General features: G+C 38.7%; 5 protein-coding genes across 10 annotated transcripts in view; 3 read left to right on the top strand and 2 right to left on the bottom strand.

The window, feature by feature from the left end:
• The first annotated feature begins 3,257 nt into the window (after positions 1 to 3,257).
• LOC143880046 (tropinone reductase homolog At5g06060-like) lies at positions 3,258 to 24,371 on the top strand. The gene is made up of 5 exons (XM_077382815.1): positions 3,258 to 3,431; positions 10,272 to 10,479; positions 20,359 to 20,575; positions 20,755 to 20,861; positions 23,883 to 24,371. The coding sequence occupies exons 1-5, from the start codon at positions 3,361 to 3,363 to the stop codon at positions 24,066 to 24,068; spliced, it is 789 nt and encodes a 262-aa protein (XP_077238930.1). The 5' UTR covers positions 3,258 to 3,360; the 3' UTR covers positions 24,069 to 24,371.
• A 3,178-nt stretch (positions 24,372 to 27,549) lies between these two features.
• On the bottom strand, positions 27,550 to 41,666 carry LOC143880044 (methylsterol monooxygenase 2-2-like). The gene is made up of 7 exons (XM_077382813.1): positions 41,475 to 41,666; positions 39,267 to 39,404; positions 36,874 to 37,019; positions 36,251 to 36,370; positions 35,933 to 36,145; positions 35,746 to 35,826; positions 27,550 to 27,823 (listed from the first exon to the last, which is right to left on the bottom strand). Exons 1-7 carry the CDS (start codon positions 41,502 to 41,504, stop codon positions 27,745 to 27,747), a joined length of 807 nt encoding a protein of 268 aa, XP_077238928.1. The 5' UTR covers positions 41,505 to 41,666; the 3' UTR covers positions 27,550 to 27,744.
• Positions 41,667 to 47,016: 5,350 nt separating this feature from the next.
• HESO1 (Nucleotidyltransferase family protein) lies at positions 47,017 to 83,289 on the top strand. 4 transcript variants are annotated; one of them, XM_077382812.1, is made up of 10 exons: positions 47,017 to 47,375; positions 55,333 to 55,464; positions 55,630 to 55,810; positions 61,007 to 61,168; positions 63,975 to 64,153; positions 64,226 to 64,321; positions 64,480 to 64,549; positions 64,911 to 65,041; positions 82,134 to 82,244; positions 82,580 to 82,612. In XM_077382812.1, exons 2-10 carry the CDS (start codon positions 55,384 to 55,386, stop codon positions 82,595 to 82,597), a joined length of 1,029 nt encoding a protein of 342 aa, XP_077238927.1. In that variant the 5' UTR covers positions 47,017 to 47,375; positions 55,333 to 55,383; the 3' UTR covers positions 82,598 to 82,612. The 4 variants fall into 4 exon arrangements, with proteins under 4 accessions (XP_077238927.1, XP_077238924.1, XP_077238925.1 ...); XM_077382809.1 differs by having other exon boundaries at positions 47,020 to 47,375; positions 82,598 to 83,289; XM_077382810.1 differs by lacking the exon at positions 55,333 to 55,464 and having other exon boundaries at positions 47,024 to 47,375; positions 82,598 to 83,289.
• A 5,149-nt stretch (positions 83,290 to 88,438) lies between these two features.
• Positions 88,439 to 100,403, bottom strand: LOC143880040 (S-adenosyl-L-methionine-dependent methyltransferases superfamily protein). Its single transcript, XM_077382805.1, has 9 exons — positions 99,635 to 100,403; positions 98,298 to 98,447; positions 97,930 to 98,200; positions 93,434 to 93,544; positions 92,280 to 92,439; positions 91,122 to 91,379; positions 90,440 to 90,562; positions 89,417 to 89,494; positions 88,439 to 89,016 (listed from the first exon to the last, which is right to left on the bottom strand). Exons 1-9 carry the CDS (start codon positions 100,280 to 100,282, stop codon positions 88,809 to 88,811), a joined length of 2,007 nt encoding a protein of 668 aa, XP_077238920.1. The 5' UTR covers positions 100,283 to 100,403; the 3' UTR covers positions 88,439 to 88,808.
• Positions 100,404 to 104,775: 4,372 nt separating this feature from the next.
• BPM3 (BTB/POZ/MATH-domains containing protein) overlaps positions 104,776 to 117,636 on the top strand; it is a 21,080-nt gene continuing 8,219 nt past the window's right edge. For 2 of the 3 annotated variants that reach the window (XM_077382807.1, XM_077382806.1), the window contains exons 1-3: positions 104,777 to 105,826; positions 113,173 to 113,521; positions 116,099 to 116,375. In XM_077382807.1, coding sequence (XP_077238922.1) covers positions 105,408 to 105,826; positions 113,173 to 113,521; positions 116,099 to 116,375 — 1,045 coding nt within the window. In that variant the 5' untranslated portion in view covers positions 104,777 to 105,407. Of the gene's footprint in view, positions 105,827 to 113,172; positions 113,522 to 116,098; positions 116,376 to 117,636 lie in introns of all 3 variants that reach the window. The other variant, XM_077382808.1, reaches the window with a different exon arrangement.

Genomic DNA, 117,636 nt, shown 5'->3' with positions numbered 1-117,636 from the left:
GTTGATTCAAACATTTACCTTAAGGCCTTGTTTGGAATGTAAGAAAAACATTTCTAATGGAATTTTTTTTCTTGGGGAAACTTTTTCTTTCTACAATTTAGTAGGAAATGATATGATTATGGTTAATTTTGAGGGATATTATAATAAGCCCATCTAAGTAAAAGTTGAATAGAGTTAGTTCCAGTTATCTTTTTTGGTGCGTAAAAAAGTTTGAAAATTTAGAAATGTTATTCCTTTCAAAACTTTTCTAGAAAATTCCAGCAATCCAAACAGTGCCTAAGCTGACAAAAAGAAACAGTAATAACCAATAATAATTAGGAGAACATGACATAGAAGCTGATGTAATCCACATGAAGAGCAGGTTTCCTTTTAAAGGGCTAAGGCAAGGTTAAAGGGTAACACAAGTAGGGAATGGAAATGGGCCAGTTCGGACTGGGCCTAGGTTTAGCTAAGGCAGGTACTGTTTACTAAATGGGCTAAAATATGTCCGGCCCAGCCCAACCCAGCAGTACTCAATGTCCAATCTAAAGCCGCTCGGTGAGAAAACCTACTTGAATATAGTAAGGCTAATGGGCCTGATGAACAGTGCCTGACTTATAATAAAGATTAGCAACCCAAATCTCATGTTATTTTGTTTCATAACTGGCAGGCCTTTCAGGCCCAATGGGCTCAAATTCTTGGCCCAACCCTGGGCCTACTTTCATAGGGTTCATCAGCCCATCAGGCCACTCGGCCCATTTGCTTTCTTCAAGCTTATCATGTGGAGAGACTGCTTCATTCAAAAAAAAAAAAACAATGGTTTTAGCCGATTTCAATCAACTGCACTGCAGGGTGTCAATCATGAAGATCAGTTCTTAGAGTCTTAGATTTTAAATTAAACCAAATGAGACTCCTTAATCTTAGTTTGGGTCCCATATCTTTAACTGTCACTAATCACATTATGTGCACCTGATTCTTTATGTATTGTTTTCAAATTAGATGGTTTATAATATCCATGGACTACAATTTTGTTTTATTTTTGGTACCTAAGTATGAGCAATAGACTAAAACATTGGCGTCTTTGGATAACCCTAAAAAAAATTTACATACTATTTTACATGTATAGTCTTGTTATCATAAAATTTTACAAGAAAAATGGATGCAATGTGGTGAAGATTAATCAACCGCTTTTTTGACATAAATTTGGTGTAAAATTTGTTTTACGCCCATTTTTAACTGGAGAATTTGTTGTACGCCCATTTTGCATCTAAAGAAACACAGCCTCAACAACAACAACAAACAAGTGACAGTTGATTATGGATTTTAGGACACCCTATATGCTCCTAAACTAGATGCAAGTATTATCCTAGACTAATGCAGATGGGCCATATATCCTATGTGTGGGCTTTACCATAAAAAAAATATGGGCTCTCTAAGTTAACCATATTCTAGACATCAGTTGACGATGTGTACAACTGACCTGACAGAGGCACTCCTAACTCTAGGACTCTCCTATATAACTAGGACAGACTCCTACTGAAAATTTCTATTTTGAAAGGTTTGACAATGTTTGTGAAAAGATTTGAATGATTTTATTGAATTGTTTGACTAGACTTGGGATGACGGTCGCAAGCTGCCTACGTACCCCGTGGAAGATGATCAAGCCAACGTAGTTCGGAAACAGCTTTTCCAAGATATTTCTAGTATCTTTTAACTTTTTCAGTGTTTTTGTGTCTTTTGTATTTTCTGATGTTTTTTGTGTTTTTAAGGTTTTCACCCTTTCAGCTAAAGGGAACCTATAAGACCACACTCTGTGATCCACAGCATGGCGGAGTGTCACCATTAAGGACAGAATCCCTAGAGCCTAAAGAAAAATTCCTAAGCAGGTGAACTAATATCCCAGAACAAATGACATGATCCCAAGAATGTAAGATTCTAGTAAGACTGAGCTAGTCTCTATGGAAAGGGAATGACAACTAAGCTAAAGGACAGACTCCTATCTAAGGACAGACTCCCACACTATGGACCGACTCCTAGGCTATGACCCTAAGAGGATACTAACTATACTAAAGCAAGTCTCCTAAAAGAAGATGAGACAACTATGGGCTAGTGAGACTGGGCAAGTCTTCTAGACACAGAGATGAGCTCCAAGTAACCTTATCATTGATTGCCCATGCAATGATAAATAGGATAGCTAAAGGACTGTGTCCGTCCCTAATTAGTAGGGGGTATTCTACTTTATGAGACTGGGCTAGTCTCCTATATATGACTTGCTAATGAGACTTACAAAGTCTCATGAAGGGGTGACTACCTAATGAGACAAAGTATGTCTTCTAAAAGGTATGACTTTTCTAATGAGACAAAGCTTGTCTCCTAAAAGGGTATGACTTTTCTAATGAGACAAAGCTTGTCTCCTAAAAGGGTGGGCTGCAGATAGCTCTCTCATTGCCTAAACCCAACAGAGAATTCTTGAAAAACCAATATGAATGTCCAACATCAATGACAACCCCAAATACTAACATCGACCCGAAACCTAAAGAAAAGAGAGTGGAAGAGATAATAGAAGAGACAAGGAGGAATATACAAAGGTCTGTACATGCAAGCTATGAGATGAAACTAATCTTGACGAAAACTAAAAAAATCATGACGGCTGATTCTACCAAAAGAGTTGCAAAGAACTACTTAAATAGGAGCTAAGACGTATCGAATGGTGACAAACCGGAGATGAAGCATTATAAGAAATGGGCTGAATTATATGCCATGTATTAAATGATGATGAATACGAACAAGACTAGATGGAGATCCAAGATATACAGCCTCTGACATTTTTTTTTTTAAAAAAAAGCCTACCAACAAGCAAAAGGCTGTAGTTAAAGCTAGAAGAGTACTAAGAAAAAGGGATTAGCACATTTTTCCTAACTTTTCTTTACCACCATTTTGTTTTTGTAACTCCATTTCTAGACCCAACTCCATTTCGGACCCAACCATTAATCAACCACCTAGATATATTCATCTCATATAAAACCTGTCCAATAAAGTGTCCACGGATATCCATGGCCGCAAAACCCTTTTTCGGGAAATTTCGGGTAGCTTTAATTTGTAGTCGTTGTTATTTCTAATTGATTTGAAAGCTGGTGCAGCTGGGATCATGGTTTGAAATTTCGACAGAAAATTTCAGATTTCGGTGGAGACCGAAACCGAAATTTTCCGAAATCAGGAATTTCGGACAAATTTCGGAATTTCGAGAATTTCGGCCGAAATCTCGAGAAAATTTATTTTTAAAGAGTTTCCCCTCTTCCACCCTATGCCTTAAAGCGTCACCCCTAGGCGAACTTTAGCACCACTCTAATACTTCTTGAAGAGGAAGAGAGAGAGAGGGAGATGGAAAAATTAGGGAGATGGTCTCTGGAAGGCGCGACAGCTCTTGTGACTGGAGGTACCAGAGGAATTGGGTCTGTACTCTCTTTCTTTTCTTACCCTCCTTGTTTTGGTAGATACACCGCTCTCCTTGTACAAACCAATAAACAAGCTTAATTTTAAGATATGATAGAATGAAAAAGCTTTCTTTTCTTCTCTTTAATACCTTCAACTCTCATGTTTTTTCTTCTTTTTCTTCCTCAGTTCAGAGAGAGACTGAACTTTCTGATCTGAGATTTGTAACATTGGTGCTTTCATTGATTCTTTCTCCGCTATTTCGACAATGGCGGACAGCACACGTGCGCAATCAAAGATCGATGAACAATTCAAACTCCATCAGCAACAACTCAATGAATTGTGTCTTCCTCAATCGCAACAACATGAGGAGTTGGTTGCCATGATCAAACCCTTCACAACCCTATTTCCAAAGGAGTTGGTTGCCATGATCTTCATGAGGCCTAAACTTGTAGGAGGACCGGGTATTCTTCCAAATCCTTCTACCTTGCCTGTTAAGGCACTTCTTGCCCCTCCATTGAAACAACTTCCATCCGAACGAGACAATTAACAAGGGAAGAGTTGAAACAAAAGAGGGAGAAAGGACTTTGCTACTATTGTGATGAGAAATATCTCCCTGGACATGATTGTCGTGAATGTTTGTATCATCTTGCTGCGGTAGATGAGGAAACAGAGCTTTCACTTGATGACTGCTCTGATGATTTTCAATTGACTCATTATGATGAATTACCAGCAGAAAAATCAGCTAAAATTAGTTTTCACGCTATGGTCGGACAACATAACCCAAGAACAATTCGAGTAACAGGGGTTAGTGCTACAAATTCAATTCATGTTTTAATTGACAGTGGATCTACTCATAACTTTGTGAAAGAGAGGTGTTGGAGTTCCACGCAAAAGCAAATAGTCCCACATCGGTAAAGTGATGGGGATGGGGCTGGGTTATAAGGGAATGGGCACCCTCCCTCTAATAGTTAGCATTTAGGGGTGAGTTCCACCCGGTTAGATTCCCTACAAATGGTATCACAGCTGGGGCGTGGTAACTCCCAGGAAGATCTCGGTAACCCCGGTGTGCCTCCGAGGACGGTGGAATTCCCTCAGAGAAGATCTCGTGGTTCCCACCTAGCCGCCGCGTGGAGGGGCGAGATGGTCCACGTTGCTTCCGCTTGGAGGGAGAGATTGTTGGAGTTCCACGCAAAAGCAAATACTCCCACATAGGTAAAGTGATGGGGATGGGGCTGGGTTACAAAGGAATGGGCACCCTCCCTCTAATAGCTAGCTTTTAGGGGTGAGTTCTACCCGGTTAGATTCCCTACAAGAGGGTAGCTGAATCACTAAATTGGCCTATCATGCCCACTTCACCATTCAAAGTCCTTATTGGAAATGGTGAATATCTCCTTTGTACTAAGAAATGTGTTAATGTTAAGCTTTGTTTGCAGACTCACGAGTTTCCATTGGATTTTTTTTATTTATTTTTTATTTTTGAATAAGGCAGAATTATATAAAAAACCGAACCGAGATGGTCCTGAAGAGATACAAAGAGGGAAAAAAAGAAACTACAATAACTCAAGGAAGAAGGTAATCAAACCACTCTAAACCAGATCTAAGAACACCTTCCCTAGCTAGAGAATCTGCTTCAGCATTGGCAGTTCTCCTTACATGCTCAAACACTATAGAAGACCCTTGAACCAGGTCCTCAATCTCCTCGACAAAAGGCAAGAATCTCCAAGGAGGGATCGCCACCCCCGAAAGCCAACGAATTACATTTAAGGAGTCCCCTTCCACTATGATTTTATCAAACACCGAGCTATCCAAATGCTTGATCCCACTATGAGCAGCTCTTACCTCTGCTTCATTTGAGTCCGCAGCTCCGATAGGTCTCGAGTAAGCCCAAAGAACTTCGCCCTTGTCATTTCTACATAAACCCCCAATTCCTGCTTCACCAGGATTACCAAGAGACGAACCATCGAAGTTAAGCTTTATTAGCCCATCTGAAGGAGGATGCCAAGATTGGATGATTTTCTCTTTGCTGACCCCTTCCTTACAAATGATCTCCCATCCTTCCCAAAGGTCAAAAGCTGAAACAAAGCGAAAGGAAGGGAGGCTCTTTGCCTAGGATATTACAGCAGCTATCAGCTTTACATAAATCCAATAAGGTGACCTTGCCTCTCCTTCAAAGATGTCTACCATGGAATTCACTTGGAATGGGAAATCTGTGAAACTTGTAGGTGAGGCATCATTAAATCCTTGTCCCCTCAAAGCTACACAACTGAAAGGGTTAACCAAGACTGATTCAATTGCTTCTTTCTTCCAATTGATTTGCCTTGACCATACGGTTGCAACTTTCTCGAAATCGGATTCCCCATCCATCGAAATTCCTGTTGACTTACCAATAGTAGTGTCTGACATTTTGAGTAAATTCTCAAACGTTTTTTAGCTCCCATCAGAACTTCCTCCTCCAAGAGACATTGATCATCAGCTAGGAAGCACGGGTACTGTCCCGGGCCTCCCGTACCCGACACGTATGGGGTGCGGGTACGTTCTGGGTACGTCCCGGGTACGCACCCCCATAATTAAAGAACTAAAAATCATTTTTCTTATACTGGGTTCGTGTCGGGTGCGTTGGGGGTGCGCACCCACGCGTACCCGACACGTCCTGCTTCTCTTATCTCGTTTGTAAACCCTCCTGCTTCTTCTCTCTCATTTCCTATACTTAGTATTTACATGTAAACCATTTAAGTAAATGTCCATTTACTTAAGATTTACATGTAAATAACAGAATACCCCCTATTTGGATTTATTAAAAATAGTTTCAAGACCCAAATCTAAAAGGAAAAAAGTCAACTCTCCTGTTCTAGTACAAAATTCGCAGAAAAAGGGTCGGGTCAAAATTTTAACTTTCTTAACTTCCAAATGGTGGGTTATTTTTCAAATTTTAAAAATTCAGAAAATCTATCATGTCCAAACATTATTAAATCCCAAAAGTCCGGTATAAAAAATCTCATAATTTGGTCTCTAAAAATTATTCATCTTCTCAGGCACTGGTCAACACACTGGTCAACACACTAGCGACAGACTTTTTTTCAAATGAATGATGTATTGATGCCTCATGATATGAATTATGGAACTTAATTACTTATGAAATGAAGAGTAATATTAGAATTTTTCATTTTTGTGATGTTATTCTTATTTGATTGCTCTCCAATTATTTTATTTTTATTTTTATAAATATATAATAAAATATTAAAATATATTATTATATCGGCGTACCCGCACCCTATTTTTTTGGAAAATCACGTACCCATGTACCCGTGTCGTGTCGTACCCGCACCCCATACCCGTACCCGTGCTTCATGGATCATCAGATTCACTTAATTCCTGGATCAACTCCAATAAATGTGAAGCCTTATAGGTATCCACACTTTGAAAAAAATGAAATAGAGAAATTAGTCCAAGAGATGTTGGAGAATGGGATCATAATTCCTAGTCATAGTCTTTACTCTTCGCATGTTCTGTTAGTTGAAAAAAAAGGACAGTACATGGTGCTTTTGTGTGGATTACAGAGCATTGAATTCTATTATGGTGAAGGACAGATTTCCAATACCAACTATTGATGAACTCATGGATGAGTTACATGGAGCAATTATATTTTCTAAATTGGACTTGCGATCAGGATACCATCAAATCCGAATGAAAAATGAAGATTGTCATAAGACTGCTTTTAGAACCCATGAAGGCCATTATGAGTTTTTGGTCATGCCATTTTGGTTGACAAACGCTCCATCAACTTTCCAACATACCATGAACAGGTTATTCAAGCCCTTTCTACGGAAATTTGTCATTGTTTTCTTTGATGACATTCTCATCTATAGCCAGTCCTTGGATGATCATGTACACCACCTCAGCTCTGTTTTGGATTGTTTGTCTATTAACAAATTATTTGCTAAATTGAGCAAATGTCATTTTTGCCAACATCAGATTGAATATTTGGGTCATCTGGTCTCCGGCGATGGTGTCAAACCTGATCCAGACGCGAGGTTCATGCAATGCAAGTTTGGCCATGACCTACAAATCTGAAAAAATTGCGCGGTTTTCTTGGCCTTACTGGATATTACAGGCGATTTGTCAAGCATTACGCTACCATTGCATCTCCACTTACCAATCTCATAAAGAAAGATTTTTTTTACTGGCATTCGACAATTTAAAACTTTTGATGACACAACTACTTGTCCTTGCATTACCTGATTTCTCCCAGGACTTTATTTTGGAAACAGATGCATCGAGCATCGCCATTGTAGCAGTTCTCATGCAAAATAAGCACCCAGTTGCCTATTTCAGTAAGAAGATGTCTCCCACCATGTCCAAAGCCTCAGCTTATGTAAAAGAATTATTTGCTATCACAGAATCAGTTAAAAAATGGCGGAAATATTTACTGAGGGCGAAGATTTACAATATATAAGGATCATAGAAGCTTAAAGAATCTGATGGCGCAGGTTATTCAAACACCAGAACAACAGCAATACCTTTGTAAATTGCTAGGGTACAACTATTCCACTGTGTATAAAGCAGGCAAAGAGAATCAGGCCGCCGATGCTTTGTCCAGAGTCGAGGATACTTCCTCTGTTGTAGCCACTGAGCATCCATGACAGATGCAATTAGTGGTTTCAAAATCGGTCTTTGACATTTCGGCTCAGCTTCAACATGAGAATACTATTGATTCTTAGTTGCTTGACATACATGATCATGTTTGCAAGGGAGTTGCGGCACCAAAGTTTACTAAGCAGAATGGGCTTCTATTTCACAACAACAGGTTATTTCTCAGTTCTAAATCTCCGTTGCGATCCCAAATCATTTATGAATTTCATAATACACTACTAGGAGGTCATAAAGGAGTATTACGGACTATTAAAAAAAGTCTCTGCCAGTTTTTTCTGGTTTAACATACGGGCTGATGTTAAGCAATTTGTGAAAGATTGTTTAGTTTGTCGACAGACTAAATATGCTACTAACCTGCCACTCGGATTGTTACAACCCTTACCAATACCTAACATGATTTGGGAAGATATTGCGATGGATTTTATTACTGGATTACCTATATCCAATGGTTATACTACTATCTACGTGGTTATTGATCGATTGTCAAAATATGCTCATTTGGGTGAACTACCAACAAACTTCAATGCTGTCAAGGTAGCTACACTATTTACAGAAATGGTAGTTAAACTCCATGGCATGCCTAAGTCTATTGTGTCTGACCGAGATCACATTTTCATTAGTAAATTTTGGTCCGAACTTTTTAAATTGAGTGGCACATGCTTAAATCTCTCATCTGCATACCATCCCCAAACGGATGGACAATCAGAAGTTTTAAACCGCTGTGTAGAACGATATTTGCGAGCATTTTCTCAAGATAATCTGAAACAGTGGCACAATTATTTGTTATGGGCTGAATATTCTTACAATACTTCGTTCCATAGTGCCATACAAATGACACCGTTTGAAGCTGTATATGGCAGACCACCTCTTGCATTGCCACAATACATTACAGGTTCTTCTCCTATTGAAGCTGTTGATTCTGAGCTGAGACAGAGAGGTGTTGTTTTAGCTAAGCTTCGGAGTAGTTTGGCCCAAGCTAAATCAAGGATGAAATGCTTGGCAGACAAAAACGCATTGATAAACAATTTGATGTTGGTACTTGGGTTTTGCTGAAACTCCAACCTTATCCGCAACATTCCGTTGTAGAGAGATCTTCTCACAAGCTGAGCAAGAGGTTTTATGGCCTTATGAGATAATAGCCAGGTAGGTAAGGTGGCTTACAAATTGCAATTACCTGAAGGTAGTCGCATTCATCCTGTTTTCCATATTTCACAACTCAAACCATATCATGGACCAGCTCCACAATTACCTTGCGTTCTACCTGTCCAGGGTGTCAATAATCAACCTCTAATTTCACCTCTAGCTATTTTGGGGCAGAGAATTATTTTCCACCAAGATCAGCCAGTCACCCAAGTATTGGTACAATGGAGTGGCCTTCTACCGGACACATCTTGGGAGAATTTGAACGAGCTTCAGTTGGACTATCCTGACTTCAACCTAGAGGACAAGGTTACTTTTCAAGGGATGGGCAATGATAGTGAACAGGTGACAGTGGAGAAGGAGATCCATTACAGTGAAGAGGAGTTGGCCATTCAGCAAAAGCAGAGAGGAAGAAACAGAGAGAGCAGAGTGATAAATAAACCAGTATGGATAGGGGATTATGTCAGTAAACAAGCACTAGTTAGTTGATGTGTAGTTAGGTTGTTAAACCAAGTAGTTAAGATTCTGTAGTTTGTCCTTTGTGATAAGAAAAGCATCAAAGTTAGTAACAATTGATGTCAGCACAACACATTATGTTTGTGACTTCCTTTTAAAGGGGAAGAGTCACATGGAGACGGATATGATGAATGAAAAAGCTTTCTTTTCTTCTCTCTAATTCCTCCAACTCTATCTTTTTTCTTCTTTTTCTTCCTCAGTTCAGAGAAAGACTGGACTTTCTAATCTGAGATTGTAACATCGTGTCCTTGGGAGATGCGATCAGTTCCAAAAAGTTTCATTAAGTCTTAAAACAAGCATAATTAGCAGACAAATTTGCAGCACAATTACCTTCTCTATATTTGGGAGATATGAAGTAGTTCATACTAGAAATGAGAGACAATATAATAATAGATAGTCCATGGATGCTTATATCTTCGTTGCAATCCGGATGTAGTACTATTACAACCTCTTTCTGAATTTACTACCCAAATGCTACAGAAGTCACCCTAATCGCTGGGGCTTGATTGAAAGATGTAGTTTTAAATTCTGTCCTTGTTGCTTATGATCAGACATGCTGTGGTTGAGGAATTAGCTGGATTCGGGGCGTCAATACATACGTGTTCTCGGAACAAAGATGAACTTGAGCAATGCCTGCAGAAATGGAAGGATTTGGGTTTTCATGTCACAGGATCCGTTTGTGACATGACATCCCGAGCGGACCGTGAAGCATTGGTGGAGAAAGTGTCTTCGATTTTCCAAGGGAAGCTCAACATCCTTGTAAGTTCTGGGATTTGTTTTTAATCCAATTGTTTTAGCATCTAAAACTGTTTACTCTTATGAACTATACAGCCTGTGTTGGTTTTACCTTAGTGGGGTTTGGAATTTATAGCTGGAATGAATTGGAGACTGTATCTTGATATCATATAATCTTTTTTGGTAAAATCATCTGTTTTTATTTGCTCTAAATATATTAATGGGGGAAGATTATGGACTTCCATGCACCCGAACCATTACCTATGACTGGTCCATAGTCTCCAAATCCCCACAACCCCGCCCTTATTTATCCTCAATAATATTGTGCAAATCCATTTCAAAAAATTGTGGGAAGAGAAGGTAGTCGTGGTACTACCTGAATTGGTAGTTCAGCTAATCAATGCCGTAGATTTGTGGTGACTGTCATCTGTTGAGGTTGACTATACATAGGGTAATGCCCAAGTATAACACTGATTAGATGATGCTAACTTTGAACAACGGAGTTGATGTGAATCCTAGTCTCTATTTTTACCGTTATAATACATATGTGGACCCTAATTAAAACACTCATAACTCAAAGAACATCATGATTTTGATGGAAAAAGACTATGATACCCATCCTATAACTTAAAGGACTTAAAAACACCTAAAAGACACACAAAAATTAGAATATGGGCCCAAGGATGGTCCCCATCAGGAGTTTAGCCCGTTGAGCATGAACTATTGGTCATATTTTTCCTAAACATGGTTTCCAGGCTAATGATCAGATGGTTAGGATTGTCCGGTTGAGACACTCATTGCAAGTCTTGGAGGTTGGCATAGATTTACTAATTCAGGTAGTCCAATGCCTACTATTAGAATAAGCCTACAAGTCTATGGGCAGTTTGGTCATTGTAATTCTCTTTTCATTATTATTAATAAATGAGTGAGGGGGAGATGCACAGCTCACTTTCTCTCTCTCTAATCTCTTGCAACATGGTATCAGAGTCCTAGGGTTTCTGATCCCTAGGGAAATTCCGTAGCCTCCATCTTCTCCGTCTCTCCGAAAACCCTAACCTTCATCATCTCTCTCACTCCATCATCTTCCTCACCCTAACCCTCTCTTTCTCTCTCTCTCAGCCCCCATTCCATCTTCCAGCACAACCACCCCTCTCTACAGCCCGCGCCACCCCACTGCAACCCCCAGCCCCCACACACCGTCGTGCCCCTCCCTTGCTATCCCCAGCCCCCCGCGACCTCCTCACCTGCACCCCACACCCTTGCTACCCCCAGCCCCCCGCGGCCCTCTCACCTGTATCATAAACCTTGGCCGCGACCCCCCAGCCCTCGCACCCCCCCCCCCCCCCCGGCCTCCCCAGAAAAAAAATTTCCCTCCCCCACACCCCCCCTCCAACCCAACTACGCTATTTTACTCTCTACAAGCCTTCTTCTTCTCATCTATCCTTAATTTCGCGTCTTCTTCATCTCCTCGATCTATGTGCTGAACACTTTTCTTTTTTTGTCTTTCATTTTCCCTAGCCTCTTCCTGTTCCTTTATGGGCTTCTCTAGTTTCTTGTCCTTCACTTGGGATATTGTCATATGATTATCTCTCTGCATTAATTGGTTCTGTCTATTCGTCTCTCATCTTTCTTTTGCTGTGGGTAGTAGTTTCTCTGTTTGTCTAGATTTCCTATCGGTATGGATCCTCCCGTCATTGTTGATTCTTCTATTGGCATAACCACTGAGGTCAGTGCTTCATCCACACCCTCGGCTTCTTCTTCGTCTTCTCAATTGGCACCTGTGGAAAATTCCTATCCACAGTTGAATATTGCCAAGTTTGATGGAACCAACTACTTACCCTGGAAGGTTGCGATTGAGACATACTTTCTTGGCCGGGGTAAAGTACGCTTTCTTCGCGAGGATCCTCCCTCGCTAAAGGATCCTCTGTATACACGTTGGGAACAGGAAGATGCGCTGATTCGGAGTCTCCTATGGCAGAGTATGACTCCAGACATTTATTCTACTGTGATTCTTCTTCCGACTGCAAAAGAGGTCTGGGATCACACGGCCGTGACGTATTCTGGGGCTGAGAACCTGACTCGCATCTACTCTACTTACTCTGAGTGGATGCGGCTCCGTCGTGGCGACATGTCACTTGAGGCCCATTATGGGAAGTTCATCTCATTATGCCAGCAGCTTGATGTTTTCATGCCCCTCACCTCTGATGTTCATGTTCTCCGGCGTCAACGGGAACATATTCGTGTCGTACACTATCTTGAGAGCCTAGGCCCCGAGTTTACACATCTGCACCATCAGATTCTTGGTTCTGGCAATATTCCTTCGTTGCGCGAGGTCTATTTCCGTGCCCAGCAGTGTGTTGGCAAGACCCCCTCCCGTCCTACTTCTAATAGTTCGGCTCGCATATGGTGGAGGTGGTGGTACTCGTCCTTCCTGGGGTGATGGTTCTTTTTTCCGGGCTCGTGGACGCTGTGGCCGTGGTGGTGGCTGTGTTGGCAATGGGCATGATCGTCCTTATTGCACTCACTGCCAGCGCGATGGCCATGTCATTGAGACTTGTTATACACTGCATCCAGAACATCACCCGTCCCGATCAGCCCACCTCAGCACCTCTGGTTCGTCTGACACAGTATCCTCTGCCCCTGCCTCTACTTCTGCTTATGACTCATTCTTCTTCACGAGGGCAGACTATGAGGAGCTCCAGCGTCTTCGACAGAGTGCCTCCCAGGCCACTGCAGGCTTTGCCCAGCCAGGTAGTTCACACACTACGATACTCTCTAGCTCTGGGTCCTGGATTATTGACTCAGGAGCCTCAAACCATGACTGGTAACTCATCACAGCTCTCATCTTTTCGCTCCTTTCCATCTGATTTTCAATCTATTACTTTAGCTGATGGTTCCACTATACCTATTACTGGTATTGGTACCACCTGTCCTTCACCTAATCTCCCTCTATCTGCTGTTTTGTGTGTACCTAGGTCTCCTTTTAGTTTATTATCTGTTAGCCAAATTACGAAAAATCTGTCGTGCTCTATCTCATTCTATCCTTCTGACTGTCGTTTTCAGGATATTTCGACTGGGAGGACGATTGGATCGGGTCGTGAGGTGGATGGCATGTACCGTCTTGACTGCACCCCTTCTTCGTCAGCCTTACACAGTTCCGTCGATGCCTTTTAGTGGCACTGTCGACTGGGTCACCCCTCCGTTCAGCATCTCAGGCAGACATCTTTAGTTCCTAGTTCTATTTCTCATTTTCATTGTCAGTCTTGTGAACTCGAGAAGCATCATAGAGTGTCTTTCCCTTCCCTAGTCGTTACTAAGGTTGATAGTTTATTTCAGTTAGTTCATTGCGATGTATGGGGACCTTCTCGGGTCACGTCAAAAATGGATTCCATTACTTTGTGGTTTTTATTGATGATTACGCACGCATGACTTGGTTGTATCTTCTGAAAGACCGCTCTCAGGTCTTCTCTGCTTTTAAAATTTTTCATGATGAAATAAAAAATTAATTCAGTACTAATCTTAAATGCCGGCGTACTGATAATGCTCGTGCGTTTTTCCCTATTACTGATGGCTTTCAGGACTATCTCTCTTCTCATGGCATCCTTCATCAATCATCCTATAGGTACACTTCGCAGCAGAATGGCGTTGCTGAAAGGAAATTGCGATATCTACTTGGGTGGCTCGCACACTCCTCTTTCAGATGCAGGTTCCTAAATCTTTTTGGTCTGACGCCATTCTCACTGCTTGTTTCCTATCCAACCGTCTTCTGTCTTCGGTGCTTCATGGTGATTCTCCATTTCACATAGTTTATCCACATCAGGACCCATTCCCACTTACGCTGCGTGTCTTTGGCTGCGTATGCTTTGTTCATCATTTGGGTCCTGGCCGTGATAAGATGGATCCTCGTTCAGAACGGTGTGTTTTTCTGGGTTACTCTCACACCCAGAAAGGATGCCGTTGCTACAGTCCACGTCTGCGCTGATGGTATGTATCAGTTGACGTCACATTTTTCGAATCAGAACCATTCTTTGGCTCTTCCTCTGGTCCTTCCAATGTCAGATCAGAAGCTGAGGTTACTATTTCTCTTCCTGAGCTTTCTCCCATTCCTACTACTCCTATTGCACATCCTCCTGCTTTCCCTCCTGGACAGGTCGACTCGTGTGCTCCCAGGGTATATCGCCCCCTTATTACAGTCCAATATAAACATCGTCCACAGCAGGCACATCCCTCGCACACCGAGAAATCGTCCTCCAAACCAAAGATCTTCTTACCCTCTCATCAGATATCTGACTCTCATATTGCTTCCCGTACTCATTCCCATTCTACTGCTCACCCGCTTTCTAATTTCATTTCTTATGATCGCCTAACTCTCCCTTTCAAAAGCTTTGTCTTGTCTATGTCTTCTGCTGTGTTACCACAGTCTTTGGATGAGGCTCTCCTACACCCAGGCTGGCGAGCTGCAATGGACCTTGAAATGGGCGCTCTTCAGTCTAACAGCACATGAGATCTTGTCTCTCTACTTGCCGGCACACGACCAATTGGCTGCCGATGGGTATTCTCCATTAAGTATCTTCCTGATGGCACGGTTGATCGACTGAAGGCACGTCTAGTGGCAAAGGGTTACACTCAGACATTCGGTGTAGACTACCATCAGACGTTTTCTCCAGCTGCGAAGATACCTTATGTCCGTGTTCTACTCTCCCTCGCCGTTAATAATGGTTGGCCTCTTCACCAGCTAGATGTGAAGAACGCCTTTTTGCATGGCGACCTCCTTGAAGAAGTGTATATGGAGCAACCGCCAAGTTACGTTGCTCAGGGGGAGTTGTCCTCATCTGTCTGTCGACTCAGAAAAGCGATTTATGGGTTAAAGCCGTCACCACGTGCTTGGTTTGGTAGATTTAGTGAGGTAGTTATGAGATTTGGTCTCAAACAGTGTGCTGTAGATCACTCAGTATTCAGCTATCAGTCCTCAGCAGGATGCATTATGTTGTTTGTATACGTCGATGACATCATTATTACAGGCAGTGACTCAGGGGGAATTCAAAAATTGAAAGACTTCTTACAAAAAGAATTTGCAACAAAGGACTTGGGACGTCTCAGATACTTTCTCGGGATAGAAGTTGCGTACTCCTCTCGTGGTTTATCTCTATCTCAGAGGAAGTATGTTCTTGATTTGCTAGAAGAGATAGGAAATCTTGGTGTGAAACCAGTAGCTGCACCCATGGATCCAAATGTGAAACTGGTTCCAGAAGAGGGTGATTCGTTGAAAGATCCTGGTAGGTATAGAAGACTTGTGGGCAAGCTCATATACCTTACTGTTACTCGTCCTGATATATCCTATGCCGTTGGGGTAGTTAGCCAGTACATGATCTCTCCTCGCACATCTCATTGGAACGCAGTGGTTCAAATTCTCAAGTATCTGAAGGGTGCTCCAGGGAAAGGATTACTAGTCAAACGGCATGGTCATACACGGATTGAGGGGTTCTCATATGCTGATTGGGCTGGATCTCCTGTTGATAGAAGATCGACTACCGGGTATTGTACCTTTGTTGGAGGTAACCTGGTTTCATGGAGAAGTAAGAAACAGGATGTCATTGCAAAATCGAGTGCAGAAGCAGAATACAGAGTCATGGCGCATACTACGACTAAGATTATTTGGTTGAGGTCACTCGTAACTGAGATTGGTATTGGGTCTCCCTCTCCTTCACAGTTATATTGTGATAACAGGGCACCCATCTATATTGCGACAAATCATGTCTTCCATGGGAGAACTAAACATATCGAAGTCGACTGTCATTTCATTCGTCAGAGGATTCAGAAAGGGGAGATACGCGTTGTATTAACTCGTTCTGTAGAACAGTTGGCAGATATGTTCACAAAACCATTGAATAAATCCAAGCTTAGCGATATATGTAACAAGCTAGGATTGTATGATTTATACATTCCAGCTTGAGGGGGAGTGTTAGAATAAGCCTACAAGTCTATGGGCAGTTTGGTCATTGTACTTCTCTCTTCATTATTATTAATAAATGAGTGTGGGGGAGATGCCCAACTCACTTTCTCTTTCTCTCTAATCTCTCTTGCAACACCTACTAAGCGAGGCCTCTTTTATCAACAATTTTCAGAGGGTGTCAGTGGAAAGATATGAACTGGGATACGATTGTCATTTGTTCCTTTGGGATTCGTAATAAACATGCGCAGATCGCATCATATCACCTAACCTGCAATATTATTTTGAAACAAAAACTAATGGGTCCCTCACATCATCTATTGTGACCTCATGTTGTTGAGATTTGGATTTAAGGCTCATATGAGTCAACTTGGTTTCTTGAGGAAACCCAGTATAAAGTGAGGAATTGCAAAGGAATTTTCCAGAGTCAAAATAGCAAAGAACAAACATTTATCTATGGTTTTGGGTAGTACCAATATCTAAAGGCTTTTGCTTGAGAAAAAAGTTTAGATATTGTCCAAAATACCGAAGAACATTTTCTAGTTTTGTGTATTTTAAAAAATTATTTGAATGGAAAAATCAAATTGCTTGCCTAGCTTATGTGGGAACAGTTGAATCAGGCTCAGATTTCATGAAAGGATGTTTTTTATAGTGTGAAAAATCTGGAATGAAGAGCATTTAAAATTTGAGTGAACTAAAGAGATAAGAACGTGTTGTATGGAAGTATATAAATATAGTCTATAAAAAAAAAAAAAAAAAAAATATATATATATATATATATATATATATAGTCTATAAATTGTAGCTTATATTTTATTTCTTATTTTTTATCAACACATAATTTACCTATTTTATAAGCTTTGAAAGATAAGTGGGCAATTTAGTAAAATAAAAATTATAAACTCTTGTGTATTATCACATTCAGTAGGAGTATATGTCAGAATTTAGAAATATCTGTATGGTATGTTATAGGGCCATATGGTGAATGTCTTGGTGGTGCCCCTTAATTAAGGGTATTTTTTTCTTTTGAGTATCATCTGTGTAAAAGCCATCTTATTTGTTCTCAAATGTTAATGAAGAGACCAATTATTACGCTGCTCGCGAAGGTCTCCACATTCTTTTTCTCTTCTAGATTTCACATCACTGGCCTTAAGATTCTTTACACGCTATTAATCTATCAAAGCCTAGGGATCAAGCACCAAAGGGTTGAATATGATCTACAACAAAGGAATTTCTTTCTCTTTATTTGTTCCTTTGTAAGCCCTCTTTTCTCTTTCTTCGTATTCTCTTATTACCATAATTGATTTAATCTTCTCCTTAGCACCATTATTGTCTTCTTCTTATTAAGTTAACAAAACTAAGTTGAAATCAAAGTTTTCTTCACCCATCATTTGTATTTCTCTCTAGTTTTCTTCTAAAGTTCTCTTTTCCAATGCTTCTAGGTTTGATCTTTCTCCTTGGTTGAACATTTCTTATTTTCTTTTGCTAGCATTGAACTCACTCACTTTCTTATTAAAAAAAAAAAGCATTGAACTCACTTAAATTAAGGCTCTAGTCAACACTTTAAGTGAGGTTCTAAGATAAAGAGGTCACTCAAATTAGGCATCTTTAGCAACCCAACTAAAAACATGTGCATTATATTATTTCATCAATTGAAGTTGGGATTAAGTTAGCAAAGCTAAGTTAAAATGAAAGTTTTTTTCACCCATCTTTGTATTTCTCTCTATTTTTCATCTAAAGTTCTCTTTTCCAATGCTTCTAGGTTTGCTCTTTCTCCTTGGTCGAATTTCCCTTTTAAGTTGAATATTTCTTATTTCATTAAGGGCCCGTTTGGCTGTCGAGAAGATTTTGATTTGGATTTCTCACATTTGCAGCCCATTTTGCATTGTGATTTGGATCCGGATCAAATCCTTGGATTTCCAAATCAGCGATTGACAGTGAAAAAAATCAGATTTCCAAAGATGCTGTGGAAATAAGTAATTGGAAATCCACAGATCTGGCAGTTTCCTTCACCCTCTTTGCTCCTCAACCTCTCCCCTCCACTAGGAAGTACCCGCTTCTCTCTCTCTCTCTCTCTCTCTCTCTCTCTCTCTCTCTCTCTCTCGGAACATGAGCTGGCAGATCTATTCATTTTGTATTCAAAACTCAATTCCAAATCCAAATACAAAATATGAGGTATCCAAACGGGCCCTAACTGAAGTTAGGATTAAGTTAGCAAAAATAGGTATATGTGAGCAAGAACCTCACAAGATCTCCCACAATTCAAAAACCTCAAAATGTTCCCTCGGTCATATTTTCTCTTGTGCTCTCTACATCTTTAGATCAAATAAAAAATCTCAAAGCACTAAGTTCTGTTTTCAAGAGTTATGGTTCCTCGGTTCCTCCATCTCCTTTTATCTTGTGTTTTCTACATCTCTGCATCAAATCTCTTTATTTTCTCGTCGAATTCTTTCATCTTTCTCCCTTTCCTCATTAAAAATGTGAAAATCTCAAATGCCCTATTTTCTTCAATTTGTAAGTTAGGGTTTCATCACTTCTCCACACTTTTATTTCCTATATTATCCTACCTTAGCGGCATCCGCTAGAAATAACACATGAGTCAATATGATGCATGCACTATCTTGTGTTTTGTCAGATCATTAATGTCATTATTATAATTTATGTAATTTTAGAGCTTATATATACATGTGTTTAGGGTTGTAATGCATTTGAAGTGAATAGAAATTCAAGCCACGTGAATTGCTCTCCCTCTCTCTCTCTCTCTCTCTCTCTCTCTCTCTCTCTCTCTCTCTCCAAGATCTCCTACTATTGTAGGTGATATTGAAGGGAGTCCTGGTGTCTACTATTGTAGAGATGACTTGGCTAAGACAACTACTCCCGGCGAAAGGATTACACTTTTGTGGATGTTCGAGACGGGAATAGCTATCCTTAGTGGTTTGGCGATCGCCGATCTCCGCAAAGGGCAAACTTGTAAATATAAATTTGTCGGTGAGGATCAATAAATCAGCAAAAAAATAGAAGCTTGTCTCTTTCCGCCACTGAATCAAATTCAATGCAGAAATACAAAGGGAAACAAGCTTAAAGGAGGAAGAATGAAAAAGGGATCTCTCTAACACCAACAAAAAAATTTGATGAAATCCAGCACTTCTACCCAGATGGAGCAAAACATATTGCCACCTCTACAAATTTGGTTTACAGTTAAAAATGGAATCGCTGAAGAATCTTTATGTAGTCAAGATATTTTGCATGGTACTACATAGGCTCACTTTTCAATAGATTGTCTTATTCGTTTAATTCATCTGAGGTGGCTGCTCTCTCATGCAACAGCCGGTCCGCAAAATGCCTTCTACGATGGTCCCTAGCAAATCTCATAAAATATATATATATTAATTCATTTAAATTACAAAAGATGCCATTAGGGTAGGCTCAATCGTAATTACTTCACTAATGACTTGAAGAAACATCCATAAAGGATAAATATAAAGACTATTTAATTTCCCATCTCTTACCAAACCCATTTGGCTTCCTGTTCCGTTTTAAAACAATGGTACTTTGTCATTGCTTGGGTGTTAGCTGTGGGTTTTCGACTTTTCGTCATCGATAGGTTTGTTATTAGAACAGAGCAAGGTGTCTATAGAATTAGGCATTCTAGACTAAATATGAAAACATAAACCTGGGATTTTTTCTCTTTATCCTTGTTTATGCGCCACCCTCATGACTCTATTATCATTTGCATATAATTCTAAGAGCTTTCATTTTATTTAGCGAGTTCATACGAGTAGAGCAGTTCCATCCCATGTCTTTCCCGTTATGGAACTCTAGTATGCGATGGAAAATTTATAAATACTTTTATTTCAGTATGAATACAATCAAATGCATCTTGGTTTTAGAGCTTTTCTTAGTACCCAAACGACGGAATTGTTAACTTGTGATGTCTGATTGTCTGGTACTAGATAAACAATGCTGGGACAAATATAATGAAACCCACGGTCGATTATACTACTGAGGAATTCTCATCTATAATGGCCACCAACTTTGATTCTGCTTACCATCTATGCCAACTTTCACATCCTCTTCTAAAAGCGTCAGGAATGGGAAACATTGTTTTCATCTCCTCTGTTTGTGGTGTGGTAGCTGTAAGCGCTGGAACCATTTATGCAGCAACTAAAGGTAATGCTTACCTGGAGTCATAGATTTACTCGTGATCTTACCATTAAAAAAAAAGAGATTTACTCATGATCTTACCGTTCAAAAAAAAAAAAAAAAAAGATTTGCTCATGATCTTACATGTTGAACTGAGAATAGGAAAGTGCAGTAGTTTATGATCTGTGCTTGTATGTTCTTCTCAGGAGCAATTAATCAAATCACGAAGAATTTGGCGTGTGAGTGGGCGAAAGACAACATTCGGACTAATTGTGTTGCACCTTGGTATATCAAAACCTCACTTGTGGAAAATGTAAGATTATTCCCCCTTATGTTCTGTATCTGATTCAACAACTTAAACCTTTCTCCTTACTCTATTCCTGTAAATTTGTTTGGCACTTGGCATTGTTTAATCTGCTATAAAGGTTGTTCAATGATTGTGAAGCTGGAAATATACAGTTTTCCACTTTGATGTAAATATTGTTATGATTTGTTTGGTTCTTAATTTTTTTTCCTCTGTTGTTTCTATCCTATGATTTGGCCGACACTTCGAATTTATTGCCGACTCACATGTCCGACACGACACGCATGTCTACATTCCTTTGGACACTTTTACTTGTATTGCTGGAAGTGTTAGACTTAATGTGGGTGTGTGGACATGTTTGTACTGTGTCAGGTGTGACATTCTGTTTTTTTATTGAATATTGTGTTTACCTAATTTAGACAACTCGTATCCATGTTGAAACTGGACACAAGAATCCATATCCACAAATCATGGTTATATATACTTTCTATTTTAGCCGTGTCCCCATTTCTAAAGTTTTGGGGTTGCCGTGTCCGACACTCCGTGTACGTGTCGACACACGACACTCTTGTCAGTGTTCACAAATCATAGTTTCTATCATAAACTCATCAGCACATATGACTTTAAAGGTCACTCTCACAATCAATTTTTTACATAAGAAAGAGTTAGAGTTAAAATTGACAAACTATTCATCTAATAGATAATTAATTTATCCTATACAAGTCGACTGACCTGTTCGTGAAACCAAGGGTCAAAGTTTTTGGGTTCATGGGGTGACACAAAGTGTGTTGGACTTGGGCCCAATTTTCTTGACATCTCTCTTCATCATCATTAAACTAGATTCTGGTCTTAGGATTTCATTTTTAGGTTGGACCTTATTTATTTTTAGAAGGATTAGTTGAAGTTGAATTGGTAGGATGGTAAGGAAAGGTGGGTAGCGGATTAGTTTGCAAAGTTTATGTTCATATTTTACACATATATGGGGATCATAACATGTGATATGTAACTATTCATGTGAATCGTGATGTGAATAGTTCGTAGATAGTAAAACCTGTGTTAGTATTAAATTTTGGAGGGAAGATTCAAAATAAAGAATCCCTCTCGTGCTCTTTAAAGTTTAAACTCCTTGTCTTTTGTGGTGTCTTGAAACTTGAACCCAAGACCATGTGTGTTGGGTGAGTGGGTTTGAACTCCAATGCAAAGCATTTAGTCCCCCATTGGAAAGTTGAGGGAACTTTTGCCTCCATATAAGAGGTGGTGTGGAGACAAAGGCTTGGGCCTTTCAAGGGGCATTGGATTTGTTTTGGTGAGCTTATTTTAACAAGAACCAGAATACATATGAAACACACATGAGCGCTCGAGCTGGCCCGTAGCTTTAGTCCGTGGTCTGAGGTCCAGGTTTGGGTTTGGGTTTGGGTTTAAATAAAAACTATCTTTTTATTTCCCAAAAATGGGTTTTAATTTTCGTCTTAACTGTAGTTAATTTCCTAAACGGTTTTAAATTACACCCTTTAATTTTGTTACTGTTTTCAAAAAGCTTTGTGGTTGTCTTCTCCAAACAGCCACAAGAAGTGACTATTGGAGGGAGACGTTTTCTCTTCAAAGGGCATCTCTTCCTCTATAAGAAGAGGGCTTCTTCAACGCCCAAAATACACTGATACACAGAAAGATTCTGACTTGCAGAAAACGATTTCCTCAAGCTTTTTGCTCTCTATTCACTCCATTTCCATTCCGTATCTGAGCATAGTTCCAAAGTGGTTCGAAGAGGACGAGTAAGCGAGTGCACAACTACTGGAGCCTGCTGGCTGTTTTATCTTGAAGCATCGATTCGCAGATCCCGGTTGCACGGTAGAGGACAAATACGATTCTTGAGGAGAGTGGCCAAGTGGAACAACTCAGCCTTCTTCCTTCAACAATCGGTTTTTCAAAAGGGGTTTTATCTTCAAAATCATAAGTGCTATCTACCTCCCATTTTAATTAGTATTTAGTTTTACATATCCAACAGTCCCAAAATCGGTTTAGCCATATTACGGATCAATTAAACCTAAATATTTCCAACAATCTTAAGAATTATAGAAATTGCTTTATGGCTATCGAAACCCCCTCAAGTTCTGCTGTACCCACCAACAATCTTAAGAATCATAGAAATTGCTTTAATTGCTTTATGAAAATACCTTTTATATTGTAAATGAAAGTATTTTGTGGGCTAATACCTAGCCTCAGAGGCTAGATTCTTGTATGCTGTTCAAATTAATTCCTTCGTTTACAAGCACTATTTTATTTATTTAGAAGTTTAGATTAGTCACAGATAAGAGACTAATTCGAACTGAATGAACTGCATAGACACACACTAATAGTGGACAAAACATTCTGACTTTTCTAAAATTATGTGTACAACATATGTAGGTGATTGCTCGTTATGATTCCCTCCCCCCTTAATCTTCTATATTGGCTTACGTGCGTTCATCTCCTATTCCTATTTGGTATTTTCTCTTGTACTTTGACCACGTCGATCGTTTATCAATTAATTGGCTACCATCTCAAAAAAAAAAACATAGGAAGGACCTAGGAAACTCTGATGGAAGGTCCGATATGAAATGGACCGTGACCCAATATATTGAAAGTAGGATCCAAATAACACTTCGGATAGGATCCCACCGATAAGGGATCCAGATGGATTGTGACTCAGACATAGGTGGATCTGATCTGAATTGAATCCGTTGACACCCGAACATAGCTGTTATCTTATTTTGTCTAGATTTGTTTGTACTCTTTCCTCTCTTTTTTGCTGTTCTGAAAAATTCAACTAAATAAAAGGGTGACGATAAATGCACCCCCTTTCCACCCACCTGTAGAACTGCTACAAGGGGGATGGTCTATGTAAACAAAAGGGTGGCTTTATCATCTCCCTAATAAAATCATACATTTGATATGTTTCCATTTTCAGAACCCTTAAAATCTAAAAAGAAATTTCTAGACCATGTTCCTCACGACCACATTGCTAATTTTTCTGTTTATTCCTTTCTACAGTCGCTTAAAAATGAGGAATTTACAAATGGTATAATCTCCCGCACTCCTCTTAGGCGTATCGGAGAGGCAAATGAGGTATCATCTCTGGTTGCATTCCTTTGCATGCCTGCGGCTTCATACATTACTGGGCAGGTTATTTCGGTTGATGGTGGAATGACTGTGAATGGTTTCTACCCAACACAGTAGCAACATCAATCAACATTTAGACCTTATGGCTATTGCAAGAACATGTTACATGGAGCCACATTTTACCAGTAACTGTATGTATGCTTTCTGCGCTTGAGATTTCAAAATAAAATTAGAAAAATAATGTCACATGGGACTATAAGATATTGTTAACCGTTTATCAGCATTTTCTTTGATATGTGTAGACCATCCAATATGTGATGGCTTCCCAACTGAAATATGCTATTGCGGCCATTTATGCCTTTTAGAGTGATACACTTCTAAAGTTGTGGGATCAGAGCACATGATCCATATTTACTATTATTTCGAAGGTTACGAGATGCATTTGAGCATGTGAACATTCCTTCTACATGTCGAAGGTCCTTGCACTAGTCTTGGATATCTCCTCTTTTAAAGTTCTTGAAGATTGAATTGCCTGAAGCCCATATAATGCAACTTTGAATGGAAATACGGAATACTACTGACTAGTTCTGATGCAAAACGCATGGTGTTGATCAAATCTTTTATTTTTTATTTCTTATTTTCGTCATTTATTTGTGGTATTTTTTTTGGGACGTCAAAAGACTCTATTTAGCCTGATTTTGGTGTTTTAGAAAGGTTTTCGATTACCTATCTAAAGAGCCAAAGATTACACGATTTGGACTTGATTTGGGTAATTTATAGGCATTTTACGGATATGGTATAGTGCTATTACGGGATTACTATTTTAGGAAAGTTTTAGTCATGTTTCTACTTTTTATTTATGTTGCTTTAGTTAGAAGATGAAGAATAATTGTTAGGCAAGTATTTAGGGTTGCTATTCTTGGATTTTAACTCTCTATATTATGTAATGGCATTAGGAAAGAAAGATAGATTTGAATAAAGTTTATTTTTGGGATATCACTTGTGAAGAGAGCATTGGCTCTTTCACGTGGGTGAAGGAGCATCGCTCCTTTCACGTGTTATATTGGAGTTTTTCTCCAAACTGTGGCATGGGCTTTCAAACTCCCACGAGATTATTTTAGTTGCTGCTTGTGTTGACCTCCATCTTGTTATTGCTGCTCTCAAGCTCCCTGCGTCAGTTGGTATCAGAGCACAAGGGATCTCCGACGAATGCACGACGAGATGAAGAAGTCGCCACACCTAATATCGGCCAACCTGATCGAGCCACGGAGAACGAAAAACACCAACAACAAGTGAAGACTTTCACACATGGTTAGCACTACTCGAAGCCCGCATCCATGAGAAGACGGTTATGGATCTGAGAGTGCCTTCGAGAGCCCTTTTCATGGCTATGCTTCATGTAAGGAATCATTATTTAAAAATAAAAAAAAAAGAAGCTTCATGTAAGGTATCAAGAAAAGATTAAAAAAGAATGGAAGGCTGGTGCAAAGCCGAAAACCAGATTTGGAGGACGATGGCCTAAACTCGAGATCGAGTTTTCTTCAAGCAGGGGTGAATGATACATAACGCATGGCGTTGATCAAATCTTTTATTTTTTATTTCTTATTTTCGTCATTTATTTGTGGTATTTTTTTGGGATGTCAAAACTTGTCTATTTAGCTTTATTTTGGTATTTCTAGACAGGTTTTTCGATTACCTATCTAAAGAGCCCAAGATTACGCGATTTGGACTTGATTTACGTAAGTTAATAGACGTTTTACGGATATGGTATAGGGCTATTATGGGATTACTATTTTAGGAAAGTTTTAGTCATGTTTCTACTTTTTATTTATGTTGCTTTAGTCAGAAGATGAAGAATAATTGTTAGGCAAGTATTTAGGGTTGCTATTCTTGGATTTTAACTCTCTATATTATGTAATGGCATTAGGAAGGAAAGATATATTTGAATAAAGTTTATTTTTGGGATATCACTTGTGAAAAGAGCATTGGCTCTTTCACGTGGGTGAAGGAGCATCGCTCCTTTCACGTGTTATATTGGAGTTTTTCTCCAAACCGTGGCATGGGCTTTCAAACTCCTATGAGATTATTTTAGTTGCTGCTTGTGTTGACCTCCATCTTGTTATTGCCGCTCTCACGCTCCCTGCGTCAGTTGGTATCAGAGTACAAGGGATCTCCGACGAGATGAAGAATTCACCGCACCTAACGTCGGCCAGCCTAATCTAGGTACGAAGAACGAAGAACTCCAACAACAAGTGAAGACTTTCACACATAGTTAGCACTACTCGAAGCCCGCATCCATGAGAAGACGGTTATGGATCTGAGATGCCTTCGAGAGCCCTTTTCATGGCAATGCTTCATGTAAGGGATCATTATTTTAAAAAAGAAGCTTCATGTAAGGTATCAAGAAAAGATGAAAAAAGAATGGAAGGCTGGTGCAAAGCCGAAAATCAGATTTGGAGGACGATGGCCTAAACTCGAGGTCGAGTTTTCTTCAAGCGGGGGTGAATGATGCAGGCGTTGATCAAATCTTTTATTTTTTATTTCTTATTTTCGTCATTTATTTGTGGTATTTTTTTGGGATGTCAAAACCTGTCTATTTAGCTTTATTTTGGTGTTTTTAGACAGGTTTTTCGATTACCTATCTAAAGAGCCCAAGATTACGCGATTTGGACTTGATTTACGTAAGTTAATAGACGTTTTACGGATATGGTATAGGGCTATTATGGGAGTACTATTTTAGGAAAGTTTTAATCATGTTTCTATTTTTTATTTATGTTGCTTTAGTCAGAAGATGAAGAATAATTGTTAGGCAAGTATTTAGGGTTGCTATTCTTAGATTTTAACTCTCTATATCATGTAATGGTATGAGGAAAGCAAGATAGATTTGAATAAAGTTTATTTTTGGATATCACTTGTGAAGAGAGCATTGGCTATTTCATGTGGGTGAAGGACCATCACTCCTTTCACGTGTTATATTGGAATTTTGCTCCAAACCATGGCATGAGTTTTCAAACCCCCACTAGATTATTTTAGTTGCTGCTTGTGTTGACCTCCATCTTGTTAGTGACGCTCTCACGCTCCCTGCGTCAGGTTCATTACAGATGACTCTTAACAGTGTGGTTTGGGCGATGGTTATGAAATCTTCACCAGTTCTCTTATGACCCAAAAAGCATTCCCAACAGATGACTCTTAACAGTGTGGTTTGGGCGATGGTTATGAAATCTTCACCAGTTCTCTTATGACCCAAAAAGCATTCCCATCTTTTAAGTGAGTTGAGAGATATTCTGCAATATGACAAGCCTGAAGACTTCTGAGGCATCAACTAAGCTCTCTGCTTGCCAACCATCCTTGCAGGACAATTTTGAGGCTTTATATACAAAAGGCCCTTCCATTGTGAACCTGAAAGGGCCAAACTTGTGGTCAAGGCTGTTGCGATCATCTTATTTTTCAGAACCGATTGTGAGTTCAATAATCAGTTTCGGACTCACAATCACAATAGGTTCTCAAAATTCAAAACAAACAGAAACATGCCTTAAGATTATTATCGTAAATGATGATTTTATGAGTGGTGATTATTTGAAATGATGCTTATTATGAATGGTGATAATGGTTAACCTCCTCTTCTTTTTCATGATGGAGTGTAATTTTTAAGATGGGAAATACTAAAGAGAACAGAGTATAGAGATTGGACCAAGGGACAGATAGACATGGTCTCGGATCTCATGAGAGATTACTCTAACAGAATAATCATCAAATCCATCGACAAACATGAGCTTAACAAAGAATGTCTTCCTTACAGTTCCTTGTCGTTTACTTCTACGCCACTCTTCAGCACCTTCAATTTCCGGTAACCTTTATCTGTCCCAAATATCCTGTTTTATAATCAGAAGCAGAATGTAGCACATTAGAATCAGAATCCGAACTAAAGGAGAGTATGTGATAGTTTCCAGAAACAACTGATCAACTGTCAGTCATTGGAATCTCTCACAAACAAAATTCAGTGAGAAAAGAATGAGGATTTGACTATTTGGAGACACCATAGTGCACGTACATGCAATGTTTTATTAATTATTCTGGTAATTAATCAAAAAAGCTAAGGTGTTTAGGCCCTGTTTTTTTTGGATTTTGAGAACCAATTGCTAGTATTAAATTTTAGACAAATCATCAGCTTTGGACTCGCAATAGGTTTTAAAAATCCAAAACAAACAGGGCCTTAGCTAACAGTAGCTTTTTCCCTTTTGGATCAAATCAAAAGATGTTAACTGAAACTGAAAGATGCAACAACAAAGGTTATGTGTATCCCAACACTTATAAAACACACACAGTACTAAATTTCTACCAAAACCAACACGAAACAGCAGAAATGTTTTTGTTTCCATCCCAACCGAAATACATGTTGAAACAAAAACGTTAGCAAAACAAAAACCGTAAGTGTATTAGTGGTTTATTTTACCAGTATGTGTTACATCATTATATTTATATGAATTGCATGTAAAATGTGTTGTGTTATATATAAATATTTATATGAATTACATGTGAAATGTGATATGAATTGAATTATTAACATGCACGATAGCGCATGTCCCTAGTACGTGTTACATCATTATATTTATATGAATTTCATGTTAAATGTGTTGTATTATATATAAATATTTATGCGAATTACATGTGGAATGTGATATGAATTGAATTATAATCATGCAAGGTAGCGCATGTCCCTAGTTTTTTATGTTATTAAATCATTACATGTGGTTTTTTGCTTGTGTGATTGTTTTCTAATATGTATTTGTGCTTATTCTAAAACTTTCTAAAGTTCCATCTTAAAAGTCCATCATTTGCATATGTTTGTATACGTTTTCATACTTATTCTAGCACTTTCTAAAGTTTCATCTTAAACGTCTATCATTTGCATATGTTTCTATACATTAAACTTCCACGAATATTCGAACAGATACCGAAACATTTCCGATTTGACGCTGTTTGAAACCGAAACCGAAACCGAAACTTAAAACCTTGCAAACAAACAAAAGCATGAAACCTCTAGAAAACCACTATGCTGAAAATTCTACCCAAATACAATATGATATTGATTGGGGTGCTGATATTTGCATCCACTTGTTGTGGTACCACACACCCATTATCTGTATTTGCGAGCCCTGGCGCAGCAGTTAGGTTGCTCCATTGTGACCTGGTGGTCACAGGTTCGAATCACGGAAACAGCCTCTCTGAAGAGCAGGGCTAAGGCTGCGTACATCTAGCCCTCCCCAGACCATGCAATGGTGGGAGCCTCGTGCACTAGGCCGCCCCTTTTTTTTTATTGGTTCACATACAGTCCATTGATATAAACAGAACTACTTAATCAAAAATTGGTAGAAATATTTTTATTTTTTTTTTTTGTTTGAATGGCAAAGTAATTAGTGTCAGAACCACGGATGGCAAGTGTAGTGAGTTTCCAATTACAATAGGACTGTACTAAGGATCAGCTCTAAGCCCTTATCTTTTTACGCTAGTTATGGATGAGCTTGCGGAGGGTATCCAGGATGAGGGGCCGTGGTGTATGTTATTTGCCGATGACATAGTATTAATCGACGAAACTTAAGCAGGAGTAAATGTTAAGTTAGAGTTATGAAGAACTACCTTGGAATCCAAAGGTTTTAGACTGAGTAGGACTAAAGTATATGGAGTGCAACTTTAGTAATGTAAGGAGGCGGGACGAGGATGTAGTAAATATAACTGGACAGGAGGTACCTAAGAAAGATATCTTTCGCTATCTTGGTTCAATTCCACATAAGGAAGGAGAGATTGAAGAGGATGTTAACCATAGAATAAGAGTAGGCTGGTTGAAGTAGAAGCTTGCCTCAGGAGTTCTGTGTGACCGTAAAATCCCTACCAAGTTGAAGGGAAAGTTTTATAAGACAGCTGTGAGGCCAGCCATGTTGTACGACTCAGAATGTTGGGCCACCAAGAAGCGGCATGTGCATAAGATGAGTGTAGGGGAGATGCGAATGCTTAGATGAATGTGCGGCCACACAAGGTTAGATAGAATTAAAAATGAAGACATTCGTAAAAAGGTGGGGGTGGCACCAATTGAGGAGAAGATGAGAGAGCACCGCTTAAGATGGTTTGGACATATCCAACATAGGCCTTTGGATGCTCCGGTGAGAAGAGGCGACTCGTGCCAAATTGGTGGAGTAAAAAGAGGTAGGGGCAGACCGAAAACAACTTGGGTAGAAACAGTGAGGAAAGACTTGATAGCTAGGAACATAGCAGAGAACATGACCTTGGATAGGATAGAATGGAAGAAAATGGTCCACGTAGAAGAACTCATCTAGAGCCGGGTAGATTCCTTTCACCTTCTTCATGAATTTTTTCTAAAGGATTCACTTAGCCGACCCCAACTAGTTTGGGACAAAGGCTTTGTTGAGTTGAGTTGAGTTGAATGGCAAAGGCAAAAGTGGTGCAAATATCAGCTCACTATTAAAAACCAAACAATGTAAAGTTTATACAAATATTACAAATATTTCCTTAAACAAGTAATTCTACTACGAATCCACCAAAAGTAGAAACTTTCACAAAAAACTAAACAGTCCTACAAACAATCCAATAAATGTTCACAGACAATGCTAGAGAAAGATAAAGGCCTAACTATTTGATTAAAACATGATCAAATATTCTTTAACCTCGTGAAAAGTACATCAAAACTTCATACAAATAGGCCTAACTATTCTTTAACCTCACAAAAAGTAGATCAAAACTTCATAAAAATAGGCCTAAATCACCTTGAAGCATTAGTTAATTTTGACTTTTGGTATAGGATCAATTTCAGCCAGCCTAATTTCTATTTTAGAGCAGCCTGAAAGTGCGTTACATGTTGCTGTCTTAAAAACACTTTGCATTTTCACTACATAGGGCCCAACAAAAGCCTCTTATTTTTTTGCCCAAAAATCAAATAAATAACACTAAAAAACTCCATAAACCATAATGACCCGGCCAAGTAATATGTGTCCCTATAAGGCCCATTATTGACATCTTAATGTTTCAAACGCCTTCAGACCTACTTTTAAATATTGATTAGCATTTTCTTTCGGATTATCTTTGCTGAATTATGGGATTTTTTTATGAAGTTACTTTGTATCAAATTCCCCTGGATTGGAGAAAACCCATCCTCGAGTATTCATCTTCAAGTGCCAACATCTTATGGTAGCCTAACTTCTGCAAGTACTTTTGAAAACCACGGACCTTGATTGCAAACTTGCACCTTCATATTTCGTGATAATCAACGATCTCTGTAAAAGTTGAAGTAAAGATGTTGCAAATCTCTCAAGGTTGCATCGACCAAGCATAAATAAACTTTATTAAAAAAATTAATTCTCTTCTTTACTTCTTTCCAACCATACGAAATGCATCCCATCATACTTGAAAAGAAGCTCAAATTTTTAATCTAATTTACCAATTTTTTAGATCGGATCAGATACCCCCAATCTTGAAAAATAAAAAAACCATGAAAGACAAAACTTCCTTGTTTGAATTTCTTCTCTTCAAAAATCATACTCAATTTAGGAAAAATTTCTATATAAATTGGACGATGTTAAAAAATAATACTTGAAATTGAGCTTAGCTTCATTCTTTCATTCACATCTATTCTATCTTTATATTTTCATCTCTATCACTATCATAGATGTGACCAACATTGATTTCAGAGAGCACGTCCTCATGTTTTTCATTGTTATCTAGGATCAAATATTCATGTTTTTTGAGAAGACATTATAAGGTTGAGAATCGATGTTGATTGAATATCATCCTTAATATCCAATGTATGTTTAATTTATGATTCCTTACTTCCGTGAAGTTTTTGCATGTTAAGAAGACCAGAACCCTCCCTATTAACAATATTTTGGTTTAAAATCATTCAAAAAAAAAAGACAATATTTTGGTTTAAATCTACCTTCTGATGCACAGAGGCTTGTAATTAAAATTACAACCACAAACTTGCGGTTGATCCCAAGTTTAAGTTTATTTGTTGAAAATTTCATTTCATATCAAGATCTATTCCTAAAAATCTACAACATAAAAAATCAAAAATTTAGACTTCCGGAAGGGGGAGGGGGGGGGGAGGGATTTGCTACAACACTAGCACCTTATCAATAAGATTTAGGTGCAGATCTGAAGGAAAAAAAAGGGCGGCCCAGTGAGGCTCCTGCCATTGCGGGGTCTGGGGAGGGCTAGATGTACGCAGCCTTACCCCTGCTTTGCAGAGAGGCTGTTTCCATGACTCAAACTTGTGACCATCAGATCACAATGGAGTAATCTTACCGTTGCACCAGGGCTCGCCCTCAGGTGCAGATCTGAAGAGTTTCCTCTAAAATCAATGCATGATCAATAAATTAAAAATATCAGAAATTTTAGAACATGTGAAACTATTGCTAGAAAGGCAAAGCATCCCTGTAAACAAGGAGTCCCAAAAAAAAAAGACGTTGCAAACTGCAAGCAGTGAAAGCACTATTTCCCAAAAGATAGGTTCAAAACTTCAAATACAACAGGCGGTGAAATAACTCAGGTTCAGGAAAACGCAAGCAGGCAAAGAACTCAAACTCTGGAGGAGAAATAGACTTGATCTGAATCTTATATTGAAATATGAAAGAAGGTGTCTTAAGGTGCTAAAATTTCTAGGTGAGATTTCAAATCCAGAAAAATCTTAAATCCATAGGCATATTCAGATCAGAGCCACACGAAAAGGAAAGATAATGGCTAGTAGTAGCTATGATCAAGATAGGAAAAACTCAGGAGAGATTGAAAACTAGGTGGGCAATCCCATATTAACAATAGGATGCACTAGAAAAAAGTCCCCTAGAGATTCCCACAGCCCTTATATACATAGAAATTCAACCTAACTTGTTACCTACAAAGAAAAATCTAAAACCCAAAAAATTCATTGAATCTTTTCACAACACACTTTCCTGAGATAGACTTTCGGGTGGTATCCAAAACTCCCTATACTTAACGTTAAGACTTCGAGAACCACATTTCTGAGATATATTGTGCCAATCCAAAATCTCATGTTCCTCCCTGACACGAACGGAGTAGATGAAATCCTCTAACAAAAGATTCAAGTTGGATGCAATCCTAGCTTTGATACCACTTTGGCGTGAATCTCTAATACCAAATTGATGTGAATCCATGACAGCCAAGAGAAAGATAATAGATAATCTCGATCAAGATCAAGATAGAATAAGAGGTGTGATAGACCATTCAAATAAAAAGAAAGAGAGGTGGTACGAATGGAAAAGGGGAGCAGTTTATGAACCCAACTGAAAAGGGTAAAGAATGAAAGGGGGAAAAGAGAAAGTGCAAGTAGAATAGAGAGAGAGAGAGTAGAAACGAAAGTGAAAGAGGAGTTTAGAGATAAAAAGTTAGTCTAATATGAAGCATCACACTTCAAAAAAGGCTTCATACCCCCATCAACATAAGAAAACATCAATTTTTTTTCATTTTTAATTGTTTTCAAGGCCAATAAACCTTTCATATAAGGCTATGCAAGCCATATGAAAATTGGAAAGAAAAAAAAAACCTCTTAATCCTTGATGTAAAACTACTCCTAGTCTCATTAGGACTCCTATTCTCTCTCTAAATACCCCCAAGCACTTAAGATTTGCATAACACTTTGTTAAAGTATAAAAGATTAAAAACGCCTTTCTCCAAAAGCTTGCGATGTTGGAGTAACTGGTCGTTTAACATGGAAACAGAGCAAATGCCTGGGTTCAAACCTCCTTGATAGCAAAAATCCACATGCAATGGCCAAACCCAAAAGAAGAACCACATGTGCCACGTGTAGGCCAACCCAAAGAAAGAGGGGCCACACACCTCCTTGATAGCAAAAATCCACATGCAACAGCCAAACCCAAAAGAAGAACCACATGTGCCACATATAGGCCAACCCAAAGAAAGAGGGGCCACATGTGAGGGGGAGTGTTAAAGTATAAAAGATTAAAAACGCCTTTCTCCAACAGCTTAAGCTTTTGGAGTAAACTGGTAGTTTAACACACTTGTGGGCCCCATTTTAAACAGCTACAATTTAAAGAAACCGAGTGATATTAGAAGGAAAAGACCATGGTACTCCTCCTGCAATTTAATGGACTTAAAAGGCACCTAAATGACACTTAAAAATTAAAATGTGAGTCCTAAGATGGTCCCCATAAAGGTCTGACAACTAAATGCCCTCATCTCCACCAGAACACACAACTACAAATTTTCAGCATGCACCAAGGTTAGATCCCATGATGTATTCCATCAGTGCCATGAAGCTAACCAACCCTAGGCATAAAGGGGATATCAACAAATCTTAGTCAAACAGCCTTATAGAACACTTGAAGAATAGAGTTTCATTGCATGATTGAACAAACACAACGCTCCTTTACTGAAAACCTCCCGCCACCCTGTTTTCCAACTCAATAAAAGGAAATGATAAAAGCCATTGTGACCTAGTCAGCAGTTTCAATCAGAGCATCCTCCCACCATGACGCCTTCAACCAATCAATCGCTAATTCATATCCCATTTCCCAAGGAAACCTCTAAACAACAACTCCTTTGTCAATCCTAGTCTTCACACAGCCAACCTTCGTCCATTTGGGATAAACCACTGCACCATAGTATGGCAACCGGTACTCCTTGAGAGATGGCAATGCTTATGGAGCTCAATTACCATGAGTGTCTCTTTCCTCCCTCCTTAAGCTAGGAAGGAAAAGCACTATGCCCACCTTCATCACATGTGCAATCCTATTTCTCGTTCCAGGAGTTAATATAACATTATAACCACATAGCCAATTCGTCGACCTCCATCACGACAACACAGGTATTTTAGATACCTATTCCTTTCACAATTTGAGGTTTACAGAAGATGATCCTCCATTTTTTTGTCTTCCACCGCAACCCCAGCCCCTCGCATCTCAATGGCTTCCATAACCCGCAATGATGGATCTTAGCTAAGTGATGATTTCGTCCAACGACAGAGTTATTTTTTCCAATATGAAGATGCAAAAGTGCACAGTTCAAGGCTTTAACTTCGGCAATGTTAGCTTCCATGAAACCAAGGAGGAAAACTCAAGGACGATCTATAACCCATCAACATTGTTGAAATTTCAGGAAAACCAGATGGCCATAGCACAGGGGAATACTACATGAAAAAGAAATAAAAATAAGAGCTATTCCAACCTCACCATACAGAATCATGGGTTTAATTGTTCACTGATGATGTAAACTCTTTTCTTGGCATCACACCTAGTTTACAGTTTTCTGACCTACTACTGGATGTGCTTCTTTGTATTCGTATTTCTTTTAATGATTTATCTGTTTGAAAAAAGAAACCTTCTTTCATGACCTATCCAAGAATATATATATATATATATATTGGCTAACTTAGAGTTCCTTATCCTGCTGACAATCTACATTTCAGTTCACTAACATATATACTAGGAATCTGATTATATTGCATTTCAAGAAAACAGTATCCTTGCAAGTAAAATGCTTCATCAGGATGATACAAATGAATACTAACATGATCAAAAAGTTCATAGGCATGGTAATAAAATAGATATAAAACAACAAAACCCAGAAGACCAAGCACCAACATTGAATGAATTCATACAGAGAATATGCTATGATTTCTTATAAAACGAGTTTCTATACACATTTCTATTTTATGCAAAGACATAGTTGCATGGTTACAAGAAAAAGCCAGGTTGTAGATATTCTTAAGCTCATAGTTACAAATTGAACAATTGAGGCTACAGAAGCATACCAATCCATGTAAACAAAAGTTGATGAATAGTTGCCGGACTTGGTGTAAAGTAAACGGTGATGATAGTCATGAAAATCAGCACTGGAAAAATTTACATAAAGAAATAATCAGACACAGAGACCAAAGGGGCCCACATAAAATTGCTCTCAATAAGACAAGATGCAACGAAGAGAAGGTAGTAACAGACCCTCCATATAAGGGGAACAACTTTGACAGGCTCCAAGGGAAATGGTAACCACAATGTGCCTCTACCGTCTCCAAGACTCTTAATACCATCCATAACCACAAAGTCAACAGATGCGGCCCAGTGATAGCAGGACCAACAATCGTAGCAAAACCCAAGAATAATATCTCGGCAGGGTGAGCATATTCGGAAGTCAGTCCAAATGGCGTAGCATATCTGCATATGATAAAATTAAGTCCATGAGATGGTCAAAGTAAAGAGGGAACCACAACGAAGCCCTCCAAACTTTACATTAATAGAACCAAAAAATGTTTCACTTACTCGTGATGAACACTGTGGACATGCTTGTACAACCATTTTGTATGCAAAATCCTGTGCCCCCAATAAAACACAAAATCTTCCAGGATGAAGTAGAAGAGTATTTGTAGCAAAACTACTTTCCTGTAGAAGAAAATTTTACAAAATCAGTAGGATCTTGTTAGAAGTAAACATAAAAAGTAGCATGTACAAACTTCAAACATATATATGTGAAACTACCAGTTGCTCCAAAAGCTGAAGCTGATGGAGAAAGGCATTTTTAATCTTTTTTTTTCCGAAAGGCGTTTTTAATCTTTTATACTTTAACACTCCGCCTCACGTGCGGCCCCTCTTTCTTGGGCTGGCCTACACGTGGCACATGTGGCCCCTCTTTTGGGTTTGGCCATTGCATGTGGAATTTTGTATCCGGGAGGTTTGAACTCAGGACCTTTGCTTTGATACGATGTGAAACTACCAGTTGCTCCAAAAGCCTAAGCTGTGGGAGAAAGGCATTTTCAATCTTTTATGCTTTAACAATATAACACACACACACACAATATGGTTCATGTTAGGAACAGCATAGAATGTAAAGGCCACATTTTATGTTACAAAATTAATAGCTTCAGTATCTAAAGAAATGAAAATACCAGGATGGCAATGGGAGACTGCTACGCATGCCCATACGTCTGAAGACAGGATAGGAAACAATCATAACTGGCAAGTTCACACAAAAATGATACAGCAATAGGCGTGTAATACATTTCTCCTGAGCAGTTGGAGTGTTATTTTTCCTCTGCAGGGAACCATAAACCCCTCATCAGACTAAAAGTCGCAAATAAAGCACTATTTAATAGAGAAATGTGCAAATAAACAACCCATCAAGAAAAAATTGCCTCTTAGCTAGCTAACCAGTGAAAGCAGGAAGAATCACTTTCCAGTGGATAAATAACAAGTTTGAATCAGTGCTCGAGGAATCAAGACTTGGAGTTAGAACTCAGCCAATTAACTCAGTTTGGCTGGGACCAGAGCATGGATCCAAAAACTCGCCGATTTCCTCGGTTTTGAAACTTATCGTCATAGTATCCACTAAGTTCATGAAGTACACAAAACAGCAGTTTAAGTTTTATGTTTCTGATTATTTTTGTTTTAAAGTTCTTCCAGCTCTCACTTATCATGCAATACATGACCTCTATGTCCCAGAGCCACACTCAATACATAAGAGACAGATACTCTAATCCTGGCTCCATTCAGATCCGCCTTCCCAACCGATCAAAATGTGGCATTATCATTCTAAAAGAATCCAAGAAATCGTCTTAACACACCATTTTCCTCTCCTCAGTTCATTAACCCATACACACTGATCTCTACTTTCTTGATTCTGTCCTATTTTCTACCACATTTTTCTTTTTACATACTTGTTTTTGTTTTTAATACATTTTCTACACTGTTCTCAACAATTTTTCACAAACTCAACTGCGTAACCAAATTTTTTTTATTGAAATTCCGGTCGTCATGTCTTGTGCCAACTCATCCAAGTAAGACTCTAAAATAATGAAACCGATTTCCAAGTTTCTGATACTTTGCCGCTGGCCTGAACCTTCACAAGAACGGTAAACAATAACAAAAAAGAACGGATGAAGACAATACGGATGCGCTTCAGTAGATAGTAACTGGATACATGAACTGATGGGAGCTGTCACCAAACAAATAAAAGATGACGGGAACATGATTATGGGTAGCTTGTGAATTCAATTTTAGCATTAGGTTGTTCACTAATTTGGAATGGATGGGGATCGCAAAGGAGTGAAAGTTTAAAGGACATTGAACAATGCAATTCTTGAACATTAAGAGCAACAAGGAAGGTTCTTATAGGAATCATGACTTTTTGTTTGTAGGAATGGTGACTTTGTGTTCTCTCATGTTCTTGGGGATGCCAATAAGTAGGAGAATTCTCATGCTAAAGATAGGGCAGTGATGGGTGGAGAAATTTATCATGGGGCAGTCTTTGCCCTTTATCGTAAACATGGTTTCAAATTTCGGTTTCGGAATGCGTTTTGCTCCCCACCAAAACCAAAAATTCGGGCGAAATTTCAGACGAAATCCAACGAAATAAAAAATATATATTATTTTATCTCGTACGAAATTTCGGGAAAATATTAAATAATGAATAAATCCTGGATTTTTTGGTGAAATTCCTTAAATTTCAAAACGAAATTTCAACCGAAATTTCAAAATAGAAATTTCGATCGAAATAAGTAAGGTTTCGGATATTACCGATTTCGATTTCGGTATTGACCGAAATCCGAAATTTAAAACTTTGATCGTAAATCCCTTTTAAGAAGTTGTTCTCAAAAAAAAGGAATGGACAAAGGATTTCCTCAATAAACGGAGGAGGCATTGGAAGAGAACAATAAAGAACTTTTGTGGGCCCGGTTGAGCTGAATCCTTGAAATGCAGCTAGAATACCAGTGTCGTGATCAATTTTATGATTTACGCTAAAATTCTCAGATATGCAAATCAAAATCTTATTGTGGACAGTGGGGAATCTGATGAGGGACAACAAAGGAAAGAAAGCAAAAGGTTGCAGGGCAGGTTCCTGCAATTTAATGTGCCATCTGGTTAACTGAAAGATCATGTAAGGAAACACAACAGTTTATCAAAATGCATTGCTAAGTATTAAGTTCTTTTTAATGTATAACTTGCAACTTCTAGCTGAAATTTTATTGAAAAAATAGATGACAAAGTTGATGATTGGCTCAGCATATTTATGATAAAACCTGCTCAGTTTTTCATTAACTTCAAAGAATCAATGTAAAATGTCGAAAGAACAATATATGCGATGATTCTATCTTATTTAATATTGGCTATTTGCATATAATCTTTCAAAAAAAGGCATTTAAACTGCAAATAAGCATGAAAAATATAAGTTCAAGAACGAGTTTGTCAAAGACTTCCACGTTTTTAGTAATTCAAAATTTGATATTAATATAAACAAAAATAAATTCAGCTTATACTTAAGAACCTGAGAAAGAAAAGAAACCTGAATCTTGTACTTGCTTAGTAGTCCCGCCCTTTCAATAAATATAAATGGAAGTCCCGAAAAGAAAAAGACACTTTCGTGAAGAAAGAAACTTCCTAGGGAAGCCAGGTGAAAATCACTGAAATGGGTGATCAGATACTGCATAATCAAAGAAGTATGTAATCAGATACATGCTATTTGTAGTATGAATGCATTGAGAAGGCAACCAAGTGCCAACATCAACTTCAAAACCTAATTAAACCATGTGACTAAAGAAATATAGAACAATTCAGGGGAGCCACACGTGTTCCGTTTTAAGCATTTTAAAGAAATTTTAACCTATGGGATGACGAACAAACTATTTGCAAGCAGATATCATCCGTGTTTAAAGAATGACAAAAATATGACTAGACAGAAATGTGCATTCCAAGCTAACCAATTGTTCTAATCAGCAACGGACGACCATGACAGAAACATGAGAGCCTTAAATACATAGACAAACAACAGGACTCAATGGAAAGATGTGAGCATCAATTATTATAAGGGACTTGCTAGCGTCCATCGCAGAAGACATTTCGCGGATGGGCTGTTGCAAGTGACAGCAGCCACACGGGCTCACTTTTCAGCTGATTTTGTCTTAATTCACGAGGTGGCTGCTCTCACATGCAACAGCTCATCCGTGAAATGCCTTCTGCGATGGACACTAGCAAATCCTTTATTATGAATGGGATGAGTACAGTTACTTTGCAAAAGCAAAGCTTCAGCGTGAGAATGGAAAACACAAGACTTCCTAGCAAATATTGAAAGACATTCAAGTAATAATGATAGATAGTAAAATGTTAATGCTCCTCTAAAAAGAGCTTGTAGCACCACCTCAGCCACTGAACTGAAATGTCAAGATTCCAGATATGAACTCACGGGTAGTTTGGTGATTCTGCCAAGAGATTGGAGCCTAATTCCCAGCTATCTCCTTTGAAATCTCAACAACCCCACTGGTACCGCTGTAATTCAGCATCCAACTAATTTTTTCAACCATTGACCGGATGCCATTATAATAGAGTTTTTTCTTCTGTTTTTGTAGGTAAGCTGGCTTGAACACAACCTCGTGGTTGCAGCATGACGCACCAAACTTTGTTAGTTTGAGCTTGTGAGATTACATCACAATGTTACAAGAAACATGAACCAGATTCGACAGAATATAATCGCAGGTCGGGCACATCTCAAAATAAATTTAAAGATGATATGGCAACTAAATCCCCAAATCAAGAGAGAGAAACTTAATACTATCCATACACTAAATGTTGTCACTTTCACCTGAAGTGGAATTAATAACCAAATAATTTACTTGTAACAACATTCTCATCTTCCCACTGTTGGGGAAATGCAGATAGACCGAAGCGGATAAACTTCCCCTTCTATCTGAGAATCAAGAAACTAGCCAAGAACAAGCAAACTACAAAGCACAAAATAACAATCCACCAAGCACAAACAAGAACATAAGATTTAACATGGAAAACCCTTCGATGTAAAGGGAAAAACCACGGGACAAAATTCAAAAGAAATCCACTGATGAAAGAGGGATACAAAGTCTTTCCTAAAGAAACACTCAGAAATTACAGTAATCAAATATGGAGAATTCTTCGAATGGAAATGACAACATGTATTACAAAAACACGTATACTCAATGTGAAGAAGTAGCTGCCTATTGTAACATCCATTTCAACCTAAGAATGTACAAATCAAATATCTGAATTCACATCCTATGCACTATTTCTGCTCAAAGATTTATAAACAAATAAATTATATCTTCTAATTCACCCCTAATCTATACGAAATCCAAATGGCTTCAAAAATTAAAAGAATGGTGTAGATTACTCCAATCAACAAGACTCGAATTAACAATCAAAATCAAGGAGTAAGACTACATTAAGCTCATCAAGAATCACTATAAAAAAGATAAAATAAAGCATAGATACCCTAAACAAAACCTAATCAAAACAAGGACTCGAGAAAACCGATAAGAAACAAAGAAAATCAAAGATACAGAACGAAGAAAATCCATACATTTACGGATCTGATAACAGCAATATGATTTCAAGAAAGACATAGAAATCTAGAATTAGGGCTAGTAAAAAAGACAAGAACAAATACAGAGAGAAAGTAAATAGGGAAAAAAAATGAAGGTAGATAGTGAAAGTAAATGAGAAATGAGGAATTGAAAGGAAGTACCAGCCAACCAGCTTCGAGAATGGAAGCCATGAAATGAAAACCAGAGAGAGAGAGAGAGAGAGAATTTAACTTAGACAGAACACATAGGGCGTGAGAGACAGAGCATGTGGATTCAGAATCCGCGAGGCAGTTTTTGAAAGGCCAAAATATCAGTTCCGTTCCCTCTTTTTTTTTTAATCCCGGAAATACCCCTCTAGCTCGTGCTGTAGTTTTGTGGGACCCGAGCTTTTCGCTGACCATGGCTAAAGGGTGGGAAGGATCTTAGGTAGGCGGTAGCGATGAATAAACAAGGAGTCACTTTTACAATCAATAGTAAAAGACAATTTTTGGGTCCCACAAGAGAGGAGAATGAGATCAAGACAGTTAGTTCTTGTAGTATGGGGACCCATCAAAAATCAATGGTTCAGATTTTCTTATCAGGATTCTCGAAGAATCTTGATGGATCAAGGGCCTAGGAAGGTGAGCTCAAATCTGAAAACAAACTCAAGAAAACATAAAAGTGATTGGAACCATCCAATCTTCATTATGAGTACTTTTAATGGTTTGATATTCGATACGAGTAATTTGAACGGTATGATCAACAATTTGATCATTCTCAATCGTCTAATCATGGATTTGAAGCTTCCGGCCTTTCACTCTAACTGTTCTGATCAGACGTAAATGCATCATGAGGCCTCCCACTGATCATCCCAGCTAAAGGAAGTGTTTTATCAAATTTTTCATTAAAAAAAAGAAGACCATTACCTTCCGCAAGCATTGAGTGAGATCTCTTTCATATCACTAGGGCACGACCTCATTGCAATAATAACAAGATGCATGCCTAAAGAATAAATAGTTTCATCTTTGATTGATCTGAACAGCTCACTTGATAGTCCATGCCTTGGATCTCCTATGACTCAAAAATCATGCCAACCAAAAAAAATGGCAGTTCGTTAGCTGTATGGAATTTCGCCCTAAATTTTAGGATTTCGGTTGAAATTTTGTTTCGGATAAGTCCGAAATTTACTGAAACCGAAATTTGAAACAATGCGCACACCAGGCATAGGCCATGTCGGATTGCAAAAAAGAATTATTATGGAATTTCTTTTTTTTTCCACAGTTCAGTACATGGTTTAAAATTTCGGTTTCAATAACCGTTTCGGACCCCACCGAAATTTGGTAATTTGGTCCGAAATTTTAGACCGAAATTCTGAAATTTTGGACTGAAATTCTGAAATTTCGGCCCAAATTTTGTAACACTTTTTTAAAAATAAATAAATAATGGCATTTAACTGAAGTTTTGGACGAAAATCCAAAATTCGGTAAATGGAGAAAAATGAAATTTCGTTTTAAAACCATAGTTCGGTGTAGGATATGAGTCTGTGACTATGGTTCATTTTGAAGGATATTATCGTAAATTGAAGGTTCCTCGAACAAATTGAACAGTCTCTGTTCAATTAATTTTTTTCGTGCACGTGTGCGTCTGTGTACGCCCTCCCAGAAAACATATCCAGAAAGAAGAAAAAAACCTATTGATTACGTCCGTTTTTACGTCGAAAGAAACGAGCCTTATTAGATGTTAAGTTTGATTGACGTTGAATGTGTACCGGAAATGCTGGAAAAGGGCTGGAAATATCATTTCACTTTACTAAAAGGCCCCACTTTAAAAACATATCCCTATTTTTCCGATGACATTATCATCTCTTTTTTTAGCTTTAACAAAGGTATATGATATTTTCACTCCCTGCAGTGCGCATGCACCCCACTTGATTTGACGTGAACAGTGGGCAGCTTTAACGCTTTTTGTCGTCAAATCACGTTTAAGAGAGAGGGGAGGGGGGCATGGCTACTACAGGGGGGTGAAAATATCAGAGCCCTTAACAAAGTCTATGTCAAGCGATAGGATGATATGCTCCCAAGTGCAATCATTGGAGAACCCCTTGTTGTCTTCTATGCATGTGGCAAAGAAGAAGGATTTGTTAGGTTCCTTGTCTAGTGGTGCCTTTGTGTTCTGCCAGCATTATTATAGGTGTCTTTCCTCGCACCTTCCTATCGGATAGCCCCTCCCCCAAATCACCATAAATACTAATTTTCTAAATGAAGGAACTCCCACTTTTCTTTATTTTTCCAAATGTAATCAGATTTGTCCTATTCATAATAGATTTTACCGTGAGAATAGTTCACTACTTGAAGATAAATTCACCCCCTTTAATGTTTTTTCTTACCTTTGAAAGTTAACAGATAACGTTAGGGGGATTTTATCCGTTAATGGTGGGGGAAGATATAATCTCCCTAGATTTTAACTTATTTACTAATTCATGAGGTGGCTGCTCTCATGCCGCGAAATGCCTTTCTGCGAAAGTCCCTAGCAAATCCCAACGTAATTATATTCATTACAAAACTAATTTTATAATAAGGGATTTGGTAGGGAATTTCTTGGAAAGGCGTTCCCTCTTGACTTTGGCATGAGATAACTATCACAGGGATTTGCTAGGGAATTTCACAGAAGGGCATTTCGCATTGGACTTTTGCATGAAATAACAGCCACCGCCCATGAATAAAATGAATGAGACAAAATCTCCTGAAAAATGAACCTGTGTACATGTTCTCTCATGCAAAAGTCGGCCATGCAATGCATTATCACAAAATTCTCTAGCAAATTTATATAATATATACAGGCTATTGATATTGACATGCTTTGAGAATGATCGAATTCACGGGTGCTTTCTGGGAAGGATGATGACAAATTCGCCCCCATAGTTTCCCCATCCGCTCCCTTTTACTGTCTCCCACGCCCAGGGGCGGAGGCATGAATTTGCAACAGGGCTAGAGAATTTTATTACTAGCAAACACAAAAATTACCTTGAATTTATCTACAAACCCGAGTTTGCACCTTAAATTTTTCAGGGAAATGATTCCAGCGCTCCTATGTTTGATAAATATGCGTAAGATATCTTGTCGTGTAGTATTTAAAAGGTTGTTAGTAGAATATTATCAAAAAACTCTTTTAAGCCCTTTAAATACTACACGACAAGATGCTTCGCGCACCTTGTAAAGGTATTAGAGCCCAAGGAAGAATTGACATCTTTCTCGATCACCCGAAATCCAATCCGAGGGGATGAAATTTTTTCGATTGTCGACCCCTCAAATTGAATTTCGAATTGTCTTGTAAAAGACTAGCATGCCCACACGACCACATCCACGCAAGTCATGTTGACTGATCATGCCAGACATTCTCGACCGACGATAGCACTCTTTTTGGCATGCCCGGTGGAACCCCTATGCGCTATGCAACGTTAAATGACTCATACTGCAAGAAGTAAAAGTGCAAACATCAGTGCTCCTGGAAAACATAGTGATTCGATTTATGAGAGCGCCGAGACTCAAGATCAAAGGACTTTTAATAAGAAAAATCCTTCGGCAGAGGAGAATCCCAATCCAGTTTCGCTAAGTAGATATTCATCCCTACGAGGACATAACTCCAATGCACCCGTCTCACTCCAAGATGTTGCTTCGATGTTCAGGCAACACCTAAACGAAATTTCGTATTAGTTATCTCAAATGGTAGCTTGGCAAATTTCTGAATTGATTAGGCCTTTTCTTTCCTCTAGCGGGAATTTTTCCAAACATGTCAACAAACTGTTCGGTTTTCTTTAAGATAGGATGGCACCGGCAACGTCAGTACAACCGCCCATGTGGCATGGTAATAGACCAGTCCAGTGACTACCATACACTATATCGATCCAACAACCACCATACACTGGATCAACAATTCCGAGCTTGTGACAAGTTGAAAGCTTCGCTTGAGTTAGTGTTCACAACGAGGTGCCAGCCTATACTACCTTCCAGATGGCAGATTCAGATTAAACCATTGGCACAACAGTTGAATCTGACCGCGTCCATTGGCTCCATATCATAAGTTCCGGAATTATCTTGGTCCATGCCTAGACATAGCCACGAAATACAACGAGCATCCTAGATCCGAATGGAGAGAGGAGATGTACAACAATACCCATTTATATTTTGTTCATCTATGTATATTCATGAGGGGTGTTTTGTAACATTTAATCCTCTACTCAGAACTTCAGAAAACATCTCATTTTCTCCCTTGTAGTTTGACAATTCTCCTTCCTCTCTAAAGTTTCTTTCGTCTTCCTATCCTTAAGCCTCATCCCTAATGTGTACAACGTGAGTAGGGCCTAGAACTTTGGATGGTGTGAATCAAAATAGACTGTGACCCAAACTCATAAAGTAAGATTTGAAAAGAATCAGATCATGGGTTATGAACACCTAGACATGTGTGGATCCTATCCGATGTGGATCCATTGACGTCCTTCGTATTTTAACTCTCTCTTTTTCTCTGTTTTTTTAATAATCTCAAAACATACATAATGTATATTTTTAATTATGTTTTCTTATTTTTATTAAAAAAACTTTAATAAACGTACAAAGCGCATGTAGAAAATTATATTTATTTTATTTTATTCTATCGAGTCCAAGCCGGTCCAATTGCCATGACCTGATTTCACTGGTTGCGAGCTAGTCGAGCGATAACCAGGTCACTTGATTGATCCATCAAAACCTGACTTATGGGTCGGGTGACGGCACGATCTATCAAGGATGTATATGTGCGCGTGCGAGAGAGAGAGAGAGGGTTATTCCCATTTACGGAAAACTGATCACCACTAAAACAATGGGCATAGTGAGCAAAACATGATTCGGCAAAAAAACGGGATGGGAAAAAATCGAGTCTAATAGACAAAGACACGAAAAAATGCATTTAATAAGTTTACATTTTTGACGTTTACAGAATATAGAGGGGATAAGGATGAAAAAAATTCATTTAGTACGTTCAAAACGCGTTTTAAACATCTACTCGATTTTCCTTAAAAACAGAGTTTTTTTTTGCTGTAAGAGTTTAAAAAACACATTTAAAACAAAGTTTTGCTAACAATGGCAATGAGAGAGGGATGTAACTCACAAACAAAGAGTGGAAATATCAATTATACACGCACACACCCTTTGAATCATCCAAAACTTTTGATCTATTAAACCCAATGTTTTACATGTACTATGATGGAAAGTCTTCCTGTTCGAAACAGTCACAAACTATTGTTGAAACTTGAAAGTAGATTTTCCTATTGAATATGGAGGGTTGGCCTTTTTCTTTTCCTTTTTCTTTTTAGGTAGTGCTCGTACATGTGGAATTTAAAAGACCAATAAAACTCTTCAACTATGGATGATTCGTCTCCCTCTCATCTCGGTAAAATAAAAATCCCATGTTTGGTTGACCGGACTATGGTGGGAAAAAAAAATCCCGGTAAAATAAAAACCCGGGCATCCCGCTTTGTTTGGTTGCTTGAACTTTTGGGAAGAAAAAAGTTATTCTTTTGGTTATTTTGGTTCTTCGGATTTCGTGCGGTATTATTTTGGTTCTTGGGATTTTTTTTTCCAGCTTTGGATTTCGTGCGGATTATTTTGGTTTGTGGGATTATTTTTTGCCCACTATAACTAGCAACCAAACATGGGTTTCCTGTGGAAATTCCACAAAAGTCCCGGGAACCAAAAAAAAATTCTGGCATCCAAACGTCACCACCTGAAAGGAGGACTTTAACGCCTATTTTTTCGTCAAGTGACCGATATTTGACGCGAAACCCTGGCCGTATTTTCGTAAGCTCCATTTTCCCGCGTCTCGTATTCTACGTCTCAGTAAAGACATATGCAGATAAAGAGAAAGAAACCCCTCACAAGTATTTCTCTCTTTCGGTGACTGTACTTCCATTCAGAGAAGCTTTTAACAAACCTACTTAAACCCTAGAATACAGAAATCAATAAACAAAAGGATCTAACGATCGATCCTTCTCTCTTCTTCTGCCATTGATTTCTGCTGCAGTGTTTCTGAGAATCAGTTCTCTATTTTCGGTAATCATTTCATCTGTTCTCTTTTACATTTTATCAAGAATCTAGATCTTGTGCTTTTTTGCATATGATTTCAATTACTTTTGAGATTGAATAAGATCATCGATAGAGCTTTCCTCCACTCCTTTATTTATTTACTATTTTTAATATTTTTTTTTAGTAATTTCTCTTAGTTCATGTATTGAATCCTTGTCTTTTTGAGTTTTATTGTGTATTGGACTTTGGTTTTTTTTTTTTTTTCTTTTTTTTTTGAAGATTGTTATTCTTCTGTGGAGATTTTGATTTTCAAGACCTAAAAAGGATGTGATTTGCTGACTTTGAATGGAATTGGGGTTTACTTTGGGAATAGGTAATACTTTATCTACTTTCTTCTTATAGTTAAATTCTGAGAGATTAAAACCTCCTTAAGTATGGATCTCATGTGTCTCGGACTTCCTTTTATTGAAGAGTGTTAGTTTTCGTCTCGAACCTTACGAAATGTCTGATAAAGACTGTATGATACACATGCGAAATTGGATTCGTTTTTTGTTATGTGGGTGGTAATTGGAGAGGATATGATCATTATACTACAGTGCATATGTGCTTGTTTATGCTGTAGCAATGCAGACCTATGTCACAATGCACATCTATTTAAGGTCTTAGTTCCTAGTTGATCTATTATTTTTTAAAGATAAGAGCATATCTCACCTTATCATCTTTTTAATAATCGTAGCATCACTTTCATGATTAGAGAGCGATGATACATGAGTATGACTATTAGAAACTTAGGGGCCGTTTGGATACTCAGATTTTAGAATCCGGGATTTCTTGAAAATTGTAGCCAAGAGACAAGAGAAGAAGCGGACCAGCCGTCGTTTTTGACTTCCTTCTCTCTGTCAGCAAGAGAGTAGCAGATCCTCCCATATTTCCAGGTTTCTAAAATCTCAGGATGCGGGAGAGATTTTTAAAACCTGAATTTCTCACTTAAAATCCAAAAAACGCTGTCAAGATAGCATACACCAGCTCGATCATGAACCCTCTTTTACACTGTTTTCAAACTAAAAACCTGGATTCTAAATTCCGCGTATCCAAACGGCCCCTTAATGATCTTAATTTCCGTGATTCAATTGTGTATTCAATTGTCGAGGGCTGGATATTGCGTTATCTTTGTTTTGAAATGGTTTTAATTTTTTTTTTGAAATGGATATTGCGTTATCTTTGTTTTTTCATTTGGCTTTAAAATTCAACATTGTGTGTGTATTGTTGATTGGAAATTGGGATAATTCTGTTACGAACTGTTACATGCTTTAGATCTCTTGAGAAAATTTGGAGAGCAACCTTATCACCCGTGAAGGGATGCAAGTTTTTGGAGGCCGTGTACAAAGGCATACATCTTTCCCTTATGGCATGCACCTCTTATGAAAGGTCTATGCCCTTTAGGCATTTTGCGACATGGCAGTAATTTTGCCACCTGAACTTCAATTTTTTATTTTTATATTTTTGGTTTCTTAACTTAAACCCTCGTTTATGTTTATTTTAAGTTTGGGGGGGGGGGGGGGGGGGGGGCGCTTATAGGACCTGTTTCACATTCTGAAATCATCTATTTGTTGATCTTAGAGAGTTTGAGGTTTTAGGTTTTTTCTCAAGTTCTTGTTTTGGTCATTTCTCTTTAACCGTTTGATATAATCCAAAACTGTCACTCTCGGTGGATTTCTGTCATCAAAACGAAGCTAGTGATTTTAGATTTGTTTGTGACCGAGCACTCATGACATTGAGTAAAAAGTCCTAATTTCATGTTTGTTTCCTTTCTACCTACATCCAAAAGTTTTTCCAACAAACATTTGGTTTGTTGGAGTGATTTTGTTTTTTTTTGAAAAGTGACATATTTATTGATACCATGAAAGATATAATGGGGACAAGAAGTCCCTAGTAACATTACATAGCATCTGTATAGGCGATTCAGGGCATATCCTGAATTACCAAATGAGTATTGGGACTATCAGTCCTGCACATTCGATGATCATTTTACTCTTCAGATGAAGCACCGTATACTTTCCAAAAGCACCCATATATCTCTTCCAGTTTTAGGGCACCCTCCAAAGCTTCCCACCATTCCTTACTTTCTTTCAAAAAAAAAAAAAAACAAAATTGAAATTCCCCAAGTGTATCATCCATATAACCTATTACCTAAGATTCATTCTACCGCTTTTTCATCTTTACTTTTTCTCCATCCAGTCATACACTAAGTTCCAACACCAAAAAAACCAAATGTCAATTTTCCAAAACAAATTAATAAAACTAACCCTTAACTCGAGACTATCACGCACATTCGCTTAGCTCTACCATTAGGATCCCAATATCCAAATCCAGTTCCATATCATCAGGGAAAAAAACCGAGGCAAACTGTGGATAGCGAACCACTTCCACCGGGTTCTTCCAGATAGCTTTAAGCTTTGCTATCTTGCGAATACAAAGGGTTCGTTTTGCCTCCCATTCAAGCCTTCTCAAGTTATTGGATACTCCAACCAGCACCGGAAAAAGCAAGTTTATACACCGGTATACAAATCTTCTTTATATTGAGTGTACCTGTTAGAGGGAAGAACTCTTCAGCAATAAGTTTGTAGTCCTCCTGGAATTGCTTCCACTGTCGCTTGATAATCCCTTTAACTTGTTCCGGGACGGTGGGGGCTTCCACCAAAGCTTTTGCAGTATTGTATTGCAGGCTACGAACCCATCGACGATGCTGGAACCACTCCGTGTAATCTGGAATCTCTCTCTGTAATCTCTTATAGGGATTTTAATCTCACGAAGTGTAAGATGGGTGATAAGGTGGATTTTGCATGGAGATATGGAAAAGAAATAGATGGGGAACAAAAGAAGGAATATTATTTTTATGTTTTTTCTTCATGATTGTCCACCGGAGGTGCAACCGCCTCAAGCATCATTTGGCGGGGACAACTCAACTCAACTCAACTAAGCCTTTGTCCCAAACTAGTTGGGCTCGGCTAATGAATCCTTTAGAAAATTTTCATGAAGAAGATGAAAAGATCTACCCAGCTCAAATTGACTAAGTCTACTCCTGACACTAGTTGGGTTCGTGTACATGGATCATTTTCTTCCATTCTATCCTATCCAAGGTCATGTTCTCTGTCATGTTCCTATCCCTCAAATCTTTCTTCACTGTTTCTACCCAAGTTGTTTTCGGTCTGCCCCTACCTCTTTTTCCTCTATCAACTTGGCATGAGTCACTTCTTCTCACTGGAGCATCCTAAGGCGTACGCTGGATATGCCCAAACCATCTTAAGCGGTGCTCTCTCATCTTCTCCTCATGCCGCCCCACCTTTTTACGGATGTCTTCATTTTTAATTCGATCTAACCTTGTGTGGCCGTACATCCATCTAAGCATTCGCATCTCCGCTACACTCATCTTATGCACATGCTGCTTCTTGGTGGCTCAACATTCTGAGCCGTACAGCATGGCTGGCCTCACAACTATCTTATAAAACTTTCCGTTCAACCTAGTAGGTATTTTACTATCGCACAGAACTCCTGAAGCTTGCTTCCACTTCAACCAACCTGCTCTTATTCTGTGGTTAACATCCTCTTCAATATCTCCTTCCTTATGTAGGATTGAACCAAGATAGCGAAAGATATCCCTCTTAGGTGACTCCTGTCCAATCATATTTACTACATCGTCACCCGCCTCTGTACATTACTAAATTTGCACTCCATATACTCTGTCTTAGTCATGCTCAGTCTAAACCCTTTGGATTCCAAAGTAGTTATCCATAGCTCTAACCTAGCATTAACTCCTGCTTTGGTTTCGTTGATTAATACTATGTCATTTGCAAATAACATACACCACGGCACCTCGTCCTGGATACCCTCCGTAAGTTCATCCATAACTAGCATAAAAAGATAAGGGCTTAGAACCGATCCTCGGTGCAATTCTTTTGTAATTGGAAACTCACTAGATTTGCCATTCGTAGTTTTGACACTAGTTACTGCTTCATCTTATATATCCTTAATCATATCAACATATTTAGTGGGACGCAACGCAAAATAAAACGTGCACCAAATATCCACTAAAAGTTCAACAAGAATGTGCAAATGCTTTGAAGAATTCTAGAAACGAAAAAGATAGAAGAAATGAACATCTTGTGGACATTGGAAAGAGGTTTGAAAGTGATAGTCCTAGTAGCGAGGGGATTGATATTGGGACTGATGTTGGTTGTTGTGCTTCTCAACCACCTAAGCCGGGGATTCCCATTGATCAGTTTGTCACCGACGGAGCTAGACAATCCACCCTAAACTTTTGGTAGAAGAAAGAAGAAAGAAGAAAGAAATGAAGTTCGTCAAAAGATAGGGTGATTTGTCTATGCTAATGCCCTTCCTTTTTCTATTGTGATTGTGAGTAGCTCATATTTTAAGGCTATGGTTAAGGTGATTGAGGCATATTCCATTGGCCTGAAACCCTCTTCGATGCATAAGATCAGGACATGGATCCTCAATGAAGAAATTAAGAACGTAAATGCCATGATGGAAGACCATAAGAAGGCATGGGCAAAATATGAGTGCAGTGTCATATCAAATGGGTGGACGGATGGGAAGGATAGATGTTTAATTGATGCTTCGGGTTTCATCAAAGATGAAGATATGTTGTGATGAAGATATGTTGTTTTGCCTTATTGATGATGTGATACAGAAGATTGGAGAGGAGAGGGTACTCCATATTATCACTGATAACCATTTTAGCTATATTAGCGCAGTAAGGAAGTTGATGGCAACGAGGAAGAAATATTATTGGGCTCCATTTGTTGCTAATTGCATTAACTTGATACCTATAATTTTTGGACACGGACACGAGGGTTGTGTGTTGACATGGACACAGAGTGTCAGACACGGCAAACCCCCAAACTTGAGAAACGGGGACACGGCTAAAATAGAAAGTATATATAATCATGCTTGTGAATATGGATTCGTGTGTCCAGTTTCGACATGGATACGAGTTGTCTAAATGAGGTAAACACAATATTCAATAAAAAAACAGAATGTCACACTTGACACGGTACAAAAACATGTCCACACACCCACATTAAGTCTAACACTTCCAGCAATACAAGCGAAAGTGTCCAAAGGAGTGTCAACACGTGTGGACATGAGTGTCGTGTTGGACACGGCATGACACGTGAATCGGCAATAAATTCGAAGTGTGTCAAATCATAGCTTGATACTATTGATTGTAGATAAGTTGAAGATGCATGCCGAGACCACCGAGAAGGCTGGGCAAATAACTAAGTTTATTTATGGGCATCCATGGGTTATTAGCTTGATGAGAACTCATATAAAGAATCGTGAGCTTTTCTGTCTTGTGGTTACTATATTTGCCACAACACGTCTCACATTATAGAGCTTGTATAAGCAGAAGCAACTTCTAATATCATTGTTTTCCTCTGAGGATTTTACTAGCAATGTTTATTCCAAGAAGGTTGAGGGTGTAAATGCACGCACATCTGTACTGCTTGATCGTACCTTTTGGCCACATGTAGCATTTTGCATTTTAAGACTAAAACGCCGCCAAAAGATAGTGTTGTTTGAGAGATGAATTTAGAGGAGAGACCTGCTATGGGATTCATCTATGATATTATGGGTTCAGCTAAGGAAAAGATTGCGTTTAACTGTGGGGGCTAGATAAGCAATTATCTTACTATTAGGAGGAAGATAAATGAGAGATGGACTCCACAATTACATCGCCCTTTAATGCAATTGGCTACTATTTAAATCCCCGGCTCAAATACGAAGATTAACTTCTCCAATGCGGATGAGGTAAAAGAGGGTCTCTATTAGTGTATGGATAGCTTGTTGGGCAAAGACACTGAAGAGCATATTAACGCGAATGTTCAGCTAGATCCATGTGACGAGACCGGGAGAGAGTTATGATAGCGCATGACCGCCGAGGGAGGAGCGCTCTCCAAATACTTTATAGTTGTCAGTTTTAGTTTTTAATTATTTAGTTCTTAGTTAATTTGATGTCTTGTCTTAATTGCTTTACATTCAAAAGTTTTTTTTCAACAAACATTTGGTTTATTGGAGTGATTTTAGTCTCATGAGGTGTAAGATGGGTGATAAGGCGGATTTTGCATGGATATAATCAATTTATTTGTTCTATTCAAAAGAATGCGGGATTGCTCTATTCAAAACAATGTCGGATTGACTGTAGAAATTTAGGTATTGAGACTTAGAAACGATAGATGGTACAAGTTGACATAGTTAAAACTGGTTTTGATGGGATCATTATATGGTAGGTGCATGGGAAGATTCGTGGCTGGTACCCTGATTTAAAGATCCCTCCTACCGAGGCCATTCGTTTGTGGTGTTGTGTTTTGCTTTGCAGCAAGATTTCATGTTTTGATTTTGGTATGCGTTTTTATCTATGATTTGGCCGACACTTTGAATTTATTGCAAACAAATATGTCGTGTCGTGTCCGACATGACACCTGTGTCCACACGTGTCAACACTCATTTAGACCCTTTTAAGCGTACTGCTAGAAGTGTTAATAACTTTATTTGTATGTAAGTGTATGAATGTGCCACTATTTCTAGATTTTTAGGGGTTTCCATGTCAGATACCTCATATCCATGTTGAAACTCTTCACATGAATCTGTGTCCACAAATCATGATTATATGCACTTTATATTTTACCCGTGTCCCCGTTTCTAAATTTTGGGAGTTTGCTGTGTTTGTTCGTGTCCTTGTCGACACACGACCCTTGTGGCTGTGTCCACAAATCATAGGTTTTTATCATATTATGGAAATGGAAATATGTCAGTTTTGAATGGAAATTTTGGTGGAAATCCTGTACAATTACGGAAACATATGTAAATGATGGACATTTAGGATGAAACTTCATGAGGTGCTAGAATAAGCACAAATGTACTCTTAGAAACTATCACACAAGACAAAAAAATTACCTATAAATGGTCTAACAACATCCAACACGTAGTGACATGGGCTGCCATGCATGTTTGGTAATTCAATACATACCACATTTCACATGTAATTTATAAAAATATCTATACATAATAAATACACCACATTTAATATGTAATTCATATAAATATAATTATGTAACACCTAATAATATAATATACCACTACGAGTCTCAGTTTCGATATGCGTTTCAATGGAGGTGGAGATGGAAATGGAAACAGTTTGGTCGTTTTGTGTCGATTTCAATGGAAATTTAAAGCTATACGTTGCTGTGAAACAACTGGTTACTCCAAAAGCTTAAGCTGTTGGAGAATGCGTTATTTATTCTTTTATACTATAACACTCCCCCTCACGTGTGGCCCCTCTTTCTTTGGTTGGCCTACACGTGGCACATGTGGCCCCTCTTTTGGGTTTGGCCATTGCATGTGGATTTTTGCTATCAAGGAGGTTTGAACCCAGGCATTTGCTGTGAAACAACCGGTTACTCCAAAAGCTTAAGCTGTTGGAGAAGGCGTTATTTATTCTTTTATACTATAACAGAGCTGTCATCTCATTTTATTTTGATCTTCTTGTGATCACAAAAAGAGGGCAAGCCTTGGCACAACGGTAAGGTTGCTCCATTGTGACCTGATGGTCACGGGTTTGAGTCACGGAAACAGCCTCTCTGCAAAGTAGGGGTAAGGCTACGTACATCTAGCCCTCCCCAGACCCGCAATGGCGGGAGCCTCGTGCACTGGGCCGCCCTCTTCTTGTTATCACAAAATAATGATTCTCTTCTACACTCTTTTCTCATCTCATGGTTGTTTATTTATTTATTGATTTATTTGTTGCATACTGTTATGTAATCCACATGTGCCTGAGTTGATCTGTGTTTCCATAATTGTTTTTCTTTGCTAGTTACGTTAGTTGGATCTTTAGTGTAGCACCTTCTATTGTTATGTTCAATTTGTTTGTTGCATGAAGTCTATATTTGTGATGTTCCCCTTGCAGGTTTATTTTATGGTTATTACTCCAAGATAAGCTCTTGCTTCGTAAATATGCATGCATTGTTTTTCACTCATCACCGCGGGGTTGGAAGTAGCAGTTTTAGTTGTTGATGGGATTCTTCTGACCAAAATTTTGGTTTGTTTTATATTCTTTGTTAGCATAAGGCCCTCTGAATATGAAATTTTGACTTATTGAACCATATAGGTTAGAGCCTCCTTGTAATTTAATGGACTGGATTGTGAAAGCGGAAATGTTGATTTTTCCAGATTTACTAGTCTTTTTTATTTTCACCGTGAGCAGGTAGTTGCATGTATAATGGATCGTCCTCAATTTCGATCTGCCTATGGTGCATTTGGTGTATTGGAACTATCTCTTACGAATATCCTTTCTTTGATCAAACCCTTGGAAGAAGATCAAGTGAAACGATTGAATACTATTAATGAGTTCACAACCATTGTTGGTACGGTGGAAAGCCTGAGAGGTAAATGGGTGCTGTATTTGCTGTTAATAGTTTCACATTTTTCTTTTCTTTTTAAAGGCACTTGTTTTGCTCTATTCAATATCTAATTTCTATGCTTCACAAGATGCTTCAAAGTAAATTAAATGGTCACGTCTTATCCACCAAAAAAAAAAGATAATCGCCTTCTCTGCTATAGATTAGGCTTGAAACGCCGCATTAGTTCTTTCTTGTTTCGTCAGGACCAGAGAAAACTCAGAAATAATTTGCCTTCTAGAATTACATTTTGAGTTACTTGCAGAAAAAGAAACTTGAACCTTTATACTATTGTGCAGCATATATTAAGTGCAGGCTTTTCAGTTAATGTTGCCTTAAATGAATGCAAAAGTTGGTAAGAGGCCAATAATTATGAAGAGAATGCTTGTATAACCACTATAATTAGAAATTGCTCTATCTCTTTTAATGCCTTCTTGATGGGGCCATCCTAGTGCACACATTCTTATTTTTAAGTGTCCTTTAGGTGTCTCTTAAGTCCTTTAATTTAGAGGAGGGGTCCATGGTGTTTTCCCACTAATATCACTTGGTTTCTTTAAGTAGTTGGTGTTCAAAATGAGGCCCACATGTTTATTATGAAAATATTAGGTGATAAGGGCATTTAAGTCATTTGTAATTAATCACTTAAGTTGTTAAGTGACCACAATGGTCCACGTTACAACATAAGGGAGTCCTTGTTTTTGTGCAACTTGAAGTGGGCTAATTTTCATGAGGAGTTAGGAGTCCTTAAGTCATTAGGAGTCGACGAAGTCATTTGGCACCGGTCTTGTTACTATTGGCAGAAAATAGGAATCATTTTTTTAAGAATTCTGTTTTTAGAAGGAAAATAGGAGTCTTAAGTTGATAGGAGTCATAGTAGGGGTTGGAATCGGGGTTTACAACTTGATTTGGATGAGGTTTAGGAGTCTTAATCCTTTAATCATGAATTTTGTAGGGTTTGAAGTATTTATAAATTATAAAGGCCCATGGGTTACAATATTATGATTGAATAAAATTAAATTTAAAGCTTGGTTGCCAACCATTGCTCAAGAGATCCTGATTAGTATTTTGTGTTGTTTACATTTGAAATTGTCATCTTCTCTCTACTTCCTTCCATAAGTGTCCAACCATTAAATCATCTTCTTGAGCTTTCCCCATTGACCTCTTTCCCATCTTTTTCTCCTCCCGGGCCTTAAGCATCAGGCTTATCACTGTTAGATCCTTGCCTCTAACCTTTTATCACCTTGAAACGCACTCTATTATCCTTAACTTTAATAGTAGTGGTTTCTTTGTAATTCTTGAATCATTGCAGATTCAAGAACCCTTCAAGAACCTATCAAAAACCTTATTGTTCGATGAATCAAGCACATGAAGTGGAGATTGAAGAGACAGAGAAAGAGAGGAGTAGAGGGAAGAGGAGAGAAGATAAGAGATGAGAGAGTTATTCCCTCTCTCCCACACGAATATATGTGTGTGTAAGCCAAGTAGGGTTACAAGAATGACAAGAGTACCCTTACGAGGGTATGCAATTTCATGATTACTCTTAACACTCCCCCTCAAGCTGGAGTGTGTATATATACATTCCCAGCTTGGTACACAAATCACTCAACCTTGCTCTACTCAGATGTTTAGTGAACATGTCTGCTATTTGACCATTTGATCTTGTGAAGACGGTGCAGATCTCCCCTTTTTGAATCCGTTTGACGGATAAAGTGATAGTCCACCTCTATGTGCTTTGTCCTCTCATGGTAGACTGGATTCGAGTTATATGAACAGTTGTCTTGTTGTTGCAATGTAGTGAAGCAGGTGATGAGTAAGGCAACCCAATCTCTTACATAAAAGATTTCAACCATATCAACTCACATCCTATATAGGCCATGGTACCTGGCTACTACGTCCTACTTCGTACTTTTCCATGAGACCAAATTACCTCAAATGAAAGTACAGTAACCTGTCGTAGACCTTCTGTCTACAGGGGATCCTCCCCAGTCTGCATTAGAAGATCCCTCAATCCTCATATTACTATGCTTTCTGAAGAAAGTTCTTTACGAGGAGCTTTATTTGGATATCTCACAATCTGGGTGATTGCTGACCAGTGAGATGTGCGTGGCAAGCTCATGAGCTAACTGATTGCAAATGAATTGTCTGTAGAGTGAGGTAGATCAGTTTCCCGACAAGGCGTTTATATCTGCCTGGATCCTCTAGCAACTCTCCCTGATCAAGAGAAAGCTTGGCGTTTGGATCCATAGGTTTCTCAGCTGGCTTCTCTCCCAGAAGGCCCGTCTCTTCCAATATATATAGTGCATACTTTCTTTGTGACAGAGATAGTTCCCAATGTGAATAAGCTACCTCTATCCTAAGAAAGTACCTAAGGCGTCCAACGTCTTTGGTGCAAAACTCTTTATGCAAAACTCTTTCTGAAGGAAATTCTTCTATTTCTGTATACTTGCATTGTTGCTTTGTTGCTCCCAATAATGATGATGTCATCTACGTAAACAACTAGAAAGTTACGACCATCCTTAGAATGTGAACTGAACACATAATGATCAACAACACTGTGTCATACCAAATTGCACCACTGCCTCATTGAATCTCCCAAACTAGGCGCAAGGAGACTGCTTAAGGCCATACAGGGCCTTACTCAACCGACGAACTGTATGCCTCATCTCCCCCTGAGCAACATACCTAACAGGTTGCTTCATGTAGAATTTTCCTGCAAATCACCATGCAAGAGGTCAACAACACTGTGTCATACCAAATTGCACTACTGCCTCACTGAATCTCCCAAACCAGGCGCGAGGAGACTGCTTAAGGTGATACAGGGCCTTACTCAATCGACGAACTGTATGCCTCATCTCCCCCTGAGCAACATACCTAACAGGTTGCTTCATGTAGACTTTTCCTGCAAATCACCATGCAAGAAGGCGTTCTTTACATTCAACTAGAAGAGTGGCCAGGACTTATTGATTTTTACTATCAAGGAGGTTTGAACCAGGGACCTTTGCTCTGATACCATGTTCGATGAATCAAGTCCATGAAGTGGAGATTGAAGAGAGAGAAAGAGAGGAGTAGAGAGAAGAGAAGAGGTGAGAGAGTTGTTCCCTCTCTCCCACAAGAATATATGTGTGCGCGCGCACGTGCATGCATGTGTGTAAGCCAAGTAGGGGTACAAGAATGACAAGAATACCCTTATGAGGGTATGTAATTACGTGATTACTCTTAACTCTTATTATACACTGTTACAGACCTGAGATTTTACCTTTCCCTAAACCCAATTAACCTAGTCACATTTGAATCAACTTATCTCATGATGTAACAGATGAATTTAGGTATAAGTTTGGAATTCTCTTATGATCTATAGTCATCATATTAGGTTAAAATCTCCGCTCGATCTGACAACTACATTTGGATCTACAGTTGGATCAAGTCCTAAGTTTGATAAAAACCTGAACAATTTTAAAAGAGTACCGAAATTTTTTCATCTCATTATCCAAGTGGCCCCAAATTTATATATTGTTTTTTAATAAAGGATCCCTACCATACATCCAAATTTTGAAGAAATCCAATGGTTGGATCTATGCCGATCCTATGTACTAGTTCTGAAAATTAGTAACTTCTTCCTAGATAAATTTTTGGCATACCATATGGATTATCAGCCTCTGCCATAACAATTTTTTATAAATTTTTCTTTTTTACATTCTTCTAAAAGTTGTCATTCTCCCTTTTACACATGATGGGACCTTACATTCTGTTACTTCTCTCGGAACATCCACTAGACGTTCTTGTAATAAACTAATACCTACAGTCTATATAAGTTTATTAAAAAATATGCAATTTGTTTTATTTTGTTGACATGGCCCAGTGTACCATAAGCCCATGCCATGTCATCGAATGTAGCGGGAGTAGAACTAATAGATGAGGCTCCTCCAGAAAGTCCTGAACTTATCTTGTTCTTTAAAATTAATTGAAATTGTAATGGAAAATGAAATACAACTAAATGAAAACCCGAAAGAAGGATTCTAGGAAGTTAGAAGTGTTGAGGAAATGAAGAGAATGGATGGTTTGATGGGCTTTTTATGGTCCTCATCTGTTTAGGGAGGTAAAATGACCCAAAAGACCTTCAAACAGCTATAAAACAATGAAGAGGGTAAAAAAGTTAAAAAATAGAAAAAGAGCTGTTGGTGGGCATTTCTAGAAATTTAAAAAATGCATTTCCATACGGACAAATTGGAACGGAATAAGATCGGTACAGAACGGATTTTTGAACAGAACATTTTGTTCATGTTTTTTGTATTGGTTTTGCAACTAGTATGGAATGTTTTGTCTCTTCCGGATGAAACAAAATGGTATGGACAACTATGCTGCGTACGGATTAACAATTTTATATCCGTTCATTGGACATTTATGTGATAATGACATACACATTTATGTGATAAAAGCACATCCCACTATATCGAATTCTCACTTCATGCATGAATTATAGTACATAAGCATTTTGGAAGTCCTTGAGGAGGAATGTTCTGTAGATATCGGACTGCTAATATTCTCAGTAAGTTCTCAATAAATATACTTTTGACCTTCTTGTTGAGTTGTGTTATGAATTATTTTCATTCTATAGTTTGATGGAGGATTTTTAAGAAACTTATATGGCAGATATCTTTATACTGGAAGTCTGGAATCAGTTTACTGGTTTACCCATAATCTGGTACCTTGCATGTGCATGACGGCCATTTTGATCCTGTTTTCTATATATGGAATTTCTTATCTCCTTTGCATCTGACAGGCAAGGTGAACTATTGGATTGCATATTCCTTCTCAATAACTTCCCTTTTGCCTCAATTGGTAACACCAATTAATAATACGGGAAAGTCCACTAGTAAAAGAGAAGGCCGATGAATGTGCTTGAAGTAATATATGCTTTAGGAACTGTTGAAGAATTGCTCTAATTAAGTGAAAGTAAGCCATTGCAAACATTTTTGACAAAAAAAGTACGCCGTTACAAATCCATGTTAGATAATATAGCAAAAATACTGTAGAAGTTGTATTTTTTTTTGATTGGTACTGTAGAAGTTGTATGCCACATGGTTCTTGGGAGTTTTTATTCACTCTTTAGTTTATATGTACAGTTCAGTTGGATGAGAATTGATAATTTTTTTAGACATTTACAATGGGAAATGTTGCAAACAGGTGCCAGTGTCGAGCCTTTTGGATCTTTTGTTTCTAATCTCTACACAAGATCGGGGGATTTGGATATTTCTATCGAACTACCTAATTCAATTATTTCATCTATTGCGAGAAAACAGAAGAAGAATTTATTGAGGGATGTATTGAGAGCTCTCGGAAGGGCAGGTAACTTCTTCCTATTGTTTTGCTTTTGTCAACACTATTTATCAAATTTACAAGTTGCTCCTTTTCTTTACTCATTATTTGTTTCAGTTAGTTTGTTAGATAGTGGAATGCAAGACAGTGAAAAGATATTGGCTCACTGACCCATTTATGCTTCTACAAATAAGCCATCCATTCTGAGAACACAGCATGGCTGAGTGATGAAGACACCTCGATGTAACTAATCAATGCATTTATAACTGTTATGAATAGAAGGGTATTCAAGGGCTTCTGTTGGAGGCATGATTTTAAATTTCCCCCGAAACCGACATGAAACGATTGAAATGGTTTTGTTTTCATCCCCACCGAAATGAAATTTCAATGGATTCGTTCCACTTCATTGTTTTGGTCGACCAAAATTTGACCGAAATGGCCGAAACGATAAAAAATGGAAAAATGTTCCGATTTACAACGTATAAAACTTTTTTTTTCATAAAAATCATACCCTAATCTGCTATAAATCGAAAAACCCTACAAATCAAACAAACACATTTTTTCATGTTTTCATGGATTTTTTTTGGAAAACCCTAAAAAATTGGAATTTTTTTATGGAAAACATTTTTGGAAAACGTTAAAAAGTTAGGAATTTTTTTTTACAAAACATGTTTCTTTGATTTTTCAGTCCTTTATTTGTTGTACTTATAGATAAATTGTCATTCAGATATAAATGGTGCAAATGATGGTGCCAATAAAAATTCCAAAGGTAGATAAATACTTGAGATTTTTTAGCTTTGTCAACATGCTTTGTGGGCCAATCCTAGGTGAATCGATTGTGGGCCCACTTTTCATTTCAATGTGAAGTCATTTTTACTTTGCATTTCATTTCATTAATGTAAATAATGATATTTGGTATACGGCATCATTGGATTGTTCAATAAAGTAATCGTATCTTATGCATGGGATGTCATATTGACATGGGATCAATAACACCTCATAACTCTGGTACTGACATAAAGTTGGGGTCCATTGAGGGATGACTTGTCATTTTACTTTCGTATACTTCATTACATTGCATTTCTTTATTGATTGTACTTTTCCTTACATGTGCGACAACGCATGTCACTAGGTGATCGATGTGATTAATCCATTATGGATGGCTTTCTACCTTATGTGATGGTTTTTTAAGTATGTATTGCTTATTCTAGCATGTTATGAAGTTTCATCTAAATTTTTTATCATTTGCATATGTATCCATACATTTCCGTGATTTTACAAGATTTCCTCCGAAATTTTCAACTGAAACCGAAATATTTCCGTTCCTGTATCGACTGAAAACGAAACCAAAATTCACATAAATAGGAGCTGTTCCAAAATTAACATAAACGAAACCTTGATTTGTTTGGAGCTCGATATGATACATTTTAGAGCTGGGTGCACTGTGAGTGCGGTACTATGAGTTTGGCGTCATGGGGGTGTACTCCAATGGATAGTGGTACTTTGGATTTTGATGGATCTGTTCCAATCTTCCCAGACCAAGAAAGGGACGTCCTTGGTCCGATTAATGTAGAATACTTTCCCAGTTTGGTTTGGCTATTTTTTTTTTTTGGCAAAGAACAGCCCCTATATTTCATTGGAGAATGTTGAACATAAATAGGACCAAGAAAAGGATGTCCTTAGTCCGATTAACGTATTTTTTTATCTATGAGTCTGGTGTTGGCTGATTTGTTGCAATGCCATCCCGTAAACTTACATTGGAGAATGAGTGTAGTTCTAGGATGGGCGACCTCCTGGGAAGTCCTCATGGTGCACCCCGTCTCTTTTTCCATTAAAAAAACATACATTGGAGAATCGTAGGGACATGAGTGAAAGGGATTTTACAGGCTTGACAGAGTGTACCAAAAACGAATATGTAGATCTCTTTTTATTGGCAATAATTGGTCTTTACAAAAAAAGTAAATATTTACAGTGGGGACAAGCCAGAATAAGGAATAAAATTAAAAAAAACAAGAAAATAAAAGAAAATTTACAGTAGAGCTCCTCATATTAGGTCTCAAAACAATACTTTTTAATAGTGGTTTTAGGTTTTCATCATGATTGATACTTACTTCTTTCCACCAAGAGAAAACCATTGTATGTGTCCCTTTGGCTGGCTTTTGTGCGTTTCTCTTTATTTTTCTATTTTTTCTTTATTTCGGAGTATTAATTAATCACTCATGCTACTTACTAGCGGTGTAATGTGGTTGGTCACCATTAGTCTTGGAAGCCAGCTACAGGGATCTAGTTTAAGGAGATTGACTGTACCTCTATAGTGTGGACTTATTTAATGTGTTCCTGTGTTTGTGCTAGTTGAACACTTGAAGATCTCATTGATTTGATAGTTTGTGAAGTTGGATATAATTCATAGATAACATGCGATAATTTAAAAATTAAATTATCTGCCCCTTTTGATTTAAAGGGAAGTGATATATCTGCCCCTTTTGATTACTTGGGACACCCAGCAGCAGTGTATGTGGCAATCATCCCCATAGAATCCTTCTGACATGAAGTACATCAGGCCCTCTGCAGTCATTGATTCACTGAAGCTGGGTGTCCCAAGTAATCAAAAGGGGCGGATATATCACTTCACTTAAATAAATTCAGGTGAGTCTGTGTATTTTCCAGAATATAATCCCTGAATGGCTCTGTTTCCTAATGATTGACAAATTTGTGGTTCGTATTGTAATATACTCATCAATATTTCTCTTGAAGTTTTAAGAGTTGATCTTTTAGATGCATCCCGTCATCCTTCAAGTGCGGTGTTGAGTGTCTGACTCCAAGGTTCTGATTCCAGATATTGCTCATAATATTCAATTCATTCCAAATGCAAGGGTTCCCCTTCTAATATTTCAAAGCAACTACTCAAACATTTCATGCGATATCTCAATCGATAATCTTGTGGGTCAAATCAAGTCCAAGTTTCTGTTATGGATCGCTGATATGGATGAGCGATTCCGTGATATGGTTTTACTGGTATGTTTTGATAACATAGAAATAATGTTATTGAGTATCGATGTGTGTCTTATATATGATTTTCTCATGTAGATCAAAGAATGGGCAAAAACAAAAAACATCAACGATCCAAAGTCTGGAACTTTGAATTCCTATTCTCTTTCCTTGCTGGTTATCTTCCATTTTCAGGTGACTTCATCTTTGGTATATGTATATGATAATGTTTTGCCTTAGCCTTTTTGCATTTGTTGGAAGCTAATTGTTATGTTACCTGGATTTTCTAAAAGTTCAGGTGTTTCTCAAATCTTTTACTATTTTTCTAGTTGATTTTTGCTGCTTCACTGCAGACATGCAAGCCACCAATTTTCCCTCCACTGAAGGACATCTACGAGGGAAATATTATTGATGATCTTACAGGTGCATGTCGTTTGAGGCCTAACCAACTGAAGGGATGATATCATAGGAATTCTATATTATTCACGCATCACAGATTCCGTACAAGGTTTTAAATTTTGGTTTCGGTACCGATTTCTGACCCCACCGGAATCCAAAATTTCGGCCAAATCCGAAATTTTCTCGAACTTTCGGACCGAAATTTCGGTTTCGGTCCCCACCGAAATTTAAAACCATGATTCCGTAAAGAAAAAGAAAATGAGAATGTATCTATGAATGTAGACATCCTTATTTGTAACTTTATTGTGTAATAGGTTCTATCAGGGTCTGTGAGTAATGGAATGTGTGCTTGATCAATTCTGTGCTCATGTTTTCCCTCACGTAGGAATGAGGTCCATTGCCGGGAGACGTATAGAAGATACATGTACGGCAAGCATTGCAAGGTTTAGATCCCAAGGCTTCAACCAAGCAAATCGAAGTTCTCTGTCTGAGCTTTTTGTTTCATTCTTTGAAAAGGTAACTCCTATGTAATGATCTAGGGCCTCATTATAATTAGCATAAGTTGCACTGGCATGTGTATGCATATAGTTTAATATATTTCTATTTATTTAGATTCATTTCATATAGATTATACTCAAATGAATTATTATCTATTCAACATATTTCAATGACATGACTCTTTGTACATGTTACTTTTCTGAATTTCCATGCTTTACAATGTCCGATACCTTGTGTCCATGTCTAAGTAAAATGAGCGGGAATAGATGTGATGTCTGGTCCATCTATTTTGAGGTTTTGTGGACTATATAAGGTAGAAGTTGTGTGGATAACAATACCTGCTCTTAGCGAGAAACACAAATTTGTACGTGTTTGTGTTTCTAGCTATATAATCTACTGATCCTCTCAAGTATATGGTTGTTAGAACTATGCGGGTGTCTGGATGTTGGGCAAATTTTTTTGAGTGGCCAAGATTATATTAAGCTCAAAAAGACCAAGAAGGTCAAGATACAAAGAGGAAAAGAAGAAAAGACATCTGGATATAACTTAAGACAAAATTAATGAGGAAGAGAATCAAATAAAGCTAAGGCTTCTTTGGAGGCACCATCCCTCGCCAACTGAAGTCACCGAATTAGCGGATGTAGGGCAATTTTTCCTAAATTGTCTTTCTTAGAATTTCTTTCTCGAAAAATATTTTTTTGAATAAATTGTTTTGGTGTTTGGTTGTTTTCTTGGAAAAACTTTCCAGAAAAATAATGAATCCTAATTTGGTACACGTTGCATTTGGTATGCCCCCACCATGGATGGGCCATGGCCCGCAAACTGCACTGTTAAGCTTTTAATAATCCACCACATCCATTTCATATGAAAAAAAGAGTAGAATGAAGAGTATGGCCAAAGAAAGAAAAGAGAATAATTTCATGGAGATTATATTCCAACCCCATTTTTAAAAATTATGACACTAGACCCATATATCATGGGACCCATCCTACTAATTTAACAAACATGCATTCGTCAACTCAAATGCAGTATGAAGTGTACCATCACACTGTACTGTACACATCCTCTACCATTCCCATGACCTCTTGATTCACAACCATCTCAGCCAAAAACATTCTGTCCTCTACTAGAATCACCTCCTGCCTGTTGACGGTGTCAAAGCAGATTGCTCTCCAACGCTATGCAAGGACTTAGACATCCAAATTTGACATTAGGAATAAATAATATTCATAAATGGAAGCTCTTTGCTGACCAGTATCTTCCCATGCAAGGTTTTGAAAATTGGAATCGAATAAAAAATTGTAATCATAGTTGAATTGTATCGGATGATAAATCATAAGATTCATTCAGATATATGTGTGTACTCAACTCAACTCAACTAATCCTTTGTCCCAAACTAGTTGGGGTTGGCTAATGAATCCTTTAGAAAATTTTCATGAAGAAGGTGAAAGAATCTACCCGGCTCAAACTGATTAAGTCTAATCTTGACACTAGTTAGGTTCGTCTACATGGTTCATTTTGTTCCCTTCTCTCTTATCCAAGGTCATGTTCTCTGTAATGTTCCCACCCATCAAGTCTTTCCTCATTATTTCTACCCAAGTTGTTTTCGGTATGCCCCTACCTCTTTTTACTCCAACTTGGCACGAGTCACTTCTTCTCACTGGAGCATCCAAAGGCCGACGTTCGATACGCCCAAACCATCTTAAGCGGTGCTCTCTCATCTTCTCCTCAATTGGTGCCACCCCCACCTTTTTACAGATGTCTTCATTTTTAATTCCATCTAACCTTGTGTGGCTGCACATACTCCCCTACACTCATCTTATGCACATGTTGCTTCTTGGTGGCCCAACATTCTGAGCCGTATAGCATGGCTGGCCTCACAACTGTCTTATAAAAGCTTCCCTTCAACTTTGGTAGGTTATACGGTTGCACAGAACTCCTAAAGCATGCTTCCACTTCAACCAACCTGCTCTTGTTCTATGGTTAACATCCTCTTCAATATCCCCTTCCTTATGTAGGATGGAACCAAGATAGCAAAGATATGCCTCTTAGGTACCTCCTCTCCATTCATATTTACTACATCCTCGCCCAGACTCTTTACATCTCTAAAGTTGCACTCCATATGCTCTGTCTTAGTCCTACTCAGTCTAAAGCCTTTGAATTCCAAAGTAGTTCTCCATAACTCTGACTTAGCTTTAATTGCTGCTTTGTTGTCATCAATTAATACTATGCCATCTGCAAATAACATACACCACGGCACCTCGTCCTGGATACCCTCCGTAAGTTCATCCATAACTAGCGTAAAAAGATAAGGGCTTCGAGCTGATCTTTGGTGCAGTCCTATTGTAATTGGAAACTCACTAGACGTGCCATCCGTAGTTCTGATACTGGTTACTGCTCCATCGTACATATCCTTAATCACATCAACATATTTAGTAGGCACTTTTTTCCTTTCAAGGACCCATCACATAACACTCCTGGAACCCTATCATACGCTTTATCCAAATCAATGAAAACCATGTGAAGGTCATTTTTATTCTCTTTAAATCTCTCCATTAACCGCCTAACCAAGAAGATAGCTTCCATAGTCGATCGTCTCGGCATGGAGCCAAACTAATTCTCTAACACCTTAGTCTCTTTTCTTAGTCTATGCTCTATTACCCTCTCTCAAAGCTTCATGGTGTGACTCATTAGCTTGATTCCCTGGTAATTGGTGCAACTCTGAATATCCCCAATTATGCATTTTCATCCAAATCCATTAATTTAAATATACTCAACTCAACAAAGCCTTTATATCAAACTAGTTGGGGTCGGCTAATGAATCCTCTAGAAAATTTCCATGAAGAAGGTGAAAGGATCTACCCAGCTCAAATTGACTAAATCTAATCCTGACACTAGTTGAGTTCGTCTACATGGATCATTCTTCCATTATCTCCTATCAAAGGTCATGTTCTCTGTAATGTTCCTACCCTCAAGTTTTTCCTCATTGTTTCTACCCAAGTAGTTTTCGGTCTGCCCCTACCCCTTTTTACTCCATCAACTTGGCACGAGTCACTTCTTTTTATTGGAGCATCCAAAGGCCTACGTTGGATATGCCCAAACCATCTTAAGCGGTGCTCTCTCATCTTCTCCTCAATTGGTGTCACGCCCACCTTATTACGAATGTCTTCATTTTTAATTCGATCTAACATTGTGTGGCTGCACATCCATCTAATCATTCTCATCTCTTCTATACTCATCTTATGCACATGCTGCTTCTTGGTTGCACAACATTTCGAGTTGTACAACATGGTTGACCTCACACCCGTCTTATAAAACTTTCCCTTCAACTTGGTAGGTATTTTACGGGCACACAGAACTCCTGAAGCATGCTTCCACTCAAACCAACTTGCTCTTATTATGTGGTTAACATCCTCTTCAATCTCTCCTTCCTTATGTAGGATTGAACCAATATAGCGAAAGATATCCCTCTTAGGTACCTCCTATCCAGTCATATTTACTACATCCTCGCCCTGCCTCCTTACATTGCTAAAGTTCCACTCCATATACTCTGTCTTAGTCCTGCTCAGTCTAAAACCTTTGGATTCCAAAGTAGTTCTCCATAACTCTAACTTAGCATTAGGTCCTGCGTTGGTTTCGTTAATTAATACTATGTCATCTGCAAATAACATACACCACGTCACTTCGTCCCGGAGACCCTCCGTAAGTTCATTCATAACTAGAGTAAAAAGATATGGGCTTAGAGCTGATCGTTGGTGCAGTCCTATTGTAATTGGAAACTCACTAGACATGCCATCCGTTTCTGACACTAGTTATTGCTCCATCGTACATATCCTTAAGCATATCAACATATTTAGTGAGCATTTTTTTCCTTTCAAGGACCCACCACATGACACTCCTAGGAACCATATTATACGCTTTCTACAAATCAATGAAAACCATATGAAGGTCCTTTTTATTTTCTCTAAATATCTCCATTAACAGCCTAATCAAGAAGATAGTTTCCATAGTCGATCGTCCGGGCAAGAAGCCAAACTGATTCTCTGACACCTTAGTCTCTTTTCTTAGTCTCTGCTCAATTACCCTCTCCCAAAGCTTCATGGTGTGACTCGTTGGCTTATTTCACCTTTTAGACCTCCTCATTCCACCACCACGTATCGTTAGACCGCGGCCCACTTCCTCTTGATTTTGCAAGTACCACCTCTTTAGCCACTTTCGTGATATAACTAGACATCTCATTCCACCTAATATTAGTCCCTTCATCACGACTCCAAGGTCCTTCTTTAAGTAGCCTATCCTTAAACATTTTTAGTTTTTCCCCTTTGAGATTCCACCGCCTAGTCCTTGGATGTCTAACATCTCTATCTTTTCTCTTCCAACGTTTAATGCATATATCCAACACCATCAGCCTAAGTTGTGTGACTAAACACTCCCCGGGTATGACTTTACAATCTTTACATGCAGCTCTGTCCTCTCTCCTAATGAGTATAAAATCTATCTGCCTATAGTTGGTGCCACTGCTAAAGAGAATCAAGTGTGAATCTCTTTTCTTAAAAAAGTATTTGTTAACATCAAATCATATGCCACTGCAAACTCCAAAATATCTTCCTTTGCCTCATTCCTATTGGCAAAACCCAATCCTCCATGAACTCTCTTAAAACCTCCCACTAATTCTTCCCACATGCCTGTTTAAATCTTCTCCTATGAGTAACTTCTCTCCATGCTGTATTCTTTGGACTACTTCATCCATATCCTCCCAAAATTGCCTCTTGATCGAGTCATTTAATCCTATTTGAGGGGCACACGCACTAATGACATTAATCGTCTCTTCACCTAATATTAATTTAATTAGAATAATTCTACCACTCTTCCTTTTGACATCTACAACCTCACTTCTTAGGCTCTTATCTATTATAATCCCTACACCATTTTTATTCCTCTCCTTCCCTGTATACCATAACTTGAAACCCACATTTTCGATTTCTCTAAAATTTTCTCCTATCCATTTAGTCTCCGGAAGGCAAGCTATATTAACTCTCCTTCTACTCATCGTATCAACTAATTCCCTCAGCTTATCTATTAGTGAACCTATGTTCCAACTGGCTAAAAGAATCCTACTCTTAAGAGTAGCTTTCTCGCCCCTCGCACTTGTCCAGTAAAGTGCGAGGACCCTTGCTCATTTTTCACCACACTCGGGCATCGATGTGGCACGTCACTAGGGAGTGACGGCCCCAGACTAGCCTCTTCACCCCCCGCACCTGCCCATGAAGGTGCAAGGACGCTTGCTCATTTAACACTCATCCGGGCACCGATGCAGCGCGTCACAAAGAGGGTTACGCCCCAACGAATTTTCTATAGGATTCATTTCATAGAAAAGTGGCCAAGTTTACGGCCGGCTCCCAACTTGATGCCAACCCTCCTTTATCCTGGCTTGGGATAGGCTACGTAAAACACAGGTGGAGTTAATTTAAATATATACTACTATGAGTAGTTATTCAATATCATAATATCAATATCTGGTTGAGCTCTGGCAATGGGCAAAAGAGGTCTGGGAAATTCCTTCTTTACATTGTCCATCTCTGCTGGCGAAAAATGAAGTTCTTTTCATGTTTGAATCAGAATCTCAGGCCTCTCAGACCCTCGCTATGGGTTCTGCGGCCTTGGGTAACCATTTGCTCTCCCTCTCACCATGGAAAAAAGATTTTATTCAAGGAGAAGAAGCTCTCTGGGTTCACTTTTATGGCATCCCACTGCACGCCTGGGCTGTGTCAACGGTGGAGGTGCTTGGGGGCCTTTTTGGTGAGGTTGTTGAAACTAAGATGGAAGGTTCCCTTCAGAATTGTATGAGTTACGTCTTGGCCAAAATTTTAGCCCTTCGCTGGATGTTCCCTACCTCTGGTGTTAAGCTCAGGGTCTTAGACCAGACCTTTGCCATTGGGGTCGAGCTCTCGCGGGCAGTGCTCCGACGTCTGATAGGTCTTCCCTTGTTGATCCGGTGGGCCCCGTTCGATTGTCGAATGGGGCTTCTCGGGGCTCTGACCTGGGCGGGGCCCAGGATTCGTATTTGAAATTCAAAATTCAAAAGTAGTTGTCTAATCGAAGTGGAGCCTCGATCGGCCATTGGGGGGGACGTCAAGGTCAAGCTTCCAAAAGGTTCCGAAAATCAATTACAAAAGCACATAAATTGATGGGGAACCTTTTGTGTAGCATTTTGGGTCAAGATTTTAAACCTCAGATTTTTCTACGAAGTATGGCATGTTCCGGACATGTCAAGTTCTGCAGCAATTGATGGAACGTCAGGCCTGGAGAAAAGCCTTCCCTCCCCTTTAGGTCCAATTTTTTCTGGGTAATGAATAAATCATAGGTAGTAAAGGGCTCTAGGTTGAATACTAAAAGACGCAAAATCGGGTTCTTGGGAAGAGTGTTCAAGGTAAGGAATAAGTACTACCTCGGTTTTCATTACAACTGGCTTTATCACCGCCGTATTAATTGCAGGCGGTGGCCTCTAAATCTATGCTAAAGGTATACTTTGAATGAGGTATCTTGCTCGGTACGTCTTCCCTCCTTTATAAGGAATTGTTTAAAGGAAAATGTAAGGAAGCCCCCCGTTTTTAGGATAATACGATTATAGATCAGAATAGTCGTCTCCATGGATCCTATTACTTTGGAAACTCAGTCTATTAGACAAAGAAGGGCGGAATTGGTAGATTGCTCTGTTTGGATTAATACTTTGAATGAGGTAAAAGCTCTTATGTATAATGAAATTAGAGCATCCATTGAAGATCCTACCCCAAGCGAGCTTGCAAAACGGGAACTTAAGAGGCAATGGAAGCAGCTTAAAGAGGACGCTCAGCAAAATGTGGAGGAGTTATTTTCTTTGACTGGAACTCGAAATCTCAAGAACATATGCGTAGCGGTTCATAAGTTTCAGTTTTTCAAGGACAAATTGAAATTCTAAGATAGTATGCGTCGAATTGGGTGGGAGGCGGACCGAATTCTCTGCATCAGTAGGTTGAAGGAACTAATTGCTACTCTGGAGGACCCGATGGAGGAAGTCCCTACTCCAGAGTTTGCGATCGTTTTTTTCTCTGAGGATAAGAGGCTGCAGAATAGTGTTGAATTCTTCCTTGGCAAATTAAGGAAGTGCTCCCTGATTTGATTGGTTGTTGCATGGAAGATTTTAGATTTTGGGGAATCTTAGTTTTGGATTTTAAACAGAACGGGACTTTTTGGTTTTTTGGGATTTTGGATTTTGGGGTTAAATTTGTAGTACTTACGAAGTAGTGTTTTAGCTTGTCAATAGCTTTTAACACAGTATTGTAGATAGGTGGGTGAAATAACGAGAGGAATTGGCCCATATAAAGTCAAATTTCAGGTGTGCTAAAGGTAGGAAGTTAAGTCCTGATAGCTTGAGAGACCATGGTCTTTTTCTTAAGGAGTCATGATTGCCTGGAATTCCTTTTTCTTGGATGTGATGATAGGATTGAGGAGGTGATGGTCTGGAATTATAGGGGTCGGAGGATTGACTGAAGAAAGATGATAGATATAAGGAGGAGCAGCGGCAATACAGAGCAGCGGCAATACAGGATAAAATCTTGGGTGTGATCGGGGAAAATCTTTGTAGGATAAACTGAACAGTAAGATCTCCCCATGGAATGAATAGGAAGCAATGGTTTATATGGTTCTTTAGTTTGTGGTTCAGGGTATGCCCTGAATAGCCTTAATTGATACTTTGTAATAACAGTGGGGACTCCTGGTCCCCAATGTAACTTTCATGGTATCAATGAAAATATCTCGTTTTTCAAAAAAATAAAAATAATATGAATTGTTTGCTCACAAACTTGTCATATACTAGTCATATATCTCCCATACAAATCCATTTGTATTGGATAATAATCTTAAAAATAATAAAACACAAGATCAGATCAGTTCTCAGAGTCTCAAACATCAAATGAAAATATTAATTATAGAAAATAGGTATCTACCTTGATGTAAGTAATGCCCTCAAGCACATGGACTATGTTTGACCGGTTCAAACTGATTCGATTCATTCAAACTGCTCTATCTTCTTTCTTCTCATGAGAGGGCTTTTGAAGGCTTCTAACATAGAAGGAAAAGGGGCCTTTTGAAAGAAAGTCTTATTTTCTTTTATACAAAATTTAATTAGGATTCAGACGATTGATTTCCTAAGGCAGAGGGAGATGTTGATAGTGGGGTATTTTCTGTCAAATTTTTTTATAGTTTTCTGGTGCCTAGCCCTATGTCCCCTATCGAAGGAAAAGTATGGAAAATCCATGCGCCCTCTTCGGTTTGCACATTCAACTGGGCGGCGGTTAAAGTTTGGATTCAGACGATTGATTTCCTAAGGCAGAGGGAGATGTTGATAGTGGATCATTGTGCCTTATGCATAGGCGCAGGAGAATCAGTGGATCACATATTCATTCATTGCAAAGTTTCTAGGGAAGTGTGGAGTAGGATCCTTCACTGGTTTGGTATTTCATGGGTTTTCCCATCTAATCTTAAAGATCTACTAGGTTGGTCACTGGTTCCTTTGAGGCATAAAGGGAAGATTCTTTAGAATGTGTGCGTGTTAGCCACTCTGTGGGTCCTTTGGAGAGAAAGGAATGCGGGAGTTTTCGATGGTGTTTCTAGATCTTCTCCTTTTCTCTTCAGTTTTCGATGGTGTTTCTAGATCTTCCCCTTTTCTCTTCATTAAAGTCATTGCCTTGTCTATTGCTTGGTAAAATATCTTCCTTTCTTTCGTTTTGTCTCATCATATGCTCTTTGGGAAGGGTGGAAGGATTTGTCCTAGCGTCGAAAGGCGGGAGATCATTGTACAGGAATGGGATCCCCCAATGCAGGGAATGCTAAAATTAAACTTTGATGGCTCAAGCTTGGGTGTAATCCAGGTTCAGCAGGTATAGGGGGAGTCCTTAGGGATTCTGGAGGAGGGATGGTGTGGGCATTTTTCTGGGCCCATAGGGACTGTGGATGCAAGCGAAGCTGAAGTATGAGCTGTTCATCAGGGGATAAAAAGTTTGGCGAAGGAGGATCTGAATAGGGTAACGGTTGAGGGCGACTCTCTTAATACCATATGGTGGTTAAGAGGCTCTCTTCTCCCGCCGTGGAGATTTACACATTTATTTGACGAGATCAAGGTCAAAATTTGAGATTCGTCGATCACTTTCTCCCATGTTAGAAGATCAGAGAATAGTGTGGCTGGTCGGCTGGCTAGGGTAGGAGTTGTCAAGCAATCCTTGGAGATGTTTGATTTTTTGCCCCCGTGATGTTTTTCCTTCATTGGTTTTTGGTCCCTCTTTATATATTCGAGTTCACTTGTATTTTTGGGAATGACTTTCTTGGTCATCTCTCTTTTTAATGAAATTTGCTACCATTCAAAAAATAAATATATTAACCCGACCCGAGGAACCCTTTTTGCCGACCCGAGTTCAACCCGACCCAACCCGAGATTTTAAGCTTAAAAAATTAAAACAATTATTAAAAATGTCGGGTTCACTCGGGTCAGGTTGCCCAAGCCTTCAACCCGAACCCGACCTGAACTCAACCCGGGTTGAGAAAACTCGACCCGAACCCGAACCTGACCCGAACTCAACCCAACCCGACTTTTTGCGGGTTTGAACCCGTGGGGTTTGGGTTGAGCCCGCCCAAGTTGCACCCCTATTTGTGCTTATTATAGCATTTCCTGAAGTTTCGTGTTTAAATTCTATCATTTGCACATATTTTCATACATTTCATTAATTTTACAGGATTTCCACCTAAACCGAAACATTTCTGTTTCCGTGGTGACTGAAACCGAAATCGAAATCGACATTTAAAACCTTGAATATTGCATAGAAATCCACACAAACCAGCACCTTAGTCCACATGGGATTGCTCAACAATTTACACCAAGGCTGCTCAACAGTCCACATGAAGGTCTCACAACAGTTCAAGACGGCTCACTTGCAGCAACAGTTCACACAAAGCAGCAATCCCAGGCAGCACTTCACACCAAGCTTGCACAAGCATCCAACAATAGTAGGGCTAAAAAACTGCCCACTCAAAGGCTGCACAATGGCCCATCCGAAGCCTATAGAATAGCCCGCATAAAAACTACTCAACTGCCCACACAAAGGCTACATAGTAGTCAAAGGCAGCCAGCACGAAGCACCTCCACAGTCCACATGCAACAACACAACAGCCCAATCCGCACAAATAGATCAGTCACAATCACAGGTTAGAGCAGCACAGTAGCTACTCCACACGAAGACAACACGGTCACAAATTAGGGCTGCAAGATAACAACAATCTTAAGGCAACACATTGCACATGGTAATGCAACATTCCACACACAGAGACAGGAATCCACACGCATAAACAACAGCCGAAGAAATAAGGACTAGGTGTCGTCACCGTGCAAATAGCACATGAAAATGAGCACAACATTCGCACGAAGAGAACGGTCCAAACTATTTGATAGTAGTCTGCCCAAGGCACAACAGTCCACAAAAGAGACCACAAAGACTCATGAAGGTTTAACTGCTACAACAAGGCACGGCAATATCCATACAAAGGCACAACAATCCAAACTTAAAGAGAAATAGCATCACAGTCGACTTTTCACAAACACATCATAATTGAGCTAGCAAGGCAACAGTCCACAAACTTGCACATCAGACTACGAAAAAGAGCACCGTAGTCCACAAAGAATACAACAGTCCATGGTCAGTGCAGTTCACACAAGGACAGCATAGTCCATACAAAGACAGCACAGTCCTTACGAAGGCAGCAATCCTCAAGATCACACAGTAGGAGATACAACTGTCCTTACAAAGGGAAGTTTTTTTCTCATGAATCACCACAATCCACACTTAAGGTTTTAAACACACATTGATTTTCGCTAATATGTGTCGAATTTTGTGGGGACTGAAGCCCAAAATTTGATTCCTTGCAAAGCACCCACATAACCAAAAAACCCTATATGTCTAGTAAATAATAATGCTCATTCCATAATAAGTTTAAAAGTAAAGCAAATAGCACGATCATCAGCTTTTAAAATATGTAAAATATCTATAATTAGAATGAACCATATTATTCTTGACACGCACGATGGTCACTAGTTGTTTGATCTTATTAAACTATTATGGATGATTGTCTTGCTTATGTGATTGTGACGTGGGGTTAATAGAAGTTCAATTCAATCTTTAACTTGCTAAAGCCCACCAAAATATGATAGAACTTTAGGGTTAATGTGACTTTCGAAAGATAGATCTGATCCAACCACACAATTTCGGATCTTAAGGAAAATAAAGTAATATTTAACAATTTCAATCAATTCCAACCATTAGATCTTGAAATATTTACCTTGTAAATTTCATTGTTGAGCTTAATCTAACCATCCGTCAGATCCTTGATCTTATCTGTCCAAAATGTACTTTATAGAGGCTATAATAACACCTAAGTGTTCACAGGAAATTTGTATCTCAAATTGTTCTTTATAAAGGGCAATGCCAATTCACTTGAGTGGCTTATGTGAATTCATAGGAAAAAAATAACTCTTCTACCCCAAATGGCTTAAATCCTTATAAAAGACTCAATTTAAAACCTATGACTAATAAAAAAGACATTCTTACAGATCTGATGTGCCCCATCATTGTAGCTAACTTCTTTGTGATTCTTGTGAAGGATGCTCTCCCTTCAGAAGGTTTCTGGGGCTGTATTTTTGTTTATTATAGTATTGCTTGAAGTTTCATCAAATCTCCATTGTTTTCACGGATTCTATTAAGTTCCATGATTTTTACAAGATTTTCATGGACTTACATAAACTTCCACGAAGTACTTCCACTTCTGTTTGGACTTAAGTCTGGACCAAAACCAAAGGGATGGTAGTCCTCACGAAGAGAAGACTCGCTCTCGTGTAGACATGGCAGCCCATGAAAAGAAAGGTCCAACAGCCCAAGAAAGGAATAACTGACTTAACACCCACCTTCTCTACATTAAGGCACGCCATGCTTAAAAAAATGGCACAAGTGTACCCATCTTAGGCAAAATAGAAAAACAGTCGAGTCATTACAATCAAGGTTTTAAATTTCGACCGAAATCCGAAATTTTGGACCGAAATTTCAGATTTCGGTCAACAACGAAACCGAAACGTTCTGAAACCGAAATTCCCGAAACGTGCCAAATTTCGGTTGAAATTTCAATAGAATATTATTATTTTATTTCTTTACGGAATTTCAGCTGAAATTACCGAAATTTCGGGATTTCGGCTGAAATTTCGGTTTTGGCGAAGCCCAAAATTATAGCCGAAACCGAAATTTAAAACCTTGATTACAATGCACCCTCCTTGAATTAGCACCAAAGGGGAGTAGATTGACTAGAACCCTCTAGGGAACAAATGCAAAGCACCCCATGGGATGTCGGTGCACACAAATGAAAACCCTAGGATTTCAAGAATAAAAAGCAGTAGGATTAAGGTTTTGGATAGGATTAGAATTTGGGTTTCATATGGAATCATGTTTAGAATTTTGAATGGGATTGAGGCTAGGGTTTTGAAAGGATTGGGGTTGAATAAGTCTATGTGATGCAGATAACATCACTATGGCTAGGGTTAAGGATTCAAAGGTAGATATGGCTCGGGTTAAGTGCTCGATTGGTTGAGGGGTGGAGTTAATGTTTTCAATTGGACTTAAGATGCAAGTCTCAATGGCTCCGATGGCAGAGAAGACAATAAATCTGTGGTCTGAAGAGGGACCCAAAGACAAGGTAAAAGAGGATGGAGGAATGCGAGATGTCCAAGGCCTCAAATTTGACGGTGTAAGGGAGAGCCAAAAAACAAGAGGATAGAGAATAGAGAATGGAAATTTAGGGTTTCAATTCCATAACATACCTAATGAATCCTTTTCCAGATCAACCATGCTCTGATTACATATTTTTATGAACCAGATTGCTCTAATGTGATGTTATGCTTTTAATGATCCACTCACTTCCAATTCCTATGGGAGGAGGAAGAGAGAAAGAGAAGGAAGACAGAGTAGGGGAGAACGATTTTTTGAGGGTTATATTCCAACCCCACAACTTGAATGCTCTATATAGAATGCTCACTTAATGGTAATTACTAAAGAAGCTATTTAGACCTATATATGATGCGCCTCATCCTTCTAATATAACATGAAGACATTACTCAAAAATTATAGTGTAAATGAACATTAAGCTATCTTAGCTCTTAAAAACATCAATTGGGCTATCCTAACCACTCAATAGAGGATGCATATGCTTTGACTGTGGATCATCAGTCAATTTTGGGCTCCCATGACTTGATCATGGTTTTAAATTTCCACCAAAACCGACACGGAAGGACTGAAATATTTCCGTTTCCATCCCCATCGAAACGAAATCTCAATGGATTCGTTCCACTTCATTATTTCCACCTAAACCGACACGAAACGGCTAAGATGATTCCGGTTCCATCCCCACCAAAACGAGATCTCAATAGATTCGTTCCACTATTATTTTGGTTGAAAGTTTGGCTGAAATTCGACCAAAATGGTCGAAACGACAAAGAAATAGAAATATGTTCCGATTTACAACATATGCAATTGTTTTTTCTCAAAATAATAAAATCCTGGCCTAATATGTTGTAAATAAAAAATGCAATAAATCAAAGAAATACGTTTTTTCTTGCTTTTCCATGGCCTTTTTTTTTTGGGGGGGGGGGGGAATCCTGTTTTGAAAACCCCTAAAATATCTGGATTTTTTTTTTGTAGAAAACCATGTTTGCGAAAACTCTAGAAAGATTGGATTTTTTTTTCTTAAAACGTGTTTATTTGATTTGTTTTTACTTAGGCCCTTTTTCCATTTTAAAACTTTTCCAGTTTTTACCAAGGCCCTATTTTTCAACCTTTGATTTGTTACATTTATAAATAAATTGTCATTCAGATGTAAATTATGCAAACAACGGTGCCAATACCAGTTGCAAAGGTATAGAAATATTTAAGATTTTTAGCTTTGTCAACATCCTTTGTGGGCCCATCCTAGCTAAGTTGAAGATGATCCCACTTTTCATTTCAATGTCAAGTGACGAGAATTTCAAATTTTAAAACCTATGCATCATACAAATGATGAGTCTCTAACTGAGCACATAATGGGGTTTTTTTTGTAAGTCATTTTACTTTGATTTTCATTTTATTAATATAGATAATGATATTTGGTAGGCAACATTATTGGACTGCACAACAAAGGAACCACATTTTATGCATTGGATGTCAAATTGGCATGAGACCAATACCACCTCGTAATTATGTCGTATTGACATAAAATTGGGGTCCTTGGAGGGATGACTGTTCTTTGTACTATCTTTTTTTTTTTTGAAAATTGATAATTTCATTGATACTATGAAGATTACATTGGGGGCCAGGGGTCCCTACTTGCATTACATAGAATCAATTAAGGGTGGCCGGGAGTATACTCCTAGGCCATTAAAAACCAAAAGAAAAGATCTTCTGGGTCAATCGCTACAGGTAGGTCCGCACTTCCATACTATTCCACTTCCCTTTCAAATTCTTCATCTACTAAACAAGCCGAAGGTACCTTCACCATTCCCCATTCCTTTCCTTTACACTGCCCAATGGTTTCAATTGATTCGAATGCAACAAGTGCCATATTTGTGGGCCCCATCAAGTCATATGTGTGACCTGCCACGTCACACAGACTTCTCCACCACTTTCTAGCTGGCGAATTCGATTTTCAAAAATCCCACTCAAAGGCCTGGAGCTATTGTGCGCCCCTAACCGTGCACGATAGCCATCCCATTGAATTCGATCTTCGGCGGCCTCCACCTTGCGCCACCGCCTGTCCCGGGGGATCCCCATTAAACCACCAATCCAAAAAACCTTAGTCTAACCCTAGAGACTACCATTATTCATCCTAACTTCTTCCTCTTCACCTCCACCAGAATCCTATATCCCCAACCCTACCCTTCCTTCCACCTAACCCTAGAGACCACCATTGTTCACCCTAGCATTCTTCCTCTTCACTTCCACCAAACCCTAAATCCTGACCCTACCCTACCTTCCACCTAACCCTAGTCTTACCTCCTCCCTCAACCACTACCTCTCCAACCACCGCCTTCCATCACTCCAGCTAACTACCTGCAACCCAAAACACCTAACCTAACCTAGCACCTCGGCCCTTCTAGCCCCAACCTTGCACCTCGATCAAACCCATCTTTTACCTCCAATCTCCAGACGACAACCCCAACGCTATCTCCGGCTACCCGTCACCTCCGCTACTCAACACAGCCCCCAGATAGGCGACCCACGGCTTCCCAAAGCCCTTTGTCGGTCGCCGCACCATTTCCGACGTCTCCCGTGATTTCCGCATTTCATGCGGGGGAAGAGGGTTTGAATAACCGGCCGTCTCAATAACGCCGTCCGCATCCATCATCAAACTTTTTCTCCACCACCACTACTAACACCTCCACATCCAATCTCCTCCTTTTTTCCCCTGAATCCGGCCACCCTTTTTCATACTCCTGCCACGTCCACCACTTTCGACGACTCACCAGCCCACTTTCTCCGTCCACCCTACTTTATCCGTCTGCCCTATCCAATTCCATTCCTTTCCCCATTAAATCCGGCCTACTCGGACCCAGATCCGGCCATTCCGCACCTCCAGCCACCATTGCTGCAACCCCTGCGAGATCTGCCCAAACCCGGGCATCATCCGGCCACCAACACCTCCCTTGCCCATCAAGGGAGAGAAAGGGAGAGATCAGAAAGTAGAAGAGATAGAACTAAGAGAAAGAGAGACCAAAGAGATAGAAAGAGGGGGGAACAGAAAAAACAGAAAGAGAGAGACCAGGGAGAGATCAGAAAAATGAAAGAAAAGGAGATAGGGGAGAAAGAGAGAGATCAGGAAGGAGAGAGAGAGAGCGAGAGAGAGAGAGAGATCGAAGAGAGAGAGAGGGGAAAAAAGCACTAAAAGAGAGAGAGAGAGAGAGAGAGAGAGAGAGAGAGAGAGAGAGAGAGAGAGATGAAAATGGCCTCCCTCCCTAGGGTTTCCATCGACCTAGGGAGGGGGGAGAAGAAGTTGCCCTTTTTTTGGTTTTTGATACATCAAATCTATTTGTTCTTTGTACTATCTTATACTTAATTACATTGTACTTCTCAAAATTTCTTCTTAAAACTTCATCATTTGCATATGTTTCCATACATTTTTGTGATTTTACAAGATTTCCACCGTAATTCCAATCGAAACCGAAATGTTTCCGTTTCTTTGCCGACTGAAACTGAAATTTAAAACCTTGGAGTGGATCCTATAGCTTAATGTGAAGTTGTTTTGTTCCAGAAGCACTAGTTTCTGCATTCAAGCCAATTTATCTACTTACCAAATAAAAAAAAACATCAGGCTTGCATCATGACGGGACTCACCAAATAAACAATTTGAGATCATGTACACGAGTGCCAGGTGTTCTGGATTAGAGACGGTAGCATTGAAAAGGGAAAAGAGGGGAACATTGCATAGTGTAACACCCGAAATTTTCCATACGGGCACGTGCGGGCGGGTGGGCATCATTCAGTAGAATTCTTGTAATAGAAATGAGATTACCAAACACTAGACTCCGGGCCAGCTAGTGTGTTTTTTATTTTATTTCGGTGTCTTGAGGATTTTTTATTCATTAGAATTCCTTCCATGGAAATGAGGTTACCACAAAACAGAAACCTTGTTTCCCAAGAAAACATTTTCCAGGAAAAAATCTTTCGGACATCCAAATTACTCCTTGATCCCACATAAATTAACTTTATGTGATGAATGAGTCAACTGCCTTGTTTATTAAGATTCATTGGCTTTGTCGCCTAAATCAATTTTGGTTTATTTTCATAAAAAAGGATCCTAATAGCATAAGAGGTGCAGTTGTTGACTGCTTGCTTTTTGGACTAGTGACTTTTTTACAAGTAATTTATTTCTTGAATGTGGATATTGGAGCATTCGATACCTTTTCACAGATTTTGAATTCTTACATAAATGTAAGAAGTCACTGATCTCATGCAAATCTTTTTTTCCTTTTTCCTTTTGTTTGCACAACTCAACGTTAACCTCTGTTGTACAGTTTTCTGGAATCGATATTATGTCAGTGGATTTTGCAATTTGCACATATACTGGACGATGGGAACGCAAATGGAACAATGCCAAATGGATGCAGAAACCCCACCACATACTCGTAAGCTTCTCTCTCATGCATGCATTAGCACAGAGATAGAGCTATGGACACATTTATATTGGGAAATGATATATGTATTTCTTGTTTTGATAATGGCACTATCTTTCTTTATTAAAAAATTATGTGATTAGCTGTTGATGTCATGTTGGTTATTATAACGGCTTTTAACAGTGCCATTAAAAAAACAGCTTTTAACAGTAGTTAGAAAAGTGTGAAATGCAAAAAGGAGTGTCGTTATTAAAACAGGGGACTGGGGATATCATTTTCCTTTTATATATTTATAGATACACATGCATGTGAAAGTACATCTTCTAATTTGCCACTTTTACCTTGAGTCCATTATTTCTTCTTAGATTGAAGATCCATTTGAGCAGCCTGACAATGCTGCGAGAGCCGTTGCCTTAACTCAGCTAACCAGGATATCTAGAGCATTTGGTGAAACACACCAGATGCTTTCTTCTCCTTCTGTCCTATCAGACCGAAATTCTTTGACCGTTGCCCTAGTTAGGCCTCACATCAGTTCAGAACTTGGATCAAGGAATCCACAAGGTTATTCTAATGCCCATGGCAGAGTGTTTAGGCATCGTTCACAGGTGTCCACCCCAGTGAATATGGCTATAGAAGATCGTTTTGTGCATGCATTGCGGATCGGAAGCCGCCCTTCTTCGTCTGTCACATTACAAAGTCCAGGACCGGGTCAGCAAATGTGGAGACCAAGGTCCTCTGACAGATGACAAATGTTTTGAGGAGGACCCCTATCCTACTTAGAAGGTTTGATGTCCCCATGTATGGCTTGTCTTGAAATTTCATTTCAGTTTCTGGTTTGCAAACTGGTTTAAAAGTTTACTTCGCTTCAAGTTCAAGCAATTTCAATTACTTCTGGTTGGCTGAATGAAAAGTTTTCTTCTATAATCATGTGGTCATTCCCTCATCTTGTAACCAATATGATGTCGTGGAAGAAAGAACTTTTGTTGGAATGACAAATCTTGACAATATTAAGCACATTAGAAGATCAATTCTTGAAAGCAGTTCACATTTTCTTATACTCTTGATCTTCTTACATCTTAAAATGCATCACATTCGCAATTTGGTATATAGCATTAGGTGTGCAGCTTTGCTATTAGCACCCAAAAAATATATGGGATTTCATTGAATAATTTGGTTGTTGGACTGTTTTGTAGAACATTCTTGCATTTGTTATCAGCACATAAAAAAGATCCTGGATTGAGTAATCTAGTTTTACAAATAATAACCATTCGTGGAGGGATATTTCTATAATTATTATTTGTAACCATGTTGGTTTCCATCATTTTTGCCATTTGAAATTCGGCAATCCTCTCTTTATTTTGCGTAATCACTTCTTGTGTTTAATGAAACTCTTCACTTTGGTTAAACACTTCTCTTACTAGACCTTTTTAATAATTGAACTCACTTATTTTATCGCAGGCTGTGAATTTTACTCTTTAATCAAGCGAGGAGCGTTTTTATCAAAACAAGGAAGTGTAGAAATCATTTCCCTTTGAAATTTTGTGTGTGTGTGTGTGTGTCAAGGATTGGCAGTCCTTTCTCTGTTAATAGTGATATGGGTCTCCTTTTCTTTATTGGGAAACGATACGAGGACACACTTGTGCCAAACCTCTCTCCTAGTATAACCCCATGTACCTATTCAATTCTTAAGAAAATGCAAAAGATAACGAAGCCAAGGGTTGTCTTTAGCCTCGACAAACCAAGAATCCGTATGCTAAAAATGGGGCACCAAAATCGAACTACATTCTTGAGAAAGAAAAACCTTTGTTTTAGTTAATGTATGCAAGGCTTTCCATTGATGTAGAACTCCATACACAGCTTGAAAAAGGTCCAGATGCTATCTTCTAGAGTTTGCTCCCTCTTCTTTTTGGCTTCCCGGAAATCTACAAAATTGTAGGTGCCTACTACCCAAGTCTAATTTTCATAAAATTAGACTTTTAATGAAGAACCTTGAAAGAACCTTATCCTTGATTAAATACATGATCAATACTGACCCCAACAATTTCTTAAATGACTAACTCTTAGGGGCTGTTTGAATATGTGGATTTTAGAACTCAGATTTTAGTTCGAAAGTGGCGTAAAATTCTGGGATTTATTTATTTATTTTTTGAATGGTAGAATTCATTAAAAAAGACTGGGGCGGTCATTATGTACAAATAGAAAAGAAACAAACAAACAATAGAATTCTGGATTTTACAATCCGATTTTAAGTAAGAAATCCAGGTTTTAGAAATCTCTCCCCATCCTGAGATTTCTAAAACCTGGAAACGCGGGACCTCACTCGACGGAAAGAAAAACGAAAAATCAGAAAGCAACTGACGGTTTCCTCTCTCGTCTACCATCCGGGATTTTGAGGAAATCCAAGATTATTGGGATTTGCTAGCGTCCATCGCAGAAGGCATTTCGAGAATGGTCTGTCTGTTGCATGTGACAGCAGCCACCTCGGGAATGAAGAGAAAATCTACTGAAAAGTATGGCTGCTGTCACATGCAACAGACCATCCGGGAAAGGCCTTTTGTGATGGACGCTAGTAAATCTCAATATTATAGATACACACTGGATTTGCTAGATAATTTTACGGAAGACCATTTTCCGGCACACTTTTGCAGGAAAGAACAGCCACAGGCTTACCTTTTTTTTTTCCTTTCATCAGACGGGGCCCTCCAGTGTGAGAGAGAAGTCCTAAACACATTAGAGGGGGCTGTCCCAACTAAAAAAGAGGGTGAATATATCACTTCCATTTGTCTTATTCACGTTTTCATTTAATTCATATGAGTGGCTGTTTTCTCCTGCAAAAGTGAGCCCGTGAGTTGGTTTCCGCAAAGCCTAGCAAATTTCTATATCCTCATGGGACGGTCCAACCAAGTATATAGTTAGTTTGGCCCGAAATTGTACATTTGCCAACACGAAAAGAAAATCTTAAACACTTAAAATTCTTCATATTGAACTTAACTCAGTACGTTCGATTTCCTTAAAAAACAGTAGACTCAAAAGCTTCAAAATCAGCTAATCTTGCCGTTAATGAACTATTAAGCCACCTTGTTAATATGGGCATCTTAAGAAAGGTAGGAATGCCAATATTAAAAATAAAATGATTTGAGGCTGTTCCCCTTGTCCTGTGAGCACTTCTCATATCAAAACAAAGGGAACTAATAATCTTCGGATTTTTTTGAAGTCCACTGCAAACTGTTACTAATTCTTTTTAACCATCCATCACCAAGCCGCGATCACCCACCCCATCATCTGGACAGTTCAGATCCTCCCATCGCCGGGCATGGATCAGACACAGCTCTTTTCTGAATTTGTATCATCCTAGGAATTGTGAGGACTACACACTGTTGCATCACTCTAAAATTCTCTTAATTGGAGAAAATACCCCTTTGAGATGCAGAAGAGAGTTTCATAAGAATATATAAATGAAAAAGAACCCAACTGGGGTGGACAAGAAAACTATTGTAAAATGCAGTGAATGAAAAATATTCCTTTGTGAATACGAAAATGAAAAAGGCGGAGGATTGCCAATGCCCTTATTGTCTCTACGACAACTTCGGCTGGCGGGATAGATGTAGAAGGTGCTTGAAAGCTAGAGCGAAATCGATTCCTTCACCTAGCTCGCCTCTGGACGGTGGGAGAAGGCCTACAGGGAGTTCTAAGCCAAATGGTGTATGGTTTTGTTCTCCCTGTAAATATCTTAATTTCATATGGCAGAACGAATGTCGCTAGTGTCACCGGGCCAGAATCCCCTCGAAGTGGGTTCCTCGTCCTAGCTCGCCCGCTAGAGTATGATTTTTCGCCCGATTCGGTCAAAATTTATTACCACAGAAGTTCAAGGAGTCCATTTTTATCTGTATCGGGCAAGAAGGTGGATACACGAATGGGTTTACTAAGAGCTTGTCTAATAGGGAAAAGAAAAATCGTAATGAAACCTTGCAAGAGCTCTGGAAATGGGCACAAAAGTCTTGGGATATCCCAACCTTACATTGTCCTTCTATATTGGCGAAGAATGAAATCCTCTTTATGTTTGAAACAGAATCACAGGCATCACAGATCCTTGCTAAGGGCCCTGAGGCTTTGGGTAATCATTTGCTCTCCCTCTCACCATGGAAAAAGGGAGTTTATTCAAGGCGAGGAAGCTCACTTGGTTCAATTTTATGGCATCCCTTTACATGCTTGGGCTGTTTCATCAGTGGAGGCTATATGGGGTCTCTTTGGTAAGGTTGTAGAAACCAAGATGGAAGGCAATCACCAGAACTGTATGAGTTATGTCTCGGCCAAAATTCTAGCCCCACGTTGGCACCTTCCTAGATCCTATTTTAAAATCAAAGTTCTTGACCAGACCTATACTATTGGGATTGAGCTCCCTGTTTTGGCTACTTGACCGACAAAGGATCTAGCTCAGGGGATCGAGGTTCCTTTGTCCGGCGAGCCGTTGAATCCCGCAGGGATTTCAAATTTTAAATTGTCTAATCCTGAGAGCGGAGGTATCGAGAAAGGTTGTCTTGTCCCAAGAAATCCGTCGGTCTGTCATGCAACTTCCAAACATTCATGCTTATCCCAAGCGAGCTGGCCGAAATCCAAGAGGCAGGAAATTGTTTGACTTCCGAGTCCCTGCTGGCGATCAAGGCGTCTCAGAGTCGTGGGCCAAGTGGCCGCAATCTCCCCACTCTATAATGATGAAAGTTCTAGAGAACACTTTGGCCTTGGCTCATTGATCGAGGAAGAACAGATTGCTCAAGACCCTCAAATCCTTCGCCAAACTGGGAAGGATTTGCCCTTGCCTCAGACAATGATAGCTTTTAGATCCAAGATGATCTCAAGGAAAGAAAAGCTTTATCTGCTTTTGGGGATTGTGCTTGGGATGACAAATGTCCTTTTAGTGCAAGGAAAGGGTGATGACGGCACCTGTAGTTTTGGGGCTATCATAATTAGGTCTGTTGGGAAAGAAAATTTATTCTTAATATCTGCTTCATTTGAGGTATCCAGGTTGTGGGGCCCAAGTATAGGCACATTTGGGGGGTTACACTAATAAATATAAAATAGGGGGGTAATGAAGACAAGATTAAGAAATCTGTTGGTCTTCCTCAAGAAAAGGTGAGTAAAAAACATTTGTTTGCATTTAGGAAAATGGCTTCTCCTCCCTCTTCCTTGGATGTTCGAACATATAAGCGGAAGCGAAGGGAGATTCTCAACTGCTCGCGGTGGTTTCAGCATCGACATTGGGCTAGAAGCCTGAACTATAATGAAGCGAAGGCCTCGGTGGAAGATCCCACCTTTGCAGAATTGGTAAATAGAATTATCAAAAGACTGTGGAAGCAATTCCAGGAGGACTACACGATCAACGTGGAAGAACTCTATCCTATAATAGGTAGTTATAACGTCAAGGATATTTGTACTCCGGTTTACAAGCTCTCTTACTTCAGAGGTCGTCTGAAGTATGAAAAACAAATTGCGACGTTTGGAATGCGAGGCTAAGCAAATTATTTGCATTACGAAGATAATGGAACTGATAGCTATCCGATTGGATCCAGTGGAAGAGGTTCCTTTCCCACAGTATGCTTCAGATTACTTTTCCAAAGAAATAGAACTGGAATTACAAATCGTGATCCTAATGAGGGAATTGAGGAAGTGTGTGTAACATTCCATACCAGGGCTAATTTACTGTTTGGTGTATGGTCTCTTAAAGTTTCTTTTTGATAGATGGTTTCTTTTGGGAGATTGGAATTATGTCTGATGGTTGGAGAAAGTAAAATCTTTAATTTAGTGTATAGGTAGGTTGTAGAATCGGACTGCTCAGCGATGTCTAATGTACAGGGGTTGATTCAGGAAGTATATAGCTCTTGAATTTCTCTGGGCCATGGAGTGGGCAATGCACAGGAAAGGTCAATGTTGGTGATGGTCTATTTCTGAACCTGGCTAAAGATGGTCTCGAAAAGGAAGGGACACAACGGAATAGTAAAGTGAGAGTGCATGAAAGTACTTATCAGTATTTAGCAGTTTCACGTCAGTAGATTTTGTTTCTTTCTCTTGGCCAAGGGGTATGCCCCTGACCTTCCTTACTTGATACTATGTAATGCATGTTGGGACCCCTTTGTAATTTTCATAGCATCAATAAAAAAAATTATTGTCAACTTTAAAAAAGAAAAAGAAAAATATATATATGATACATGAGTCTCCGGACCATGAAATGTTATAAGCCTAAATCATCCTGTTAATCAATGTTAATTAAGACAAATAATGGAGATAAATTACAGGAAAATGACTAAATTTAATGACGTAAATGATTACCAAGATTGATACATCAAAAAACCAAATATAAGCACCCCTATATGCAGGATTAGCGGAAATTCTGTGAAAGTCGCACGCTGGCTATCTGTGAAGAAGATATAAGCCCCCCCCTATATGCAGGATTAGGTGTAATTCTGACAAAGTCGCATGCTGGCTATCTGTGAAGAAGAAGCATTACATTTATCTGCTTGATTTTTCACTTACAACAAGAAAGAAAAGGAAGTAACAATTAGCCTTCTCCTGTCCACCCACTTAAGCGCGCAACAACTGCTTGTCACACATCAATATCCTTCGGCTTGCATAAGGGCCCTCTGATGTGTCGTGCAGTGCCGTCCTCCATCCCATGGCTTCTGCAATTTCCTTAACTTCTTCAATGACTGATTTGGAGTCCCGGAAGACAGCACGCCCACCCGGTCTCAGTATCCGATCCATCTCAAGCACTATGTTAGTGATGTTGCATCTGTGGCAGAATATATTGACTACTTAATAATGAGGGATCAGCTTTTGGAAATGAAAATGGGGGTAAATCTAATCTAACATAGTATGCCAGTGTTTAGAAACTAGGACTTGGACAAGAACTCGGCTGAGGTGAAAACGAGTCAACTAGGGCAAGTCAATGATTGATGACGTCAATCTTTTCATCACCTCGGGTGAGCGAAAGAAGTTTTTGACTTACTTGGTAGGGTAGAAGTTGGACTTGGATGAGATAGTAAGGTTAAACCGAAGCGAGTAGATGATTGACTAGGGGAGTTTTTAAACAATGTGGAATACTAAATTGAGATAGAAAATGAATAAATATGCACAACCCGCATAGAGATAAACAAAATTATAATTAGCAACAATGGGGTAAGAGAACATACCTTTTTTTCTCAATTGAAAAGAGGCCGGATGCATGCAATAGATCGTAAGTTCTTGGGTATGTATCAAATGGTTCACACCTGGAGAAGAGGGTTTTCCAAGCATCATGAGAGCAAAAGAGGGAAAATTTTCTGAACCATTTAATCATTGCTAACAATGGTAGTCATGACACTCGGGATCGGTAATAGATGAAAATGTGTCATATGCAGTGAGGAAGTGTAACAGAATATGGAAAAAAACCAATTTTAAATACAACCTTCTTTCAGCTTGTAGAGGTGAATTTAAGTGAAACCTAAAATTTATCATCCACTACGTCCCATCCCACTAAAAAATTGGATATCAACCATCATGTGCATGAATTCAAAGTTTTCAACTCATCAAGATAATGTACAGTCACATATACAGACTCCTTCATTCAACTGAGATTTTACATGGTGTGTGGCCGCAAAGTCAAGTATTAAAAAAAAAAAAGTATTGTATGGGGCTTCACAGGATGATCCAAGCCGTTCATTTGCTGTGCCACAACGTGAATAGGGTGTGCCCCAAAAATCCTTTCCATAGGATGATCCTAACCCTCCGATCTATAGAGGGACTGCATGTTTCCTCTCTATAGATTGGAGGGTTAGGATCATCCTATGGAAATGATTTTTGGGGCACAGCCTATTCACGTTGTAGCCCAACAAATGAACGGCTTGGATCATCCTATGAAGTGGGCCGTACAATACTTTTTGAAAAATACTGGACTTTACAGCCACACACCATATAAAATTATCATTCAACCACATGTTAAAAAGATGAGAAGTCATCCACCTAAGATTCTGGGAATCCAATCAATATTTTTTCATGCAATATTAGTAGGCTTCAGAAAATTACAAATCAAATTGCTCACGATAAAGATTTGGTTGCTTTTGATATAATTATTCAGAGTATAAGCTATAAAATTTAAAACAGCTTCAATGGAATTTCATTGAACTTGGAATCAATTTTTTAAATTCTAAAAGATGCAAAGGTGATTATAGCCATACCAATCATGGAGTACTCCAATCAGTCCCCGGTCATATATTACAGGCAAGGTGTTGGGTCCACTGACTGGTACAACATTCATTACCCAGCAATCAATCCCCAGATCATTCATTGCGGCTGCAAACCTGCCATGACGATGCACAATTACTATGCAGAATATTGAAATTATCCATTACGTGAAAACCATATGGTATACAATCATTTTTATTTTTTTTGGAATGGCAGCTATATTTATAAAAAAGAAGGATTTGATGAGGGATTAGAGGATTGAGTTAGAGCCAGTTTAGAGCCAGGGGTCGCTCCTGAATCATATATACTAGAATTGAGGAAAGGAATGATTGGTTCATGTATCTTTTTCCACCTTACTCTGGGTCTGGGTATGCCCAACCCAGTACAAACTAATATTTTGTATCGCAGGATAGGATGGGACTACTGGTCCTGAATGCTTTATGGATATTAATGAAATTTGTCATCTTTCAAAAAAAAATATTTATAAAAAAGGACCGAGATGGTTAAATACGGAAAGGAGACAAAACAACAATAATAACAAAGAGTAAATCAAGGGGGCAAAAAAAATTATGGTATATAATCATCCATAGGCAATACACAGAAACTGGACAAAGTATCTAGAAACATTATGCCATACTAGAATGGAAGTATGCTGAAGGAGTGTAAATAGAATACCCTCCAAAGCTAGCCCTCATGTCCAAAACATTTCGTAATTTTATCTTTTTCCAATGATAGGCACGGACATAACTTTCTACTATGCCATTCCAGTATTTTGATTCTGCCTTGAAAAGCTCCTTTTTTGCCATGTAAGCATCCATCTCTACCGATTGGAGCCTATCTGGTGGGTAATGCAGGCGTGCCGGCCAAGTTGTAACATTCGCCCCATATCCATTCTCTGGCAGTCTGGTGATGCATGGTTTCAGATCAACATACCTGTTAAAATAATAACAAGAATGACCTCTTATCTTCATATAAGCAAGGAAAGATTTGGAAAGAAATTCACGTACTGAGAAAGGAGTCAAGGACTACAAGACAAGTTTAATCAAGGTATTGAACTTGATAGGCAGAACGCTGGTAAATGCGTGTTTACAATTTCCATGAGTCACAATGGAAAGCAACAACGATACTTAGCAGCAAACTATGGTCACTCTTAAAGTCATACAACTTCCTTTGAAATGCCTAGGTCGCTTTATAACAATAATATAAGCAGGAGACATCTAACTGCTGTGCAGAGTGGAAAATACATCTTCTGAGGAGCATTTGTGAATTCACTAATGATTTTGAGTAATTTACAAAAGGGCATGACGTCAATTTCATATATTTGATTTCTGTCGGGTGTATTTCAAGTGGATAGCATATGAACTTCCAATGCTTCATGCTAAGAACAGAGTTATGTATTTCATATGGATAACAGAAGATTTAGGAAGAAAATATGGACATGACAATGCAAATATTCAGACAAGAGTTAAATCATTCCGCAAGGCAAGTCTTATATACGTTCAGGAGCACCCTATGGCTCATTCACGTGGTCATTTCTAACCAAATCCACATAGGAGCTTTGAATGCCAGAAACTTAGTATATTTATATAGGCCACCTATGTTGGCACTACATGTTTTGATAAATGCACTAAATCATCTTGTCTTTTATTACTTGAACAGGTGTCAAAGGTGATTGCAGTTCCCAAAAAGCCAATTAAAAAAGAAAAGACAAACTGACTTTGTGCAGTTATTAAACAATAGTAGTGCAAATAACAGTAGCCTTTATATATTGTAAAATATATTCCTGTTAAGCTTAAACATTATAGAAAAGTGAGTAACGTAGAATGATGGTACCAAACATTGTCTGGGTTATCAGTCGTATCACATAGAGGAGGTTGGACTCCAGCAACACGACTGAGATAGCAGCTGTTATTTAAAGGCTTCTGCCATATAGCAAGGTAACCCTCCTTCTTCACAAGCACCCAACAAATGCGAGTAGTGAGGTCCTCCATCTCTACAAACAAGTAAATTCCAGAATTACATGAATAATAACCCAAACAAAGTTGTCAACTGAAAAATCATTGGCAAGAACAATGAAAGAGGAAGAGGATGCGTAGGCAAGAAGGAAGAAAGCAGAAAGGTGTAGCACCAGTTACTGTAATCCGTAGTTTATTATCCTAAATGTGGTAGATATCCATGTTATCTTGCCTTTAAAGCTTCAAAGAAGTTGTTTGAAGTAGTGTAAACCACTTAAAAATGGATTTTTGGCATTTCAATACTTCCAAAAGATTTCAGTAGCTCGTAGTGAGGAAATGAAAGAAATTTCATGAATAAAAGATCAAGTAAAAAACTAACAACCCTCTAATGATGATACAATAGTGAAGGAAATCAAACTGTATAGATGAACCACAGCGATGAACAAATAATTTTTTGCTGATAAATATTGTAAGCAAACGTTCAGAGGAGCATCAGAAGTGACAATGAAGCGATTTTTGTGTTATCTAAAACATAACCTCCATAATCTTTAATTACACGTCCATGGAAATTGGGAAGAGACAATGCAGAGGTATATCAAGATTTTCTATACATTAAGCCAACAAGAAGAAGAAACTAGCATACTAATTTAAGCTTTATAACTCAGAAAAATTATCATTAAAGTAAAATTGCTCCAAAGAATATAAATTGTCTTAAATTGAAAAAATATTAATAGCGGAGGACTTCTACTGAATTTGATCCCTTATTTGATAAAAACTGAGGCAAGAAAAAGTACATAAAATAGAAGATATGCAATGGTGAGTTCCGAAGTGCCATTTCTGCTAAAGATGATAACATAAAGCAAAATTTGGACTTGTCAAACCAACTACAGGGCATGCCGACTATTCTGAAAGAATGTTATCCTGGTCATACTGAATTCTACACTTGAAATCTTCTGTAAAATAAATAATTTCAGAAAGCTTCGCAAGAACCCTAAATTTATTTTTTCCTTTGACATTTATGAGTTGAACTACCTTTCCATGCTTCTTGTTGGGGCTCTTCATGTTTGTAAACTGGTTGTGCTGCCCAAGCAAAGTATCCTCCAGCCCTGAGCATCCTGTCGACCTCAAGAAGCAAAATTCCATCTTCACCGTAGGTGAAATAAAAAAGAAGAAGAAGAAGAAGAAGAAACATAATCAGTCCTATGAAGGTAAACAAAGTTAAATCCCAGCAATCCAGCACCAGATACAAACATTTCATCTCTTCCAAAGAACTTTTATGACGTCAAAAAATTCAGGTAGATGCTAGTTTCAATATTTAATTCTCAAAAGTACTAATTCTCTAAATAACTGAATCTCCCAGACACTGGATAACAAAGAAGAGCTAAGGACGGTAGCAGAAAGTTAACAATCTCAAAAAATGCAAAAAGAAAAAAAAAAAAGAAAAAGAAAAGGATATGTTTCCTTGGCTGTAAAGATTTCATTAGATGAGTTCGCAGACAACTTTAATATGCCAATATGAGGATATAACACACATCAAAAAGAAAAATTAATTAACATGACCTTGTTATACAAAGAACATGAAGGAATTATGTTCTAATGCAATTTGTGTCGGCCCACAAGTTTCCACATGACTCCAATCAAAAAGAAATCCAAAACAGAGTTTGTTTTTCGGCTTTTCAGTATTTTTGGATATTTTTTTCTGGGAGTTTTCAAAAATCATTTCAGGGATTTCAGAGAAGTTAAGTTTAGTAAAGTTGGGCTTTTAATAAGCAATTTATTGTGATTAGGCTTCAGTAATTGCTGAAATTTTAGTTCAGAAAGTGTAATTGCCTTGGCAAACTACTCTGAAGTTAGTAGGAATTTATGGCTAGCCAAATGTCCATAGGGCCATAGTTTACATGATATTTTCACAGCATTGCTAGTGCCAGAAGACGTAGCAACAGAATTCAATCCCTGGCGGTGAATGGGGTAAAGACCGAGGATCAAGGTGCCATTATGTCCAAAATTGTCTCCTACTTTAAGACATTATACACTTCCGTAGGAAGGAGTTCTCCCACCCCGGAGGGAGTACCATGCAATTGGATGATGATTCCATTATGGGGCTGGAAAGACCATTCAGAGAAGAGGAAGTCTGGAATGTCATCTTTTTCATGAAAAGAAAACGATAAAGCGTCCGGATTTGACGCTTTCTGCATGGCCTTTCATCAAGTATGTTGGGAGTAGATAAGAGTTGACATAATAGAATTTTTCAAGGAATGCCACAATGGAAGCAGTTTAAGAAGAGACTTGGGAGCCACTTTCATTACCCTTATCCCTAAAAGAGATGATGCGGAAAATTTGTCAGACTTCCGACCGAATAGCCTTATATTGAACGTGTATAAAATTCTTGCTAAAGTGTTGGTTGACCCACTTCAGGCGGCAACGAGAAAGATCATCTCCAAGTCCCAGTGTGCTTTCATCGATAGAAGATAAATCCTTGATGGAGCCTTGTTAGTAAATGAGTGTATTGAATACTAACACCACAATGGCCCTCTGGGGATTATCTGTAAGGTAGATATGGAAAAAGATTAAAACAAAGTGGAATGGAGCTGCCTAGAGTACCTCGAATGGGCTTTGGTTCGAAGAGGAGGGATTGGATGACGAAGTTTATCTCATAAGTCTGGGTTTTGATCCTAGTTTATTTTTTTATTTGAGTGATAGGTTTTGGGTTTATATCCTAATTAGTGGGTCACCTAAGGGGGTTCTTCAAAACCTCTAGAGGACTTCGACAAGGGGGCCTTTTATTCCCTCTCCTATTGATCATCATGGCCGAAATACTACACAAAATGAAGGATAAGGCAAGAGCTAGAGGCCTAATTGATGATTTATTTGTCGCCCACCCAGCAGGGAAATGATACCCTACTTTTCAGCACTCCGGACCTAAGCAAGATCAAGAACCTAAAGGATGTAATTAGATGTTATGAAGTGATTTCCGTCCAAAGTGTTAGCTTCTCTAAATATGCGGTGATGCAAGTCCGGTTGGGGGATTTGGAGGTGGAAGTTTTCAACATAGATATCTGGTACAGGAGCATATCGCTTAAAGAAATCTTATTCTCTTTATATTCTATCTTCACGTGAAGATATCTATTTGGCTGATGCTTTTACTAGACAGGATGGAGCATAACACTCGAATTTCTTTTTTTAGAAGAAATATTTTGGTTGAAAGTTGGATATTGTGGCATCTTTCCTAACCAAGATCAGCTCTATCTACATTAGCGTGCGGGATCATGATAAAAGGGTATGGAAATGGACATCGATGGGTATCTTCACTGTGAAATCTTTCTATGAACATCTAGTCCAGTCGTCCATTATATCAGTAGCTGGAAATCTTATAGTGAAGTCTTTCTGTGAAATCTTATTGTAGTTGTTTATCTCTTTTCCTTTGTATCTTGACCATCTCAGTCCTTTCGTTTAATATTATTGGCTATCATTTAAAAAAAAAAATCAGTAGCTGGATGTGTTTGATTTTCTTAAGTCCCTTAGAGAGTCCTCCATTTTGTTGGACTGGGTGTCTAGATAGGATCCTTATGATTGATCACCTTTGTCATAAATGTATTTTGATTGTTAATCAATGTTCCCTCTGCCTGTCCGCTGACGAGTCAGTTGAGCACCTGCTCTTACAAAGCAGTTTCACTTGTAACCTCGCCTCATGGTTACTTGGGTTCTCCCTCGCATGGTTTTAAATTTCGCCGAAACGTTTCGTTTCGGCCGAAATATTTCGGTTTCGGTGGAAAACGAAACGAAATTCACAGTGAGTCGGAAAAGTACCAAACTTCGCCGAAACATTTCGGAAATTTCGGCCGAAACGAAACGTTTCGGTAAAATTTCGGTGAAATTTCGGAAATTTTGGTGAAACGTTTCGGTGAAATTTCGGAAATTTCGGGGAAACGTTTCGGAAATTTCCGAAATTTCGGTGAAATTTTTACAAGATTTCGTCCGAAATTTCGTACCAAAACCGAAACCGAGATTTAAAACCTTGCTCCCTCGTCGCATTGTCACACTTTGAGTCGTGTAGATTTGCTGCTTGGACCCCTAGAGGAAGAATCTTGTGGAATCTATTCTCTGTTGCCATTCTGCCTCGCTTGGAAGGAAAGAAACAAGAGTCTTGAAAGGATTTTTCAAAGGCGTAGGGAATATTCAAAAGCAAATCTTATACACGGCTGTCCAGTGGGCATTTAGCCATGACGAGTTCAAAGGTATTTTGGTGTTCACCTTCTACAGGTCATGTGAGGAGATCAGACTGGGCATCGTGCATATGGAGGGTCCTCGACCTAAGTGGACTCCTCTTGGGAGGATCAAGCTAAACTCTGAAGGATTGAGTTTAGGCAATCTTGGCTCAGCAAGTATCAGGGGCCTTCTGAGCGAGTGAAGTCATTGGCGAAAAGGGTTCCAATGAGACAGAGGTCCAAGCGTTACTCCATGGGATAGAGCAGATCATCATCGAAGGAGACTCACTCAATAATGTCAGATGTGTGAGAGACCAGAACACAATTATTCCATAGAGGTTCGCAGATGCTATTTTCAAAAAAAAAAAAAAAAACAACGTTCGTAGATGCTTTAGAGGAGATCTATTATAGATTAGATGGTCATGATTCTGAGGTCTGGCACATCTGGCGATCCACTAACTCAGAAGCGGATGCTGCTGTTGCCCATCCACGTGTCGATAGAGAGATGATTTTGACCTTAAACTACTTGCCTCCTTGAAGATTTATTGGTGGTTGTGTTATTCCTGTTTGTTGTTTTATTATTGTATAATTATGACTTTCTATCCCTTTTAACCACCACGGTCATTGGGTTTTGCTTTATTTACTAAAAGCCACATCATTCCCAAGAAAAAATACAAAATGAAACATGTATCAAAATAAAACTTATAGAATACATTTGTAATTGGTTATATTGATTTCTAAAAAAATTCCTAATTATTGGGGATTTTTTCCAGGCATATCGGGTGATTGACGATATGTATCAGATTCGATGTATCAAATACAATTCAACTACCAGAGACAAAACCTTCTCATAATGCTCACTATTTCTTATGGGTAATTAGTCCTTTATAATTTTGAAAAACCCATGTTGTCAATGAAGCAACTGGTTCAGTCCATATGGGGCTTGTAAGTTCTTCACTTGCGCAAAAGCATCACCTATGCCCTTTGCCAATTATAAATGAAGGCATATGCCGCAAGCCGGGTGCAAGTTCACTCAATTTTGGCACCAAGAGAACATAACTACCTGAAACTACAAATATCCTACATTCTTCTAAGTTCCAAGCAAATCAAAGATAGTATGCCGCCAAGTAACTGCAAAAGAACTGTATTTTTCCCTCTTACGTGATAGCACAGCCAGCAACCCAGGAACAATGGTTGGATTGTGAGGCAGAAGAACCAAAATATGCATCATATAGAATTAATTGAGAAAACACGGATGGCATTGGACATAGCTTAAACTAAATAGATGTTTTCGGATTTGATGCAAAATAGAAATGGACATACCATCACGGGTCCAATTAATTCGACATCTTGAACAATGTATCAGGTCAAAGGCCTGACTTGGATACAACAAGCGACGTGTTGCAAAAGCTGCCACCATAGCAGGCACACCACGCTCAAGAGCAAATTGAATCTGGTTCTCATGAACATCTTTTGGTGCTACGGAGAGAGGAATCACATTCCGCGAAAGCAGAAAAGCACCAAAGCTTGCAACCCCACATCCAACATCCAAGACAACTCTTGTATGATGACCAAATGCTATGTCTGGAACCATCTGCATATTCAGGTCAAACAAAGAAAATTCGATGACTAGAGTCATGGGGACCTGAATACATCTATCATATTCACCAATAAATTTTTAAAGAACCAACCTGTGACATCTGGTCCAGGTATTGATCTGCCCCATGTATAAACTGTGTTCCACCTCCTGGGAATTTAAATTTATCCTTATATATAGAAATCCAGTTCTGACCCCCCTTGTCTTCAACCAAACGTGGGTGTGGTACATTGCTGAACCATACCTGTGATAACAACTCAAAGTCTCATTATGACTGTTGGATATGTAAAAAAACACATTCAATAAGTAACAACGTCCACTATTCAAGTAAGAAGGATGAAAAGTGCAATTGAAATTCCTGTCTTCAGGAAACAACTCGTCAACTACTATAATATTCAAAACCCTGTCTTGAGAAGCACCGCCCAAACCCCAAAAAAAAATAGATTTAAAGTGTTACAAAACTTGTAGATTGACTTTGAACTTGGCCAATTCAACTTGGTCTGGCTGGTTTCCAAGTAATATTTCTGCATTAGTTCATGTCTGAGCACAAAGGGGTTAACATGGCATAGAAAGTAGAATCTCATAATGGAGATATTTTCAGAAGATCAAAAAGTAGTTGCTTTCACTCTTGCAGAAATACCCAGATTTACTAAAGCCTCTTCCACTCGCATAATAAGCTTGATATGGACCCATCTGCACACTGCAAACAACACCTACTACGTATTTTATATAGATTTTGACAGCAGTAAAAGGGACAGATCAGCTGTATACACTTCGAGAAATGATACTATGGGACGCATTTACGTGAGAATTTCAAAGACATATAATGATTGGCCTCCACATATAACATCAGCTAATCTAGACTCTAGACCATTCATCCAATGACCAACATTCACAGGTGATGAACCCGACTTCATTCCAACAAACAAACATCTGACTGAATGACTTCTACATTCTGGATCATTGTTAAACTTTCTTAACCATCCCATTGGCATAAATACAGTGAATGGTTAGGATTGTCTAATTGGGCAAGACGTCACTATATAGGGTCACCCAAATGAACAGTTCAGATCATGGGAAGTCATGTGGGTGGGCCCAATCACTGTATCTCATGGTAATTCTTAACATTCTTAAGTAGATTTTTCCTCTCATTGTAACTCTTAAGCGAATCCCGTGGTACCATTCACCATATTACATCTTCTAGTATTTGCACATAATACTAAATCTCACTATAACAGAACATACCTTCTAACAAAAAATTAAATTTTCTTCTGATTCTAGTAAACCAATAATCCCCATTCCACTATACAACAAAAAAAATTAAGGTATTCTCTCTCGCCTTCGATTGCAAATTCTAATAGCAAAATTGAAACAATTAATGACAAAAGATAATCAAATCGAATAAAAATTCACGAATAATTTATGATATACCTCATCCCTACTTCTTGGCCATGGGATCGGCGTCTTGTAATTCTTCGGCGCTGGAACTAAACAATCCAACGCGGGACCCGCAGGGCAATGCCGCTCGTATTTCTCTCCCTTCTCTGTAGATTTCAGCTTCTTAATCTCTTCCACATTATCCAAACAAGGTATATACTCTCTCATACTATTCGAACACAAAGGAAATCTCTTCAAACTAACCCTAACCCTAGCATTCCCATTCCCATTCCCATTCCCATTCCAATTCCCCCAATTCTCAATTTGATCCGGATCAAATCCCCCAACATCAAAATCCTCACGCATCGTCCCATTCTCATCGATGATTCCGAACCGTACAGGCGGCGGCGGCGGCGGCGGCAGATCGGACGGTGGGGGAATTAGGGTTTGGATGGGAACAGTTTCTGAGGTGTTGGAAATTAGGGCATCAATGTCAAAGGTTTTGTTAGCGTTTGGGGAGATTATGACAGAAGATGAAGACTGAGGGGTTTTGTTAGAGTTGAAGAAAACGAGTTGATCGTAGCCGTCGGATTCGATCCATCGTTTGCCGAGATAGAAAAAGGCGATGGATGCGAATGCGAAGATGAAGAGTTTTATGATTAGAGGAGAAGAAAGCGTGTCGGTGTTTCCGAGGGGTTTCATGCCGGCAAAGGAATTGATTTTTCGGGTTTGGATCTGAGAAGGAGAGACGAATGTTTTGGCCTACTGTGGAGTATCGTTTAGAACTTTCTATGAAAAAACAACACTTCAAAAACGGGATTACAGGGGGGTATAATTTATGAGGGTAGTTTTGCCATTTTAATATAAAAAGGACCAAAATATCAGGAACTAATATCACAAGGGCTATGATATATTCGCACCCCCCCGTGTGATAATGGAACGTTAATTGACGTCAAAAAGCGTTAAAGCCTGCTACTTTCATACTTTGCCCTCCTTTTTTTTGACGTCAATTCATGGTAGAGCGGTGTGAATTATCCTACACATGGTGAGCATATATTATCTCCCTATCACAAACGTCGGAAGAGGGTATTTGTCCGGTCCCACGCTTGATCTCGGTATCTTTATTTAGAAATTAGAGCAGTGATAGATTCGCACCCTCTATAGGATGATTCGCACAACTTTAAAGGAGAGTATGTGGCAGACTTACCCTTTTTTTTATTCATGGTGCGAATTATCCTACTGGGGCGCGAGTTTATCATTTGCCCAAAAATTAATGCCCTGATAAGGGCTGCCTCACTTTAGTATATTATGAGTAATTTAGGTCGGTTAAATATATACATAATAAAGAGGAAGGGGGGTTTACTGTTCACCGTTGATGTGGCAGCCCTCCCCTTCCTCCCTCAGATGTGTTGGGTATACAATATAACCCATGTATGTTCTAATATAAGCCCAGTAAGATAATGGACCGCTGTATTGGGCCTATTTGGGCTAGAGTCTACTAACCTATTAAAACCCTATTGTATCTAATATATATATAAGGGCTAGAGGCAACAAACTTGGTATTCCAAAATTAGATACCTTAGGTGTAATGCTTCAAGCAACCTCTTGCTTGACCTAATTACTATAACAAGATGTACACGGCATCTGAATTTCCTAAGTGTAATGGATAAATTAGAATTTAAAAGGCCTTTTCCTTTTCTCTCTTCAAAATTCTTATGTTGCTATTTAATGCTCATATTTCCATTTTTATCATGTGGCATCATCTCCATTTAATTTGATAAATACTAAAGGCGTCCATTTAATTTAATATTTATCATCATTTCCATTTAATTTGATAAATACTAAAGCCGCCTCAAGAAAGCCTCTAGAAATTGAAGGGTTAGAATAATCCAATATGGGTAGATTTAGCTCTATTACCCATCAACAACAAAGCATAGGAAATCAATGGTTTGAGATCACTCGTCAAATAACCCCCACTTGTACTTTTGCATGCCTGCTCATATTTTCTAGTCCTCACAAAAATATGCCCATCCACCATATAAAGGTAATAAGCTCTTATATAATGTCTACATAGGCAGATGATCTAAACCGTTCATTTGTTGGTCACCATGATAGTTATTTTTTGAGTCGTCTATTTTATACCAAATATATCAGTGGTTAGGATCATCTTACAGATATGATTTTTGACACATGGAGTGGGAAACTGGTTTTAGACGGTGAATACTAAGCTAAGACGAACTAGGTTTGGACCATGAGAACCCCTTTTCGCCATGTTTGGATTGAAGGAAATTTCTCGATAAGTTCGGAAGAGAAAACAACCTATTTTTTGGGAGAAAAAAAAAATCCACGCCTTTCATTTATTTGATTACAAATGAAAAATGTAATTTGAACCATCACAGTTCAAGTTTTATTTCCTAAGGTGCTCGAACATTCATGCACATGTAATGGGTGTGCGGCCTTTGATTTTTGTCTTTTTCTTTTGAATGATCAAGTGCCGCCTTCGATATTTGATCTTGACCTTTGATATTTAATCCAACGGTAACTAAATTTTCAGACGTTGCCATTGGATCAAATATCAAGGGCCGCATCTATGTCATACGTCGTACCTCGATTGTGAGCGTGAACGCGTGCACATCATATAATTTCACCAATTTATAATGGAGAAAATTGTTCATGCGCAGGCTTAAGTGGCTTAAAAAGCCTCCCATTGGTTCGTATAGCGGGTCCACCTTTGCGGGGTCCACAAAAGCTGACCGATGGGAGGCTTTTTAAGCCACTTAAGCGCAGGGAAGCTCTCTGAGCAGCTGCGCAGGAACACTGTACTCTTTATAATGATACTAGTGAGACAACCCGTGCTATACACTGGGCACAGGTGAAAATCATTTTTGATCAAAAAGAAACAGTGAGAGAATGAAAGTAGAGTAAAGAACAGACATATGAGCGAACAATGCTTTTGAGAGAATGGAAGTTGACTAAAACAAAAGAGGATGTGCATGGTGGATGGGAGACAAAGGATCAGATGCAAAGAAGCATCTTGTTGCATCTTGTTGGAGAGACCGAAGCATAAAGAGCAAGTTATGAACAATAAAAGTACACTCAAGTAATGTAAAAAGCCTTATTCAACAAAAAGGAGGACTAAATTAAGAGAAAACTATTTTTTGTTAATGCAAATACAAAGAGTTGATACATAAGACTAAAAGGGCCTATTTGGATAAACACATCGGCCCTTAGACATTCGAAAGGAAAAATAAGAAATTTAATCATATACCTAAGATTGCATGTAGTTAGTCCTTCTTCTCTGCTAATCAACTTGAAAGTCGTTTGTGCACAATAAATCAAACCAAACTTAGTAAAAAAAACAACAAAAATGTATGAAGAAGCTATTTCTATTCGGGAATGCATGTGTATCTAAAGATTCAAAAAACCACTTTCCTTCTTCATTGGTCTGTATCTCGTGAACCCTTTCTGACAGCCTAAGTCATATTGCCTGGGTCAAGCATGCTTAGCTTCAAAATACTTCATATAAGCTACCAATATAGCAAAAGCATGTGAACATAAAATGCTCATCGATCTTTGACTCACATTCTTTAAGGCCCTGTTTGGTTTGTATTGCAGGGTTTTTTTTTGAAAAGTTTGGGAAGGTAAAAATATATGTAAAAAAAATGATTTAAACCAAACCTATTCAATTTCATATAGATTGACATTCAATTTTTGCTGACGTCCGTCTAAATTGACCATAATCTTATCATTTTCATCTACATTGTATAAAGGAAAAACTTTTCCAAGAAAAAAATTACCATCAGAAAAAGTTCTTGCAATCCAACAAGGCCTAAGCTTAAAACAAATTGACCAAACTAATTGATACTACATAAATCTTAAATCAGAACAAATGGGTGGAACCCGATAGAAAAAAAAAATCTACACATACCTACAATAGCTGCAGCCTAGGTTTAGAATAATGTCTTGCGGGTAAAACTACAGCATCGAACGACCTTGTCCATCACCTTCTATTTTTGACAACCCATTTCTGCCCGTTTGGTTGCCAGTTAAATTTTTGTCCTATGAAGTTTTAGTAAAATTTTGGTCCCATCCCATGTTTGGTTGCCTTTTAGCACTAGGTTTTTTTTAATCCCAATGTTGTAATGATTGCTTGTGTGGTGAATTTTTTAATCCCACTTTTGTAATGATTGCCTTTTCATCCCATTCCAAAATAATCCCAGGAACAAAAAAAAACCCATGAACCAAAAATAAGCTTGAGAAGAATTTTTTTCTTCCCAACAGTTCAAGCAACTAAACAAAGTTTTTTTTTTTTTCCCACCATAGTCCGGTCAACCAAACATGGGATTTTTATTTTACCGGGATACTTCTAGGACTTTTTTTTTCCCACCAATCTCCTGGGATTTTTTTTCTCCCACATAAATCCCGGAGACCAAAAAAAACCCGGCAACCAAAGGGTTGACTCCAGAAAACAAGCAAGTAAAATATATGGATTGAGGAGTTTTCCAAAATCTCAAAGAAGACTAAATTGTAGGCCCTGAAAATAAAATTCTTTGGGAGCCCTTCATCAACTTCTCTCCTACCTTCCACGGTGAAGTGCTTCATGCCTTGTAAATGATGAAAAGCCCCATGTTGTGGAATCAAAAGACCAATGAAAAGATTATGGGAATCGATTTGAAACCATGCAAGATGGGAAACACACTGTCAATTGAAAAAATCATGCAAGATAATTACAAATGAAAGCCTTCTAAAGAAACCACCAACCGATTCTTATATATTGATAAAACACAACAAACCAATCAAATAATCAAAATCAAATAAAGTCGATCAAACGAAAAATAGAAGGAAACTGGACGAAAGAGAGATGGCATGGTGACTTGGGCTGCAAGGAGTGCAAAGCAAAATGAAGAGGGAATAAAAGAGAGACGTCTTTTGTAGAGAGAGAGAGAGGGGGGGACGTCTTTATTATATATAAATCCCTAAACTTCAGGCTACTAATATTTGCACTACGATGTTTTGACATTCACACTAACTGAACTTGTCTTTTCAGTTATTATTGGGTAAGTTGTATTGGCTTTTGACCTCTTGGCAAATTATAAAAGCCTAAGGTGAGTTCGTGGCAATATCAAAACATTGTAGTGCAAATACCAGTAGCCAAATTCTATCATTCCTCTCTAAATTATAAAAACAAGATAATTTTTTTAGTGAAAAAAATTTCCGGAAGGAATGTTATTCCTGCCATCCGGGAAAAAACAGTGGGCAAACGAGAAAGGAACGAAACCCCTCTTGACTACTTTTCTTTCTGGCTCGTCCCGGTTAGCGGAAAGTTCTGGAATTCCCCTTCCGACATGACTTTCCATTATTAAGATTCCGTTTGTTTTCCTATAAAATGAATGCATTCTCTTGATCTCGGCTCTCATTCCGTATTTCTTTGAAATTAGGGTTAGGTCATCGTTTTGCTGCGGAGTCGAAATATTTTGAGAAATCCACGTCTAGAACCTCCCGATCCCGTCATCTTTTCGTGTAATCTAGTCGGATTTCAGTCCCACGAACTAAAATTAGGTCCAAGAATCACGGAATCTGATGCGAATTTGATCAGATTTCAGCGGATTTGATTAGGGTTAGGGTTTAGTTTATGTGTGAGAGAGGATTCCAAAGAAGAAGAAAAGATTTCTTCTGAAGAATTCAATGAAATGGAATTCAAGACAGATCGTGTGTGATTTTGGTGGATTTGATTAGGGTTAGGGTTTGCTTTCTGAGTGAGAGGATTTCGAAGGAGAAGAAAAGATTTCTGAGTAGGAAAAGAGAAATATCTGAGGAATTCAATGAAATGGAATGCAAGACAGATATCGTGGAAAGAAAACGTAGGTTTGTTGTTTCGAATTCCTTGCCAAATGATTCGAGCTCGCTGTCTGTGAACGAGACGGTGAATGGTTCGCACCAGTTTAAGATCGAGGGTTACTCATTGGCCAAGGGAATGGGATCAGGGAAGTACATATCGAGTAATATTTTCACTGTGGGAGGGTATGAATGGGCGATTTACTTCTACCCAGATGGCAAGAATCCTGAGGATAATTCGTTGTATGTTTCGGTTTTCATCGCGCTTGCGAGTGATGGTACAGACGTGAGGGCGCTGTTTGAATTGACTCTATTGGACCAGAGTGGGAAGGAGAATCACAAAGTTCATAGTCACTTTGATCGTGCCCTAGAAAGTGGCCCTTATACTTTGAAATACAAAGGGAGCATGTGGTAATTTCAGTTTTAGTAATGCTTTTGTTATCCATGGAACTGATTTCTAAAACAAAGTTTTGATTGGTGTGCTAGCTTGGATGAGTTATTGTAAATTTGATTGCAGTGGTAGACATGGGTCGTCTTTTGTTTGAATTTCTGTTCTGTTCTTTTGAATTCTTGGAATTAGTGATTTGATTGGTGCTTTTTTTGGAGTTCACTTTGATTTAATACTGCTTGTTACAGATTCTATCCTGTGTGTTAACATCACTTTTCTTTTTTTCTCTTTACTATAGTTTGAAAGTTGGATTGGCTGGACTTATTTTCCAATAGGTCACGTTTGGAAACCTCGTGTTTTTGTATTTGGATTTGGATTTGAGTTTTGATACAAAATACATCAATCATCTTCATGCTCATGTTGTACGAGAGAGAGAGAGAGAGAGAGAGAGAGAGAGAGAGAGAGAGAGAGAGAGAGAGAGAGAGAGAGAGAGAGAGAGAGAGAGAGGTCTTGCTGCTGCTGCAGCAAGGTCGAGGAGCAGCAAGGGTGAAAGTACTTGCCACAAATATGTATTTCCAAATAATGTCTCGCATAACAGATTTGAAGATCAGATCTTTTTTCACTGTTGCAGCTGATTTGGAAATTTTAGGATTTGATCCAGATCCAAATCTCAACTGCCAAATGTGAGAAATCCAAATCTAAATCTTGTGGGTATCCAAACGTGGCCTTATGCGATTCCTATTTCCATTTTTCTCTCCAAACAGCTACTTTTTATTGCCATTCGCTCCACCCCCCCCACCCAAAAAAAAAAAAAAAAAACAAAATATATATTAAAAAAAACAAACAAACAGCTACTTGTCATTGTGGCTTGCTGAATTTAAAAGTATTTATTTTTTCAGAGTTTAAATCGTTTGCACTGTTAACTAATTCTTAAATCTCAATTAAGGAAATTAATGCAAAATTATCTTTAGTTTCTTCCAATCTAATTAATTCACTGGCCCATTTATTGTCTAATGCTTATACTGTTTATTGTCTCATGTTCAAACTTCAAAGAAGGTTTATCTAAATGGTCCTTTTTCCATATTCGATGCTCTCAGAATCTCATCTTCTAATAGGCTAATACAGAGTATTTAAAAATTAATGCAAGAAAAGTTGAAGCAAACACCAAAACCTTACCTCTTAAAATCGAAATCCACGGTTGCTGCCTGGGTTGTCTTTTTTATTTTATATGTACTTGCATTGTTGCATGTGATTCACACTAATGTGAGTGTTTGGGGTTAAAATCGAGGTTGAATATATCATCCCTTGGATGCCTTCATCTATGGTCTTGGTATCAACATTCTGTAGTCATAGGGTGACTACCATCCCTGACCTCGACCGGGTGCCTATATGGCTAGATCAGGGCAAGGTGACCCTTAGCATGGACATTTTCCTACACCGCCTACATATCATGGTCAGCTTCAGCCCTATCCTCATGCACTGAACTCCACTGTCTCTTATTGTGCTGAGACATCAACTTCGTTTCTACTTGGTTGCCAGACATGTTGTCTTTGCGACCGCTCGATTGTTGACTGCTATAATTGTCTCAAATCATTATTTAAAAACTCCCTATGTTAATCATCGACTTTACCAAGTCGAATCCCTTTTACCTTGGCCCTAATTCTCGTCCGAATCCAAGTTTTGCCCTACCAAGTCTATCAAAACTCCTTTTTAGGTAATGAAAAATTGATCGCGTCATCATTTACTCAGCTGAGATGATTCTCTTTTTTTGCGGTGGAATTCTCTTTTGAGTCTGAGTTTCAAAACATTGGTTTCAATGCACATTGAAAGACATATTCACCACTGGCTCCCACGCATCACATGTTCGCATGGAGCACATTGAGGTACTATTCCAGTATTTTAATTCTACCACTCATGGAGTGGTAGAATTACTTTGGTTGATGTGCCTTTTGAAGGAGTTATAGCCTTATAGGTGCCTGTTCTATGTCCTGTCAAGAATCAATCAACATAGCAAATAATCCTATCTAGCATGTTCGTATGGAGCACATTGAGGTGGACACACACTTCATTTGTTAACGCGTTCTATCTTAGAAAATTATCATCTCTTTGTTCCTATTTGTCATTAGCTCATTAATGCCCTTAACAAAAGGAATTGTGAAGTCTCATTTTGACTTTACTTCATCCAATCTTGGCACGATTTATATCTATGCTCAGCTTGAGTTGGAGTGTAGGAAATAAGGGTTATTTCTTGCTTGAGAATTAGATTGCATTTGAGGGTATTTATGTCTTTTATATGTAACGTAGGGTTTTATCATTAATATACTGGAATGGTCCAGAGAATGAACTATTCCATTCAGTCTATCTCTTCTCTCTTCTCTCCCTCTACTACTCGAACTTCTAACAACTCCAACTAATAGTACAAAGCCAGATTAGTAACAAAGAGTTATAATCGGCATTATGTACTTGAATATGGGTGTACCTTCATCCCTATAGTCAAAGCAACATCAGTAAAGACTTACGTTAGCTTTAACCAATTCTTTTGGGTGAAAGCTTCATCGGATCAACGTCAAGAATACTTCATTAGGTGAATGCCAAGAATGCTTTTCTGCATGGTAGTCAATGCTTTCTACCAATGACTAACACAAGGTTTCTGACTTTTATTAAATGAGGGAGTGATCCACCATGGCAACCAGACTACTATAGATGGAAGATATGGGAGGGGAGTCGATGCTTTCTTTTTTTGGCACTTTTTTTTTTTTGAATCTGTTCTCTACTAGGAGAGGGATATATTCCTTTTCAAATCTCCCAACAAATACGGATGTTAAGAAAAGTTCTCGAGATTCTCAATCAATCGTCCAGGCGTGCGGGAACGAGGCCAAGCCGAGACACTAGGAGAGCCAGCCCATCCCGCATGTCAGGTTGAACGGGCGTTCAGAAAGGTTCTCGAGATTCTAGGTCAATTGTCCAGCCATGCGGGAGCGAGACCAAGACGAGACACTAGGAGAGTCAGCCCTTCCCACGTGTCAAGTTGAGAGCAGCATACCCAAGTTTTTGTTTTAAGTCATGATGAAGCCATAAGAACTCCCACTAGGTTTTGAACATGGTTTTAAATTTCGACTGAAATCTGAAATTTCGGATTTCGGTCAATACCGAAATCGAAATCAGTAATACCCGAAATCTTACTTTATTTTGATTTAAGGAATTTCACAAAAAAATCCAGATTTTATTCATTATTTAATATTTTTCCTGAAATTTCAGCTGAAGTTGTGTACGGGATAAAATAATAGTTTTTTTTGGTTTCGTTGGATTTTAACCGAAATTTCGAAATTTGAGCCAAAATTCTGGTTTCGGTGAGGAGCGAAACGCATTCCGAAACCAAAATTTGAAAGGAAGGTTTTGAAGAGCATTGAAGATAAAAATGGTGGAGGTTGTTTATGCTATACATCCCACTAACTCTTTGCAAAGAATAAAGAGCCCAATCCACATGGGGCCAAAAGTAGCTGAATGCAGTTTTATTTTCACTAGTCTTTATCTATTATTTTTAGAAGTTATTAATAGATGCGTGTTAATAATAGGGCCGACATGGTCAACGACTTGTTTTGTGGATGGTTTTTATTTCGTGAATTTTAAGTGACTACTAATGAGAAGTTTTTAGGAGTCAGGTTTTTTAGTTTGTTTTAGTCACGCAGGGCCCACCAGTTGAGGTTTTATGAAGTCGTGGAGAAGTCTATATATTGTAAGCCTTAGTGTTTTCGAAACTTTCTTGCAACCTTGCAAAGTCGTAGATGTGTACTGTCCTTCGATGTTGCACCCTAATCTCTTTCAATATGTTACCTTAGGAATGCCTTGGTGTGATGCTCCGGGTCTTGTTAGTGCGACACTAACATATTTATCCTTCTATTCTTTTGATCTCACGTATTTAGATCTATTCTTAGCTCTCTAGAATTTTTGTTTCTAGTTTCATAAATCATATTCATTTTCATTGTTCTTCTCCACTTCATCAATATTATCATCCTTTTCCAATCTTTCATTCATCTAGGGTTTTAGGCCTTCATTTGCAACCTCGCGATTATATTATGATCTATATTCATTCCCAACACCCTAGATTTGGTATTTTGAATCTTGTTCTTTTTTTTTGAATGGTAAGGATAATTTTATTGAATCCAAAAGGATCAAGACGATCCCCACAAATACAAGATGACGATACAACAGAAATAGGATAAACAAAAGATGGCGAATTGAACTAATTCAGCGGAGGTTTTTGTGGGGCGGATCTACAGGAAAAAAAAGTTTCTCCTTGGTATCCTGGGAAGATGTATGCAAGCCGGTACGCGGCGGAGGTTTGGGAATCCGTAAAATTAACCAGGTAAATGCCGCCCTTTTGGGGAAATGGCTATGGAGGTTCAGCGAAGAGCAGTCTCAGTTATGGGCGAAAGTCATAGGCAGTAAATATGGAGCAGACTTGGGTAATTGGAGATCCCTAAATCGATTTAGGAAACCAGGAGTGACTCTGTGGAGGGATATTTCGCGTTTGAGTCCATCTTTCGACCGCTCCATCAGATATAGAGTATACTCGGGGGATAGAATCTCTTTTTGGAATATGGCCTGGTGCTCTGTCATCCCTTTAAAAGACATGTTCCCTGATTTATATATAGTAGCCAGGGACAAACAAGCTTTAGTCAGAGATTGCTTCGAGTTCCGGGCCAATAAGGTGATATGGAAGCCGTGTTTCCGCAGAAATTTCTTCGACTGGGAATTGCTCTCGTTGGTCTCTTTTCTTCAGGTCTTAGAAGCCAACTAAGGGCAGGATAGATATGGCTGCTATTTCTTTCAACCACGTAAAGATGTCGGCAAACGGGGAGGCGGAGAAACTTGCCAGGGATGGTGTCTCTAGGGAGAGCAATTTTTTTAATTTTCTTCCTCCCTAGTTTTAATGCTTTCTCTATCTTTTGTTTATCCTTTTTTTTTTTGAATGGAAACTTATTATATTAAAAGGGAGGACCGAAAAAACCCTCCCGCGCCCCACTGGGCCGAACTTACAAACTGAAGGAAAAGAAAAAGAACGAAACTGCAATAAGCAATTAGGGGGGAAGATAATCGAAAAGTTCTAGAGACTGCTTGACCACCCCCGCTTTAGCCAACCTATCATCGATTTCATTGGCTGATCTCCTCACATGCAGGAAGTCTACCGAGCATTCGGCCGATAAGTCCTTTATTTCGTCAAAAATACGAAGAAATCTCCAAGGAGGAGAGACCGAACCCTTAAGCCACCTTATAACGTTGACAGAGTCTCCTTCCACCATGGTGTTCGCTAACCTCTCGCTTCCTAGCATCAAGAATCCTTGATACGCAGCTCTGACTTCGGCTTCGGTAGAATCAGCGACTCCTATAGGCCCAGAAAAAGCCTTCTCAACCTCCCCCTCTGAATTCCTTAATACGCCCCCGATCCCTGCTGGACCGGGGTTACCCAAGCTTGATCCGTCAAAATTCAGCTTAGAAAAACCTACAGGAGGTTTGACCCATTGCTGAGAGATTCTAGGAACGGAGACATGACTGTTGCATACCACTTTCCAACCCGCCCACAAGTCGAAAGCCGAAATAAATTTGAACATCGGCAGCGCCCTTGCCCATGAAATCGAAAAGACAACTACCTTGATATATAAGAAATAGGGAGAATTTGATCGCCCATCGAAAAGCCTATTGTTCCTTTCCGACCATAAAACCCACAGCGTAGCCATTAGTGAAATTGACCACAATACCTTGCCTTTTGACTTCCACGGAGAAAAAGCCACCCCTCAAAAAGATCCTTCAGTTGGGAAGGAAATACCCACTCAATGCCGAATCTTGCCAGGACCCTTCCCCATACCTCATGAGCGACTTTGCAATGTATAAATAAATGCGCGGCGGATTCTCCGTCTTCGATACACGTGATACAATGATTGACTATGATCATATTCCTGTCCCTCAAAAAGTCTACCGTTTGAATACGGCCGAGAATCGCCGTCCACCCGAAAAAACAAATTCTAGGAGGAACCTTCATTAGCCACACTTTTGCCACAGACCGATTTACTGCACACGGATACATTCCTTTGTAAAAAGATTTAACCGAGAAGTAACCCGATGATTCCCACATCCAGATCCTTTTATCGAATGAAATAATGATTTTTTTTCTTAAAAAAATATTTGAAAGTGAAACCCAAGTTACTGTTACCTCATTTCCTACTGATTTTGTGTTGTATGATTCATGACTTGAATTATACAATCTTTAGTTAAGACTTTTATGTTAAGACTTTTATGTAATGTGATTTATACCATGATTTGAAGGGAAATAATATCTACACTCCCTTGTTTCAATAATGGCATTTTCCTGAACAGAAAGTTTTTTTTTTTCTTGAATAGAAACACTGGCACTCCACTCTTCATTTTACCCTTTTCTACTTATATATTAAAACTTGTTACAATTTTCAGAAAGGTAGGTGCCGTTATAAAAAAAAAGGAATGCGGATATCATTTCCCAATTTGAATTGTTATGCAAAACAGTACAGTTCAAATTGTATAATTTGAATTGTAAATCATGCAATTTTGACAACATTGCTTAATACTTTTTTTTGGGTGTGCAAGCTGGGGTTTGAGAAGACCCAACACTGCTTAATGCTGTTTGACCTTTAGGAGCACTTGGGTGCTCATTATTGTTTTATGATCCATTTTTTTATAATAAAGTTCTGTTTGCAGGTCCGCGGTCTGCCCACGAAAGTCTATTTCTAATGGTTTCTTGCAAATTAAATTTTGTGACTCAAGATTAATCTGAAGATATTCTCAGTCCAATTGTCACTATGGGAACAATATAATTATTTATTATTTTCCTGGTGTAATTTGATGTTATGTATATTTATTGGATGTGTTCTGTAGCTTCGTACATATATTACTCTTGCTAGATTCACTTGGTTTACTTTGTAGTCTAGAGTGAATCCTGAAAGAAAGAAATATTGCAGTCTGATGCTTTCCTATTGGAAACTGATGCCTGTCAGATTTTTACATCCGATGATCTCATATTTGGCCTTTTAACTTTGTCTCTGATTTGGTAGTTTGTTTGGGTGCTAGTGGAGCTGATCGTGAAACAAAAATGAGTGTTCTTTGTAGGAAAACTTGTATATTTGGGCTGTAACCCATAAACTTCGATTATCAAATAACCCAAGCACCTAGGTTTCAGTTGATAGTTGTAGTTCTATACATTGGTAGTCATCTGTCTTTTGTGTGGTTGTATCACATGGATTGCCCCTTTGGTTTTATGTTAAAATTGTATGCCTGAATCACTTATATTGCCCCTTTGGTTTATTTCCATTAAAATTGCTTTATTATGCATCCTCAGGGGTTACAAGCGTTTCTTTAGAAGAAAAGCCCTAGAATCCTCAGAATTCCTTAAGGATGATTGCCTTGCAATGCATTGCACAGTGGGTGTTGTCAGAACCCGGATTGAGGGGCACAAACCATACTCCATATCAATACCACCATCGGATATGGGTCAGTGTCTTAAGAAGGTCTTGGAATCGGGTATTGCCTCTGACATAGTTTTTGAGGTTGGCAATGAGACATTCAAGGCTCATAAGTTGATACTTGCTGCTCGCTCTCCGGTATTCAGAGCCCAATTCTTTGGTCTGATGGGAAATCCGAACATGGACAAAGTGGTAGTGGAGGATGTGGAGCCTCCTGTTTTCAAGGTACTGTTTCTAAGACCTCCTGTTTGGTCAATTGCCCCTTGCGATTATTTCAAAAATATGCTTTCATTCATTCTAAGATTACATGACTCAGTGTTAATAACAAGGGAGCTTTCTAAAAGTTTACTATCAGACAATTTTGATCTGTTAACTAGGAAAAAAATGAATTTCTTTTCTTCTTCTAGTTGCGATTTTTGTACAGATGTTGAATTAAATAGCTAGTTGTTGTTTTCTGTAAAATGATAATATACGATATTTATCGTATAGATCTAGTGATGTATGGTATATTTAGGCTAAAGACTCTATACATTTTTCTGTTGAAAAAAGAATTGTGGAGTCTTTAGGTTTCCTGTTTTGACACATCGTGCTGACATCTCTGACACCAACCTATGCGTCCTTCTCTTGTCCCATGCGAATGTACTTATAAGAACCATGACAAACACTGATGTTTTGCAGCTTTTATATATATATATATATATATATATATATATATATATATATAGAGAGAGAGAGAGAGAGAGAGAGAGAGAGAGAGAGAGAGAGAGAGTGTGCAGATAAGCTTATATGCGCTCGAGCACAGAAACAGGGGGGGGTGGGGGGGGCATTTTTTTTTTGGGGGGTGGTGATCCAAACCATTCATTTGGAAGGCCCCATCATGGATGGGGGCTCTACCAAAAATCAGCTCCATTAGATCACCATAGGGTGTCCATTGGTAGGGCAAAAAATGGACAGATACTGTTTGTCCACAAATCTGTCCAATGGTCCCACAAATGGACACCCTAAGGTGATCCAATGGAGTTGATTTTTGGTGGACACCCTATCCATGAAAGGGCCCATCAAATGAATGCTTTGGATCCCATCAAAATGTGGCCCCACCCTTGTTTCTGTGCTCGAGCATAGAAACCATTTCCTCATATATATATATATATATATATATATATATATCAGCTTGAAGATCCAAGATAAGTATTGATGTCATTTCATCGGTTGCTAAGAAAGTGTAGAACTCATAAATATGATAGTGAGTGTACAAGTATTATTTTCTTTCCTATACTCAACTCAACTAAGCCTTTGTCCAAAACCAGCTGGGGTCGGCTAATGAATCCTTTAGAAAATTTTCATGATGAAGGTTAAAGAATCGACCCGGCTCAAAATGACTAAGTCTAATCCTGACACCAGTTGGGTTCATCTACATTGATCATTTTCGTCCATTCTCTCCTATCCAAGGTCATGTTCTCTCTTATTTTCCTAGCTATCAAGTCTTTCCTCACTGTTTCTACCCAAGTTGTTTTCGGTCTACCCATATATTTTTTTTACTCCATCAACTTGACACGAGTCGCCTCTTCTCACTGGAGCATCCAAAGGCAAACGTTGGATATGTCCAAACCATCTTAAGCGGTGCTCTCTCATCTTCTCGTCAATTGGTGCCACCCCCACCTTTTTACGAATGTCTTCATTTTTAATTCTATCTAACCTTGTGTGGCCGCATATCCATCTAAGCATTCGCATCTCCGCTATACTCATCTTATGCACATGCTGCTTCTTGGTGGCCCAATATTCTAAGCCGTACAACACGGTTTGCCTCACAGTTGTCTTATAAAATTTTCCCTTCAACTTGGTAAGGATTTTACGGTCGCACAGAACTCTTGAGGCAAGCTTTCACTTCAACCAACCTGCTCTTATTTTATGCTTAACATTCTCTTCAATCTCTCATTCCTTATGTAGAATTGAACCAAGATAGCGAAAGATATCCCCCTTAGGTACCTCTTGTCCATATGTACTACATCCTTGTCCCGCATCCTTTCATTACTAAAGTTGCACTCCATATACTCTGTCTTAGTCCTACTCAGTCTAAAACCTTTGGATTCCAAAGTAGTTCTCCATAACTCTAACTTAGCATTTACTCCTGCTTTGGTTTCGTCAATTAATACTATGTCATCTACAAATAACATACACTACTGCACCTTATCCTGGATACCCTCCGTAAGTTTATCCATAACTAGCGTAAAAAGATAAGAGCTTAGAGCTGATCTTTGGTGCAGTCCTATTGTAATTGGAAACTCACTAGAAGTGCCATCCGTGGTTCTTACACTAGTTATTGCTCCATCGTACATATTCTTAATCACATCAACATATTTACTAGGCACTTTTTGTCCTTTCAATGACCTACCACATAACACTCCTGGGAACCCTATCCTATGCTTTCTCCAAATCAATGAAAACTATATGATGGTCCTTTTTATTTTCTCTAAATCTCTATAAGATTTTTCTTTCCTATAAGAATTCATTTTTTAAAAATAATTTCTCAGATATAGATATTGCAGGTGATCCATGAGAATGCAGTCCATAACATCTGTTTCTCTTTTGCTATTAAAAAAAATGTTTCTCTTTCATGGGTGGTAGAATAGATACGTATGTTTTCATGGATGGAATTTTTTGAATCATGCTAAATGCACATATGCTTGTTACTATGCCATGAATCTGTGTGTCCATGCAAGCTTGTGTGCATGGGTGCTTTCTCATTTTGATTCTTTTGCCTTTTGGTAACTAAGATTGGCACCACCTATTTGTGTGACACAGGCCATGCTACAATTTATGTACTCAGATGAGCTTCCTGGTGAACTTGAGCTTACGAATTCATTTTCAATGTGCACGTCCACTATCATGGTGCAACATCTGCTAGCTGCGGCTGACCGCTATGGTTTGGATCGTCTGAAATTACTGTGCGAAGCAAAATTATGTGAACAAGTTGGTGTGGATACAGTGGCAACAACGCTGGCCCTAGCAGAGCAACACCATTGTGCTCAGTTGAAGTCGGTCTGTTTAAAATTTGCAGTAGCTCCATCAAACTTGGGAGGTAGGTGTTGTTGTCCATAGAGATGTACCTTCCAGGTTGCTAGAATTTCGGTATCTGTTTTATTCTTATTGGTAATTTTTTTAGAAACCTTTGATATTTCATTTACACCCCTGGGATCGTGATAATACCCAAAACACCGTGTGGATCTTTACACTAGTGAAAGTGTTTACCGACTATTTGTTGCTACTGGCTGTTCTGTTTCATCTGATGTTGATGTTTACAAGCATTCAGATGGAGTTCTTTGAAAGTTATTTCTATGACTCTTTTTTATTATTGCAAGGGAGTTCCAAGGGTGTCCGTTATGTGTCTACCTGAGGTCTTTTAATATGGTCCCTAAGGCTTTCTGTAAGTTTGTAAATGACAGGTTAATGTAGGACCGGGAAGAGAAATAGAAGAATAAGAGGAGAGAAGAAGCGAAGAATAAGGGAAGAAGGGAAGAGGAATTAGGGAAGAAGAGAAGAGGGAAGAAGAGAACTAGAAATAAGAGAATATTAGAGAGGAGAAATCTCAATCAATCTTTAATTCATCCAAACTTAAAATCTCTAATACATGAGGCCTATTTATAGGCAATTGAAATAAAATTCCATGGAAAGTAAATAAAAGCCCTAAATCTAAATAACATGAAAAATAAAATCCTAGAAACTAAATAACATGTAAATAAGAATCCTAAAAACCAAATAACATGGAAATAAATCCTAATGGGCAAATATGCCACTTATTGGCCTACTATCTGCATCATTCTCTCCTGCTTCAAAAGGGTCGAGTTCTAGTCCTCCAGGTTCAAATATGTAGACGATCCACTGAAGTAGTATGAGTCGTAATCCGTCTTGATGTATAATGCTTGTAACAACCGTGCGAAGTGTCTGAAATGCCGACGGAGTGAGAAGGAAAAAAACACCCTTGTAGAATCATACGAACACTAACTGCGCCAAAGAAGCAAAACTGGCTGGGAAGATAGCAACGTACTCCTCCTGGAGTGGTTGGATCGGCATGACAGCTATGGGCAGTACCAATCCATCTCTAGCCTCAATAAGGTCAACATTTGCTAGTATCAAATTTGGCTCAATGGAATCAGGAACAAAGCCAACTGTTAGAACCGTATCCGGCTCAGTGATATCATGCCGACAACCCTCCTGATGATCATCTTGTGCACTGAAATCCTCTGTCTCAACCTCCACAATCATCTCGAGTGGAACATCTACCGTAGAATCAATCCTGTCACTGTACTCATATACTCATGTACTGATATGGAATCAACATC

The sequence above is a fragment of the Tasmannia lanceolata genome, unplaced genomic scaffold (assembly GCF_043159265.1).
Source record: "Tasmannia lanceolata isolate RefF3 unplaced genomic scaffold, GAP_Taslan_0.1 ptg000006l, whole genome shotgun sequence".
NCBI classification, from domain to species: domain Eukaryota; kingdom Viridiplantae; phylum Streptophyta; class Magnoliopsida; order Canellales; family Winteraceae; genus Tasmannia; species Tasmannia lanceolata.
Note: the sequence above shows the minus strand (reverse complement) of the source record. Positions and strands in the feature narration are given on the sequence as shown.

Bases quoted from the DNA above. Each gene is read 5' to 3' on its own strand.
- HESO1 (XM_077382809.1), top strand. From the start codon at position 55,384: ATGCATTGTTTTTCACTCATCACCGCGGGGTTGGAAGTAGCAGTTTTA. The intron at 64,322-64,479 runs GTGACTTCATCT...GCTTCACTGCAG, and splicing joins TGGTTATCTTCCATTTTCAG to ACATGCAAGCCACCAATTTT. The intron at 82,245-82,597 runs GTAAGCTTCTCT...ATTTCTTCTTAG, and splicing joins AGAAACCCCACCACATACTC to ATTGAAGATCCATTTGAGCA.
- LOC143880044 (XM_077382813.1), bottom strand. From the start codon at position 41,504: ATGGCTTCCATTCTCGAAGCTGGTTGGCTG. The intron at 36,371-36,873 runs GTATTTTCATTT...TTTCTTCTACAG, and splicing joins AGTCTCCCATTGCCATCCTG to GAAAGTAGTTTTGCTACAAA. The intron at 27,824-35,745 runs GTATGCTTCTGT...ATTATAAAACAG, and splicing joins ACTTTTGTTTACATGGATTG to GATATTTGGGACAGATAAAG.
- LOC143880046 (XM_077382815.1), top strand. From the start codon at position 3,361: ATGGAAAAATTAGGGAGATGGTCTCTGGAAGGCGCGACAGCTCTTGTG. The intron at 3,432-10,271 runs GTCTGTACTCTC...GCTTATGATCAG, and splicing joins GGAGGTACCAGAGGAATTGG to ACATGCTGTGGTTGAGGAAT. The intron at 10,480-20,358 runs GTAAGTTCTGGG...GTCTGGTACTAG, and splicing joins AAGGGAAGCTCAACATCCTT to ATAAACAATGCTGGGACAAA.
- LOC143880040 (XM_077382805.1), bottom strand. From the start codon at position 100,282: ATGAAACCCCTCGGAAACACCGACACGCTTTCTTCTCCTCTAATCATA. The intron at 93,545-97,929 runs GTATGTCCATTT...CCTACGGTGAAG, and splicing joins AATTAATTGGACCCGTGATG to ATGGAATTTTGCTTCTTGAG. The intron at 89,017-89,416 runs GTATGTTCTCTT...ATTCTGCCACAG, and splicing joins TTTTCAATTGAGAAAAAAAG to ATGCAACATCACTAACATAG.